Genomic DNA, 144179 nt, shown 5'->3' on the forward strand with positions numbered 1-144179 from the left:
ATATCAAATGCATTCAAATTATTGATAAAACACAAACTATTCATATTCACTAAGTACTTTGATGAGTCTTTACCAACACATTGCTTACAAATTTGAATAGATCAATTGCGGTAATTAAGCAAAACCTAGTCCATTGTTTTGTTCAATCATACTACTTTTCCATTCGAGAGGCAAGGTGTGTTTTTTTTTTTTTGAAGAAAGGCTTGAAATTTGAAAGATGCCTTGAATGTGTACCTAAGGTTTGAACATTGAACTTGCGCACCCATGTACACACCCACACACTCAAAACTACTTGAGCTGCAACCCCCTTGGCAGCAAGGTGGATCTTACTACTATGGATAATACTGTCGATAATCCAAGATCGGATGTTGGGTGACAGTACTAGCCAAGGGGCAAGGATCCACTCTGGATCATTGCGGCCTGCATATCCCCATCACTGTTCACAAATGTTTTAACTAATTAACGATAACTGATCCATCCTGGTACTGACTTTCTGAAGGTCATAATGGCAAATCCCAAAAGAAGAAATCCTGTCTAAGCTGTTTAAATGCATTCTTCATTACCCAAATCTTAGCTTTTTGCCTGCTGTTCAAGATTCTTGTGCTTAGTGCTTCTTAGAATCAAGGCTAAAGAATTTCAGAATTACAGCAATACAGCCCAAATTAGAAGAATGTTCTCAACTCACACAAAAACAGTTTACTTTAAAGCAAATTAATTGAATTAAGAACAGCTATCAAGAAGGTAGCATGGAAACAGACAAGACAACCCATTGACATGTCCCCATAGTGAAAATTTATTGCATCATTATTTAGAGATCGCCAAAATCCAAAAGAAGCTTCAATGCAGGCAAAGGCACCTTACAGACTGCATCTAGCCTCCACAATTTTCACAAATGTACAAAGCAGTCGTTGCCTCTGTTAAAATTTTGCATTCCTGACCACATGTGCATCCCAAGCTTCCTTCAGATTGAACAAGATGAAGGACTCACAATCTTGCGGGAAAGAATAATAAGTAAGCACACTCTTGTATCCACTCTCCAACATCAAGAAAAACTTGTATTCCATTCTCCAACAATAAAGTACTGAAAACTACCATCCTGGAGAACAAAATACTCGGTAAGCACACTCTCGTAGTCCGTTCTCTGTTTGTTCTTTACAGTCCCCCAATGCTTGCAAAGTGCTTCTTCATTGCACGATCTTTCCTATGATGATTGTCATGGTCCTTCCTAGGAAACCCTCTTCCCTGACTCTGAGAACTGCCACGTCCAGCAAATTCATTTTGTACAGCCCTTGAGCTTCTTCCAAATTCTGACCCAGGCATGTTTCTACCACCTGAAATTTGCTGCACAGAGCTGGGGACATTGCCTCCTCTTCCCAGCCCATTGATAGTCTCCTCTTCAACTTTTTTCAATGCCTCAGCTTCCTCTACAGAGGAGACTCTGACAGAACCAGCAACTTTGTAGCTATAGTTTTTTCCATCCTTCACAAAATACTGGCCTCTGTTTTCATCACGCCTACCTCTACCCCTGCCTCTATTTGTTTGAGATGAAGCTGTGCTGTTCGCGTCTGAAAACCTGTTTCCATTCCCTTTTCCAAAGAATGCCTTTTGATTGTTCGAGCTTTGCATTTCAGCCTTGGAGATACTAGCATCTACTCTAACTCTTGTAACCTTGGGCAGGATATCAGGTCTGGGCCTTCTCAGAATCTTACTGCTTTGAGGTACATTGGCAGAACCACCTGTGGAAGACTTTGATCTAATTAGATCAGCAAGGCTCTCCGTTTCTTCAACTGCATCTGCAAAATGAGTGCCAAGCTCATCAAAGGAGTCGTCATACTCATCATCATACTGGGCAGCATAGGCTGCAATCCGAGAAGCATCCTCCGCATCCCGCTCATCAAGAAACTTGGTGGCATTTCCATCCCCTTTCTCTTTCCGAACAAACCGACCTTTCATGTCTTCTGTAGAAGCAGAGGGAACTCCAGAACTTGAACTAGCCAAAACTGATGATGAGAGCCTCTGATCTAATCCATCTGACTTGAAATCTTCCATGGCTAAACTTGATGAAGGCCTGTTTCTTATTGAATCCCTTGATGTGTTATTTAAGCTTTTACTGTTTTGTGATTCTGAAGATGGTGCCTCTATAGCCTTTCCCTTGCCTTTATCTTTCTTGCTTATGGAGCTGACCACACTATCAGGTTTCAACTGGAGAGTTGTATCCAGGGATTGGAGACTTGGATGAAGAGAATTCTCTAAGATTCTCTGGATAACTTCCTCAGGATTATTGTCATATGCTTCAAGACAGGCTGCAATAAACCCATCCCCATAGTCAGGGAGAATGTCCTTGATATGGGTTATCTTTGACTCATACATAATATCAGATTCTTGCATTTGTATGCTTGTTTGCTCTCCAACGGAAATTCTTGAGATATCTGGTGTTTGAGATGCAGAGGGACCAGTGTATCTTATGAGAGTAACAATGTAATCATACTGAGCGCTGTCCAGCGATATTAAGCCTGTGCTAAACAAGAGTTAGACGTGTCAGCTTGCACACATGCACACACTAGCATACGGAATGTAAAAGGGAACCAAAAGACTGCACCTACATACTTCTAAAGACACATCGCATGACAAGTTTGTGAACCTTGAGGCTTGAATTCATGAAGCTGATGTGTTCACACCAGAAATCAATATGGCAAGTCCAACAATTAAGATTTGCGTTTTGGTTAATGTGCTGCTAAAAGCTAAAGGTTCTCCTTTCACATAAGTATCACTCTTCTATATTGAGTTATGTTCAATTGAAAACACAAATAACATGGAGAGAGCCTGGTCATATTTTGCCAGAAAAACAGTCAGAGCATTCAGATAAGAAATGTTTAATTTTTGGCAAGGACGTGCTTACCTGTCGAACAGAGTTGATCCACTCTATCCAAAATTTTATGCTTCCTCTCAACATTTCGGAGCAAAGCTCCAGTACTGATCAGCCCTTCTGTTAGATCCCCAGAAGAACCTTCGAAAGGGCCTGCAACCATATTGGATACCATTTGTACAAATCCTTCTCCTCTTGCACTAGGGTCGCAGAAAATTGCCTTTTGCAAATGGTTTACGGTAGCATTTGTAGAGTCTGCTGCATTGCTTTCACTGAGATATGAGAGGACCAGAAGTCTCCAAACAAGTTCTAGCAATCCCAACCTAATTCTTTTGAAACATGGCTCAACAGGGACTCCTGTGCTTTTTGAATTAGCTACTCCAAGACATGAGAGACTTCTTTGTATGATTGGTAGCAAAGAATCATGAATAACTGCTAAAATAGGGAGAAGCTGTTCCTTGCTATTACTGGTAAACATGCATTGTATCAAAGTTAGTTATTGATCCTTCAAAAAACAAAGAACAAATACAAATATGCACGAGCATGTGCATGCACACGCGCATGAGCACCTCTGGCCAGTAGACAACAATATCAGTACTCCGCTTGGATATGCCTCGATGAAAGATTGAAGAGAAAATATGATGTCGTTCAAATATTGCAGAACCTGCAAGAAGCTATAGTGATTGTAGATGATGGTTCTCCTGATAAGTTCTTGTATTTATAGTAGCAGAGACCGTACAAAAAAGATCGAGAGCATGAATTAAAATCTGCACCTCCAAAAGCTCTTGTTGAAGTTTGACACTCACAGGAGTTTCCATGTTTAAAGTTGCCAATAACATCTACAAATGCAAGCATACATACAGCTTGTTAGTTTGCTTGTTTCTCAAGCAAAGCAGACCCAACATGAAGAGCAGCAGAAAGCTGTAGAAATTTAGAGCCTTGTAATACCAACAATATTCCAGAAATTTCAGAAAAAACATAGACACCGAGTAACCCATTTTGCTGGATTCGGCCAAGTCAAATGTCATATTTGGCTGGCATGATAACTTCTCAGATAGGTCCTCTCATGTTCACGAGAGCTAAACCTTGCTTCCAATACCATGTGCAGTATAATTTGAGGGAAGAGAAGAAAATTTTGATAAAAAGGAACTCGCATCTGCTGAGTCCCTACTCTGCAAGTTTTTTCAAAGAGGGTTTTCTATATGGGGGTCTGTTTTCCTTTTCACTATTTTTTTGCAGGAACAAGACTAGTGTGACCCAATAATTTCAAAAGTTTTGGAGTTGGTGACATGAAGAACAAGGTAAAGCAAGTGAACAAGCAGTATCTTAAGCTCTCATCCAAAGTTTTGCCCTTTGTCAATCGACCGTAAGAACAGAGTATCTTGTAACTTTGGATGGGACATAATAGGAAGACTGCCTCAAAAGGACACATGTACTGTTGGAATCAGAATTATCATAGTTGTTATGATACTGGCCACCTTCTGACCAGCTAATAGAGCACCCTGCACTCGTATGTAGTACAGACAGACCTGTCCTGTATGGTACCGTACATATCTGTATGGATTCATATAAAAAAACTGCCCCTTTTTTCTGGCCTGCTGGCACACCCAGTGATTGTAACTGTGTGTTGCAGTGACCGTTTTCTGCCAGCTGAACTCTTTATCAATAGCTCCAAGCCTCAAGCCTCAAGCCTCACTCACCAAGCAGCAAGCTCTCACTCTCCCTCTTCTAAGCATCAAGGCTTCAAGCTTTCACACACATTCTCTCTTTTTTTCTGGTAGGGTTGCTGAAATTAAAGAATAATCAGATATATGAGTAGCCATGAAAACTTGTTGAAACCCTTGAACAATAACAATATCCTGCACCATCATGTACGAGTAGTGATCGAAATTGTGCAAATAATCTGTAACGATGGAGCAGCCACATTGCAAATGACAAACCTTGCCATTATCATAGAAACAACTTGCCACAACAATAAGCCTCTAATGTGACCAATATGACCACAAATGCCAAAGGTAGAGTTGAAGGTAAAAGCATATCTAGTACGCCAGATGTGCCAAAGTCCAATCCAACACGAGAAATGAAATAAATGAGAATGTTGCAACCACAATGTGCCATTTTGGGGTAACCTTCCTAAGACCCAGGCACAATTAGTAACTCATTGGGGTGTCATTGAAGTCCAAACCCTCAAAATAAAATCCCAAATCTGTCTAGGAACCAGGCAGAAAACAAAAAGACGAGATATAGTTTTCACACATGCAGTGCAAAATACACAATGGCCACTAGTAATCTTATGTCACCACACCATATCGCCAATAGTGAGGCCTCCAATAAGAACTCTCCAAATAAAAACCTTGCCCTGATATGGGACCTTTGTCTTCCATAATTGTAGCAATCTATTGTGTGATTTTGTGCACCTATCTCTAAATGACCATACCCTATTGACCTTTTTAGTAACCCATCTTTTATCCTCCATCATTTTATGGTTCATTTGTGAAGATATGCTAGGCTTTGCATCAAGAAAAGACGACATGTGCGAACATGACCAAAACACACTAGCTCAAACGAAAATGCAAAATGCAAAACAAAGAAGAAAGATAACTTTGAAGTAATGAATGAACGATGCAAATGAATAAAAGAGTGTACAATATGCAAAGGCAAAGCTGTCCAACAGCCAATGACCCTCATGGGAGCCGGCTGAGGGAGTAGTCGGAGAATAACATCCACCAGGGACGGATCCCAAGGGCTGTGGTCACCAGTCGGAGCTGACATGACAATGAAAATGGAAGGCTAGCAGGCTAGAAACCAAAACACAGCAGTTTGGAAGACTGGGACTAGTAAATGCAGCAATGTACCACCTAAAAGAGCATGCGGCCGGTCCCACACAGCAGTATGCAGCTAGCAACAGCTGGGGGAGACAAATCTGATGCAAGGAGGCCTGCTCCAACAGCAAACACAAGCTGTAAAACAGGTCCTGGAAGATCTGGGCAGCAGGGCGGATCACTGCAGCTGTAAACACAGCAGTATAGCGGGTGCCAAATGGCTGGGCGGCAGTAGATCAGGTCACCAGCAGCTGCAAAAGACATTGCAGCAGCACAGATGGATGAGTGAACCTGCAAAAACATATAAATAGAGTGGTTGAGCAACATCCTATTTATAGATGTGGATCCTCCCAAATTTAGGGTTTTGGTTTATGGGACACACTTTCCTAATCAGTGTGTTTTGGGGCTGCTTTAAAGAGCTATTAAAGATCTCTCTTTTCAAGAAAAGAAATTTCCATTAATAACACCTCGATGAAAAACCTAAGGTAAAATACAAAGTACAAGGCTCTTTATGAAGAGTAACTAAGTACAACACAACTTGGAATTTGTTTGGGGATGTTTTGCACAATGAGATGCATAGATGAATGCTACATGATGAGAACATGCCTACAACAAGGTGCCACTTGGACAACATCCCTCATGGGAAAAACTTTCACTTTCCCAACCACCCTTTTTACAAAGATAATGATGATCATACAATGCAAACATCAAAGACAAATGCCAAAGCTTTAGGTACCAATGGTAGGAACCCACTCTCAACTATGGATGTCGATGCAAAGGAGCAAGAGTAGCCTAATGTCGATATTCATGTGGTGCCGAGAACCATGAAGAAGGATGAAAATGAAGCACCCTAGCTAGAGAAGCAAAGGTATGAGGTCACAAGTTCTACCTTGAGAGGGGAAGCCTCCATGCTAATAGAAGAGCAAGTCTCCAAGAAAGATGAAACCACAAAGAAATGGTGAGCTTCCTAAATCTCTAGCTCAAAAAGGACCAATGCAAACCTTCATGTTAGTCCTAGACTAAATACAAAAGTCTACAAAGAGATTACACTCTGCATCCTATAGTTTCATAGTGAGATGCTTTGATACAAAACAAAACAGAAGTAAAACCTAAATGAACAAGTAACAAAGTAAAAAAGGATGTGAATGCAACAAAAGACAAACAAAGGAGAATCCTAAAGCTAAAGTAGCATAAGAACAGATTAACCTATACACCTAAGCATCAGCACAGTGCAGATCATGGAGGCGGTTCTAATGGGCCAAGGGATCTTCATGGTTTAGCTAAGCTCGGCAGACGCAGCTCATGAGCTACTTGCCAGCTCACCCTATGCGTCCACGAAGGGGGTCATATACATGGTTCCTTGGTACAGTGGCTTCACTGTGGAGGTATTTGCCCTCCACAACAGGTTTCTTCGGCACCCGGTCACCCTTCTCTTTCTCGGCTTGGCAATAGAGTATCGCCAATTTGTGGAAGACTTTGGACGGCTCTTCGGCACGGTCCTTCCCACGTCCTTCGCGGTCACAATGACTGCCGCAGGAGTCCCCAAGGTACGGGTGGCAGTGAAAGAGGTTAAGAACATCCCACAGTTCCTAAAGATTGAGACAAGCGGACACTCCTTTAGGCAACAAGTCATTGTGACTGGGCAGCCATGGCAGTGCGTCCGCTGCCATGACTTCGGGCACCAGGCAACAAAGTGTACGCGTTTCGATGCTAGGGTTGTTCTGCGGACAGGCCCACAGGTGGATGCGGACGGTTTCACACGAGTACAGAGACGACAGAGAGGGAGACGGCAAGGGGGAGCGACGCAGGGAGCAGGTGGGCAAGCGACCCCCCCTAGACAGAGCACTCCACAGCCCCCCCTGCCCGTCCCACCCGGCAGGACTGCAGCCACACACATCCACCACCCGCACCACAGACTGCCTCACCTGAGTTTCCACAGGCCCCGCACCCACCCACCTCTACATCTCATGCCTCCCCCCCCCCCCATTGACCTTGGCCCACAACCCCCCCTTTCCAGGGCCACCAATCCCCCCATACACCCGCCATGCATCCCTGTCCATCCCACCATCCCTCGATCCTCTTCCCCCCCACCACTTTCCATACCCAGCACCCCCCCTAATCCACACCCGGTTCAAGTGGTCCCCCCCAGTCCCACCCCCCACCCTCCCACAGGACGTGATGAGTCACACACACCTACTTCATCCTCGCACCAACAATCCTCCCCCTCCCATACAGTCATCAGCTCATCCACCCCTGCCGCCCGTCACACCTTCCCAAGACAGGCACAACTGTTGCCACAGGAGTTCTTCCGCAATGGCCCATGGTCCTACCTAAGAGTTGCGAAGCGCGGAGAGTTCCCACTACCTCTAGAGGTGGGGATCTTCGTGGTTCGTAAGTCAAGGAGGGGCAAGGTCCATCTATTAGCACCACTGGATGGACCAAACTACGCCTTTTTTCTTTAGTCCTCTCACTCACGGGAGTGGACAACCACACAGATAGAGGAGGAGTTGAAGATTCAGGTGGCGGATCACATCTCCCAGTGGATGGGAGATGAAGGATTAGCATTGTTTGCACAGCAGTGACCCGGGTGCATGATGGACATTAACTGGTGGGTTAGTGCTGAGGTCCCACACTTAAGCATTATCTTTCGAGCCCCTCCACAGTGGAGAGCTCCAAGGGACGTGATTGAGTGGCCCCTGGCACAAGCGGCCCGGTTCTACCAATGTACCGAGTCACGACTCTCAACATGGCTGATAGATTCATTGATAGTACCACCTGGAGCATCTATCACCCCTATGGTCCAGCCAAGGGCCTCCATGGGGGACTCGAGTACGTTGTCCAGACCGGCGGCAAAGCGTACTTGCACACCTCACAGTTTCTCCTCCTCATCAGCAGCTTCCACACCGAACAGATGCCTGTTAGATGCCTATTCAATCAGTCACAGGTTTCCCCATGAGTTTACACCTAGCATCCTGGAATGTGAATAGCCTACACTACAGTGGGGCACACGGGTCCAAGAAGTTGATTGTTTGACAGGAGCTGCAGTCTGCCCTGGCCGGACGGATCGACATCTTGCTTCTATAGGAGCACAAGCTCACCCCCACCCAGGCCCAGCGGGTAGGGAAGGTGCTGCTAGGCAGCTCCCACACTTACTGGGAGTACGCCATAGGTGCCCATGGCAGGAGTGGAGGCGTATGCACCTCTATTGGCCCAAGTCTCACCGCTTGTGTACGAGACCACGGGACGATAGTGGCAGGGAGGGTTCTATGGGTCAGATTGGATATTGGGACTCGTGCCTTGGAGTCCTCAATGTCTATGCCCCTACGGAGGTTAGGGCACGCAGCAAGTTCTGGGTGGAGATTGCGGATGGACTTCCAAAGGTAGATTCCTGGATCGTTGGAGGAGACTTCAACAATCTGGAGGCTCTGGAGGACCAGCAGAGCAGAGGCAGTAACTACCACGGCATGGCTAGGGAGGAGCAGGAGGCATGGGAGGTCTTTTTGCTAGCAGTCGGAGCACGCGATGCCTAGAGAGACCCTGCCTTCCACAAGAGGGAGAGGTCATTGGACTTCTCTTGGGGATACAAGCGGCTAGGTGGAGTTCTACTGGAGCGGTTGAACAAGTTTTATGTGGGAGAGTGGGGAGGCTCTCGTGGAGGCCAGATTGAGCAATTGGCAGGCACCACTTTGTCCGATCACTGTCCGGTTCTCCTGACACTTGACCCCCCAACATCCGCCCTAGACACATGATCTTGTCGGATCACTGACTCGATCTATAGGAGGGAGGAGGTGACGAGACAGATAGAGCAAATTTAGACCAAAGAGTGGGGCAGAAGGGACCAGATAGCAGAGGAGGTTATAGAGGTCCTAGCATAGTCGAGCAAAATCTGCCAAGAGGCAACCATACAGGCCAGGCAGCAGAGCTAGGAGGAGGAGAGAACACTCCGGCGGGACCTTGCAACCGCGCAGAGATTATTGCAGGAGGCACCAGGGGACCCTACCCTGCACGCACAGGAGGTGCGCGCGCGAGCAGCCATTGCTGGCCTAGAGGACACGCGCTCGGAGTTCTCTTTTCGAACTTCAGCAGCCTTTTGGGAGCGGAAGGGGGACACAATGTGCAGAGAGTTCTTCCAGGTGCACTAGCCTCGCACCGTAGGAGAGCAGATACGCAACCTCCGGAATCAGTATGGGAGGACCCGTTCTAGCCCAGACGAGGTGATGAAGATTGCCACCGACTATTACATGAGCCCTTTCTAGCAAGAGACAGCTTCAGCTAGAGAACAAAGATGTAGATAACAGGTATGGGATCACATCCCGCCCCTCGTCACAGAGATGGGACGCTCCCTCCTAGCCCCCTTCACACAGAAGGAACTAGAGGAGGCTTTCCATACACAGAATGGGCAGAAATGCCCGGGGGAGGAGGGCCTCTCTAAGGCCTTCTTCACTACCTACTCGGAAGTGGTGAAGGACCCCCTACTGATGGCCTTCCAAGAGATTTTCACCCCAAGACAGATGCCAGGGAGTCTCTCGGCAAGTCTTATCAGTCTTCTCCCCAAAGGGGGAGACCGAATGGAGCTTTCCCAATGGAGACCGATCACCTTATTGTCAGCGGTCTATAAGGCACTAGCAAAGATGATTGGTAGGCGACTACGCCTCGTGCTTCCAAATATCATCCATGACACTCAGACAAGCTTTGTCCAAGATAGGAGCATCCTAGACAATGTATTTACCTTCATTGAGGCAACAGAGTGGGCCCAGCACAGTGGGCAGAGACTGGCCATACTACTCTTGGATTTCGAGAAAGCTTATGATAGGGTGGACTGGGATTTCCTAGAGGGCACCATGGCGAGGTTGGGTTTCCCCCAGGCTTGGATTAGTGGAGTCTCCTCCCTGTACAGATCAGCCACCAGCAGGGTTCTCATAGGCAGAATGTGGGGAGAGGAGTTTCGGCTGGAGAGATCGGTTTGACAAGGTTGACCCCCTGGCCCTATACCTGTTTCTACTCTTCAGAGAGGCGATGTCTCACTTCCTCAGGTCACGTGTGAGCGGATTACGCGGCCTCCAACTTCCAGTAAGAGAGGAGACTGAGTTGTTAGACTCAGAGTACGCAGATGATACAGCCCTCTACATAGAGGACAATGAGTTGATGCTGGAGAAAGTGAGGCTAGCCCTTGACGTATTCTGCTTCACAGCAGGAGCAAAGATCAACTGGCAAAAGTCGGTTGGTTTCCTCACAGACCCGGACTCTAGCACGGAGTGGCGCGTCCACCTGGGTTTTAGATGGGTGAACAGAGGGCAGACTGTCTGGTATCTAGGGTTCCAAGTGGGACTCGACATCACCCCTACCCACCAATTTCTTCCTGTCCTTGATTCTATTAGGAGGAAACTGACCTACTGGAGCACGGTCCGCCTCTCACTAGCCGGACGAGCCCTAGTGGTTAACCAGGTCCTCCTAGCAACGGCCTGGTACATCGCCTCATGTTGGTGCTTCTCCTCATCGTGCGTAGTGCAGCTTCGCCGCCTAGTGCGGAATTTCCTTTGGTCGGGGTCTGATGGTTCCAGGGAATCCAAGGCCAAGGTGGCATGGGCGACCATTATACGACATAGGTCAGAGGGAGGGCTTGGGATTATAGACCCAAAGTATCAGAGTATGGCCCTCTTGGGCAAGCTAGTTGTCCGCAATCTCACACCAGGCGGGCAAACCTGGAAGATCTTATTGCAAGACTTATTGCAAGAGGGCCTCCAGGACTGTAGACCGAGGCTTGGCAGTGAGTGGAGGCTGTCCCTGAGATGGATCTTCACGTCAGCCCAGATCACCCCCCCCCCCCAAAATCACCTTTCCTTCACAGCTTACTCCACGTGTGCCAAGGCCTCCGTAAGGCCCTAATCCAGAGTCCTCCAGGCCGCCAGGAGGAGATAGACTGTCAGCCAATAATCTGGAACTCCCACGTCAAAGATCGGGAAGGGACACAGATAGATGAGCGCCTCCAAATCCAGTGGGCTGGGTGGGAGGCCTGCCCGGCTTGTACAATCAGGACATGGCGGGAGGTGTACATGTTGGCAGACGAGGAGGTGTTGCAGCAAGTACCAGGCTGCCAAAGAGGAGTGGAGTTGAGGAGAAGGGAGATAGACGCAGCAATACCTCCGGAGTGGCTTGCTCCCCCGGTACGAGAGCTGATAGAGCCCGAGGAGGTATGGGGAGCTAGGTTTTCACCAGCATGCATCCCCATTCAGGTGACAGGTAGAGTGGGTGGTGCCCCGCAGAGGACTTTTTTTTCCATTCCCGAGGGGGGACGTCTGGTCCTTGACAGAGGACAGCAGGATGAGGGGATTGTCGCCCTTTCGTGGAGGAGGATTCAAGTGGTGGGCCTTCAGGGGAAGATATGGAGACTAGACCCCTTTTTTTTTGGAAGGAGCTCATGGAATAGCGCCTGTGGATCTGGGAGGGCAAACCACTTGATGAGCTCGAGTGGGATCCAGAAGAGTAGCTATGGCTGGCCTCGACGGTCGCCAAGAAGCCACCCAGGTTCCTAGAGTACACTGCCAAGATTGGTAGGCATATACTGATGTAGGAGGATATGGACTGGGCGCCGTTTTCTGACGGACATTCTGGCGCCGCCTATGAGATAGCTGGAGACCGAGGAGGATGTCGTATTTCTTATGGCTGGTGGCACATGGAGGCTTGGCGGTGGGAAGTTGGCTTGCCTACATGCAGAAGGAGGGAGATTGTAAACGCTACACACAACAGCCTCTAGAAACCCCAAAGCACTGCCTTTGGTAAAATGACCTATGAGACCATGCATTACAATCATATGTATGATGATACAACTATCTAATAATAGTAAATGAAAATGTAATAAACCGTACAGAAAAACTCAAGGCTATAAGTAAGTTGAACTCTAGCTAACAAAGAGAATAGCCCTAGCTAATACAAGCTCATGGGGATGTAGAGGACTTGGCTCTAGCTCGTGAAATAAACTTCTATATCTGCCTATGGAAGTGTCATCAATGCTTGTGTCGAGGTCTGGGACATCTAGATAGGCCAAGCTAGACAGCTTGATCAATCAATATCCCCTGTGTATGTATAGATGATTGAGATTGTGGCTCTGTTGAAACCTCGAGGGTGTCTCTCACGAAGAAATCTGTAGGCAGCCTCTAGATGGGGCCTTGATGTCCTGGAGATGCTATACTCCTAAGAAGTGAGTCCCGAAGTTGTCGTTCTCCAAGAGGGAGAGACCAAGGCACCATTGGTCAATGATACATGAAGATCAACCAATACACAACGAAACCAAACACAATCGACTATTGTTATGAAAGTTAGCTTGTACTCAGCTTCATAAGATGAGGTAGCCATAATAGGTTCCTTCTTGCTTAGCCAAGAAATGCATGATTGGCCTAGAAAGGAACAATATCCACTAGTAGACTACCTTGTATCATGATCACTAGCTCAATCTGAATTACTATAAGCATGCATTTGCAAGTCTCCCCCCTTGGAAAATAGCAGACCATATGATTGTGTTCCTTGCAAATAGTAAAGATGTACTTAACTTGCCAATGTAGTGTCCTTGGACTGTGTATGTATCTACTCACCTACGATATTGCTTACTATATTTCAAGACGAGTGTTGATTAAATAAATGAGACAACCAACAGCCTAGTTGTAAATAGCAACACCTAATACATCACTGCGATCATGCATTGAAAGCTTCAGTCTTGTTTCCATAGGTGTGCTCATAGGTTTACAATCTTGCATGTTAAACCTTACTAGCAACTTCTGAACATATTGAGACTAAGATATAACACTATCATATTGATTTTGGATGAATTGAATCCCCAAAAAATGGTGAAGCAACCCAATATCTAATATATCAAAAGTAGATTGCAATTTAGCCTTGAAATCTGTAATTTTTCTCTCATTTAGTTTAGTGAGCAACATATCAGCTACGCAAAGAATGATTATGATCAAATCCCCCCCTTCCTTCTTGACGTAGAGGGTGGGTTTAGTTGGCCTGTTTTGGAACCCTTGTGTGGTCAAAATGCATCTATCTTGGAGTACCAAGCACATGGAGCCTCTTTCAAGCCATACAAGGCTTTATTTCACTTGCAAACCTTGTGCTATTGGCCTTGCACAACAAAGCTTGGAGGTTGTGCAACATATACATTCTCTTTCAAATCTCTATTCAAAAATGTTATCTTTATATCCAATTGATGTACATCCCAACTTTTTTCTGAGCATATCCCTTCATAACCAACGTTGCCTTGTATCTGTCAGAACCATCAAATTTTCTTCTCATCTTGTAAATCCAACATGTGTTGATGGCCTTTTTACCAAAAGAAAGTCAACAAGAAAGTGTTATTCTACTCAATATAGCGCATCTCATCACTCATGGCTTGCACTCATTGCGCATCTTGTTGTGCATCCTCAAAATATGTAAGCTTATCCTCATCTAAAAAAGTTTTAGCAAAAGCATATACCACTATCAAAATACCAAGTATGCTAAGTTTCTCTTACATTAAAGGCTATAAGTTTCTCTTACATTAAAGGCTAACCCATCCATCGAAGAATCGTAAATGCATGCAAGGAAAATTTCCTCCACAAGATTAGCTAAAACATCACCATCAATCGTGCAAGTGATTGATGTTTCCTGGGTAGCCATATCAGAGTCCTATTTTTTTCTTTTTTGCAAGCCTTTTTCTATCTTCTTCAATATAATAACTTGGCTTTTTGCAATAGTGGCGTTTTCCCTGTTTCCTAGACTTATCTGTATCATTTTCCCTGTTTTCTAGACTTATATGTATCATTGTTGCCCTTATTTGAAGGCTTCCCAATATCAGCCTTAGGCTGATGTGCATTTTGCTTCCCTTTCCCTTTGTGTTTGTACCTCGAACACATGGCTGAACCACTTGAATGTAGGGCCATATTCTACTAAGTTTTGCTCCTCTTGAAGCAAGAGGCCAATCAACTACACGAATGCAAGGGGCTCAGTTGCCCCCCTCAATGACAAATTCAATGAAGGGTGAAAACCAAGATACGACTCTGGAAGAGAGTTCAAAGTGATGTTCACCATTTGGCCATCTTCAATCACCTCATCAATGTTGAGCACCTGCTCATGCAAATCCTAAATGTATATGATGTGATCTATCATAGAATCCTCTCATTCATGTGAGCATTGGTTAACTCTCTACGCAAGAAAGAGATGCAAGCCTCATTCTTGGCTATGTTAGGTTAAGGCTCAACAGCACGCACGCATGCACGCACACACACTCATGATGTACAAGTGAATAGCAAGAGAGGAGAGTGCTAGAAGGTCACATCCACTATGTGAGAATGGAATGAAAGTACAACCCCTAAGGTACTGAGTACCACACCCAATGACAGGTGTTCAAATTCGATAAAAACCCTTCGATAAAAACCCTTCTCCAGCTAGAAGGTAAAAAGTGCTCATGGAATAAGGAAGCGTTTACACGACAACGTACGAGGAACACAATAAGTGTAACAAACTCCCCTTGAGTGAATGATGTGAAAGTATACAGAGAATAGGTAGATTAATCCCCAAATGATATCAAGCCTAGAGCCTTGCGAAAGGCTTCAAACTTCTCTAGAGCTTTCATAAACACATCTGCCTAGTTGTCCTGTCTAGGAATACAAACCAAGTCAATCTCCCTTGCATGGAGCCTTTCTTTGACATAATCATAATGCACCTCAATGTGCTTAGTGCGAGCATGAAAAACTAGATTCCTCGCAACTTTCATTGTACTCTGACTGTCAGTATAGGTAGGAGTGGGTGACTACTGTCCCACAATAAGATCAACCAAAAGGCGTCTAAGACATACATTCCAATGTAGTTGTAAATACTGCTCTATATTTAGCTTCACACCTAGATATGGCCACTATAGACTATTTCTTGCTCAGCTAAGAAATGCATGAATCACCAAGCATGAAACAATTGCTACTAGTGGATACCCTCGTATCAAAACAACCAGCCCAATCACGATCTATAAATGTATGCAAGCAAAGAGTAGTGCCTTTAGGATAAAAAAGACCCAATGTTTGAATGCTTGTAAGATAACAAAAGACACGTTTCACTACTTGTCAATGTGTAGTACTAGGACCATGCATAAAGTGTGCCAACTGAGAGACCCCAAATTGAATATCTCGTCATGTGTTACACAAGTACAATAAACATCTTGCATCTTCAAGTGTAAACCTATGGCATGTCTCAACGGAAGTAGAGATAGGCTTACAATCTTGCATCTGAAAATGCTCAAAAAGCTGCCCAATATACTTAGACTGCTACAAAATAATACCCCTCTCAACTGTAGTAAAATGTATGCCAAGATAGTAGTGCAAGTGGCCAAGATGTGTCACTTCAAAAGCATACTGCAATTCAGCTTTTAAGGCTGAAATATGTATCTCATGAGGTCTAGTTAACAGCATGTCATCCACATAAAGAATGAGAATCAAGAGGCTATCCTAATCTTTCAGACATAAAGTGTGCTTTCAATGTGTGAATTACTGAAGCCAAGAGCAATCAAATACGCATGTATCTTTTGATACCATCCCTTGGGTGCCTACTTTAAACCATAGAGGGCCTTATGCAAACAGCACACTTTACTTTCTGATCCTTTCTGAACAAAGCCAAGAGGTTGAGTGACATAAACCTCCTCATGAAGATCACCATTCAAAAAAGCAATTTCCACCAACAAAGGCATAAAACCAATCTTGCCATATGTGTGGTTGCATCCTTCACATTTATTGAATTTTCAGCAAAATTCATGTCCAATTATCTCTTCTTTTCACTTGCTATCCTTTTTCTGAATCCTTCAATAATATGCCCCTTCTTCCTATAATAATTGCACCTCTTTTTGCTAGCACCATCATCCTTGGTGCTTGAGGAGTCCATAGAAGAAGTTGCTTTGCCTTTTTCCTTTGAGTTTGACAACTGCCATGACTTCCCTTTGTTTCAATGGTGGTTGACTGCAAATGCTTGATTATCCATACTTATACTAAAGCGATTCGACCTTAATTGCTCTTCTTGCAACATTAGTAATACCAACACATCAAATGTGCATCCATTGACATCTTCTTTTGAAAGTAAATGAAGTGTAGCGACAAAGCTCTGATAAGTATCAGGTAGACCAACCAAGACCATAGATACAAGAGATGCATACGTAATGATTTCATCAATATTAGCAAGCTGCTCCGAAATGTTCTTGACTTGTGTAACGTATGCATCCACAGAATCACCTTCTATCATGTGCTCCATCTCAAGTTGCTTACGCAAATAGGCTACATGGGCCTCGTTGCACACATGATACAACAAAGCAAGCTTATCCCAAGCATCCTTGGCCGTTGTGCACAATCCAATATGCAAGATAACCTCTCTCTTGCACAAAAGTCCAATCAAAGCATGAGCTTGGACATCACACCCATCCCATTTTAACTGATTTGCTGTGGAAGGTGCAGAAAGAGCTAAAGCAGAAGATCCACTGGTGATAGTGGATGAGCTAGAAAAACCTATGACATTCTGTGTAGCCAAGCTTGCAAGCCCAACTTTAGAACCACATGCATAACCCTAAAGCTGCTTGGCAACAAGTATATGCTTTATCATGTATGTCCACATGGGATAGCCATCCAATTTGTCTAAGTCCCCAAATATGTTGAGTAAATCATTTTGCTCTACCATTGCTTGCTGAAATTTCTGAGGGTTTTTTTTTTTGGAACCAACTATTGTCCAAAGTACAAATGCACTTACAACACAAAAATAAAGCAAAGAAAATACCAAAAAGCTCACAATTTTTCAAAAAATTGATAGTATCAATGAAGAATTTGTGGTTGAAAGGGCTCCATTGTGTGCGAATGTCAGTGTAGAAGGTGTAATTGGCCTCATTGTCAATGAATTTGAAAAATTTTTGCAAAATCCCCAAATTTTTGCTCGAATGTGAAAAGCCCCAAATTTTGGCACAAGACCTTTAGAGCACAGAATCCGTGCTTGTTGTAAAATCCCCAAAGTTTGTGCTTAACAAGAGCAATGCGCACAAACAAGGGCAAATGTAAGTGGGCTAATTCTAATGAAAATAATGTTGGATATTATGCACAAATCTATCGAGACATTAAATGTTTGTGTAGCCGAACGATTGTTTTCAATGCCACGACTTCCATACCCAAACCGATTAAAACAGCAATTTAATATTGTATCACCCCCTGTAGTATGCCTTTAAAGGCACAAGAGCAAAAAACCCCAAATTATCTGCATAAATTTTGAGGCATTGCAGAAATTCAGAATTACTTACACCCAATGACCAATGTCAGCGATGAATCCCAAGATTTCACCGCAAATGGGAGTTGATTTCAGCAAAAGCCCCAATTTGTTTACTGAAAATTTCAAGAAATTTCAGAAATTGAGCAAATCGGCCAAAAACCCCCAAATTTTCTTGGCACCAGGTGTGAGGAATTGAAACTTTTTTTGAAATTTGGGATAAGACAGGCAAGATGGATGAGAAACTACATAGATCTTCAAAAAAGCCCAAATTCTTAAATTAGGATTTTTACACTTTTCGGGTAGTAGAGTATTTATGTACATCTAAAAATGGTAGAGATGGGCAAGATGAACCAAAAATCACGTATTTTTGAAACCTCACTTAACATGTGGATTAATTTTTAATCACAAGATTAAGCAAATGTTGCACATGTGAGGTGTAATTGGAATTAGAGTAAATTTACGAGCCCAAGACCTGAGGAAATCATGGGATGTCAAAGGCAAAAGTTGCTATAAGTTATGTGCACAAGTACTTGGTGGTATCTAGTGCCAGTTGTTGGTCTAGGTCATTCATTTGGTCATAATTTCAGTTGTTGGTGACACTAGAGAAGTGGCGTTTAATGGTACCTGACGCCAATCTCATGGTCAAAGATGGTGCAAAGACACTTAGGAATGGAAGTTGCCTAGCCAATTTAATTATTGGCCAGTCAAATTATTTTTCTCAACACCGAAGTAATTATTAGATTAATTTTTAGTGTTTAAAGACTGAAAATTAATATTTAATTATGGATAATACTAGAAAAACCATTTAGGAAGGCTGTCACTTTTGTCAAAATTGCCCATGCAAGACTAAAAAGCATCTTTAGAGACTGGAGAGAAACATTTTAGTGTATTCCAATCATTGTGAGAGAGAAGGAGGCTATTAGAGAGCAAGGAGATGTTGCTGATGTGATCAACAACCACCAAATATCAATCCTACAGCATGTGATAGTAGTTTAGAGCCCTCCAAGAGCAAGTGACAGCAGCCCAAGGTCCTTCTAGTGCACATAATAGCATATAGGATGGAGCAGCAATCTGTCTGGGGGTCCTAAGCTGTAGGTGACAGCTTCCATGGCTGTTTGTCAAGGCAGCAACAATAAATGACTGATTTTCTTAAGTTTTTCACGAAGAAAGTCTGAATTTTCTCTCTCCTCAACATTCTCTCTCATCTCCTAGCCTTTCTACAGTCTTGCTCCAAAGATTACAGCATTGACATCACCAAAGGCTGAGAAAATTCAGATTTCTTTGCTACGAATCCTAATCTACAATAGCAAAAATTAAGGTTTAGCAACAACCTCAGGAAGCATGCCAGAAATTGGAAGCTCCAAGACTTGGATTCAACAGGACTCAAGCTGTTTTCAATCAAATTCAAGTGGAGGAACCAGTAAATCAATGAATTTGGGGCATTTTCCATCTCCATCAAAGTGGGTGATGTTGGGTGTAAAGTCCCTTCGGATCTAAAGTCCCATTAATCTCCGTGTATAAACTTACGGGTGTGAACACACTTTTATTTGTACCCTAACATATAAATACATTTTATTCTTTGTGTACTGTAACACTAACTCGTACACTCATCTTGGGATTCTCACACTCACTCTCAGCTCAACTCTTGCTTCATTCCTATCTTGCACTCTCACAACAAAGTGGTATCAAAGCTACGACAACAATATGCGCACTTCCCAAGAGTGCAAGTCAACTCTGCACACAAGAAGAAGCCGTTCATCTTTTCTCTCAGTCACTGAGAGCAAAGCAGCTTTCGTTTTGGTTAAATTGATCAAGCACAGGTCATCGGTTAGTTGGTTGTCACGATTCCAGCAAGTATGACCAACATGACAGCAGTTGTGACCATTGTTTGGACCTGACGGTCAACGTGGACCAGGCGAAGGCAAACGGTAGCACGCAATGGGGCAATCCAAGTGTGAGGCAACATCGCCCTCGCACAGCGTGGGGCAAAGGTAGTCAACAGCATCGCGAGACCAGGCGACAAGCCTGGCGAACACCACACACCAGCAAGCGTGGGCAGACGGGGGACCAATCAATAGCATGTGAGTTTTTTTTGTGACATGGCACATATCCTTAAGCCCTAGTTCGCGCATGCAAGCACGGTCCTCAAATTAGTGCTTTTTTATGCCCGAAAATTTGGGGGTTTTCCCAAATCTGATACTGGTCATACATAACGGCGACAGTGGATCTGAAAATTACAGAAATAATGCACACTGGCCTTGAAAACTTTGGGGCTTTTCATATATCGGTGAAATTTTGCTCAGCTGAGCCGAATTTACTGAGATTGGTGCACTTTTGAACACAAGAAATTTGGGGTTTTTGCAAAGTTCTGCAAAATTTTGCTATATTTGCATGTTTTATGCTCTTGAGAACACATATTAATGCAATTGGGGCAGATTGATCAATAAATTTTTGGGGCTTTTGCTAATTTTTGAGAATTTTGGCAAAATTGATGCCTGAAATGTACACAGGGAACATTGTTGAAGCAATCTTGGTGTTGTACATAGTGAAATTCAAGCTTATTATCTCTCACTTGTGAGATTTTGAAGAAATTGCAGAGAATTCTGATGTTTTTTGTGTATTAGATGTGCTTTTGGACACATATGTATGCAGTACGCATGTTTGGCAGCTCCTATTGAGTTGATATATTGTTGAATATTCATGGTGCAGCAGTCTTAGTGATCACTTGCAAATCTATTGAGTACAAAACGAATGGAAGTCTTACCTCACAAAGAAAGTGCCTAAATGCATATACAAAAGTAAAGCAACATCTTTAGGGGATTGTTGCAAATGTATTTTTGGTGATATTGCTGAAGTGGGAGTCACATTGCAGTAGTGTATGCTTGAATTATATGCTGAAATCTCAATTATATTGTTGAAAGTCATTCCTTCTATTGTTGTACATGAACTTGGATCAAATCCTGCTCTTATCTCCTAAAAGTTTGGACTGAAATTAGCTGAAAATTCAATCTAATATTTATTGTCATAAAATACAGCATTGGTACTTGACACTTCGCTGAATAATGGCCACTAATGCTTCTAGCAGCAGTGACACTAAATCCCTTCTTGAAATCAAGAGGTTTGATGGCACTGGCTTTGACTTGTGGAAGGACAAGATGCAAGGCATTTTATTTCTCAAGGACTGTGATGATGCTCTCTTGGAAATCAAGCCTGCAGCTATGATAGATGAGGATTGGGCTAGACTCAACAAGAAGGCCATGGCATACATTAAAATGGTTGTATCTGATGATGTACTGATTAGAAGAAAGTCTAGTGGAGAAAGCACTAGTTCAACCTATCATCTTACAAGCAATTCAGAAAAGAGGAGTAATGCAAAAAATAAAGATAAAAGCAGGAGTAAAAGCAAGGGCAAACAGTAGGATGTTACTTGTTATCAATGTGGACATAAAGGGCATAAAAAGCCCGATTATCGGCACTACAAGAAAAAGCAAGAACGAAAGAAACAATAAGGAAAGTAAAAGAAGGATAACAAGAAAGATGATGACAGCTCTCCCTCAAAAGAAGTTGCAAAGGCAAATGTTGCATCTAATATGGTCATTGAAGAGCTCTCTAGAGAGATACTTGTTGCAGCCTCATGTAATGATGTAGATGTTATGGCAGTAGCAAGTGATATGCACATCACTAAAAAGGAGGTAATCGATGCCTTACTTTCAGCTCATGATCGGCTATCCCAATCATGGATAGTAGACAACAGTGCCTCTTTTCATGTTACTCCCTCTTTGTTGTCATTTTCTGAATGCACTGCAGGTTGTCTAGGCAAAGTTTACTTGGGCAACAATTATGCATGTGAAATAGAGGGTGTAGGTACCTTTCACTTGGCCCTTGAAAATGGCCAAGAGCTGATTTTGCAAGATATCAGATATGTACCTGGCATAAAGAAAAGTTTATTGTCAGTCGGACAGCTTGATGCAAGAGGATATTTTACTACCTTTGGTGGTGGATCTTGGAAAGTCTACAAGGGCTCCATGCTGATTATTAAAGGCAGCAAAAAGGGGACTTTGTATTATTTGCATTGTAAAGCATTACCTAGCAATTTTTTTGCTATAGCTAAAGTTCATTCACAAATGAAACTTTGGCACAAAAGACTTTCCCATATGAGCCAGAAAGGCCTTCAGATTCACTCCTCTTTAGGGAGATTTGATGTAAAAGACTCTAGTCTCGACTTTTGTAATGATTGCATATATGTTAAGAAGTCCAATGCTCTTGACTTCGTACACTTCGATGTGTGCACTATGCCTGTTAATTCACATGGGGCTGCATAGTACTTTGTCACTTTTATTGATGATTTCAATAAAGTAAGTCATGGGCGTGTGTGTTAAAGAGCAAAAAGTGTTGGATTGCCCGAATGAAACAAGTAAAGGCCAATTGATTGCCCGAATAAAGGGGAAAATCATATTCAAGACTTGCTGGCCATTTCGGACAGCAAGGAGAGTTGGAATACCAAAAGGGATTGGGAAAAACCCATTGTACATCAACTTCTTCTTCAATTAAGTTAAAGAAATACCGAAAGGGGCACCAATTTTGGGGCCAACAGGGTGTCCATTGTCCAAGATTGTGAATTAATTTGCATTTCTTCGTTTTATAACAAATGTTGCTGCTATAACTAAATTGTAGTAAGGGAACTACTGTTGAGAAACCCTTCACTCGCAGTTTGAGTTTTGCATTTAGGGTTTGCGTTTAGGGTTTGCAGCCCCAAAAAGGGGCGCCATCCTAGACTGACTATGCCTATTTATAGGCCACTCTCTCATTCATTCCTCACAGCTGATTCATTCAGTCCATCACCTCTTCTCTCCAACCTCTCCACTACCCTCACACCCCTTCAAGAGGGCATTGCAGTTCGTGGTTCGTGGTTGTCTTCATCATCTTCCTTGTGCTACAACACCCTTGGTCTCTTGTATCACATTCACTCAATGATTCAGAACTTCATCATTCCATTCATCAGAGTTTCTTCTCTCTTCTCTTCTCTTCTTCATGTTTGCCAAGTCCACTTCGTGTTCCTCCCCGCAAACCCTACTGTCTCGCTGGTACATCATCTTTTGACATGGTATCAGAGCTGGATCTGCTCACCTAGCAGCGAAGATCCTCCACTCCAGTGAAAGCAAAGACCGGTGGCGGGTTCAACATCCACTTCTCTTCTTCTTCTGCTGCATCAACATCTCGTTTTTGCAGGTTTTAGGTGTTTTCAGCTTGTTGCCCACACCCCATTCGCAAGGACATCTCAGCTGCAGCTGTCCATTGCTATCTCCATCAGTTGGTGCCAGCCTTCCACCCGCAGTTTGCAGCTGTTTACAGCAGAATGACTATTGCTGATTACTCTCTATTCAGAAAACAATCTCGTTTTTGCAGATTTCAGGTATTTCAGCTTGCTGCCCACACCCCAAACACGGAGGACATCGTGGTCCAAGCTGGCCATTGCTGTCTACAACAGTCTGGCACCTGTTTTCAACCTACCACACACTGTTCGGAGCTGATTTCAGCATATTGACTGCTGCTGCTGTTTTTTCCTGCGTTTTTAGTATTTCTCTCACCTGTTGCCTACGTTTTTAGTCTTTCTCTCTCCTGCAGGCTGTCCTGCCTGCGTTTTTAGACTTTCTCTCTCTTGTTGTCTGCGTTTTTAGTCTCTCTCTCTCCTATAGGCTGTCCTGCCTGCGTTTTTAGTCTTTCTCTCACCTGCTGCCTGCGTTTTTAGTATTTCTCTCTCCTCACCTGCATTTTTCTACTGGTTGCAATCTCTTACTGCTGGTCACATCCTCCTCCCCCTGGCAACTCACTTCTAGCCCTTTCACTATCCTTCCATCCCTTGAGGCGTACATTGCAGTTCGTGCTTCACACTGCCCTCACACCCCTTGAGGTGGACATTGCTGGTTCGTGGTTCATGGTGGCTGACCTCTTCCTTCTTCAACAAGGCACACTAGTATCCATGGCTTCTTTACCAACAGATAACCAAACTACTGGGTGCTCCTACTGTGGCATCACCAAACACACCACCGATGCTTGCTGACTTCGACCTTTGCTCCCCACCCCCCCGGAGTATATACGTCTTCCACTAGGCACTCCTTGTGCCACCTCTCCTTTCTAGGCTTCAGAGATCATTTTACATCGGCTATCAGCGTACTATGCTCAAGGCAATAAGACGCATCCGATACGCACTAAGTCCTTTCGAGCACATGGAGAATCGATTGGCGCTACGACCTCCTGGAGATCGTCGCAATGCCGGCGACAGTCTTCTTCTACCTATTTTCAGGTACAGTGGCTTCCAAGACCTACGGCTCTGCAGTCCGCTCCACGAGAGACAGTGATTGTTTGATAGCATCTCCTCGTCAGTCTGCTCCTTCGAGAGACGGTGGCTGCTCGACTCCTTCCTCTTCTTCGGCTACCTAGTCTACTCCACTGAGAGACAACGACTGTTGCCCACCTCTTGCTCATTCTGAGCCCCACCCTTGACTACTCAGATTCGAGAGGCTATCTCTGGGAGCTCTTCGACACCCCAGATACCTTATTCGGCACGACCGGCGGCACTTCCTTCATCATCAGACATTTCGGAGTCCGTGATCCATGAGTTTTTGGATTCCATATCTACTTCAGAGGCAAATTCTGAGGGGGATGTTATTTCTTTGCCCTCAGAGGGGGCATCTACGACTTCAGTGGAGGCCCCTTCACCTCCCATCTCAGAGGGGGAACCTACTCCACATGAAGTTCTTCACCCATTCTCTACTTTCTTGGGGTGGCTTTCTTCGACCAATCATCTCTTCTACTACTACCCACGATCTTCAGGTACCACCTAGATCGGGACCTCGGAGGTTCAGCCGCGACTTGGTGACGAGGCCTTCGTATTCCTTCTAGCATGGATGCACGAAGCTAGTGGCTTCTCTCTCGAGGTTGAGTTTCGGGTTCTCCAGTTCACTCTGTCTACTGTTCTTTACTACAGGTTCCCTTTCTAGTGGAAAACTTGGATCTTCGGAATTCTCTACATCTTCTTCCTCCTCTTCTTCTTACCTTCGTCCCTTGGTCAGCATGGAGCCACCTCTTGAGATCGAGTACGGGCATATCCTTATGGTTATCGGCACCACATAAAGTCTGACATTCCTCCTATGCATTGCATGTTTTCATCATCTTTGTACTAGGACGCTTGGGCAAGTGAACAATTTCCCCACGAGGGACACTGTCCAAGTGGCACCTACTGCATAAGCATTGCATCTCCACCTCACTCTTCTCTTGTTCCCCTTTTTGGGCCCGAAAGGGGGTGTTGAGAAACCCTTCACCCACAGTTTGCGTTTTTTGAGTTTCTACGTTTTGCGTTTAGGGTTTGCAGCCCCAAAAAGGGGCGCCATCCTAGATTGACTATGCCTATTTATAGGCCACTCTCTCATTCATTCCTCACAGCTGATTCATTCAGTCCGTCACCTCTTCTCTCCAGCCTCTCCACTACCCTCACACCCCTTCAAGAGGACATTGCGGTTCGTGGTTCGTGGCTGTCTTCATCATCTTCCTTGTGCTACGACACCCTTGGTCTCTTGTATCACATTCACTCCATGATTCAGAACTTCATCATTCCATTCATCAGAGTTTCTTCTCTCTTCTCTTCTCTTCTTCATGTTTGCCGAGTTCACTTCGCATACTCCCCGCAAACCCTACTGTCTCGCTGGTACGTCATCTTTTGACAACTAACACCCATCCACAGAAGAAAGGCTGATTTGAGTGTGTGTGAGTGAACACAAGACAATGAGCAAGAGTGGACAGCAGTCCCACACTCAAAAGATGCAAGTACTAGAATGATAGAATGAAAGTACAACAGGTCTTAAGTAACTTAGACCTATCTCTAACTCAACAAGAGTCAAACTAACTCTAGAAGTAGTGACACAACTTATTAACTTAGTTGTGTCCACACCACACACTAAGACATTTGGCATTGCCCATAATCAACCAATTCTAACACACTCGTCCCCACCTCTCGCTCATTGTACACTGGTGCTAATTGTCAAAAGCAAACATTTGCAGCCATACCCTATAGCCATTAATCTTTCCTCGATCAGCAAGCCATCAGTCAAATGGCTGCCTCTTTCAATTTTACTCATGAAACACCGAATTTGCAAATAAAAAATGTTGAATTGCATTTTATAAAATGCTTTATTTTTTCTCATGAAACACTGAATTTGCAAATAAAAAACATTGAATTGCATTTTATAAAATGCTTCATCAATACAACTCAACATTTGAAGTCTTCCCAAAATTGAAAGTCGTTACATGGCAAAATATTGTGTACAATTCTAATGCCGAGTAATGTAGCAATAACTGATAAGGTAACTTGAAAGCTTAACTTCCTAGGTCATCATCCTTCATGAAGGGGGATAAGAGGGCGCTATTCCTCACATTGAAGTTATGAACATCGTTTTTCAGCTTAAGCTTTGGAACATTTTCAAAAGTCTCTAACAATCAAGGGTGATGAGCATTGAGCTTAATTAAACTAATGGATATGAGGTTACTCGCTTTTCTGTAAGAACTAGAAATGATGACCTTAAAGTTCCAAGAGCTTTGTCTTTGGGTTCTCCAATAGGAACTTGCTTCAGGGAAGAAATCTTCACTCTAGAAATGCTCGTAGGCTATTGGGATTAACAATGGCAAACCTTTTCCATCCAAGGGAAATAGAGGAGGAGGAGCCAATCTAAGTGGAGAAAAGAGTACCAATTGTTCTTCCAAGGATGACTTCTGCCAATAAAGAGGCACTTTAAGAAAGCATTACCGCTATGTTTACACGTTAGAAAAGTAGATGGTCGATAGGGGGATGCTTCTTATATGTGCAACAAGCTTTCATTGTTGAAGGAGCTTTCAATGAAGGGAAAAGTATGTCCTCAATGTATGTAAGTTATGCAAGAGTCTCTTAACTTGTGAATTAGGGTTTGCCTTTGTCCCACTTATGTGAAAGGATAAGCGAACCAAGTGAGGCTCTACCTCTAGATATTGAGGGATCCAAGCTCAAGCTCCATTTTCAGAAGTCATCCATTATATTTGAATTCCTAACGTTTTTGGTTTCTCCCACTGCACTGGTGGAAACAACAGTGCAGCATGTAAAGTGCTATCAAAGATTATAAGCAACATCTCAATACTGCTATTTAGATTAAAGAAAAAACTGTGCAACAGCCACAGGTTCAGGCACTTACCACATACACTGCCTGGTACATAAAATATTGGAAAACATGGTACATGAGGCAAAAGGGTCAAAAACCCCCCAAGCAGCATAAAGTAACGATATAAAAATCAATGTGACTGGATTCTCAGATATCAGCAAAAGAGCCCCCATTTTGAATAATAACTTGGCACGGGAACTTCGGAGGTACTTCAACAAAGTCTGTGACATAGATATTTCTGGGAACAAATCAAATATCAAAGTATAGATCTTGAATAATGGAGTAGTACTTATTCTTCAAAGATGTTGAGCAACCTTGAGCGAGGTGATTTTGTAAGCAGATCCTGAAAGAGAATCTTCTCTTGGACCCAGGGATCTTGAAGAACTGGATATCAATTAGACAGATGGCAAAACAAAGATGGCACAACCATATTTACATATTTTGCTCTTAATGATTCAAACTTTGAAAGTCCATGGCCAGTTCCTGGTTTAGAATGATCAGGTGAGGTGCATCTTCATTTCTTTTACAAGTACAGGGTCATGCAAATCTAAAGGACACAGGTTAGTTATTGACAAAATTGGATACTAGGCTTAGCAGCGGCGATATACTAAAATTTTAACAATTGTGCTGCAGCAATCTAGAAGAAAATGTGGTCCAAATGTTGAAATTAAAATACCCTTGTCCGATCACCCCATCACTAAAAGCCAATGCCCAAACCACTGCCCAAATAGCATCTCTCTAGCTCAGACAGATGGTCTTGGATTAAGTACATATGCAGTGCACACTATACAGAGGTGTTGCTCGCACCTAGGCATTCAATAAATTTGGAGTCATTTAATGGGGAGTGCAACAGTTATATTTGGTACATTAAGAAGCACAAACAGAAAAAATGTTCACTAGTAACATACTGAGAGTTTCAAACAAAACAAAAAATGCTTACAGATAGTGTAGAGAAGCATCTTTGATGCACAGTATCCACTGTATTTGACAGGATTGGAACAACATCTGCCAGATCTGCATTCAATCTTTGATGCGCAAAAAAGATATTGCTCACCTGCACAAAATCAGCAACTCTCAACCTCCAAACATATGTAACAATCATTGTACAGTAGGAGCAATTTCATCATCTAAGAGCTAAGAACCTTGCTAATGCATCAATGTTGTTCAATCAACTTAATAAAGACTTTGAATCTACTAACACATACCTAAATTTGGCATTCGGCAAAGTACAAAGTTATTAAACCAATAAATAATGCATAATTCCAGAGACTTCCAACTTGACCCAGTGAAGAACCATACGCTTTGCAAAAAGTATGGAGAGTTGAGTTTGAATACTGAAGGAGGTCAAAACATTAGCTTTCCAGAGAAGTCTTAATTAACTCTTGTTTTTAGTAAACTATATTATTATTCTAATCCACCTATACATGAAAGTGCACGCAAGTGGATCTGAAAAAGTGATTTTGCTGGGTTTTTACTCTGAAACCCTCTTTGGCTCGTGATCTCTTCTGCCCCAATTGATATGTTTTCCCAAGTTTTTCAAGGTGATAACCAACAGCTAACTAGTGATCATGTGAACCTGCAACCTTTTTCCAGTTTTTAACCACTAGATTGTAAAGCAACTTTCCAATCACATCTGAAAACCAGGTCAAAATGCACCAATAGATCCATCAATAGACTTCAGCAATGTCTCAGTCAAACTAACCAGGCGACGTGTGAGATCTGGATTGTCATGGCCATAAATGGCACAAATATCTAGCAGCTTAGGAATATCAAAAAGCTGTTTCTTCTGGATGATATCTGCTTGTAAGTGGAAACAGAAAACCCCATTGATTAAGTAAAAAGTAAATCTGGCACTTCCACACTACAAGATCCTTGAAGTTTAGGCAATATCAAACTCAAATACTAATATAAATACCTGCATGATCTTCGCTGGATAAGCAATCAGTTTTAGAAAATCCAGGCTCGACATTTGATGACCTGTAAGCTCATGGTGGATTCAAAAAACTGAAGGCTGGGTCATAATCAAGCAGCAACAATTAGTGAATGAAGAAAGTAGATAGACCAAAGATCGAGCTTTACATGCGAAAAAGCACCATGAAAACATGGCGGTTCATTTCTTGATCTCCAACAACCAACCCAAATGCATTCCCATGTCTATCCAAATAAAAGTCATACCACCTTCTCCTGAACTGTAAATAGCTTCCAAGTGAGACATGAATAGTAGTGTCCATGGTAACTGCGTTAAAAAGCATGTATTAGCCAATGACCATAAAGGACAGTCCTGCAAAACAGTAGCCAAGCAGAACACAATAAAATTCCAGCTTCAGCCATCTGAAAGCAAGCAAAAAAACCACACTAAAAACATGGATTCTTGTGGAGGTGGATGACTCGGAAAGCATGAACAATTAATGTAACTTGTTAAAACTACTACCGAATTGCTTGAATCATGCACCCTAAGGCTCGCTTCATTGCATGTACTACTGTTTTCACAGTTCATTGCATATACTATAGTTGAAAACATATCTCAATTTTGAAACTTGCCCAAATATGTTAAGTACGTACTTAAAAGTCAACCCTTGCATAGCAAGACAAACACAATTTGTTTGATTATATGGCTGTGAGGACAAGTTTATTAGCATTAATTGTAAGGGGATGACAAGCTTGTCATCAATTACATAGATTCCCATGGCACCTCAACTTAGGTGGTCTGAGCCCACCACAATTTGTGGGAAAGCAAAGTACATACTGCCTCACTTCACATTTGGGTCCTCATACAGCAGGCGTAAGTTAGCAGCCCATGCACAATATGGACACCCGATTGTGAGTGCACATGCGAAAGCGGCAACTCAACAGACACACAGAGAGAGAGAGAGAGAGAGAGAGAGAGAGAGTAAACACGACCAAATGGATGTATCTCAATCGGTTAAGTTGAATGCATGATGATCACATGGTCTTGAGTTCAATTCCTACATCCATGCGGTCATTTTGTATATAGGAATATAAAAGGGGAGATTTGAACCAGGGTCAGTAGGCTAATAAAACAAGTGGTACATAGAGAATGAGAGAACAATGCTGGAAAAAAACCAAAATACGAGACTGATGTGCCAATCAAAGGCTCCTAAAGTTAAGGGATCTCCTAAAATTTAGGGACCCCAATATCAATATCATGTGAAAGCTCTTTCCAAGTACAAAAATAGTGTTGGGATTCATATGAGCATTATATGCAAAGATATGTGCATTTTAATCTTTCAGCCTACATATGCACATTATAGACATTTCATAATCATACCATCTTGCTCATTGTAACAGTCTATTCTAGCAAATTTGTTGGAAAATGGCAGCCAGCTATGGAGAGAGAGAGGAGAGACAATGACAGCAAGAGAGTGAGCTGAAGCAAAAAGAGTAGAGTGTACTTGCAAGAATGAAAGATAAGAGTGAAAGTACAACTTATGTTTAGGTCAAGGATTGACCTAACCAGCCTTCCACCAACTCACTAGAGTTAGGTTTATTTTACTCTAGAGCCTAGTGCCACTACTTTAAGTTTCTAAAACACTAGGTGTACACACCTTACATTGACACTTTAATAAGTGTCCACACCACACAAATTACATTGGGCGCTACCCATAGAGGAAATTCTAACACCCCCCCGCCCCGCAGTGCCAATGTGATGAAGTACAAGGATGATCAATCACCAAAGGGTAACAAGTTTAAGGACTTTCGAAAAACCTCAAACTTCTCGCATGGTAGTGCCTTGGTGAAAATGTATGCAACATTTTTCTGTGTGGGTACATACGTCAAGCTGATCTCTCATACATAGCATCTCTCTCTCACATAATGGTAATGCACCTCTATGTGTTTTGTGCAAACACGAAACATAGGATTTCGTACTACTGCAATAGCACTCTGACTATCAGAAAGAATGGATGTAGGACCCTCCAATGGTAAATGTAGATCAGCCAACAATCTGCGCAACCATACACATTCCACTCTTGCCATGAAGGTTGCCTTATACTCAGCCTCACAAGACGAGGTAGCCACTGTAGGTTGTTTCTTGCTTACCTATGAAATGCATGCAACTCACTAGAGTTAGGTTTATTTTACTCTAGAGCCTAGTGCCACTACTTTAAGTTTCTAAAACACTAGGTGCACACACCTTACATTGACACTTTAATAAATGTCCACACCACACAAATTACATTGGGTGCTACCCATAGAGAAAATTCTAACACCACACCCCCCCCCCGCGCAGTGCCAATGTGATGAAGTACAAGGATGATCAATCACCAAAGGGTAACAAGTTTAAGGACTTTCGAAAAACCTCAAACTTCTCGCATGGTAGTGCCTTGGTGAAAATGTATGCAACATTTTTCTGGGTGGGTACATACATCAAGCTGATCTCTCCTACATAGCATCTCTCTCTCACATAATGGTAATGCATCTCTATGTGTTTTGTGCAAACACGAAACACAGGATTTCGTACTACTGCAATAGCATCCTGACTATCAGAAAGAATGGGTGTAGGACCCTCCAATGGTAAATGTAGATCAACCAACAATCTGCGCAACCATACACATTCCACTCTTGCCATGAAGGTTGCCTTATACTCGGCCTCACAAGACGAGGTAGCCACTGTAGGTTATTTCTTGCTTAGCTATGAAATGCATGAACGGCCTAGAAAGAAACAGTGTCCACTAGTAGACTGCCTAGTGTCTGCATCACCAGCCCAACCTGAATCACTATAAGCCTATAAGTGCAAGTCTCCCCCCCCTAGGAAATAATAATGCATGTGACTGAGTACCTTGCAAATATCTAAAGATCCGCTTAACAGCTTGCCAATGTATGGTCCGTGGGCTATGCATATACCTACTCACCTAAGATACTACATACTGAATGTCAAGGCGTGTGTTGCAAAGATAAATAAGACAACCAACAGCCTGTTGGCTGTAAATTGCAACATCAGACATCTCTTCACCATCATGCATAGACAGCTTTAAGCCTACCTCCATAGGAGTGCACATAGGTTTGCAATCTTGCATCCTAAACCTATGTAATAGCTTATCCACATATTGTGATGACATGATAATACCATGTTGATTTTGGATGAATTGAATCCCCAAATAATAGTGTAGAAAACCCATATCTAACATAGGAAATGCATGTTTTAATTCAGCCTTAAAATCTGCAATTTTTTCTTCTGTAGGTCCAGTGAGCAGCATGTCATCTACATAAAGAATGATAATCAACAAGTCCCCCCCCCCTCATTCTTAATGTGTAGAGTGGGAGCAGTTCGACTATTTTTGAACCCTTTGCTAGCCAAATAAGCATCAATTTCGGAGTACCATGCACGAGAAGCCTGTTTGAGACCATAAAGACTTTATGCAGTTTGCATACCATGTGCTCTTTCCCTTTAACCACAAACCCTGGAGGTTGTGACACATAAACATCCTCATGCAAATCCCCATTCAAGAATGTTGTCTTAATGTCCAATTGATGTACTTTCTAGCCATAATTTGCAGCCATAGCAATCACACATTTCACCATACTCATACGGGATGTAGGAGCAAAAGTTTCTTCATAATCTATGCCCTTCTTCTGTGCATAGCCCTTTTCATCCAAGGAAGTAGGCTCATCATCATCCAATAGTGAGCTCATAAACACATGCTCATCACAATCATCTACTTTCGTAAAATCAATCAAATTTGCCCCCCCTGCATTTCTAGCAACCCTTCTAGTGCATTGAGGTATAGGAGCATCCATTTTACTCTCCTGGAGAGTCTGTAACAGTCATCTTGGGACTGTTTTGGCTGCATTTACAGCAGCCTTTTCATGCTGTACTCCTTCTTCCACTACATGTGGCAAACCATCATCGATACCCTGCTATTCGGGAGTATATGGTGCAGCAACAGCTTGCTATATTAAGTCTGTCCTGCCATTTACAGCAGGCACAAACTCCAAAGTAAGTGGCAAAAGACCCTCAAAGACATCACCAATGTCATGGTGGCTGGCATTTGAAACTGATCATGTGAAAATGCAACATTTTCAACAAATAGGACATCCCTGCTGACAAAGACTTTCTTCATGCGTGGGTTATACAAGCGATAGCCCTTGCTCTCCAAACTATAGCCAATAAATATGCATTTTACAGCCTTGTCATCAAGCTTTCCACGAAGCTCTTTCAGAACATGTGCATAGGCTATGCAACCAAACACCCGAAAATAGTCTACTTTGGGATTCTTGGCATGCCAAGCTTCGAACGGTGTGATCGTCTTCAGTGTCTTAGTGGGTGCACGATTCAACAAATGATTTACACACTGAAGGCCTTCTAGCCAAAATTTATGAGGTAGCCCCTTGCTTTTTAGCATACAACGAGTCATCTCCATAAGAGTCCGATTCTTCCTTTCAGCAACACCATTTTGCTAAGGAGTCATTCTAACAGTGGCTTGATGCGTAATGCCATGATCAAGCAAATATGTCTCAAAAGCACGAGACATGTACTCCCTCCCTCTATCTATGCGAAGTGTCTACACTTTTAAGTCAGTTTCAGCTTCAAGCTTTGCAACAAGATGTTTGAAATGCATGAGCACATCGGATTTTGCCTTCAGCCCATACACCCATGTATACTGAGAGTAGTCATCAATAAATGTAACAAAGTACTGATGATCTCCAAGTGCTTGTGTCCTCATGGGACCACAAACATCAGAGTGAATAAGCTGCAGTTTTCGGACAGCACGTACTGCACCATCCTTTTTGAAGGCAAACCCTATGCATCTTGCCCAAAATACATCCCTCACATGCATGAGAAGGTGGAATCCCCACTGGAGGCAATGCATCTACCATATGACACCTCTGAAGGGTCATCAAACTCCCAAAGCTCATGTATCCATAGCAAGTATGCCATAGCTCCACATTTTGCAGAGCGGGCGAAAGAGTAGTGACTGCTAAAGCATCATGAGATTGTCTGTCATATGTATCCAACAAAAATAGATCCTTATGCACGGTGCCGGACAGCCTAAGTACATAATCCATCTCTCTATCTCTAACAATGCATTTGTCATCCTCAAGGATGACATGAAAGCCATGCTTATTAAAAGCAGAGATAGACAACAAGTTCTTTGTAATGCCAAGTACAAATAAGACATCTAGAAGCATGAAATCACAACCATCTGCAGCAGTAATAGTGACTGTCCCAATGCCACGTACATCATAGTTACTGCTGTTCGCACAAGTAACATCCCTGCTGAATGCAAAAAGGTAAACAAACACTTCCTCGAAGTAATGTGCTTTGATGCCCCACTGTCAAAATACCATGTTTGCTGCATTTCAACAGCATTAAATGCTGAATTAGCCATTGATGAATCATAACTACATGTGAGAAACGCATAGTCCTCTACAAAGTTGCCTGAAGTATCATCATCAATAGATTTGCTAGCTGATGTTTCTTGGACAGCCAAACTGGAGTTATTTTTATTGTCTTTGGCCAATCTATTTCTGCATTCATCGATATAGTGACCGGACTTCTTGCAATAATGGCATTTCTCCTTCTTTTTAGTCTTTTCTGTGTCTTGGACAACCTTATTTGATGGCTGTCCAACATCACCCTTTTGCTGATTTTTTACATTTTGCTTGACTTTTTCTTTGCTTGCATAGCCACATCACCTGAAGGCAATGCCACATTCTTCCGAGTCTGTTTCTCTTGCAGCAAAAGGCCTTCCAACTCCACAAATGTAAGGGGTTGCTGCCCCCCCCCCCCCCCCCAAAGACAATATCAAAGAGGTGTGGAAACCAAGATATAACTTTGGAAGAGAGTTCAGTGTGATGTTTACCAATTCAGCATCCTGAATGACCTCATCAACATTGAGTAGCTACTCACGCAAATCCTGTATATGAGTAAGGTGCTCTGTCATGCTATCACCTGCATCCATGGTCACATTGGTCAACTCTCTATGGAGATAGCATATCCTAGCCTCATCGCGTGCTGCAAGCATACACTCAAGTACATCCCATGCTGATTTTGAGGTCTTACAAGACCGAATGTGCGGAATAATTGCCCTTTTCACTAACAAGGCAATCAAAGAAAGTGCGTGTGCATCTTTTGAGTCCCATTTCCTCTAATCCTCGATAGGAGGGAGAGAGGAGCAACAGCAATAGCAGCACCAATACCACCATCAGCAGCACTAGCAACCTGCCCTCGAGCATTACGCTGAGGTGTCTGAGGAGCAAGACCTCCTGGTCGCTGCAAATCACCTGTAATATAGTCCCACAAGTCTTTTGCCACAAGAAGGTTATGGGCCATAAAACTCCACCGTGGATAGTTTGAGCCATCGAGTTTGTCCTCTTGAGTGAGGACACCAAGGAGGTTGCTCTCATCATTAATCCCCTGGCGGGCCATGTTGTCAATGATAGACAAATCTACAACCAAATACTTCAATGCTGAAGTATAGAGTATACTCCTCAGAGTACCAAAATCCCCCATGGGATTAAGAAACAAGTACCAAACTGTCACTCAAATGCCAAAGTGTGCACAATGCCACCCAAATCAGCACTCAGCCAATAAATTACAACACTATACTGTTGTACCACACCCACCTCAAAATGTGTGCCCACAAGAGTACAAAATACAACAACTTGACGCTGATTCTTACCAAAATTTACTGAATTTTTTCAAAATTATCTGCCCAATCTGACCGTAACAGCAATTAAATGCTGTTGTATTGCTTGTTGCTTGCCTTGGAGTGCGTGTTGGGCAAAAGCCCCAAATCTCTTTATAAAATTTCAAAGAAATTGAAGAAATTTGTACCTTACAGCTGGAATTTCTACAGAAATGTCACCTCAGGAGATGTGTCAGCAATGGACAGCAACTGAAATCTGCCTCGTGATGTGTGTCAGATCCAAAAAACTAAAAAGCCCCAAATTTTCTTAAGCCAATGTGGAAGACATTGCCCAATGTCTATGAGTTTGGTACCAATTTGCGCAAAGGGCCTCCAATCGAGCAAAAGCCCCGAATTTTTGGTGGGAATGTCCAAGAAATTGAGAAATTTCTTCGAATTGGTTGTCAATTCGAACTCTGGGAGCAAAAATTAGCAAAAGCCCCAAATTTTTGGACAGCACGAGCTGAGATTCGAGAAGAGATTGCTGAAATAGACTCGAAATTCCAGAAATTTCGAGAAAACCCCAAATCTAAAAATTAGGGTTTCTGCACTTTTTAAGGTTTGCAAAAATTGGTAGGCAGAGCTGAAAACAGCAGCAGCTCTTCCAAAACAGCAGCTCCTTGGGCTGTGTGTGGGATTGCACATTGGACTACATGCAGGACTGTGCGCAGGCTGAAAACAATAGATCTGGAGCAGATGACTGAGCTAGACAAATCTGGAGCTGATGGCTGAACTGGACAGATCTGGAGCTGATGGACAGATCTGGAGTAGACAAGAGATGGCTCAGCTACAGCTCCTCCTCAACTTCAGCAGCACCTCACAGCAACTGAAAACTTTTCCTCGAGCTAAGAACCAAGCTAACAGCAGTAGGACCTTGGGCGGGATGGCACCGACTGACAGTGGCTGAACAGAATCCGCGCATACGAGCTGCTCTAATACCAAATGTTGGAAAATGGAAGCCAACTATGGAGAGAGAGAAGAGAGACAATGACAGCAAGAGAGTGAGCTGAAGCAAAAAGAGTAGAGTATAGTTGCAAGAATGAAAGATAGAGTGAAAGTACAACTTATGTTTAGGTCAAGGGTTGACCTAACCAGCCTTCCACCAACTAACTAGAGTTAGGTTTATTTTACTCTAGAGTCTAGTGTCACTACTTTAAGTTTCTAAGACACTAGATGTACACACCTTACATTGACACTTTAATAAGTATCCACACCACACAAATTACATTGGGCGTTGCCATAGAATCGACAAATTCTAACAAAATTTAGCCCTGTCACAAAGACGTGAAATTTTGAGATACTTTAATCTTTCTAATAACATTTGATTAAACTATTAATAAAATGTGCAAGGTTGTTTAGCACATGTGATGCACATGGCAATTATTTCATGGTAACAAGCCAAGGACCTCGAGGATGCAACGGTGTCAAAGGCAAAAGTTATAATAAGTTATGCCTCACAGGTACTAGGTGGTACCCGGTATTAGATTTGAGCCTAGACCAATTTATTGCCCACAAATATCAATGGTGAGATTAAAGACTCGGCATTAATTAATTAATTAATACCCATCTAAGGGTCAATAACTACTCAAGGATACTTGGAAGATAAATTGGCCTAGCCAATTTAATTATTGGCTATTGAAATTTTTTTAAGCACTAAAATAATTATTAAATTAATTTTTAAAATAATAAGCTAAATAACGCTAGAAAATGGAATTAGAAGACTGCCACTTGGCAAAACTTGTCCATGCAAGTGAAAAAAAACGTTTTTAGGGGCTATTGGAAGTCTATCCAACCATCGTGAGAGAGAAGGATGTTCTTAGAGAGTAAGGAGAGACTGTTGACATGATTTGCAGTCACCAAGGATTAGTCCTACAGCATATAACAACAGTTTGGAGCCCTCTAGGAGCAGGTGATAGCAACCAAAGGTCCTTCTAATGCAAATGACAGCATACATGAGGGGGCAGAAAATATGTAAGGGCTCCCGCATTGTTGCAAAGGGGTCCAAAAGTGATACTCTATATCCTTTGCATGTCGCCATAACGGAGCAGCCAAGTGTTTCTTTGTGGCATAGCCGGTTGGGACACATTAGTCAATCTGGAATGAAAGTGCTCTCTTGTTTGGGTTATTTACCGTCTTTGAGATATGCGGATCTTGAACAATGTGATCATTGCATTTATGGTAAACATGCTCAAACGTCACACAAAAAATCTCTCTCTAAAGTCTTCACCCTTAGAGTTAGTACATTCAAATGTATGTGAAAGGCCAAGATTATCTCTAGGGGGAAAGAAGTATTTTATTACCTTTATTGATTATGCCACACACAAGTTTGGGTTTATCCAATCCATCGCAAAGACGAGGCCTTGGATAAATTTAAAAAATTCTTGGCCCTTGCTGAAAATTAGACTAGCAAGACATTAAAATCCCTTCACTCTGACAATGGTGGGAAATATGCGTCCAAAGCCTTTCAAGACTTTTGTGACAACAAAGGGATTAAAAGGAAATATTGACCAATGGCTCCGTAGGTCGACCAGTGTGCAAAAACAGCCAAATAGATTTGTTCCTGGAATTAAAGGATAAGGTCCATACGATGCTGTCTCATGCTACATTACCCCAAGGTTTTTGGGTAGAGGCTATTATGGCAGCAGTACACTTGATTAATCGATCACCAAACAGGTATTTTGGGAGGGGAGAGTTCCCCAAGAAGCATGGTCGGACAAGCCACCTTCATATGCTCACCTAAAAGTATTTGGTTGCGAGGCTTTCGTGCACATTCATAAAGAAAAACGCAGCAACCTTGAGCCAAAGTCCTATAAATGCATTTTCCTAGGATATGGTGACGAGGAATGGGGTATAGACTGTGGGATCCCGAGAAAAGGAAAGTAGTATGCAGCAATGATGTTATCTTCTGGGAAGATCGCATGCATAAACAGCCTGAAAAGACTGAGGAGGTCCGTAGGGTTGTATTCCGGGAAGAAATAGCTTTTGGACAGCAAAATGTGCCCGCTGTACAGCAACAAATACCTATTGTAAATGAATCTGTAAATGCAAAAAATAATGCTAGAAATGATTAGCCAGCTATTGCCCATGATAATGAGCCACTACATGTGCAGGAACAGCCAGGACAGCAAGCTGTTAATGTTGATTTGCAAGCTGAAAATGCTCAATAGCCAGCAAACAATGATCATTGGGTTAGGAGATCGTCTAAGGCTACTAGACAACCTGATAGATTCATCCCTGGTGTAAATAACGTGGCTGATTATGTCATGTTGATAGACTGTGGTGAACCGTCTTGCTTCAAGGGAAAAATGGCACTTGGGACTTGGTGCAGTTTCCTAAAGGGCAGAAAACACTTCCATGCAAATGGGTTTACAAGATGAAGGTCACTTCTGGTTCCTCACCAAGTACAAAGCAAGATTGGTTGCAAAGGGGTACAAACAAGAACATGGAATTGACTTTGATGAGATCTTCTCTCCTGTAGTCAAGATGACTACCTCAAGAACCATTTTAGGCTTGGTTGCAGCTGAAGATATGCAGCTCATACAGATGGATGTAAAGACTGCATTCTTACATGGTGATCTACATGAAGACATATATATGCAGCAGCCCGAAGGGTTTGTGGAAAAAGGGAAAGAGAAGATATGTAAACTCAAAAGGAGTTTGTATGGGCTGAAACAAGCACCAAGAGAATGGTATCATAAGTTTGATACATTCATGCAGTCTCAAGGTTTCCATAGAAGTCAAGTGGATCACTGCTTGTACACTAAGAAGGCAGCAAATGGTAGCCTGATTATCTTGGTTTTGTATGTTGATGACATGTTGATTGCTGGCAGGGATACTCATACCTTGGACTCACTGAAGCAAAGTCTTCATGGCAGCTTTGACATGAAGGATCTTGGTGATGCAAATCACATTCTTGGCATGCGAATACTCAGAGATAGGTCAAAAGGATTGCTCTATCTATCTCAGCAGGAGTATATCCCCAAAGCTTTGCAACGTTTCAATATGGAGGGGGGGGGGAACAATTGGGATTCCATTGCCTCCATATGTGAAAATCAGTGCAGAAGACAGCCCTACATCTGATGATGAGAAGGTTGAAATGGCCAAGATACCATATGCTTCAACTGTTGGCAATTTGATGTATGCCATGGTTGCTACATGTCCTGACATTGCCTTTGCAGTGGGAGAGGTTAGCAGATACATGGCAAACCCTGGCAAAAAGCATTGGGAAGCAGTGAAAGGTATTATGAGATACCTCAAAGGCACAAAGGAGTTGTGCATCTGCTTTGGAAAGCAGAAGGCATCTATTGTTGGCTTTATGGATGCAGACTATGCTGGTCATGCGAATTGCAGAAAGTCCACTTCTGGGTATGTGTTTACTTTCACAAGAGGAGCAGTCTCTTGGATCTCCAAGCTACAAAAATGTGTCGCATTGTGTACTACAGAGGCAGAGTATGTGGCTGCCACTAAGACATGCAAGGAGGCTTTATGGCTTTCACATCTGGTGGGAGAGCTTGGCATCACAAAGTTACCTGTTCTCCATTGTGATAGTCAGAGTGCTATCATGCTAGCACGGAATCCTGTCTTTCATGCAAAGACGAAGCACGTACAGATGAAGTACCACTTCATTAGAGATGTACTTGACAGCAAGAGCATTGAGCTTGTCTGCAACCAGTCTATGACTCACATAAAGCAGTAATTCCTTCAATTAACACCCGGTCTTTCCACACACACATATAAGCAGAGACCTCACTCCCTCGCTCAACATCACATTGGCCCCGAAGACCGTTGCCCCTCTTGGTATTTCTTTATCAATTAAAAGATGGAAGATTACAAAAATGATAATGTTCCAAAATACATAACCTGTGAACACTTGGTTTTCATCTCTTCTGAGTAAATCCCAGCTGTATAAGAACAGTACAGCATGTCCAGATCAACATCTCTTTTAGGAAAGCATTTTATGTGACCAAAACTCAATGATTCCTGTGCAGAATTGCAGTCTGTAGATCTCTCAATTCACTGTTCTTACTGTCCAACATGTCCAGAGTTCACTGTTCTTACTGTCCAACATGTGCAGAATTCACTATTCTTACTTTCCAGCACACTGTTCTTACTATCCAACATGTGCAGAATCCACTGTTCTTACTGTCCTGCATTTTCTGTGACCAATACTCAATGATTCAAGTGCAGAATTTCAGAGAAAACACAGAATTGTACCTTCAATGGAATTAACCCATCATGTGAAGCATTTCCTTTGAGAATAGAGAGAGAAAGTTGATCAAAGGGAGCAAGCTCTACCTCCGTACTTAAGTTAGAGACGTAGAAGTACTCTCCATGGCTAATTTTCTTACAGCAATCTGCCCTCAGCTCCTCAAAACTTCATTCTCCCATCTGCCCCTTATGCCTATTACGTTTTTTTTCAATGCTCTCTCTCTCTCTTTTGGGAATTTGTGCCACATGGCATACATGTAACAATTTTCCCATTTAAACCTTCTGGTCTAAAATTCTCCATGATCGGAGCAAAATTTAACCTCGGCACAGACCAGAGAATTAATCCTCGTGCAAAAACGAAGATAATGACGTAAACAGATTTTGGGGTCCAAAAATAGTAACTCCCTAAATTTTAGGGATGGTGACCCCTGCATTCCTCAAGTTGTTCTGAGCAACTTTTATCATTGTGACCACATCAAAAAGTGTAATGTGGCTCAGTTACAATGACTTTTATTCCGTGAGCAATCTCACATGTGCATCTTCTGTCTTGGCTAAGCTCATTGTCCCGCACCATCTCCAGTGGCTAAGCACACAGTCCCAAACCACTGGCATTCTATTCTTCAGTGTCCATTCAATATGGAACCGGTCCTAAGGCTCAAACAAACCATTAGTCCAATTTGTCCCAATGGCTGCTTCTTCTGGCCATGCAAAGATCCCGGCTTATTCCAAGAGAACTCTGGGGGTAAGAAGCAATAGCAACAAAAAAAAGAAAAATAATATATATATATATAAGTAAATAAGAAAAGCAACTGTAAAAAGTATTACCACCTGGTGACATTGTCAAAGTGTATACAGATAATAATCCTACAGACCTTCTCACGAAGAGTCTTCCAGCAGAGCAGTTTGCTCATTGCCAACATATGATGAGAGTTGGATAGATATATGTATTTCAGCTTTGTACATACCTAGACTTAGCTAATTCTTTTCTCCTCTTAAGGCACATTGCCTTTAGGTGGGAGGTTGTTGGGAATAAAGACCCTTGTGCCTTTTAAATGTGCTCGGGTGTGAACACACCCTTAGCACTTGTACTTACACATATATATCTATCTAAAAACCTAAAGAGGTACACTCGTCATTGTACCCAACAAACGTACACACTCTCCACTCTTCTCTCTCTCTCTCTCTCTCTCTCTCTCTCTCTCTCTCTCTCTCTCTCTCTCTCTCTCCACGCGTAACTAACACCGACTGTCTCGATCTTCGTGCCTCCCGGCCGGTCACTACATCTGGCAAGGCTACCCAAGCTACAAAAATACCAAAGAAGAAAGGAAATGTGAAAAATGCACTAGTAAAGAGAAGAGAGAAACGAGAGTGTGGCAGTGAGTGAGTTGAAGCAAGAGAGTAGAGCGTACTTATTGAACTGAAAGATAGAGTGAAAGTACAACACTAGTTTAGATTATAGATTGACCTAACCAACCTTCCACCAACTAATAAGAGTTAGGCTAACTTACTCTAGTCCCTAGTATCACTACTTTAATATCTAAAGACATTAGGTACACACACTACATTAGCACTTAAATAAGTGTCCACACCACCTAAATTACATGGACACTGTCCAAAAAATGGCAAATTCTAACACCCCCTGCAATGCCAATGTGATGAAGTACAAGGATGATCGTGTCAAAATCTGCTCTAGTACCAATACTTCATCAAGCTCTTCAACCTCAAGCTGAATTTCAGCAAATACATCCTCTGGCACATCACCATGAAAAGGCCTAAGCAAGCTCATATAAAAAGCATTGTGTATCTGCTAGTGTAGATGCAATTTCAGCCTATAGCATGCATCAGTGATCCTCTCCAACACTTGAAATGGTCCATAGTATCTCATAGACAGCTTTGGATACAATAGCTCTTTGTCCTTCATCTTTTTCAGCCGTGCCTTTTCAAAACGCACCAATGTGTCGGCTGTAGTAGCAGTTTCTATAAACTAAGGCATGTTGGAAACAATGGACTTAATGCAAAAATCCTGAATACCCTTTGGCAAACCACAAATATACTTCTCCATCTGCTCATGGAGGGGTACAGTGCAATAAGAAGTAACTGGCAGAAATGCATCCCAAAAATGTGGATTTTGAGGAGAAGCAAACGATGCTAGTGGATCAACGGATGCATATACATGGCCAACTTAAAAGTGCCAATCAAATGCTTTTTGGACAACAAGGCATGCATGCAATTATGGGGCAAACAAGTACTTTGGCGGTGGCACTAGTTTCCATGCTATGGTGGGTCAAGGACCACATACAAGAATGTATGGCACAACTCCTTATAATATGCAATAATTAATGCATGGTATGCAAGGCCCAATGTATTGGAGTATGGCTAGCAATATGCATCAACCCATGTATAGCAATGTTGGCATGACGCTGGGGCACAAAGTAGCAAGTTTGGCAATGCATGTATCAAGCCCCCTATGTTTGGGACTCATGGTATTAATGCTGGTCATGCAAATGCTTTGTATAGTACTGGTCACGAGAAAAAATGCAACTAGTAATGCTTACATGAGGGAAATGCAACTATTAATGCATGCAATGTATCGGAAAATGTATCTTGGTATGGTCGGTAGTATATAAGTTCCCATGCACATGCACATTGCAATGGTCCAAAGTATACAAACAAGAATGTTGCCTAATGCATCTGGTGCTCCTAGCACGTCACATACACACGAGGGGCTAGTCAATTGGATGCAATATTGTATATAAGTTAAGTTGGAATTGCAGCAATGTGAAAGTACAAAACATCGCAATGCTTAAGAGGGAAAAAGGCCTAGAACTTAGTAGAGATTTCCAAGCAAGTAAAGTTAGAGATAAAGTTTCCATGTGCTTCTGAAGTTTCAACATTGTTTCAAGGGCGACCTAGCAGATTATCCTCAGTGATGCACTTTACCTTAATGTGTTTCAGTTAGAGCTGATTTTGGATCAGACTCTTCTAGGTTTAGCAAAGCATAGAAGATCTAGAGTATTGTTGCATGATGCTCAATGGGGAGATTGCATCTCCACTCCCCTAGTGATGGATAACTCAATTATGTAGTGGATCTCGGATCTTCGTTGCATCTAGTGTACTATATGCTAACACTATTTCTGCCATTGGTATCACTATTCAATGTACCAATCACTGTGAGTTTGTATGTAAATGTGTATGGTTTGCACCTACGCTCCGAAACTATACATTTGCAAGGTTGTTGACATGTATGAAATACATGGAATGTACATTTTGATATGATGTACATTTGCAAGACATGTATAGGATACATGGATGGTATCCAATATACACTTGCAGGTGATGCAAAAAATGTACAATTGTATAAGTTACATATGGTTTGTTGTTGATGTATACTTTATGAAACAAGCCTTCCTTCTCGGATAGGGTGGTTTAACATGATTAAGCACTTAATTACAGCAATTAGCAAATGAACATAAACTGAAATGCTCACTTTACCTTCATAAACTTGGACAGTGGACACCCTGTTGGCCCCAAAACTAGCGCCCCTTTCGGTATTTCTTTAATTTCAATTGCTGATGGATAAATTACAAGCCGAGATTTCACGATCTCCTTGGCTAATTCAAAAGTCCCTTGCTGTTCCAATAATCAGCAAAGCATTCGGGCAAATTGCCCCTTGATTTTCACCCAGGACTTGCTCTAATGGAACCCCAACTGGTCAAATGCTGCCGCAAATTCACAATAGATGGGCTGGCATCTGAAATCCTCACAATTCCACGAATTTCCGGTGTTGATTTCAATGTACAATGCTTTTCACTTATGGCACGGGTCCCAAGGTGACTACTAAACCCTAATTATTGCTATAATTTAGGGTTTACAATAGTAAACTCTCTGCTGTCCAACAAATTTGGTTGTACTCTGCTACCAATGGCTGAGAATTACTGAGAATTACTGAGAATGCTTGAGCATAGATTGGAGGAGATGAGAGAATGTTGTACACAAAGAGAAAATCAGCTGAAATGTATCTTTTGATTCGTAGCTCTGATGACAAATCTGATGGCACCAACAGCTTCAAAAGGAGGGTAAAACAATAGCTCAGCTGCCGAGCCCTCCTCTTCTACCGCCGCCTCTCTTGAGGCGAAAGAGAAAACCTACTGCCCCCTGTCCTATCGCGGTGCGCGACCAGTCGTCGTCGCCTCTCAAAGCCAAATCTAATCACCTCCTCTCTCTCCACCAAGCTCCGAATGCCTACCATTCAGCTTCCACCACCCTCCAATAGCCTTCTCCCTAGTTGCATGGAAAAGTTTTGCCAAGTGGTAGCCTTTCTAATGCATTTTCAGCCATTACATTAATTTTTCAGAATTAATTATTTCTGAAAATTAATTTCAGTCCTTTTGACCTTGCCCAAAATTAAACATGCCCATCTATAATGAAATTGGCTAGGCCATTTGCAACTTGGAGTGGCTCCCAACCTCTGTTAATTAGACTAGCATTAATTAATTAATTAATGCTAGTCCCTAGTGTCACCACTGACACTTAATGGCCAAACAATTGTCCTAGGGTCCAACCTAGCACCAACTAACCACCAAAACCTAGTTGGCATAACTTAACACAACTTTTGCCTTTAACACCCACTGCATCCTCGGGGTCCTTGGCCTGTTCCCATGAAATAACTGCCATATGCATCACATGTGCTAAACAACCTTGCACATTTGATTAGTAACTTAATCAAATGTTACTAGCAAGATTAAAGCATCTCAAAATTTTACGTCCCCGTGACACTTTACATGACTATCATGTCATACATCATTGCTATGAGATGTTGCTTATGCTCTATTCATGCATTAAAATGCCTTAGTGGTCAACATAGTGTTGGATTTTGGCATGTGGATGCATTTTTTATGGTTCTGACAATGGTTATGATTCATGTGTATGGATTATAACTGTTTTAAGTGATTGGAACTTCACATGCAGATGGAATGAGCATGGTTAAGCAATAGATGCACATCTTGTTTAACTACGACGCTAGCATGTACTTCCAAGAGTGGCAAAGGATGCTTTGGTACTTTGCAGTACAATAGAGGACGATAGCAAGGATTTCAAGGGGGTGGTTTGTCACGAGGACGTGAAATTTTATTGCCTTGTTTAGCATTTGATCAAAAGTTAAATCAAATGCGCTAATGTGACTTGCACATGTGAGACACAAGGCAGAGGCTACTTGGGAGTCAGTACATTCATTGGAGAGAGGTTTTTCTCACTTTGTCCCAAAGGATATTACTAAGGACAGCAATCGTTTATAGGGGAAAAGTGTTCCATCCCTAGACATCCAGATGGGCACTAGTGGCATTGGTCACACTGGTCATGAAGTGACTTAGTGCAAATGCACTAAGGACACTTCGCGTTAGGAGTGCACATTCATTGTGTGATCACCACTCTTGGACTCATGGCATGTTGGCCGACACATCCGTATCTCGAAATGTTGTGCACTCGTGGTATGTGACATCAACCCTTGGGATATGTTCGTGACATGGAGTGTTACTAGCTCCGAGTGTCACGGGGACATGAAATTTTCAGGTGATTTAATCTTGCCAATAACATTTGATTAAGTTACTGATCAAATGCACAAGGTTGTCTAGCACATGTAATGCACATGGCAATTATTTTATGGTGGCACGCTAAGGACCCCGAGGATGCAGTAGGTATCAAAGGCAAAAGTTGTGATAAGTTATGACAACTAGGTTTTGGTGGTCTGCTGGTATCAATTTTGACCCTAACCAATAAGTGTCAATGGTGACACTAGAAAGTAGCATTAATTAATTAATTAATGTCAGTTTAAGGGTCACAGAGATCGAGGACCACTCTAGGCTGCAAATGGCCTAGCTAATTTAATTACGAATGGGCACATTTAACTTTGGGCAGGGCCAGAAGTTCTAAAATTAAGTTCAAGGATTATTTAATTCTAAAATTTAATTAAATGGTTAGATAATGCTAAAAAATGGGTTTAGAAGTCTGCCACTTGGTAGAGATACCCGTGCAAACTGAGATAACATTTTTGGGGGCTAGGTCTCAACCATAGTTGTCAGGTACGAAAAGTACGGTATGATAAAATACGGTACTAAATGGTACCTTAAGATTTTATAAGATACTGTACGATATTAGTACGAATAAAAATTTAACTTTATTATTTTAAACTATAGATGATAGAACAGATGTTTAAAGTCTAAATAGCAATGCTATTGGAGTATATAAGATGAATACTTGAGAGTAACACGCCAAAACCTCTATGGCATATGCCGCATACGCAACATGCGCTATAACTTACAAGTACATACATAGAAGTGGATACATCATACATGAATGATCATACAAATAAGAGGCATGTGCTTGAGAGAGAGAAGGTTGAGAGAGAGAGAGAGAGAGAGATGAAATGACATGAGATGCTTTATTAATGTCTACAAGAGGCCAAAATGACCTGTGAGACCAACAGTTACCAAACAAACCACCAAAGGTTTTGGTAAAAGATTTATGAATTTTGTTATGGTTTTGTTTGGCATTGCTAAGGCTAAAGTAGCTACCTATGGTACATTCACTAATTCGTGTACTCTCAGAAGGTACATTAGGCCAAGCTATCCTCTGGCCTAGTTTTATTACCAATGTGTACTAATGCTTTGGGTTGGGTGGTGCAAAATGAGCTGTGAACAAAGGTAAAATCAATAGGATTAAGCTACTTGATGATTCTCAAATGGTGCTGCATTTATTTATTGATGACACTAACATATTATGAAAAATGATGGGACATCAATTAGAAACGTTTGGAACTGCTTGAATACCTTATGTATGGCCTTTGGCTCTAGGATAAATCATAACAAAACATGTATGAGGAGTCTAATCAAGCTTCCATCCCCTTTCTTGGTTGATCGATCAAGGCTACAAAATCACCACCACCACCATAACAACAACAGTCAACAACCCAAACCACCACCAACAACAACAACCATACGCACCACACAAAAAAAAGCTTGTTTTTTTGTATGAATTCGTACGGTACGGTACAATACAAACCATATAGTACGAACCAGTTCGTACTATGTACAAGTGCAACTATGCTCTCAACCATTCTGTTAGTTTACAACTTGGGAGAGAGAGAGAGAGAGAGAGAGAGAGAGAGAGAGAGAGGGAGCTGCTAGTCCATTTTAAACAACAATTTGCTGCAGAAGACAGCCATCCCAGAGCCTCAACAGACAGGGGACATCAAGGAGACACCTTCCAAGGGCTGGCAATGTTGAGCTAAAAATGCATTAGTTTCACTTAAACAGCCCCAAAACATGCTTAATTAATGAAGTAACCTTGTTTATTTAAAAGAAATGCGTTCCTAGAGAGTGTATGTGTCCCATAAGCACAAACCCACTTTGGAGGGCCCAAACTTTCTATAAATAAGTATGCTGCCCTCCATTCAGTGAAAAATCTCGTTTTTGCAGGGTTTCAGGTGTTTTCAGCTTGCTGCCCACACCCCTCTCGCGGAGGACATCACAATCTCAGTTGTCCCTCGCTATCATCTACACTCCGGCGCCTGTTGCCAGACCTCCACCTCCCATTTGCTGCTGTTTCCAACCAGGCGACTGCTGCTGACCACGTGCACAGCTGTCATATAGCCTCCCACATCAGCATACTGCTGCATTTGCAAGCCCCATCTGCCGCCAGCACAGTTTTCTCTCTCCTGACTGCTGTCGCTGCAATTTTCTCACTCCTGTCTGCTGTCACCAGCATTTTCTCTCTCCTCACAGCTGTGTGCTTTATCGTACGATTGTTATTTGTGTTTCTATGCAAGGGTATTTCTTTACATGGTATTAGAGCCTGGTACTCTCTGAGAAACCTCGGCCTTTGATCTGAAAGCTCTTTGCAGAAGCAAGAAGAACACTAAGTTCAAATGACTTCAAACATAACAACACCAATTCAATCTCCAAAACCAACTATACCGACAACCGAGTGAGAGTGGGCAAATCAACTTGCTCCACAAAGTTCCAACATGATGAAAGACACTTCTGACCACACAGAAGAAAAGCTATACAAGCTATCCACTGAAGAATATCATGTGATCATGGCTTTTAGACGAAAGAAGATTGAGAAGCTCAATCAAAGGATTGCCCTTCAAGAGAAGCTACTCAATGAAGGTATGCATGAATTTCTCTCTTCACATGTTGCACATAAATCTGATGATATTGCAAGGTCATCGAGACCTCCATCAGGGATAGGCCCCCCTATTGGAGAAAGAGATCCGAAGTATGTTCCATTCTTTCATCCTCTTCCGTCCACTCCGGTACAAGGTACTTTAGATTCGTATTTTGTTCCTTCTTCTTTTACTTCTTCTACTTTGCAATGTATTGGTAGAAGTCATGAGGAAGAAAGAGTGCAGTCTGTTGACTACGGAAAAGGTTCTCTTGAGGACCAATTCTTATATGTTAAAAGACGTCGTGGGGAGTATAAGAAAAATCCATGTACTTCTTCTACCCTTCTTTCTTTTCAGTTTACTTCTCAAAATCAAAATGAATTTGGTGTTCCTATTCCTTCATTACATGGTGCATCTTCATCATCATCTTTTCAATTTCAATCATTGAATGGAAAAAATGAACAAAATGCATCTTCACCTTTCACTCCACAAATTCAAAACCCACTCATCCCACCATCTTCTTTGGCTCCTTCACCATCTTATTCCACCAATCCATCTTCCCCACTTTTCTAACACCTCATACCTTATCTTCAGCCAAGCATGCAGTCAATGACAAGACTCATTTCGACGGGTCAAACTTTACCACTTGGTCGAACTTGATGAGACATGTCCTTGACTCACAGAACCTATGGGATCTTGTGCAAGGGTTGGAACCCCAACCCGATCCCGCACTTGTTCCATACGAGGTCGTCTGCTCATGGAAGGCTAGGAATGCCTCCGCTGTTGTCGAGCTGATGCAGGGCTTATTGCCTGAGTTTCATTCTCAGGTTCATCATTTTGACCTAGCATCACAGTGATAGACACACTTGACTAATCGCTATGCGGCTCAGGATAGGACTCAAAATCTCTGACCGGGATGACTTGAAAGTCAAGTTGGCTGAGTATTGGTGTCTTCTTGCCGAATTCTCCACTATGGGGACTCCCAAGTCCTCTGACGATCAGGTTACACTGTTTCTAAACAAACTCCCCAGAAAATTCTTCAATTTTGTGGAAAGTATAGTTTCCGAGCCCACCATGCCTACTTTCTATGAATTTGAATGTCAGTTGTTGCGTAATGCACAGTTGTTCGATCAATTTCATATGAATACTACCTCAGAGGAGGCTCTTATTGCTCATTCTCAGAAGGGGCAACAAGGGAAGGGTAAACAAAATCACACTTCCACTCAGAAACAAAATCAATTCGGGGATTCATAAGGAAACTCCCAGTCACAACTCAAACCCAGGTGGCAAAATGTACCTAAAAAGAATAGGTATTGTCAACATTGTCAAAAGGCTGGCCATTTTGACAACGAGCATCGATCAAAGGCAAGAGGCACAACACCGAAACCTAAGTCTCAGACCCCCACCCCTCAATCCAAGCAACTCCCAGCAAGGGAGACAGGGTGATGGCAAGGGGCAGTTTAAAGGTCAAACTCATACTGCCACCGCTCAGCCATCTCAATCAACAACATTCTCAACTCCAGAGGGGTTGTTTGACTGGTCTGCAGAGGACCACATCGTCTCCGTAGAGACATCAGATGCAAGTCTCGTTCATATCTGTGAATTGCCTCACGACAAGGCTACCGCAAAGGCCCATTCATCACAGCCCAACACTCCAGCTCCTGTTTGGATTGTGGACAGTGGAGCTACCCATCACATGACTCCTACAGAGGACATCTTCCGCACCCGAGCCCCTGCAACCGGGGGGGTCCACGTAGAGGAGGCAACCCCTCAGCTAAATGCCACAGCTACATTGCAACTCTCCTAAACCTTGGGGATTGGCCCCGAAACAACTCGTTCAAGATTCACGCTCAAGGTTGTGTCAGTTTTGCCACTGGCAAGGGTCCGGATCTGACTTCGTTGGGCAATGTATACCATGTCCCTCAGCTTGGGGTGAACTTGTTATGTGCTCAGCAGCTTTGCCGGTTGGGGCGAGTAGTTTTCTTTACAGCGACCACAGTCGAGGTCCTTGACTCTCAGACTGGTTTAGTGATTGCTCGCGTTGAGGCATAGCCTAATGGCGTATACCACATGACACTTTCTGATCGAGCCGATAACCGAGGGCTTCATGTTCCATAGCTTCATCTCGGGAGCCTACGAACAATGAGCGTCTTTGGCATTTTCGCTTAGGGCATCTTGGTTATGACTCTCTTTATGAGTTGTCTCGTCGTGAGCTAGTTAAGGGCCTTCCCCGCCTGAAGCTAGCTTGCGATGTCTATAAAGCCTATCAGCTCAAGAAGTAGCACCGTACCCCTTTCCCTCAACAGTCCACACATCGTGCTGAGGCGCCTCTTAGATTGATTCATGTTGATCTTTGTGGGCCGACATCCACTGCCACCTTGAACGGCGCATTGTACTTCTTTTTGATAGTGAATGATAAGATACATGTGGGTGTACTTCCTCAAGCATAAGTCAAATGCTTTCACATATTTTTCTGCTTGGGTGCTGCTGGTTCATAACCAGATTGGACATTGTGTTGGTTGCATGAGGAGTGATAGCGGTGGTGAGTTTATCTCCCACGAGTTTTTCAAGTTTCTACAACAGCATGGCATCTCTCGCCAGCTCACCTCTACCAACTTCCCCTCTCAAAATGGAGTTGTAGAGCATAGGAACCGAACAATCATGGAAATGGCACACTCTATGTTGTTCGCAACAAAGCTCCCTAAGCGCCTTTGGATCGAGGCTGTTAGCACTTCAGGATACATCCTCAACCAGTGCCCGATTGCGGCTCTTCCTCAGAAGACCCCATATGAGGCATTCTTTGGCTCTCGGCCTATCATTTTCCACTTCTGAGTCTTTGGGTGTCGTGCCTACACACACATACACACCTGATGATAAGATAGGAAAGCTCACTCCCCAAGCTGATCTCCTTATCTTTGTTAGATATTCCTCTGAAGCAAAAGCCTTCGATCCTTGAACAAATAAGGTGATCGTTCAAAGGGACGTCATTTTTTAAGAGAGGGATATAGGACAGTCCTTTGTACCGGATTCTAATCAGATTCCTCCTTTCACATCATCGGAGATCGTGCCTACTGAGCCTGGTCTACTTCCCGCTCCTGATATTCTTGCAGATTCTTCAGCTCCTAGGCCCCCTTTGCGAGACCTGTTACCTCACTGATACCAACAGACCATGCGGGATTCGGGGATCTTACCATCAGATTCCACTCCGAAGGGACCTAGAAGATCTACCCGGCTTGCTCCTTAGGCATCATTTGCGTCACTTTTTACAGCTGATTACATAGCGCATTCTGACCTGGATACATGGCAGGAGGCTCTTCAACACCCTCAATGGCGAGAGGCTATGGAAAATGAGCTTGAGAGTATTGACTGAAATGAGACTTGAACATTGGTGGATCGTCCAAGCCACAAGAAAGTCATCGAGACAAAGTGGATTTTTAGGACCAAGCTAAAAGCTTATGGAACTTTAGACAAGTACAAGGCTCGCCTTATAGTGCAAGGGTTTCGACAAAAGCATGGCATTGATTGTGAGGAAACTTTTACCCCTATTGCATGGTTGACATCTTTTCGGTTACTTCTCGCACTAGCCGCTCACCGCAGTTGGCCAACATATCAACTGGATATCAAGAGTACCTTTCTCAAAGGTTTTTTGAAGAAGGAAGTCTATGTGGAGCAACCACTAGGTTTTCCTAAGGGAACCCGAGGAATAAGGTATTCTACTTGCAAAAAGCTCTTTATGGGTTGAAGCAAGCACCACGGTCTTGGTTCCATAGGATGGACGAGTTCTTACAGACTCGCGGATACCATTCTACCCCTGATGGCCCAACTTATATGTTCGATCTACTACAGAGGGGGTCAGCTATATCCTACTGTACGTTGATAGCCTACTTATCACAGGCTTAGATTCTACTGCCATAGCAGAAATTAAGGCCAAGCTTACTACTACCTTCGAGATGACAAACCTTGGTTTGTTATCTTATTTCTTGGGAATGGAGGTAGTTCAATCTAGGGGCTATATTTTTGTGTAACAGTAGAAGTACGTACTTCAGCTTGTGGAACAATACACTACGAATCAGACACCGCCAATGGCCACGCCTCTCGATCCTACTGTCCACTTGTCGAAGGATACCCTAGGTCAGCCCTTTGATGCATATACCTATTGGTCTGTTGTAGGGAAACTTCTTTGGTTGATTCATACTAGGCCAGATTTAGCTTACTCAGTTAGCATACTCAGTCAGTATTTCACAGCACCTAGGATATCAAATTGGATTGCATGTCTTTATGTGTTGCGTTATTTACGGTGTACTTATTATTATGGCCTGACATATGGCTCTAGTTTATGTGTGCAAGGGTACACTGATTCTGATTAGGCAGGAGATCCTAACACCCGGCGTTCCCATGGCGGCTATCTCTTTATCTTGGGCACGGCTCCCATTTTGTGGTCCAGCCGTAAGCAGGAGACGGTGGCGGCTTCCACGGCCGAGGCTGAGTATCGGGTTCTCTTCAATGGCACCACTAAGGCCACCTACTTGAGGAGCTTACTAGCGGCACTTCATTTTTCTTGTGACTCTCCCACCGTTGTCTACTGCAACATCCAGAGTGCTTTTGCCCTTACGGGCAATCCGATCATCACCCCACGAACACGGCATGTGGGAGTCCACTTTAACTTTTCCAGAGAAGGTGATTGGCGTCAAATGGGTCTTCAAGACCAAGTACCTTAGCGACAGTTCTTTGGACAAGCACAAGGCTCGCCTTACTGCTAAAGGTTTTGCACAGCGCCCAGGGATTAATTGTCATGACACTTTTGCCCCCACTGCTCGTATGGCGACTATTCGAGCTGTTCTTGCCTTGGCTGGCCATAGGAGATGGCCTGTCTACCAGTTGGATGTAAAGCCAGCCTTCCTCAATGGTGATTTGAAGGAGGAGATCTATGTCGAGCAGCCTCCTGGCTTTGGATCTTCAGATGGGCAAGACTACAGGTTAAAGAAGGCCTTGTATGGCCTCAAGCAGGCTCCGCATGCATGGAACGAGAAGATTGACTCGTTCCTTTAGTCACAGTTGGGATATCAGCGTTCCAAGGCCGATCCGCAGCTTTATGTACACACTTCCGAGGCCGGTTGTGTGCTTTCTATATTGTATGTTGATAATTTGATTGTCACAGGTGATCATGCACAGAAGGACAAAGAGACGAAGGCAGCTTTACATCAGGCGTTCGAGATGACGGATTTGGGTCTCCTCCACTTCTTCTTGGGCCATGAGATTTATCAGTCTCAGAGGGGGATTTTCATCTCTCAGCAGAGATATGTACAGGAGCTCTTGGTTTCTTTTGCGATGGAGGATTGTCGGACCATTTCTACTCCTATTAGGGATTCATTATCCAGCAGGCACAGGGGGTTCAGATCTTGTACTTGCAGGTTGGAGCGACTCAGATTGGGCTGGTGATGTGGACCACGGGCGGTCTACTACAGGCTACTGTTTTACCTTGGGTGCAGGTGTTATCTCATGGAGTAGCAAGAAGCAGCACACGGTAGCCCTTTCGTCTACTGAGGCGGAGTATCGGGCCGCGTCTTCCACCACATGTGAGGCTGTGTGGCTTCGGAGATTGTTGGAGGAGCTTAGCTGCCCCCAGACTCGTCCTACTTTGCTGCAATGCGACAATGAGAGTTGCATTGCCTTGGCACGAAATCCTATTTTCCATGCCTGGACGAAGCACATAGAGATCCAGTACCACTTCATCAGAGAGAAGCTTCTGGATGATACCATCGCTGTGGAGTACTGCAAGACGGAGAACAATCTTGCAGATTTGTTTACGAAAGCGCTTCCCCAGGCTCTACTTCGGAGACATGCCAGATCCCTCAGGCTTCTGCCCCGTCCAGGCTCTAAGAGGGGGTGTTAGCGATCAAGTCCTGGCCGGCCGTACAGGCGCCACATGGCAGCCTGGTCGGACTGACCAGTCGGACAGCCACGTGGCAGTCTGACCTGTACTGATCAGTCGGCTGCATTTAATGCAGCCGACCTGCCATTTCTGGGCGTATTTTTGCTGGCTATTTATAGCCGATGTTCTGCACAGTCTTCCATACTTCTGCTTGCAGATTTCAGGCTGGAGATTCGTGCAGACTGCAGCGTACTTCGAGGTGGACAGCAGCTTGCATCGTCGAGGTGGAGACACGCAGTCCCACGCACTGCGCCCGTGTACATATCTGCATATCTTTGTATACAGCACACTTTATACAGCTGATCTTCATCTTCCACTGTCTCTCTCTCTCTCTCTCTCTCTCTCTCTCTCTCTCTCTCTCTCTCTCTCTCTCTCTCTCTCTCTCTCTCTCTCTCTCTCTCTCCTCTCTGCGTTCACTCTCTCTCTCAGTCTTGGTCCCATGCTTCCGCATCGCTGCACTCTAACAAAACTGCCCGGAATAATATCAATATGATGGTCTTCTGGCCTTTTTAGGGGAAGCTGATAAGGAAGATCTTCCGAAAAACAATCTTTATACTTTTCCAAGAGCTGAAGTCGCTCTTGGTTTTCAGCATTCATATTATCTTTTACATCAGTGACATAAAGCAAACAACATTGAACACAATCCTTAATTGCTCTAGAGACTTGCATATGGCTTACCATAGGTATGGTGTCTCCAGAAACTCCAGCTTGGATCTCGTACTTCTTGCCTTTGTTAGTGAGTTCTACCTTCTTTTTCTAAGAGAAGATGGTTGAATCTACTCTATAATTCTAGGGCATGCCAAGAATCACATCGCAGCCATCAAGGTCTCCGATACAGAAGGTATCTTTGTCACTGTAGCCTTGAATTTGAAACTTGAGCTTGCCAATGTAGGGTGTCACAGTCTTCACTGTGTCATCTTCATCGGCATTTAAAGCTTGGCGAACTTCTGTCGGAGTGTCCATCTCTTCATTCTTTAATCCAAGCTCTTTAGCTAATTGCAAGGAAATGACATTTTCATTCGCCCCAAGATCTATCAAGAATAGTGCTTGCTTACCTTGCAACTGTCCCCAAGCTTTTAATAATTTGCGTATCTCTAGAGTGTGAGTTGTGTTTGCACCTACATCACTGATAGCATTGATTTTCACTGGCGACTTAGGCTTGTTGTTAGAAACCTTGCTTTGTCCCTTGTTTGGACATTGCTTCGCTATGTGGCCTATTTGTCCACATTTAAAGCACTTCCCTTCTTTCATGAAGCGCTGCTTTTCTTCTTCGGAAAGTTGCTTTGCTTGTGGGTATAGATTGGAGCGAAATTGAGGAGCATTAGGAGGTGCATAGAGCTTCATCTTCTTTTGATTTGATGGCTGCTTGTGCCGCTGTTTGTGTCCTTCATTTGGGGCTGAATACTCCTCATCATCAGTTACTCTCTTCTTATCATTCTTTTGAAATGATTTGTTGCCATTATGCTCCATTTCCCATGTCTTAGCATGGTCAATGAGTTCCCTGAGACTAGAACAATGATAATGATTAAGAGCAGTACGAAGTTTAAAATGCAAACATCCTTGAAACTTCCTAAGCTTTTCCGAACTGCTGATCTTCTTGAAATGTTGGACCTTCAAAAGTAGCTCCCAAAATCTCTTGGTATAGTCACCAAGTAACTCATTTTTCCTTTGCCAAAACCGATCCCATTCCATTTTTACATCTCTTTTGAAATGAACAGAAAGAAATTGGCTTTGTATCATGCGAACAAAGGACCGCCATGATTTTGGGGCAACATGATCATATTCCAACCCCGTCCACCAAGTATGGGCTAAGTCAGTCAAATGTAAAGCTGCAAACTTAATCTTTTCTTTTTCTTTATACTTGTCACGACCATACAAAATTTGAAATTGACGAATAAACTTCAGAAGAAGATCAGGATTTCGAGAATCATCATACATACTGAACTTGATCTTCTTTTCAAGTTGAGATAGTGACTTAGTCTTCTTATTCTTCTTATGCCTTCGTCCATGCCCGGATCTTGAGGTTGAAGATGATGAAGTGCTTGATGGAGATGAAGATGGAGACCAGAAAGAAGAATGTCGACGACTTTGACGATGATGAGGTCTTCCACGAGAAGGGTGTGACTCTTCGTCACTAGAAGAGGGTCCATCAGAGTAGGCGCCAGATGACTTTGAAGAAGAGGATGAGCTTCGACGCAATCTCTTTCTTTGTCTTGAAGTAGAATGGGACTGCCTCTTAGAAGTAGTTGGACTTCTTGATCAGCTCCTTTCATTGGTATGGCTTTGTCTCCTTGAAGCAGATAGGCTTCTTTCCTTGAATTCTTTGGGATTCTCAACTTTTTCTAGTTTGAGAAGTTGCTCACGAATTTGCTGATTCTCCTCTCTAAGACTTTGAATGGCTTGAAGGATAGCACTCGACTGATCCATTGAGACTCTAAAAATATGCTCAAGCACTCAATGCAAGGGCTGAAAACAAACAAACTTATAATTGTAAGCACTACCAATGTTGGGGTGAGGACCGAGCCAAAGCTCTGATACCACTATAAACGCCCCGAACAACGTAATATACTTAACAATTATGATATTCGCATGTTTTCGAGATTTAATATAAAAGAGAATGAACACTTAAAGCTGAAAATGAAAATTACTCACAAAATTACAGCCATGAAAATGTAAAAGTAATGGAGACAAGATTTGAGGGTTGAAGATGGGCAAACCCCCCCCCCCCCTCGCCCCGAAGGAAATGTATTTCTGCTCAACCCAAGTCCCTTAGGGAAGAGCTCAGTTACAATCAACCTGAGAGTGAAGAGAAGTAATTCTCACTCTCACAAGATCATGCAAAGATGTACAAACACACATGCATTATCTATTATGCAATGATAAGAACTGATTTCTTTACAATATGAGAGAAGAAAGAGGGGAAATCAGCCTTTCTCCATCGTTGATCAGCAGTACATGGATAGGGCTTGCTTCTTGTTGCTAAAATGGAAGAAAGAGCTCGAGAAGGAGGTGCTGTAATGAATTTACAGGCTTCTTATCCTGTAAAACAACAGTGATAGAAGAGGGAATATGGAGGAATTTGATAATGGAGAAGTGGGGGATGATGATGGGGATGGATGGGGCCAGTTTATGGCTATCTGTGGGCGTTGTACATGAGTTTACAGCAATGAAAAATGATGCTGAATGAAGAAAAACGAGCTCTTATTTATAGGAGAGGGAAGAGCTAGTTCAAAAGAGGAAAGTGGAGTAGCACAAGACAAGTGTCCACAGCCACATGTCATGAGATGTGACAAGTGGTGGGACACTTGGAAACTTGTGTGACAAGTGTCTTGACACTTGTCTCTTCTCTATGGTCTTCCTTTTTGGGCTGAATACTGTCAAGAATAGAAACAACCAAATTTAGTAAGCACAGTCAGAGTACAGAATTTACTATTTTTAGAATGACATCCCTATTTTTTAGGACTAGCATTTTTAGGCTAATTCGAGGCTCCTAAAATTTAGGGACCTCCTAAAATTTAGGGACCCCCCAATATGGGTGTCATATGAAAGCTTTTTCCGTGTACGTCGCAAAAACGGTATCAGAATCTTCATGTGACTTTCCTATGCAAAGAAATATGCATTTCAAGCTTTCAGCCCACACATGCACATTGTACAAGCATTTCATGATCATGCCATCTTGTTGATTGTAAGTGTCTGTTCTGGCGGATCTAGCCCACACTTCAAGGCATCAATCCTTTCTGTGTGCGAGTCTAACCCTGATATGCGTGAGTTCTGGTCACAGGCGCCCAATCGGGCCATATAGGTGAAAGTGTGAACTATCTTTTCTCTAACCCACCGCATGGGTCCACCATAACCTGTGACCACTCATCAGTGGCCAGCTCCAATACACTTTTCTTTATATCTAATTAGTGCAAAGGAAACAAATTTAAGAAATCATTATATAGACAAATTAATGAAAAATGATACAAATTCTGTTTCTACAGAGTTGTGACACCAAAAAATCATAATGCCCATATCTAGTACGAAATGTTGTCTTAGGAACGTCCTGTGCCTTAATTCTTACCTGATGATAACCTGATCTTAAGTCTATCTTTGTGAAGAATTTTGCCCCTTGTAATTGATCAAAAAGATCTTCCATTCTGGGCATAGGAAATTTATTCTTCACCGTTATCTTATTAAGTGCTCTATAATCAACACAAAGTCGCATAGAACCATCTTTTTTCTTTACCAATAAAATTGGCAAAGCCCAAGGTGAATTGCTGGGTTGTATAAACCCTTTATCAAGGTAATCCTTAATTTGTCTTTCAACTTCTTGGTGCTGTGTTTCACTTAACTTATAAGGTGGTTTAGAAATAGGGTGTGTATCCCTATCTGTGTCAATTGGATGATTTACATCACCCCTATCTGGTGAAAGGCCACTTGGTAAATCAGAAGGAAACACATCATTAAATTCATCTAACAAACCACTTAATTCATTACTTACATTCAACTCACAAACATAAGAAAATTGTTGCTTTATATTACAGAAAGTAAAAGTCTTTTGTATAGGAAGGGACCATAACATATATACCTCACAAGCTTCCTTCTTTATTAGCTTCTGGACTTCAGTGAAACACAACAAAGGGTTATCAAATACTTCATGTTCACCTTGAATCACAAAAGACTTACCATCCCTTTCAAATTCCAGTGTATTATGATGATAACTACGTTTTAAGGATCGTTCCAATTCCCATAGCCACTCCCTCCCTAAAGCAATATCGGCTCTTTCCATATTCATAATTTGGAAATCAAGTTTATCTTTATATCCTTGGATCTCGATTTCCAAATTGGATACCATTGTATCCCATATTTTATTATCCTGACCTTGCATCATACGAACAACATATTGATACCCACTCTTTTGTTGGGGAAGTTTCAATTTTTTTACAAGTGCATAATTTATGAAATTGTGGGTAGCAGAGTCATCAATCATGACTCTAACCCTCTTTCCAGCTATCAATCCATACACTCTAACTAAATCATGTGGCCCAAAAGTAGGCTGCCACATAGAAGTTGACATACAATACCTGTGTTCTACATCCTTGTGCAAGACCTCTAAAAATTTATACTTTCCATGCCCCTTTAATTCCAGGGTCTGCACTACATGGATTTGTTTTTCTTTTCCCTTGCCCTTGTCCTTATCCTTTCCTTTATCTTCCCCCTTTTTCCTTTGAGGGCAATTCCAGGCAGCATGGTTAGGGGATAGGCAATTGAAACACAGCCTTTCTTTTTTGGCCTTATCAAAGTCATCTTGACTTAACTTTGGCCTTACATATTGTTTCTTTTCAAAGGGTTGTTTCTTGCCCTTAAGAAATTGCATTTTCCTTTTAAATTTGCCTACAAATTTTGAGGTTTCAAATTCCTTAGTCTTGGGCTCCGTATCAGTGAGATTAGTGAGTGTACCTGGACGCGTACTATCTTCATTGATTAATGCAAATTTAATTGCCTCTTCAAGCGTCTTAGGTGAACTCCTTTTCACTTCCTTTTTACAGGTCTTTTGAAATTCATCTATTCCTTTCAATTTGAGGATTATCTCACGATACTCCTCCAGACATGTCAACAGGGGTCTTCCCTTTTGTCTGACATAATCCCAATCTTCCAAATTTCTTTCCATTTTATTTTCAGGAAGGAATTCTTTCAAAAAGACCAATTCAAATTGAGCCCAAGTTTCAGGTATTTTATTTGCCGCCTTTAAAGTTCGCCACCATTTATATGCCTTTGGCCCCAAAGTTAAACTGGCCTCCAGCGATTGGAGATGTGGTGGAGTATTTTTAAGTTTGTGCAAATTCTCCCATTTTTGAAGAAAATTAAAGATAGTGTCTTTATTTCTGTCTTTTTCCTCCCCGAGAAACTGAGGGGGTTTCATATCTTTTAACACTGGGTTATCCCTTAACTTTTGGTGGGGTTCTCTAGGATCTCGCATAGTCACATCTAAATCTTTCGATGAAGATGGAATATCCGAGGTTTCTACCTTATTTTTATCCCTTTCTAGTAATAAGGCTAATTGAGATTTTATTTCTGAGTGTTTGAGTTAAAAACTCCATTTAAACCCCCTATGCTTGCACACGAACAGCTAGATCATCAAATTGTTCTCGTGTGCCAAAAAATTCTTCCCATTGTTCTTCTTGTATTTCTGTTTCATGGGGATCTACCATAGGGTGGTCCCCGGAACTAGAGCCTTCGATTAACCCCTCCTTCTCTTTGCCCTCCATTAATACACTGGAATTAGAAAGTAAATATAAGAAATTTGTGTACAAAATGAGGTACTTCCCTAATTACAGTGATAGGGCAGATGTCGATGGCCTTTACAGTTTAGTGATAGCAAAAGACGTGAGGAACAGTTCGACTTCCCTCCAAACTGTGCCGATCGCGTGGGAATAAGGCTTGTCGAGCAGAGACGTAGGATGAGGATGGGATTAAACACCCCCCCCCCACCCACCAGGTCACATATGAACTAACTATGACCACTCTTGTCACTTAAAGGCGGGATTTCGCCCAACACGTCTTGCATCGTCCCACCGTCCTTGCTGGCGACGCCTGCGCGGGTTCGAATCCTGCAGTCCACGCCAATCTACAACTGTCGCTTCGCCAATCTGCATCTATCGCGTCGCCAATCTGCAACTGTGTAACTATCGTATCGCCAGTCTGCAGCTGTCCACATCAATACGGAAGCATCAAATGGGACTCGTTCACGCTTCATCAATCTGCATGCGCGCCAATCTGCAGCTATCGCTTCCTCGCCTTTAGCTGAAGCGTAAACGAAAACCCCTTCAACAGAACATAGCCCGACGGCTCTTTCCGAGAAGACGACGACTAACGTGACCCGCTCTGATACTAGTATTACAAGTTTCATGTCAGAGATTTCTACTAAGTGTCTTCCTTCTGTCCTCAATCCAAATAGCACGAGAGATCCCGTTCGTTCTCACCACCCAGCCTCGCCTAGAAGGTTATTGACTCCCTGATCGTGATCCGACTGCCAGCCGTCAACTTCAGATGAGTCATACTATCTTTAAACTCACTTACTTTCTAGGCTCCCCTTGACCCCGTTCGGGTGCCCAAGGCCCCCGAACGGTCATCCCTCGAGCCTGTCTCCCATAAGTTACATTTATTAATGTAACACCAACCCACAGCTAGGCTTCGAGAGACACAACTTCAGCTTGTCTCTTGGTGGGAGAAATACGGCAATTGTGCTCCTACTTTGGTATGTGACTAGTGACTTTTATATTTTTAATCTTGATTATCCAATGCATTATGCAACCTAGGTAACAAGTTTTATAATCTATTGCCCACTCAAATGTGCCCACTCAAATGTTGATTTTACGGCTTGCATATTAGCAATTGTCAATTACTTAACCTCAATCTCTTAAATTTGAATAGAAACGCATTGCCATTCGGGTCCTCTCGCAAAATTGTAGTTCAAGGCCTGCTAAGAGAAACTAGAGCACATGGGCCCTCTTCCACACCAAAAAGAGAAACATGCTCACAACTGCCCACCTGGAGCGTTTAGTGTTTTGCCATTGCAATCTCCAACTTCTTGAAAGGACCACTCTGTCCCCTGAGCCTTCACATGTAAATTGGTAATGATTAGTATTATGTATAATTAACTTTTTAACCTTGAGTCCTTGACACTTGACGTTGCTAATTTGCTTGGAAGTTGGATTGTAAATTGTGCTATGTATGAACATTGAACATATTGAATCTCCTCTCATATGATATATCTTTGTCTCATTCACCTTTACAGGTAAATGTTGACAAGATTGATATAGAGAATATGCGTAGCATTCCATAGATACCACAAGAGGAACAGGATATCTACTCCATGCTCTATGAGGAGCTATCGATACCAGTGCATAAGACTCATGCACAAAGGAGGGTTAGAGTAAGGGCCATATGTGGTCATGTATCACAGACAGAGTCAGAGTCAAAGTCTGAGGATGAGACTGACGCTGCTTCATCTTCTCGATCTCAGGGTCCTCGGAGTTAGACAAGGAGATGGTGCATTAATCCTCAGAGTCCGGATAAATCATGAGTCATGACTCGTGATATACATGAGTCAATTTAGCAGTGTAGAGTCCAGACTAGAGTTGCCAGTTGTTCATTGATGTTGATACTTATAGCCTCACTAGACTTTGGAGTTTTGACAGATTATTCACATGACATAGTTACATGTATCATTGTATCTTGATCCCGCTTATTATGCATCTTGATTCTTGTTCCATTGTTCTTGATGTCAATCTTCACTGCTCTTTAGATCATATATTATTCATGAGTCATAACTTCTAGTTCATTTTGTTGCCTTAAGTCTTGAAATTTGAGTCTTAATCGTGTTAGACTGCCTTAAGTTTCAATCATGGAGTCCTCAATCTTGACTCCTCAATCTTCACTCATGAGTCGTGACTCGTGACTCTGAAATGTGTAATGAATCATGATTCAATCATATGACATAAAGACTCAAAGTTTTGTATGAAATTTGGATACTTATTGTTGTAGGCATTGATATATTTATATACCCACATAATACTGTATTTTTTTTAGTGTACAATCCGAAACGTAGTTTTCCCGTTTCCAGATTTGGCCGAAACTCCAATTTTTTCCGTTTCCGAAACTCCGCCGTTTCCGAAACTCCCCTATACTAAAATCCTCACCTAACTCTAACTAAGACCCACAGGCAAGACATGACAATCCAAGACACACGTATTTGCTAACAAAAACATCCTAAAGATTAGGATGGTCTTGCAATGTGAACATGCTCACGACATTTTAGGATTACCTAAAGGGTTCTATAGTGTGAATGCATTTAGAACACTTTAGGTTTGGGTGGCTAGGTTCTATAAAAGAAACCCATCACCCATTGTGCACAATAGCATGCGATGCACTCTTAGATTTAAGTCCCTCAATGGCTCTACTCGCATACCCATATAGATGTAAGCTAGTAGTATGGATGTCAAATCTTGTGGTAGAGACTTGGCCTCTTTGTGCTACATGGTGCACAAACTAGGGATTGAGTCCATATTGGCTCTATGGCTGAAAAGTGAGCATAATGTCTATTTCCTTACACTTCTTTATGTGCTTGTATGGCTTGGGTCGTGTCATTCATATGCACTTAATATGGTTATTGGATGGCACTCCAATCAATTTTTGGGTGGCTGATGTGTATAGTGTGATGTTCTTTGTCTAGAGACTATCATAATGAACCTATAACATGACAACATTTCCTTGGAAAGCTGGCATTTTTTTGCCATAGATGGTTGTCAGGGGTTTAATCATTTGGCCGATTTTATAGTTATATCATAAGTTTGGGCTACTTTATAATTTATCTCAAGGGTTTCGACCTATTTAGAGGAACTCTTGGTCCTCATTTTTGAGGAGGCAAGCATCAACAAAGCACATGGATTGAGGCATGGAAGCAAGAGACTTCATGGCTAATCAAGGCTAGTCATGGCTCCTCGAGGTTGATCATGACTGATCCTCCACAATTATTGGCAAGAAGCACCACATGTACTTCTCAATTGGAGGTTAACTCCATTCGCAAGCACAAATTCCACCAAGCACTCCTTCAATGAAGCCAAAGTTTGGTGGAAAACCTCCCAAACCACTTCAATAGGCTTTTGTATCTTGAGATAGCACCATTGATCCTTATGTCAAGCAAATTCAGATTGATACCAATCAGCCTCCTCCTTTTGTTGCCGTTGTGCTGTCTGGATAGTCTATTGGTCCCGTTTCAACAGCTGATTCATGTGTGCGATCAACTGATCCACCGCATAGTTCCTTGTAGAAGGCTCCAAAGCTGTTGGTTTAAGGTATTGTTTATTGGGCTATATCTATGAAAAATGCAACTACGGTGAAAAGAAACACACGTACACAGGAAAACATGGAGAGAGAAGAATGCACGCTTCTAATGATCGCGATCAGTGCGAAACAAATAGAGGAACGCAATAAGGGAAAGAACAAATAGCCAAACATAGAAAGAGAGAGAGGGATGCACCGCGTTGCCAGAACTCGCGCGGGGTCAGCCTCAGCAATGCGCTGAGTTCTGCATTGAAAATGTCAGCGACTTGCTGAGTCTGAACTGGATCGACAGCACCTTGCTCGACACTCAACCCTGCAGCGGCCGCATCGTCGTGAGGCAAGTAAGGGACCAGCGAATGCATGGACTGTGCTTGGGATTGGGAAGCTTCTTCCCTGCTGCTGCTGCCATTCCTGAGCGCCTTCGCAAATATCGCATCGCCTGGCCGCGGAGGAGCTTGCTTCTGCTGGCTCTGCCACTGTCCCTTGCCTGAGTTTTGATCTGACGAAGCTACGCGCGAGGGTCTCCATTGTCGGGATGCCATTGTTCGACCTTTCAAGCTGTTCGTCGAGCTTCTTTCGTTATTGAAAATGGCTCGCTTTTATAGCTTCTCTAAATGTACCTTGGTCAAAGAACGGTGTTGTATTAATGCCAAAGTAATAGATATTAGCGTTCCTTGCGCACGAAGGCACTAGGGAACGGGGGGCCTCAGCACACTGTGTCACGGGGTTGGGGGAGTTGGGACGACGTTTGAAGGGGGCTGTGGACCACGAGGAGGATCTCCACCAGTGCTTTTTGGCCCAAAGTAAACCCAGCCACAAAAGTAAATCCAATTCGACATGTTAATCCAACCCGTCGAAAAGGTGGCAGGTCACGCAGCACATGAATGGGACCCGCGATTTCACCAAGGTACGTTGCATCGTTGTGCTAACCCTTAAATCAGAGCCATCATTGCACATCGCATGTATAGAGGACTGGGAGAGTATTTTCCTTGCAAATCACATAGATAGGGTTATAGGTGCTCACATAGACATTAATGTCACAATTGACTCCATCAAATCCAATTGGTGTACGAATATAAGAAAGCATGGCATCCCTCTCACTTATGTGAAAGAGCTCATCGGTGCTTGTACTTGCAAGGCATCCACAAAGCCCCATGGGTTTGACGGAAAAGTACCTATCTTGGAGCTTACCTCAGACATATCTCTTGTGGAGTGCCAACTTCAAGAGATCATGATTCAACACAAAGCCAGGCTAGTCAAGGTTCACTCAACCAAAACGCATGGTTTAGGAAAGACAATAGTGGAATATGCATATCATTGTGGTGGTAGCGCAACTTGCAAAGGCTCCCAAATTCGCAGATTGAGAACCTCGAAGAAATGTGGTTGCCCATTCAAGGTGCAAATCGAGTATAAAGATAGTCTCCACAAGGTTACTCTACAGGTACATGCTCTACATGAGGGCCATACACCTGGTTCTCGCAGTGATTTGTATCACTTGCCAGTGCATCCATGTGTGGTTAATTTCTACAAGGACAATCGTGGGGACATGCTGCCACGTCGCCAAGATTAGCTTGATGAAAGAGCAATTTCATTTCAAAAATGCCTCTCCATTAGATCGTGTAATGTACAGGTTCTTCATGATTCCAAGAGAGGTGCAAATTCTATCTTACCAAATGCAAAATGAAGGTATGTTCTCATCTTTTAAGCTATTGTTTCGATGGTCTTGGGCTGCCTTGAGCATCAACGCTATTGGTATCTTGCAGGCAAACTTTCTAAGGATGATTGTACTGCAATGTACTTGGAGGCGATTTGTCTACGACACCAAACAAGGTACTTGTCATATTTCTCTCGATGTTTATATGTTATAGTGATTAGTACATCTATTTGATAAAGCAATCTTGGGTCCTTTAGGTGCTATATTGCCAACCATATAATCCACATGCGAAAGAGGACAAGGATAGACCATTCATATTGGTTGTCCAAGATGAATGGATGCTAGAAATGAGCAAGAGGTTCTCAAAGAACAGTGCCTGGGCGATTGATAGCACGTTTAAGACCAATGTGTTTGGCATTTCCTCTCTATGCGGCGGTTCTACCAAACCAACATGGAATGGGCATTCCTATTTGGTTTATGTTGTGCACATATGACAATGGGTCGAACCAAGAGGTCGTCGCTTTGCAAATCACAATGAAAATAGTTCTCTCTAGAATGGGTGACATTCGCCCTTCTGCACTTGTTATTAATAAGTCTCAACAAGAGTTGGAGGTGCTCTCAAAGGTTGTCTTCGATGATCCTCATTGCTAGACCGCCAACTATCTCAATGGCACTAGACACCAAGTTGCATGCCATATTATTCTTTGTTGGTTCTATACAAAGAAGGCTTGGGTTGAGAATCTTCTCCCACAGGTACACATTGCTATGATTGTTTGGTTTTAAGAACTACTTTTCGTGTGTTTCAATGAGCTTGGTAGTGATTAATGTCCCATGTGCTCGTGGATCAAGATTCCATCGGATGAGCGTGATCATGTATACGCATCCTTATCCAATCTCATGCAATGTCCAACAGAATTGCAATTTGATACGTTGTTTCAGAAGCTATTGCACTGCTACTCCTCTCATCCAAACGTGGTACAATATATTACCAATGGATGGTGTGGAAAAGATTGTATCTGGCGTACAAGATGGCCCAAGTTTGGTCGCATGTTTTCGCATGGTAATGTTGACACCACCAATCTAATTGAGAGACTATGGCAGTACATCAAGTACACTCTACTTGGTACCAAGATCAATAGGTCTATATTGGATCTACTGCGTGCCCTTGTTGGCAACTTGTCATCAGGATCGAGAATGGGTGGAATTGCACTTGAGTTCTTCAAACAGAAGCAGGAGATAGGTAATGTGCTTGATTTTGAGTTGGAATGTTATTTATTGTTTTGTTGTGATACATTATGTTATTAAAAGCGACTATTTTTTGGCACAACTGACTCTAAGCACTTCAAAGTCTATGGGTCGAGCAAGAGCCACACAGCTAGATTGGCGGCAGGGGAGAGGATACTCCAACGGTACGAGGTCGATCCCTTGTCTCTTCAAGTCATTCGTGAGGGAACCATGCTCTTCAAAATGGCAAGTGCAACACAACAAGACAAATGGTATAATGTAAGTGTGCAAGCAAACTATTGTGATTGCGCTAATTGGATTGCAGATTATAAACATCTCTATGGCTTGCGGCTCATCTTGAGGAGCTATTTTCCTCACCTTCATGAGGTTTTGCCCATCATCGATAGTGCACGGGTCTTTGATGACACACCACGTAGTCCTTGTGGTGATGAAAATCGAGTCTTAGGTGTGTAGAAAGAGGATCTTGTGTCCTCTATTGAGGACTTTAGAGGGCTCCTCAAATGCATTGAGGTTGAGGTTCTATCCTACACCTCAACATAGAGGGAAGTTTGTATGCACCAATTGCAAAGTGCGAGGGAGTCTCTTGTTTGCATGTTTGCCCCATATGAGATTGATATGCCTACGAAGGGTGGGATCTATCAACTCCAGGAAAATGTTACACAGACACGCTTAGGACATGGCCAGAGTGACCATCCTTGTCCAAACGAGGAATGTGGATCCTCCTCACAACCCAAGCGTCCCCACACTACAGGTGTATTGAGACACAAGCATCAGCAAGGAAGGGGCCACATGAGGTTCAATGCAAAACCACACATATACTGTCCTCACTGTTGCACCAAAACATTCTTAGTGAACCCTTTGGTTGTTTTTTCATGTCACACTTGCCATGCATTGCTTCCCCTTACCTTATGGTATGTACCACATACAACGACATCTATCCTGATTGGCAGGATGTTGCAACTCTATGACGAGAATTATAGGGGCATCTACACTATTTTTGATTGTGCATACAGCAGTGAGAATGAGGAGCGCTAGTTCACTCTCTCATTTCCCAACAGGTCAGTGGTAACATATGTGTTGCCTTCTAGACTCAGGATGTTAGTATTGTACTCATGAGCAGCACACCCTTGAGCATGATGTAGTGCGAGACTCTCTTTGGAATTTGGATAGTCCTCGATACACATGTCGTTTGGTGTTTGAGTAAACCTTGCTATGTGAATCATTCTCTTACATTGCAAATTCATCTCATATTTTGTTTTTATGACTCGTGTATAATGAATAGGACAACACATAATTTTTGGCATGACATGTGTGTTTCATCTAGGGTGGGTGAGGCACTCTAGTCAACATGCATGCTAATCTTGTTGCCTACTTGTAGTTACCAAGCATGCAAACGACAAGTAAGAGTAAATACGATGTGATGGGTGTTGAATGTTTACAAGCTTGAAAGTGCTTCAAAGCAAGGGGGTGGCCAAGTTTAGGATGCATAATTAACCCTTGTGTAAGGATTTCAGGTGGGTCCTTAGTTCTTGATTGGTACCCCTTACTGGGCCTCAAAAGGAAGGCCTACAACTTCATCCTAGATTAGGTTTTCAATTTTCTAAATTTTTTAATAGTGTCGTGCACCTAAGAACAAACATCAACACCTAAGATTTAGAAGCATTCCTCAATGGAAGTTAAGTTTGGTGGACAATTCTCTCAACTATTGTATGAACCCTTGTATTTGGGCTACATAACCTTATTTGTAGTGTAAATATTTGAGTTGAAAAGAGAAAATGCTAGCTACTATTAGACATCCTCTTTAGTTAGCAAATTGAGATTTGAGTTGTTTGTATGTGTACATAGTAGTTACCTAGTTGAATCACCCCAAAAATTGAGGTGCAATAATAGTTTTTATTAGCATTGTTTACATACATATATAGGAATGTTAGAGTAGTTCCAAATGAGGGCGCAAACTCTATCATCCCCATTAGTAGAAATAATTAAGGAATCTAAATTGGTTATTTCATGTTAGCTTCACATATTGCCATGGAAGGTGCAAAAGTAGTGGATAAGGAAGTCATGTAGGAGTTTTATCCTTTAACTATGAAGGAAATAACCCATTTGTAGCATACATAATATAAAATACAATACCTACTATAGATTGTGGTAAAGTTTCAACAACTAAGGAGCCAGTTGATACATCTGAAAATGGAACCTAGAGTGAAACTATTCTTAGCAATAGTGAGAAGTGTCACATTAATCCAATCCTCAATTTTGAAGGTTGCAACATCCTTAAAGGGGTCTTTAGACATCCCAACAAGAGAAAACAAATAATTACTTTCAAAGAGAAAACCCATTTGCAATTTGTTAAATTTGGACAGAGAAATTATGTGAAAACAATCAAGAATGTGTGCAATATTAAAAAAAGGATAAAGCTTTTACTAGAATTCTTTCATAGAACCCCTCTAAAAAGTATAGTTTATAGTTGAAAATGTTGCACATTGTACCCTTCAAAATGAAGTTGTAAGCTACCTTCACATGTGTAAGCTAGCCTAAGTAAGTTTTAGGAAAATACATGTTTGCTCCATCCAAAGTTGGCTCAAAATCTTGTTAAAGCAATAGAGGAGGGAAATTATTCTCTTATGAGAATATGTGCATTTGGCAAAATTTTATAGGAGCAACAATATAACCAATTAACATTTTCGAGTTCCTCCTTGATAGGAACATGAATATTACATGTATAGTTCAAAAAAAAATCTAGGGGAGTGGCACAACAAAAAAAGCTAAGGTTTAGCATCAAGTGAATTGTTAAATTCAAAAATAAAACCTTGACTTTTTTCAAGAACGTTTTCAAGTATAAATTCTGGTGTGATTTATTTGTAATATGATAAAATTAATGGCTACAAAACTAGGAAAAAGGCCTGCAAATCATCCAAGTTGAAGTTCTTATATAAGCTTCTAGAGATGTTTTTGGAAAATACATGATTGAAGGGAGGAATAATCCATTAAAAGAGAGAGGTTTTACATGTTGTAAGGAGAGGATCTCTTTATTGTTTTTATGCACAATTATTTACTAATATTTTTAAGCACCTTCTACTACATATATAAGTGGTGTTTCCACTTCGAAAATAAAGAAAAAAAGTTTATGTACAGTAATATTCTAATAGGCAGCTATTAGTGCTCTTCAAATTGCATTAAAATGTTGGTAAATGCCCCTTTCTTACTACCCGTAAGAATTTTATTTTTTTTCATGTCCTCTTGAATCAACATGACTTCCCTTTTTTCTTTCACATGTGTGAGCACTAAGAATTGAGAGAAGATCTACAATACACCTTTCAATCTAGAGAGCTCCTCAACTTTCTTACTATCAAAAACCAAATAATTCATTTTTATCTAGATGTTCCACAAATACACATTTCTACTACAAGTCCAGGCCACAAGGGGGAGGCAATTGTATTCTCCTAAAAGAACATATTTCCAACTCAAAGAAGACTCGGAGCAAAGGGTTGAAGAGCGAAGATCATACCTTGAAGGAAGCTCAGGACCTTGTTTATTGAGAAATGAGTAGGTGGATGATAGTTTTCTTGCATCTAGGGTAGAGGAGCCAATGGTCTATCTACTTGATGTGCATCAATCTACTCACTCAAAGTAAATTCCATCAATCTCACTAGGTTGATTTTGTGTGCTCCAAGTCAATGGGGAATGGCAAAACAATTTTCTTGCTATGTGATGGACAGTCATGTTATGTGGATTATGAGTTTCAATATCACATGCAAAATATCTATTACTACACGTCTACAAAAACATGGGTCTATATTAATAAAGGTACGTAGGAGCAATGCAACAATGCTTGAACTTCTGCCTCTTCTCGAAGAGACTAGCCATATTCATTTCTAATTAACCACTCCACCCTTCTACTTGTATACATAAAGATGCAAAGTGTTACATAATAGGGCCCCATTATGAGTTGCATAGTATTGGCCCCTATTACCTGACCAGGCCCTTTACCTAGCAATTTAGTTGCACAAATGAGTGTGGACCCAACAAAGAGGAGGTAAGATTGGAGTTCACAAAGGCTAGTGAAGGCAGTTTTGCATATCAATGCATTTAAAAACCATATGCATGTCAAATGACATATTTAGTTAATTTATACACTTGTTATTGAAATATAAATATGTAGAAATATTAATCTATAAAAACAGTTAAGGTTATAGGAGTACGAAAAGTTTACAAAATGCCCATCTAGTTGGTGGAAATTCCCAAATACCCCTCAACTTTCATAAATGATTAAAATACACTTGTATTTGCATTTTTCCAAGTACTTCCTCACTTTACTAGCATGTCAAGAGACCACTTGTGAAGGTCCTCTCTGATCTTGGCCACATACATACTATTGAACCATGTCCTCCTTAGCTGCAATGAGCAAAGGCTAATGCAACTAAGCAAGGCAAGCTACAAATCCAAACAAAGACATCTACTAAAAAACAAGTTATGCATACCTAGTTCCTCGTTGGCTTCCCCACCACACCACCGTCAATAAAGGCCTTCATGTATGCCATCGTGTAAAACCCACAATCAATCGCATTTGTTTGCTGGGGGGCTGCAAATAAAACCATAAGATGATGGGTTAGTGAAAAGTAAAGCAACAGACAATGTTGGTGAGCTTTATGCCATGCTCTAGTTGCAAGACCTTTATATGGATCAGCAATGCGCAAATAATGTCTTGAAACACTCTGGGTCTAGACAGAGCTTTGACAAGGCGGTGATGGCCCTGGCACACAGAAATATTAGAGAAAATATTCATCCATGACAATAACACATGCTATGTGGATATGTATAGTGTTGAAGGTACCTCTTCATGGTTCGCAGACACTCCATGGCATCCCTACATCCCAACGAGTCAAGGTACATGATCACACCTCGATCCCTGGGTAGTCGGTCCACTCTTTTGACGTGTGGATTATGAACCACGTATTGGTTCCAATGCCCTCTGCAATTGAGACATATATTAATATTGCAAACCCTAAATACTTATGAAACCAACCGAGCCATGCGCAAGTAAGCGCAAGATGCAAGCCCTAAGCTCATATGTAGCCAATTGAGTCATGTGAACGTAAAAGCACATTGCAACCCTTAAGAAACATGAAAGTATTTCAATCACATGAGCCACGGGTGCAATTAGAAAGTAGAATGCAATTGAGCCATGCGTACCTCAAGACCACTCGCAGGAAGATAAATATTGCTCGCGTAGGGTTAGTGCCATCGAAGTAGTTATGTAATGCCACATCCTCGTCCTTTTCCTCGATCATGTTCAGATATTGATACCAAAGAGAATCAACAAAGCAAACATTGAAAACGTGCTCTCTTGGAAGCACGTACTCCATCCAACTATGAAAGGAAACATCATTTAGTAACAAAAACTTTTGAAGCCTAAAGCCAAAAACATTGCACTATGCCTAAACCCTTACTTACATGGCAAATAAATTCATGGTCCTGGTACTCGCCTCTTGTGCACTCACCAATGCAGCTATCAAGCGACTGTCAATGTCCATGCGAAGCTTCGACACACAAGCTACGAACTCAATGCGCACACCATGATCCAACTTGAAATGCAAAAAAACCAAAACTAATTACAAAATGGAACTTATGCCATCGTAAGCAACACACCTACTAGGTACACACCTTGAAGTGGCTCTCTTTTGCCCCCTTGTCTTTGTGGGGGATCCATCCTTGATCACGTCAATGGTGCTATCCCTGATCGTGAACACATAATGGGATGGGGCCCTCGCTGGCTCGAGAGGGGAAGAGGCAGTGATAGGGGAGGGTCGCGGTGACAAGAGGCATGATGTGTATTGCTTCTTCTCACCATGCAATGCCATGCATTATGTTTTCATAACACAATGCAACCAATAAAAATGCAACATGATGCCAAAAAGCATTAGACCATTTCGAAAGAATAAGCAATACATTTCACCACTAACTTGTGATCCAATATCCTCAATAGCGCAGGGGAACCCATCCTCGTGTAAGCCATCCAAATCCGTCTCAGGGAGATGTTCCACCGTTTGCAACTCACTACGAGGGTTGATGGCATGACCCTCACCATGAGCCGCCTCCTCAGTCTCAACTTGTGCCCTCCCCTGTGTGCGAGGCCATCTTTGAGGCACGAAAATTATTCACAAATGCATATACGTGAGAAGAAGTTATGTCCAGGGTTTCAACAAAACATTACACTATTCATGCAAGAAAAAAGAGATTAGGCACTATTCATGCGAGAAAAAAGAGACAATCCATATGACACAATCCATGTGAGACAATCTATATAATATTTTTAAAAAAACTCACAATAATCATGTGAGATAAAGAGATTAGATACTTACATGCGCTCCATACCCCTCGGTAATACACCTTTTCATGCGCTAGATGCAATGCTCTCTCTTTGAATCATATTTGATCAACACTTTTCTCACAAGTGCCTAGACATACTCCTCATGCATCATGGTGCACTCTATCTCCTCCAATAGGTCCCACAACTGCTGGGCTCAGGAATATTGGACTCTCATACTTTCTCTTGGCCAGCTCTAGCTTCCTCTCTAGATTGCCAAATTGTGCCTCTGTCTTTCATTGCCATGCACCAACAATGGTATGGACATGCGGTGTATCAATCGGGTGACTTGTCTTCCTATGGGGAATGTTGCACTCTATGCCATGCTCAACTCTCAGATGCTCAACCATCCATGCTCTCCTTTCAATGTTGGCGTGCTACTTTGGGTACAAGATGTATGTGCAGCACTGGCAGGCTATAGTGCCGTCGGGTAGAGTAATGTCTACATAGGGTGCATGACCCTACGTAATCACACATGTGCAGCAAGTGCCACTGCTATCTTACACCATGAAAATTCAATGAAAAAAGAGAATCACACTTTCACAGCATTTGCTCAATAAGCATGTTTTTACCGAGGGGCTAGAGAGGTCAACATCGTCATGTGTCTAGGATACAATGTCCCCGTGAGAACCTCTACGCCCCCAACAGGAAGATGATGAAACATGAAAAGAACACAAATTTAAATGCTTGTCATGGAAACAATCCAGAGAAACTGCTGCATGCGATCCATATTCCAAAAGAAATAAGGGAACTTACTCTCTTCTTCTCACGCACAGTCGAAGCACCCACCGAGGACTACACACACGACGAGGTCTGACTCCTCATGCACGGAGCCATACAAACAACCTACCAAGCAATCAATGCACATTTGAAAAACCATGTTGTGAATGGGGGTTGGGTGGCATGTTAGGTTGCTCAAACTACCATTTATACTAGAGACTAATAACATATTGAATGTAAAGCAATGAAAAGAAGCAGATCATACTCAATTTTCAAACAATAAACAATGTGTACGAAGGTATCAAATTCACTTTCCACTACATGTGCGGCTCACATTATTAAACAATGAATAAAACCTCAATAAAATTCTGCATTTAGTACGCACACCAACCCAATTTCAAACATTATATAGGTGAGTTATGTCATTGACCAATTCAAGATGTATGGAATTCCTTCCTGCCTTCTCTATGAAAAGGAGTTACAAACAAACTTTTTGCAAAGCGTAACATAAGCAAAGCAATTAGATACATGCGTCTACTTCATTGGGTGCACCATCAAAGCGTGCATGTACAACATCATTGTTAGATATCATTAAAGCATGGCGTCGCCATTTATTAAATGTTGGAATGATATTTTTCCCACAAGACACAACTAGTATGGATCAAAATGGGGATTGCCATTATGTATCCACATGAGATGCAAACTTCCAAAAGACAAGATATTGAAGCAAAGATTAAGTGAGTGACTACTACTTGAGTAACAATATGAAACTCATGCAAGAATCAAGACATTGCTAGCGTATGAGAAAGCCCAAGTGAGAAACACTTGTTCCATGGAGCCTGATGGTTTATGACTTCTCAACAAAGACATGTTTGAAGATAAAGGTGCTCAATATCCTATGCATATCTCTATACAACCTAGAAAAGGAATTTATTTGCTAAATTCGAATCTTGTTCACGTGTGCTCTCTTCAAACTTTTAAATAGACCCCTGTTTCCAAGTGAGATGCATGAAGGTGTAGTTGATCATATTACACATAATTGTTGTCCTAACTAAGAATGCACAATATCATTTACAAAATGTCAAGCCAATCCAAAGTTTTGTAAGATGTTGTCAAGATGCTTTGATGGTTTTAGTGATATATTTTCCATTTTGTGCGTCACAAATCACCAAATAAAGATACAAAAAGATCTTAGCTTTATTGTTGCTTGTCAAGATCCCTAATTCTATGAGATATTCCATGCCTTGAAAACAATTGAAAGTATCCATTTTGATTTGTCTAAATAGGATGACCACCTAAGTCCACATGGTTTTCTTATGATTGCCAATGCATTGTCATGATACATATGCATCTAAAATTACACATGTATAACGTGATGCCTTATGCGTGATGAAATTGGTATGCATTCCATGCCTTGAAAACAATTGAAAGTATCCATTTTGATTGGTCTATATAAGATGACCACCTAAGTCCACATGGTTTTCTTATGATTGCCAATGCATTGCCATGATACATATGCATCTGAAATTACACATGCATAGCATGATGCCTTATGCATAATGAAAATGGTATGTATATATGAAGTTTAACATTCTTGCATATCATGTGTATGACTTTCATCATACTGATGCTCTTATGCATATTATGCCTTTCATCGTATGGATACTCATACCAATTACATATCAGGTAATTTCTACAACATATCGAATAATTACATATCAAATAATTTTGCAATATATGTTACCAATTATATATCGAATAATTTAACCCTAAACCAATTACATATCAGATAATTTCATCGTACGGATGCTCGTACCAATTACACATCAAATATTATGCCTTTCATCATACCAATTACATATTAGATAATTTATGCAACAATATTGGGGGGGGGGGGGGGGCAAACTATGAACAATCACAATCATCGAGACATTGACGGGCCTCAACACTAACATTCACAAGTTACGAATAGATTGTGTCATTACATGCATGGGCCACAGAAAAAAATATGGGCTGGATCATTACATCCATGGGCTTCTCTTAACAATGCTGATTAATACATGCATTGCAATTACGACATGCATGGGCATCGATGCAATTGACACCTTCAAAGCGATCATCAAGAAACAATCATCTCAACAATTTATGCATGGTTCTGAGATACCTTCGATGTGCTCAGGGATGGCCTTTGAGGGATTTCCTTCCACGTTGCACCTCTTCTCTCTCCATTGTTGAGGCTATCTTGTTGAGGCTACATGATCACCTGTCAATGCTCGACGATTCCCTCTATCTCCCCATTCTCTCTCTCCTCTTTTGTTTTCTTTCTCCATGCTGGCCCCATCTTTTTACATGTGGCGATGGCGATGGCGATTTTTCTTCTCCTTCTTCTTTAGATAGAAGGAAAGAATTAGATGGCTAGAGGTTGTGGCGATGCTGATGGCGATGGCACACGCAACAAAAAAAAAGACACAGCAAATGGCCTCATGGCGAGGGGGTGACACGAATATTTGCCTGCATAGTGTCGGGGCCCACCCAGCGAAAGGGCGATGATTGCCTGTCAAAGCCTAAGCTCAGTAAAGCCCCGCATCGAGACACCCCACTTCGTACCCCTCACAAACACCCATTTTCCAACGGGGTCGACAGCCAATTTTGGTGAGGGTTCCAAATTTGTAGCGGGTTTCCCTTTTGTGCCAAAAGCATCGGCCCAGATCCTCCCCGCGGTCCATGACCCCCATCAACCGCCATTGATCCCAACTCCTCCCACCCCGTGGCACATAGTGCTGAGGAACGGGGGGTGCAATTGTTGTACTATCGGTGTATAATGCAAAAGTAATAGATATTGATGTTTCTTGTGCATGAAGGCATGTGGAGAATGTTATCTTGCTTCAGACGTTATGATGGCACGACAACTTCGCTTCTCTATTGCACATCATTGTCTTCCCTCACTTATTCTACCATACATTGTATTTCACTCTCCTCGACTTGAGACGATAACTCCTCTCTCTCTCTCCCTCTCTCTGTATACCAATACCACTTGCCAAAAGAGAGTGTGTGTATGTGTGTGTGAGAGAGAGAGGGAGAGATTGAAAAGGAGAGTGTGGTAATGTATTAACAAAGAGATACAGACTCATGAAGCTATATTTCTTTTAGTTGCACTTTTCTCTTGCTCTCAATCGTATTCATGTCTCCCTCTCTCTCTCAATTTACATCCTTCAATATAAGAAATCATACGCTTGCTAATCCTTGAGTATTATAATTAGAAACAACATTGCTATGATGAAATGGACCATAAACAAAAGAGACTATTGTAAAAGTATACACATAATACCAAGAAAGTACTCTTTAAAAAAGGAGGAACGTATATCTCTATGACATGCTAAAATCATAATGTATCCTACTATTAGCCCCCCCTGTGTGTGTGTGTGTGTGTTCTTTCTTCACCTCCCCCCTCTCTCTCTAAAAATTTTGAATTCTTTCTCTCTTCAAATGTTTTTAATTCTTTAAACTCTCTCTAAAATTTTAACTTCTTAAAATCTCATCCTTACACACACACACACACACACACACACACACACACACACACACACACACACACACACACACACACACACACACACACACACACACACACACACACACACACACACACACACACACACACACACACACACACACACACACACACACACACACACACATGCACGCACACACACACATCCTCAAATTTCTTCTCTCCCTCTAGATCCTCTTTCTCTGTACTCTTTCTCTCTCCTCTTTATGTCCTCTCTTCAAAATCTCTCTCTCTCTCTCTCTCTCTCTCTCATATGCATGTATAAAAGGCATGCCACACATTTGCATTTATGTGTATAGAGACTCATATATGTATGTAATACCTTTTATGCACTAGACCTGTAAACTTGTATCCATACTTGCTCTATATGGCATCTAGAAGTAACTTTATATGATCCTTGGACCATAAACAAAAGATATACGAAATGCACCACAAAGTCTTAGTGTATCTAAACCTTACAAAGAGACTCACAGTGTTTTTTAAAAATTGGGCTTTCTCCAATTGAACTACCAAAATGAAGCATTCTTCCTTTTTTAAGATTGATTATTATATTCAAGGATAACATACACAAGTGAAGTAGAACCCAAAACCATAGTTTGTTTTGGATATTGCAGTAAGAACTTCGCACCATAAAGTTAAGTATACAACATTCTAATATCAATTATAAACCTCATATGTATCAACAAACCATGAAGCGTTACCTTTGTTTGTGCCTATGTAATTGTATTCAAGTGTTAACAAAAGGGGCCAAACATGAACAAAAAAATCATAAGTTCTCCGTGAGGGCTACCCAAAAGAGAGCTTTTTTTTCTTCAAGGAATCATTGGGAAATTTTTCATTCTCCAACACAACATGAATAGGTGAAGTAGGTTCTGTCTCACTACTCTTTGTCCTAGCTATGGCATGAGAGACATGATAGTCTTTTTTCTTTTTCTTACACCTAAAATTGTAAGAAACCACAATATAAATTTAGGTACATCTAACAATTGGCAAATATCATTTCATTCAAAAATAACAATACCTAGCCTAATATATGTAAACCACTTAGTAGGCATTATCTAAGCTTGATCTAGTGTCAAAAAGCACTTGAGGTCTGGCCTCTCGACTATAAGTAGCAACACAATGTCCATCTCGACTATAAACATGTATATCTCGATGATCAAGAGTATTCTTATCACCTTGTCTCGGTATGATAGCTGCAATCTCAGTTGTCCATAGGAGTTGAGTATTATCTATTAGTTTATTGAACTGTCTACCTGGGACTGTCCCTTGATCCATATCTGACACAAGGTTAGAATTCTAGCTCTTCTAGAGTGGTATCTCACTAACGGCTCGGCCCCCCCCAAGAAAGGAGCCAAAAATAGTCATTCTTAAATCATGCAAGGGATTGTTCTGCAATTGCATACCCATGGATCTAAAAGCTTGTGCATACACATTGTGTCAATACATCATAGATTGAAGCTCCCCAAGTAAATTTGGTAATAAATTAGGCATAACCCCCAATTGGTTAGATATCTCATGCTTAGTATCATAAATATAAAGTTGCACAAATCTTGGCCTTTCTTGTCATTGCATATTAGGACATAGAGAGCCTATACAATGATAAATAGAGCCATGCACTATTAAGGTATAAGCATTCCTCGCAATAGATAAAAACTCATCAACATTAGTACCAAGTGATACAAATGTAAGAGCACTATTATATTTCTATATGTTACTTTTACATACTCTACTATTAGGATGCATACCATGCAACAATTTATGTAATGGTTGTGGTGGATGCTGCAATAGTGGCAACATTTTCCATCTCGACAACAATGCCTACCAAATAAAACTGATCCTTGCACCTGAGTTTCACATCTCTATAATTTAGCTAAACATCACTCACATATCTTAGAAAGACTTCCCATGGAATGCACAATCAGATCTTGAAATAGTAATATTGCAGTTGCAAGATGAACGTCCATTGCAAGTAAAACATGCACGGTATAGTGTTCCTGAGTGCAAAGAAGGCTAATAGTCAAAATAAAAATAAAGAGAAACCCAAATCAAACACTTCCAAAACAATTAATCATCATACAAAATCCATAAAAAATCAACCATTCAATCCTCAAAAACAACAAAAATCAGCCAAAAAATCAATTCATTTCAACCCTCAACATATCCTCACACCTAATCAGGGAGCATCCTTTCGACCTAGGAAAAAGAGAATAGAAGTTCAAAATATAGCTCATCTTGATCTTCCTCTCAACATCTTCAGGAAACACTATCCAAACATGACCCCAAACCTGTATCTAATAAAAACTACAACGAAAGGAAAACACCTTTATCCATTATCATAGCTTTAAAACATAAAAGTATGACAAAATTTTAAAGGATATAAGATGTTCTGCATCTTTTGCTTCGAGAGCTATCCAATCATCACCACCACCACCACGAAGCTTTGAAAATATAACTTCTTGAACAATGTTGAGTCTCCAACCATCATGACCCCATCATATAACAAAATAACCATCACACACACAAAACAAAATAACCATTTGAATGGCACCTTGAAAAGAGAGATATCATTATGAATCATCAAATATTACATTCATGGGTATCAATGAAGATAATCTCTCTTAAAGGCTTGGTGATTACGGAAGCGATCCATAGATAAAGATTCATCTACAAAAGTCTTGGGAGGATTTTGGAAAAATTACAAGCAACACATCCTCTCTACCAATACAAGATATTTGCTAGGCAAACAAAGGGCATGAAAGTACAAAATATCTAGTTGTTGAGGATCAATAGACACATTCACATTCATACACAACTTTGGGATTTGATCATTATGTGAATGCCGGTGTATATACGTTGGATACCAAGCAAGTGAGCAGTCACACTGAAGGATTTGAAGATTGTGAATGCTACTGACCAAAATACACATAGTTCTGAAAAGCTTGGCTAGCAGTCATCCATTCTCCTAGAATCAGCGGCCAATTAATTTGAGGTCTTATAAGTGAATGTGTGCTGAACTCCATCCCTGTTGTCTAGGAATCTTCTGATCAAAGCATGTATAGCTACTAACCAATTGAGGGGGATGAGGGATAGAAGTGGTAGGAGAGGGAAGAGGAACAAGTGAAAGAGAATGAAGGGATGGGTAAGAAAAATCATAACAGGAAGAATGACCTAAAGAGAGATTAGCAGAGAATTTAGGGGAATTTGTTAAAAAGGGTATTAATAAATACACTAGAAAAGTGGGGAATAGTTATGGATGGGGAAGGACAAGAAGGAGGAGGAAAAAATACATGATCCTCAATAAAAGAACATTGAGTGAAAATAGGGATTTGAGAAGCACCTTGGGATTGAAATAAAAGAGGTAAATAACTTGTGAATTAGAGGTAAATAAAAGAGGTAAATAACTTGTGAATTAGATTTATAGAGGGAAATATAAGATTCATATCTATGGGCCATCTGTGTTGATAATAAGATAAACAAGGTACTGATGGACCTAAGATAGATCTATGATTATAGGCATCAAAGAAAGATGAATCAAAAGGGGGTTGTTTTGAAAGGTGGGCTAAGAGGTCCCCACCCTCAGTTGGTTAGTATTTTACACATGAATAGAAGCTTTATTTTGGCGCTAGTTTAGGATCATAGAATCAATCATGGTATGCCAAGAAGTCTCATGACAATCATCTACTTTGGAGGAATATGGCTAGAATATCTGATCTATCTGCAACTCCAAATGTTTAATATACAAAACAACTTGTAACACCACATCCCCCACATATCAAGCCAAGTCTTCATCATCTGGGATCAACAAATCACCTCGCAAGTACATATAAGAGATCATCATGGTGTCGGTAGTCGTATAATCTTCAAAAACCATTCTAGCTACTTCAATCAACAAATCAGAGGACCAAGCTTCACTCCAACCATCCTCTGGAAGAGGCAAAACCATAATTGAAAGCTTGATATAGAAGGCTAGCTTGTGTTGCTAATTGTTTTGGCCTCTCAAGACCACAATAGAAACACATGACACACTGCCTGCTGAAATAACCCTAATACTGCATGAAACTTCTTGAACGAATTTACAACCATTATACACAGATAATATTCAGGAAAGATACTCAAACATGAAACACATATCATATTCATGAATGCAAAATTGCTCTCTAGAAAGATATCACACAGTTTACTGTCATCACGACCATTCCTGATGAAATAACTTGAAGTAGATAGCATTAATATTCAAGCTACAGACATAGATAGATAGAATCAGCAATCATCTATCGGACTCTGCCTAAAGAATCTCTCATTCTTGATATATAGGATCTCAATGAATATAACTTCCTCACATTTTTGACCTGCACCTACCTTTTAGGTGAAACATCATATGAAAGCTAAAGTTACATTACACATGCTAGTCCCATAAACCTAAATGCATACAAGTACTAAGGTATGAAATAGTACTAAATAGATATCCAAGCCCCAACACCTGGCACAGCCTGGGATAGTCATGACTTGAACCCACAAGCATGGAACTAAATGATATGTAAACTAACCCAAAGAACATAGTTATACCTTGCTAGAGGCCTTGTACCCCCTTGACAAGCCACACTGAGCAATAGTGAGTAGAGCCACTCTATACTCAAAGCTTTTTGGTGTAGTTGCATAACCAACCCTAAGTGTTAGTAAAGTGAAAATAGTAACTAATCCCTTAGTGCAAAATGAAATATGCTGCAACCATTTCAAGGCAACACGCCAGTACTGGAAACCAATCAAGTACAATGACATCCATACTATATCATAGAGAACAAAGATATAGAACCATGATAGAATCAATAAATCACTAGTCAATGACGCTCCAGCATTTGCATCATAAGAAATATATGGAAATATACCATACCACTTAAATCTCAAACATGAAATTGCATCTCCAAAGAAACATACAAGATAATCCAAGAAAATCTATAAAAGAAAACAATAAAAAACTGCATCTGCATTTGCATCATACTCATCCTCATAGCTTCAATCTGCACTATATCACCTGAAAAATATTACTTTACGTCAATCCAAATCGATAAAACATGTATGTGCTGACTTTCTAGTCTATTTTCAAGTTTCAGAAACTCCTGATCTTCACGTCGCTACTATATTTTCTATTTTTCAGCTTGCTACAGTATTTCTTGCTGCATTTCCTACTTTTTAGGCTACTGCCATACCATTTCTTGCTGTAGAAAATTAGGTTGTTGTTGTAAGAATTCAAGGTGCAATAATTCGGATTGCAGGGATTCAAGTTGCTGCTGAAATGCTGAAATTTGCTGAAAACTTGAAAATTCCAGCAAACCTGAAAAATCATCTTGTGCAGGTAAAGAACTTGAACACTTCCTGATAGAGAAAAATGCAATATACTTCTGGAAATGTCATCCAAATCATTAAGAATCATCACTGCTATACTCAAAAACTGCTTATCTTGAACAATATCAACCAATCCTGCCAAAACATCAACTGCATATATATCCACTATTGCATGTACTTGCATAATTCTATTGGCTTCAACTTCATTTCTAAATTGATTAGAATACTTAAAAACTTCAAAAATATAAGGCTGAACTAAAACATTAACATCTTGATCATCCATATCTTCATTGTCCACTACACGCTCAAATTCTTTAATATCCTAATTTCGGAAAATTTCCAATTGCTCAAGATTAGGATATATAGCTCTAGAATTCTGAAATAATTTACTCAATTTAGTCCTTGCACTTTCCTGAAGTTTAGATTACTTCTTCCTTGTGCCAAAAAGTCTTTAGGATGTTGTCTTGAATAGTCATAAATTGCAATATGACCAATTTGTTGATTTTCGAGTATCCCTTTGAGTTTATTTTCAGGATAACATGTTATTGAGTCCCGATTTAATTTATTCTTCTCATTCCTTAACCTCTCCTGAAATTCAGGCTGCTCCTGATCCTCAGGAAAATTGCATGAATGCTGGCTTGACAGATTTCGGCTTGTAGATTGAATAGTTTACTATTCCAAATCTGCATTTCTAGCAGCACTAACTGGCTGCTCATGATACCCTTGAATGATGCTCTCCACATCTATTTCAAACACGCGTATCATTGAAGCATTTTCTTGAAGAAATAATTCTTCCACATCATGGTCTTCTTCATCTACCATATCAATCGTTTGTGCATATAGATCCTCAAGAATAATATATTGATTTGGAATATCAGAACAAGCCAACTAAGTATGCAAATAAGAAATGACATTATCCATTTGAAAAATAACTTCCTCAAGAGTATTAATGACCTCAGAATAATAAGAAACTTTCAAATCCATTGCAGTATTGACATGAAAAAGCTCTTGTTGAAGCCATGCTTTCTCTTCTTGAAGCCGATTAATGATAGATAAAGCTTCAACTGCTACAATTTCAGATGCATTCCTCTCCTTTTCCAACTTAGAAGAAAGACATTGAATCATCTCAATTCAAGATTGAGTCATATGACATGACTCATGCCAAATCTCCATGAAAACCACACAAATGGATTGATTTCTGCAATTCTTGACTTTCAGCTTGCTGTTGTAAATTTGTACCTTGCTTAAAACTATTCATTTGCTATCCTAAAACTGGCTGAAAACTGATCTGCTACTGTCCTAAAGCTTGCTGTCCTGAAAACTGCTCATGCTATAGGCAATAAGCTTGAAAATTTATAGCAGTGAAAAATTGGTTGAATTTCTTCAGATTGAATAATGAAATGGCCTGGAATAGTATTCAGCATGCTAGAAATATAGGTATGCTAAAAAAAGACATTCGAAAACAATGGATTTTGCACTACATGTAGTGGCATTTCAAGTGCTTGTAAAGCCTCTTCAATGAAATCTGGCTCCCTTGCCGCATAATCTTCCTCAAAACCAGTAAGAGAACCAAGAAAATCATCCATAATAGCATCTTCGTTAAGAAAACCATAATCCTCATGCTTGTCATCCATGACAACATCATCTTCTTGAATATGCAACTAATCTTCTTGATCACTAGATTGATCACCAAAAGATCAACTTCCTTGATGATAACTTCATCACTTCTTTCTTCTTCAGTAAAACAGATTTGAGATTGATTATAACAGTTGGCAAGACTCCAAAGTATGGAAAATACCTTCAAATTGTCGATGTATTGGTAAACTCATGTGTTGGGTTTGGGGTACTCGAGGATTCTTGGCTGCTTTGGTTCTTGTCCTCTCCCACTCCTTAAGCCTCAATCTTTGGCAAAACCATAGGTAAAGGGTAGCAATCATCATCATCACTTGAACTTGAATCCTAATCCAAGTCCAAAACATCATAATACTTCTCCTTGAGATTCTCAAAACTGCTCTAAGTAATCTCTCAACCTGCTTCAAACTTGGGCAAGACTTGACCTTCCGGCCTTCCAGATCATAATGCCATTCATAAGCTGACAACACCTAGAAACAATGCCTAATATTGTGAAAAAAAAAAGTAAAATTGTACACAATTGGCGCATTGTTACCAACTTTTTACATTAATTTAATGCAGATGCGGTGTTCGTTGTTGCTGTTTTTGGAGGACGTGTCTTTGCAGTCTGTCAGGAGATGCCAATACAAGGAAGTTTTTGTATAAGAGAAAGGTGGTGCTATAGACAAAATCTAATAGATTTCCTTAGTGAATCCCAACCATGACTAATCTAAAATTTTCCCATAGGGATTTATTATAACCTAGAGAAGATAAGATATTGTCTTTTCTCCCATGACTCCCCTCTTTCCAACACCAAATTTGATTTTTCTTTTGTGAAAAGAGGCAAGTGTAGGAGCTTTGTGGTGGTTCGGCACATCACTTAGGTAACACATGTATGCCCCTCGTAACCCGCAATGCAAAGCACATTTCATTTGGGGGAAATTTCAATGTCAGTAGATTGGTTACGTGACATCGAGTTCTTTAGCGATGTGCTAGTAATCTAAAGAAGTATGGAGCCACTTGAAGATGTGATGTTACTTGCACTTGTTATGCTATTTCTCTATTCACTGATTGGACTTTAGTTCTTTGGGTCAGATCTTGCATATAGGTATATAAGGCAGATAGATGGGCAAATGTCCTACCCTATAATATACTGTTCACATTTCTTAGGTAGAGGACTTAAGTGCCCAAGCAATTTAATATGCAAGAAAATTGGTGGAAACCCCGGCTATGGATCTTAGCCTTTTGACATGTTTCCATCATCCATTCTAACACTCTTTTAGGTTGTGTCATTAGAAGGTTGGAGCTTTGTCATGTATGTTATCGGGACTGTTGAGTTCAAATACGCAATGGCTTATTTTATCACTCTTGTTGTGATTGTTGGATATTTCTTGGTAAATATTGTGGTTGCTGCAACTAGCGGAGTTTTTCTTCAAGTTCGTCATGAGCATCAGTCTCTTTTGAAGAAGAATAGAAACACTTAGTTTCTACAATACAACTATCCTAGCGAGCATTCTGAAAGATGTGGTAGTTGAGAACGACAAGAGATTGACATGGAGGGAAAGATTTAAAATCAAATCTGAACAAATGAGGACGAAAGTTACAAAAGCTATGTGCACGACTAGTTCAAAAAGGAGAAGGGGAGAAAGAGGCAGTTAGAAACATTTATGGAAGAGAAGAAAAAACCGTTACAAGTTGGGGACACCATGAATCTGCAACAAAGAGAGAGGAGGTGATTTGGAATTGTTCACAAATTGTAATGGGGGGCCTATGGATTGCCTTGTCAATCCGGGGGTTAATACTATGTTCTATGCAAAAAATGCATGTGGGCAATGCTGCATCAATCAACACAAGAACCATAATAATGGTTTTATTAAGGTTAAGAAAGGATGGGGGGAAGGAAATGAATTGAAGAAGAAAAAAAATGAAAATTAGAAAATAAAAAACCGTTGCAGGACGTCGTTGAAGAATGAGGGGTCGTGAGCAAGAGGAGGAGGCACCGGTTGATCGATAATATTGAGGAAGGCTATCAACACAAACGAGAGAGAGAGAGAGAGAGAGAGAGAGAGAGAGAGAGAGAGAGAGAGAGAGAGAGAGAGAGAGAGAGAGAGAGAGAGAGAACATGATGAAATGGCACCATCTTCCTGGGGGCATTGGAGAGAGGGAGAGATATGAGGCTTTTCGAGCCCAATCAAACTAAAGCTGCATCTATTGGAGGTTGCCATTATTTTGTCACTTTTATTGATGACTATAGCAGAAAAGTTTGGGTGTATTTTATGAAAAAGAAAAGTGAAGTGTTTGGGCATTTCAAAACTCTTAAAGCTATGGTTGAAAAAGAACCAGAAGATTGACAAAAAATGTAATTAGAGAAGAGCAAGAGGGAAGAATTGAAGCCAATACCTTGTGGGAGATCATCACCATGTCCTTCTCTTGATGACAAATTGGAGCTTGAATGTACCCACCTAAACTGAAGTGGCAGGTTGGTAGAATGATTTTTGGGCTTCCAATCGCCTAGCCTTGCGCATGATTTTGCAGACAGATTGAGAAGATAATCAATTAGTCTCCTTTCCTTCACAAGTCGTCATCCCCAACTCCATGGAATCTATAATCCAAGATTAGTCTCCTTTCCTTCACAAGTCGTCATCCCCAACTCCATGGAATCTATAGTTTTAAGCTTAAGATTAATCCAAGATTAATTAAAAAAAGTTATAAGGGGCCATTCTTAAGGCAACCATACAATTAGCAAATGAATCTCTTGGGAGACGAGAAATAATGAGCTTGCGGTGCACAATGATTGGGTAGATTCTTCTTGGCCGGACTGCAAAGGACACGGTTTCCAAAAGCATAATTGCGACTCTCGTACTTTACGTAAGTGCCTTACCTCGTTTAACAGAAATAAGTGATTCAACATAAAGATTTCTTTGGTTTATAGTTTTTATAAAATGTCTTTGATCCTCATTTTCAATTTTGAATGGTTGTTTATGTTCATGTATGTCCAATTTTATATTTTAAAAATAAAAAACAATTAAAAATACTTTAAAATGGCTTCAAAATTGCATAGATGAGTTTTTATAAAAATTTTGGTTGCAAATTTATGAGTTATAATATTTTTTCCATGAATTCTACAATGCTGATAGTTTACTGAATTCGGTGAATAATATTTGGAGATCATTTAGCATGTTGGAAAATTAGAAAATGGTTATTTTTTAGTAAAAAGTTTAGTTTTCATTTAAAAAAATTATGTTTTGCATCAATAAAAATTATGATCTTTCCATGGAAAAGCTAGAAGTCAAAATTTTTATGCTTTAGTAAAGTTCCTAGGAACTAATTAAAAAAACCAATTTAATGTTACTTTTGTTAAAGAAAATATCCATATAAGCATGGTGTTTTTGATTTGACATAATTAAGAGTATACGCGGTGTGTTAATTTACGACATGGGGAGAAAAAGAAAGAAATGATTAATATATAATAAAAGAAAATTATTATATGAAGGCAGAGAAGAGATAATTTAAAAGGAATTTAAATGGAGATGTGTAGATAGATCCATATCAATGCTGCCCTGAGACCAATTTCCCCAAGGGATAAACACCCTAGGCCTAGTATTCGAGTGTCTAGTATAGAGACATAGCCATGAAGGTTAAAAACAAAAGTGAAGTGTAAGATTAAGTAAGCTTACTGAGTTCTCGATATTAGATTTGTTGGACTACCATGAACGAGTGTCGTAACTATTAAGGAAGGCTAGAGTAAATCATAGGAATTAGTTACCAATATCACCTATTCAGTGCAAGAACTCGCAGGAGTTGGCTTGGCAACCTGGTTAAAAGTGGCTTGGGTCATTTTTTTGGTGCGTTTGCCAAGAGCCAAGTGCACTCAAACGGGTGATTGATCTCACTAGGATATTTAAATCCTAGGTCTTTATGAGTGAACGTGAGGTCTCTTTCCCAAGGGACTATTTTTTGAATTTGCCACAAGATTGCCAAAGGAGAATATTGGATTCGGCAACAGACACAGAATTAGTAGAGGAGGGCAAATTATATTTTGACCCGCAATTAAATGCAGATGTAGAACAATTATTTTATTGTAGTTGGAGCTATAACGATTGCACGCAAACCATAGTTTTATTAGCAACACATTTTGGACTAATAAATACAGTTGAAATAAATACAATTAGTGTACTGTACCACTTCGATTGGTATTATCATAACGCTTATTGAACTTTTAGAAGAGTGGTATGGGATGATGTGTTGCCTTAGATATGCGTATCCAGAGGTTTAAAAGTTACTTTCGACACAAAAGACGTTAGAGAGGTCGCTGAAATTTTAGGCCTAATCCCTGAGCAAGAAGAAAAGTTGTCTTATGGAGAAATAGACTGAGAGTTACCAACCATTGTAAACCTTTTAAGCACACATGCAAGTAAAAATTTAACTTTATAGCTTCAAACAAAACGTGCGAAATTTTTGAGTGTGATAGTAATAGCTATTTCATTAATAATGGATGAATTCAAAGGAGAGACGAAGATAGCAAAATGAAGCTCGAGATCAATGAGCTAGAGAATGCGCGGCGCAACAGGAGGCTCGGATATTAGAAAGGCTTGAGAGGGTGAATGCATGAATTTGGGGATAGATGCTATGTTTAACTCAAACGTAGAATCTTTTAGGCCTAGTATATCATTCGATAGAACAACGTCAAAGGGAAGTGAAGTAAACTCATATCAATGGGATCAAGTTGCCTCAAGCACTAGTAGTGCCATTGGGGAAAGGAGTAGACAATATAGTGGAAGTAGAGGGAGTGAAGCTAATGCTACATTAGGGAGTATTGAACTACCCTTTGATTGGGATTTAGAGGTGAATTTTGGATTGCACCCACTATTTAAGGAGCCTAAGAAACCTGCGTGGTTGGATATTATCCAAGATTTAGGGTTAGAGATATTATTTAGAGAAACAATGGCTCGTAACTCAGTCAGATTAGCTGACTTCATGCAATTTGGGGGACTATGGGATGAGGATCTCAATGCACATTTGCAAAGATTTGAGGTGAACTGTGTCACCAATGAGATAGTAGACAATGACCAAAAGCTTCATATCTTCCCTGCAACACTAAAAGATGAAGCAACGAGGTGGTACGAGAACCTAGATGCCCAACATAAAGGGACGTTTGATGCCTTATCAAGAGCATTTCTAGAAAAATTTCGACGGCAAGGTTTCCAAGATAGACTAGCCCTTCAATGGGATTATTTGTCCCAAGAACAACCAAAAGTGTTGAACATTACATTGAACATATGGAGACAATTATTCGAAAGATGAATCTAGCTCCTAATGAGCCCACGCAAAAGCGTAATTTTATTGATGGGCTTAATCCTGAAGTTCATCAACATGTTAGCCTACAATGGCCAGCTATGTTGGTAGATGCTAAAACACATGCTAGATGGTGGGAAGAAGTGCAATTTAGCCAACAACGACAAAGGGACTTATTTAAAGAACCTCGGATGGAATATCGAAGTACTTCAAGTGGGACATCTAAGAACGCGTCTTATGTGACCGTTTCCTTAAATCCATCAGTAACTGCAGGTCCAAATGTATCAAGTGTACCTTTAAATACGTACACTTCTATTCCAACCTATATGATGCAAACATGAACGCCTTCTATGCCGCAATCTCAATCCCCTCTTGATTAAGCAAAAGTAGCTGATATTATTGCAAAATCCCTAGGAAAGTTGAAGGAGGAAATCATGGGTGCAATGAAACCACCCTTGAAAGAAATTTATTCGATAACAACACAATCTTCTAGTGCACAACAATCCTTGAGCAGCTCAACTCCAAAGCCACCTAGATTCAATATTTGGTGTGGTAAATAACATGGGTATGGCCATGTGGCTACAAAGTGTCTAACTCCTTAAAGACTAATGCCTGACCATCCACGGTTCTGCACTTTTTGCCTTAAGATAGGGCATCTAGATACAAATTGTTGGTATATGATAGGTCAAGAGTAACAATAAGCTCGTTCAATGCAAAGGAATTACAATTACATGGATCGTAATAATAAGACTTATGCGATTGGACCACCTAATCAACGTTTTAGGCCAAGGGGATTGCCAACCCAAGGTAGATCCCCAATACCCCGAAATAATTACAATAGTGATGGAAATAGAGCAAGAAATTCTTATTTTAGGAGAAATAATTGTACTTTTCGTAATCCAATGGGAAAAATGGATAACAAAGGCCTAGGGGAATGGTAATTTGTTATCAATGCCAACAAGAAGTTCATATAGCTACATATTGTCCAAACGCACGTAAAAATCAGGACTTTACTCCTTTTTGTAGGTGTAGTGGCGAAGGGCATCACGAAGAGAATTCCCCTAAGTGAGAAGATAACAAAACTAATGATAGGGGTAAGCAAGTTTCTAATGAACCCTCAACCTCATCCACAAATTTAGTTGAAGTAGAGACAACAAGGTAAGTGAATGGACTTATGCCTAAATTCATACCTCGTAGGGTGACCTTTAAGGCTGATCCCATGATTGGTATGGTTACTAGAGCACAAAAGCGGCAATGAGAGGAGCAAGGTCTGGAGGAAGAAAGTCTACAATTAAAGGAAGCAGTGAAGGAGAAGTCTAAAGATATAGATCCTAACGTAGAGCTACCTGAGTCAGATTCTCCACAACATTCCTCTGACAATCCATGATTACCTGTGCCTTTAGCAAATCCTAAAATTCAAGTGGGAGTAGCTCCTTTTCCCGAAAGGCTGATGTGGGAGCTTTCACTCAACCGCCAAGACCCACGGACCGCTTATTGTTTCAAGCATTCCAAGCCGAGCACTAATGGCTACCTCTCACATAACCGACGCGCCATCCATATCTACGGGTATAGTGAGCTTACCTCCATGCCGTTCGAGTTACCTCCTCTCCCGCGCACTCCGGTAACTCCATGATCCAAGTGCAAGCTTCAAGCAAGCTCCATCCTCAAGCTCCATACTCCAAGCTCCATTGCCGCGAGCAAGACAAGAAAAGAGAAGAGAAGAGAAGAAGAGAGGAGAAGATGGAGAGCTTCTCCTCCTCGGTCCCTCACCCTCACACACTCGCTCCCTCACACTCTCACGCTCCCTCTCTCAAGCACAAGCTCAAGCAAGCAAGAAGAAGAAGAAGAAGAAGAAGAGGAGGAGGAGAGCTACTTTTTGCCACACACAAGAATGAGCTTCTCATTCACTTTTCACCTTTATATACAAAACCCTAAATCCCTTTTGGGCGGTCATCCCCTTTTCCCCTTTTTTACATGGCCGGCCGTAGCCTAGGCCCTTTTTCCCATTGTCCTTCTATCTTCCTAGCTTTCTTTCCACCGCCCGCCTACATTTACAAATTGCACGGGTTAGAGCCCGGCGCTCCTTGAATTAAACCGTGATGCGCTTGCGCTCTTTTACAAAAGTTTTGACTTGCGCTTTTCCTTGTGTGCCTTTTTCCCTTATTTAGGACTCTTCTCCTTGTGCATCTTTGTGTTCTGTTTCTCTTTGCCTTGGCCTTTGTCTTTGTCTTCTGCTTTAGCTTTTCCGGATTTTCCACCTTCGTTCGTTTGAGGGTTAACAGCTGATACCTCCTAAGGAAGGAAGTAAAGAGCAGGTGGAAGTAGTAAAAAAGAGCTATAATCTTTGGAGTGCATTCGAAGAAATATAATTGACCATTAACCTTCGATGAATATCTCCTACATGGCAAAAGCAACTTTATCATAAATTAGTTCAGCGTGGAAGGAAAAGGATTGAGACTAACACTTCTAAAGTAACTGTAAATTCCTCCAAAAATAAAACAATTAAGGACGTAAAAATAGTAGATTTGTTTGTGGATCTAGGAGCTCCAGCTATAGATACTACTATTAATGGCCACTTACTGAATGAAAAGCAGTTAGATGGTGGCTCAATAGTCAATTTGATGACATAACAAACAATGCAAGAATTAGGGTTGAAGAATCTACAACCTACCCATATAGTTTTACGTGTGGCTGATAAAAGGAAAGTGATTCCTTTGGGGTTACTTCGAAATGTGAAATCTGTAATTGTTGGCCTAGAATTTCATGTGAAATACTTAGTAGTTTGCTCATTGTCAAATACCTCTTCATATTCTGTGTTTCTTGGTCGACCTTGGCTATACCAAGCAAGATGCACTTAAGATTGGTACAAGGTTTCAATTGTGATTGGTCCTAGAAATGATAGGGTTAAAATACAAGTTATTTCAAAAGGATTTTTGAAAGAGTCAGAAGATGAGATGGTCAGTGAAATGGATGAGAAATCCAATAGTGAGTTTTATAATTCGAAAATGAAGAGGACCTCTGAAAGGCCTTATGCCTGGCTATTTAAAACAAAGCGCCGAGCAAGAGCAGAAAAAGTAGAGGTAAATACGGTACATCAGCCTCACAAGGTAAAACAGATGGGTATTAGTGAATATGCTGTAACATTTTCATCAGACAATGATTCGGATAGTGACATTACTCACTGGTTGTCTACGTATGAAGATACAACCCTAGACTGCTTAATGCTCTCCATAGGGGAAGTAGAATACTTTGATGATTCGCTTGAAACATATTGTCAATTATCCATGGATCAGGAAGAAAATAATCAAGAAGTTTTATTTTTTACGTATACTTGGCTGGGTAGAAGCGATTTCTATGGATGAATTAGAAGAGGACGAGATGCTTGAGTTAGTGACATTTAATGTAGATGACATATCAACAACCTGTTTAGAAAATATGGACGAATTTGACGTTATTGAGAATAATAATGGCCTACCTGAGAGTAGGGTCTTTGCTCCTTTCCCTCATGAGAAAAATGCTCTACCCTTTGGATTTGAACAATTGCCAGATATAGCTAAAAGAACTTATTGTCACCAGCTAGAAAGAAAGGAAAGAGAAAGGAGGAGTAGAAATAGATGCAAATCGTTACAAAGACCAATATTGCATGATGATGAGGATGACTCAGCTTTGGCCTTACATAGGTTTGCAAAAACATCTAATGAACATCATGGTAATTATGTTAGGATTGTTATATAATTAAACATGGCATTGGAAGTAGAACTTGAGGCAACAATGACTGCTGTAAATGAAGCAATGAAGAAAATTATCGAGTTATAAAAAGAAAAGGCAGAATTCCAATTTAGAGAAAGGCGATATCTAGATGAAATTTTACTTCTAGAGTTGTATTTAGAAGAACATAGGTCGAAATTTAGTAGTGGGGAGTTAGAGATGGAACAAGCCTTACCTATAGATAAGAACTATTGGGATGAATATGAAAAGACTAATAGATTTTGGGAAAAAGATAAGTCTAAGTGTGCTTTTGAACTAGAAACTCGAGTGAAACACCCTACTAGCGCTCCTTGGTTGTATCATCCCTTTAAACGCTTCAACGGAGTTATGTAGAAGGTGTATCATTATTCTAAGGGACCACTAGTTGGTTATCAATGAGTCCAATCTAAACCCACTAAGATCAATATGCAAAATAGGCCAGAGGTTGTATTACCTCATCCCAAAGAAAGGGTGACAGATTTTACTATCTATGGGAATGGAGTGGAACCATAACTTAGGTGGTTTGAACCTGCGTCACCTAGGGATTCTGTAGAACTTAAACAAGTCATACATTATCTAAGTTGTCAAATTCAAGGTGAGGAAAATGAGGATATGCATTCATTAACTCTTAAGCTTAAGGGTACCAATGGTCTTGGAGTTTAGATGACCAAGAATGTTTAGAAAACAACAATAAAATCTTACGTCAATATCGTCGTAAGTTACATGCTCAATATCCATGTGGTTCAGAGGAGATACCAAATGTAATTGATTCTATCAAATCCTCATTTATAATGAAGTCTAATACGGATTTAAATGCCACTAATGGCTGCTTGGATAAAAACTGGGAAAGATATATTGCAAAATTCTTTTTTGAGATAGAAAATGTCTATAGAATAGAGGTTGATGATGCTACTCAAGACAATCTTGCTATTCTTCCTTATAGGGCTTTACCCTTGGTACATTTTGTGAATGCGAGGGAAGAAGAACCAGAATCGAGTGCGAGGAATAGTTTGCTTGAAAATGTATCAATGGGGATATCTGAGGATGTACCTAGAATCAAGCCTCGAAAAATAGCCTCTTTGTTTGTTGAAGAGCCCAAAGTGGAAGTAGTTAAGATAAAAATGGCAGAAGGGAAATATTTGAATGTAGGAGCTCAATTGGAATCCTAAGATCAGGGAAGGTTAGAGGAAGTATTATGAGCACATGTTAGGGAATCTGCATGGTCTTATATTGACCTTAAAGGTATTAAAGCTAAACTTTGTCAGCATTATATTGATCTAGAACCAGGTACAAAACCCGTATGTCAATGCCAACGACGAACAAATCTTGTGGATGCAGGACTGGTCAAAACTGAGATTACCAAGCTTGTAGATGCAGGATTTATTTATCTTGTTGAATATAGTGAACGGGTCTCCCCTATTGTGGTAGTATCCAAGAAGAACAGTAAGAAGATTCGCATTTGTGTTGATTATAGAAAGCTGAATAGCAAAAGACGTAAATATTATTTTCCTTTGCCATCTACAAATTAGGTACTTGATAAAGTTGTAGGCCATGAGCTATATTCTTTCATGGATGGGTTTAGCTGCTCCAATCAAGTGTTAATTCATCCTGAAGATCAATTGAAAACTAGCTTTACTAATGAATGGGGTACATTCTCTTATAAACTAATGCCTTTTGGTTTATGTAGTGCACCCGTGATATTTCAAAGAATTATAATTGCCATTTATCAATATTTTCTTTGACAATGGATGGAAATTTTTTGAGATGATTTTTGTGTCTATGGGACGGCAAAAGAAATGTCTGATCTATTGGCGCAAGTGTTTGAACGTAATGACGAAGTAGGTATCTCCTTGAAGCCTGATAAATGTGTTTTTGCACTGCCAAAAGGAACGTTGTTGGGGCATATTGTTTCTAAAGAAGGTATTACTATTTTGAGATTTTTGCACTTCCACATCCAACAAACCTTAAGCAATTGCGTGGATTTTTGGGGCATCTAAATTACTATCGACGATTCATTTCCAATTTCACAAAAGTAGCCGTAGCTTTGACAAATTTGCTATGAAAGGATACTGCTTTTAATTAGGTTACCTGAGAGAGAGAGAGAGAGAGAGAGAGAGAGAGAGAGAGAGAGAGAGAGAGAGAGAGAGAGAGAGAGAGAGAGAGAGAGAGAGAGAGAACATGATGAAATGGCGCCATCTTCATGGGCGCATTGAAGAGAGGGAGAGATAGGAGGCTTTTCGAGCCCAATCAAAACTAGAAGATTGACAAAGAATGTAATTAGAGAAGAGCTAGAGGGGAGAATTGAAGCCAATGCCTTGTGGGAGATCATCGCCATGCCCTTCTCTTGATGCCAAACTGGAGCTTCAATGTACCCACCTAAACTGGAGTGGCAAGCCGGTAGAATGATTTTTGGGCTTCCAATCACCTAGCCTCACTCATGATTTCACAAAAAGATTGAGAAGATAATCAATTAGTCTCATTTCCTTCACAAGTCCTCATCCCCAACTCCATAGAAGCCATAATTTTAAGCTTAAGATTAATCCAAGCTTAATCTAAAAAAGTTCTAAGGGGCCATTCTTAAGGCAACTATACAACTAGCAAATGAATCTCTCGAGAGACTAGAAATGATGAGCTTACGGTGGAAAATGCCGGACTGCAAAGGACACGGTTTCCAAAAGCATAATTGCAACTCTCGTACTTTATGTAAGTGCCTTACCTCGTTTAACATAAATAAGTGATTTAACATAAATATTTATTTGGTTTATAATTTTTATAATATGTCTTTGACCCTCATTTTTAACTTTGAATGGTTGTTTGTGTTTATATATGTTTGATTTTATATTTTAAAAATAAAAAATAGTTAAAAATACTTTAAAATGGCTTCAAAATTGCATATATGTGTTTTTATAAAATTTTTGGTTGCAAATTTATGAGTTATAATATTTTTTCCATGAAGTCTACAATGATGAAAGTTTACCAAATTTGGTGAATAATATTTGGAGATCATTTAACATGTTGGAAAATTAGAGAAATGGTTATTTCTTAGTAAAAAGTTTAGTTTTCATTTAAAAAAATTATGTTTTGCATCAATAAAAATTATGATCTTTCCATGGAAAAGCTAGAAGTCAAATTTTTGATGCTTTAGAAAATTTCCCAGGAACTAATAAAAAAACCAATTTAATGTTATTTTTGTTAAAGAAAATATCAATATAAGCATGGTGTTTTTGATTTGACATAATTAAGAGTACACATAGTGTGTTAATTTATGACATGGGGAGAAAAAGAAAGAAATGATTAATAAATAATAATAGAAAATTATTATATGAAGGTAGAGAAGAGATAATTTAAAAGGAATTTAAATGGAGATGTGTAGATAGATCCATTGGATCAATGCTGCCCTGAGACCAATTTCCCCAAGGGATAAACACCCTAGGCCTAGTATCCGAGTGTCTAGTATACAGACATAGCCGTGAAGGTTAAAAACAAAAGCGAAGTGTAAGATTAAGTAAGCTTATTGAGTTCTCGATATTAGATTAGTTGGACTACTATGAACGAGTGTTGTAACTATTAAGGAAGGCTAGAGTAAATCATAGGAATTAGTTACCAATATCACCTATTTAGTGCAACAACTCGTAGGAGTTTGCTTGGCAACCCGATTAAAAGTGGCTCGAGTCTTTGGTTGGTCATAAGAATGATCAAGTAGAGTCTCAAAAGAAGTCAGCTTTTCCCATTCTCTATCTAGTCTTGAACCTGAACCTTTCTTTGTTTGCTGAAGAGAACTTCTTGCAGATACCATTAAACTGCTTACACAGATCAACCATGCAGAAATACTTACAGGACTTCCATCTTTCACATGACTTATGATTAGAGATGATTAGAGATCATGGACACACTAATGCATGAAAGTAGTGATAACCCTTTTAGGATCCAAGATATCATGGTTCTACTTTTGCAACAATTTCAGAATATCCTCATTAGAGAACAATTGTCGAGCAATAAGAAAATGTTCTCCGTGATATGGTAAGGATAGAGCTTTGCCCAGAATCTTAGGCATCATATCGATAACCGTTCCCTAACAGGACCAAGACCTCTTATTGTAAGAGGCTAAAAACTAGTCACATATATCAGAATCCTTTGGGATAAGTGGCAATGAAAGTGTCACAAATTTAGATAAACTGAGCTTACTAATAAGATCCAATCCAACAATAATGAGTAATCATGAGACACCAAGGGAACATACTCGATCGAGGGAGGAGTAAGAGGTTCCATTCAGATGGTTTACACACACCACACTCACACATAGACAATCACAAAGAATGCCTGCAAAACAACCAAAATAACAACATATAAGATATAAACCATAAACTCACACAAACTTGAAGATGCAACATATAAACAACCAAAATAACAACATATAAGATATAAACCATAAACTCACACAGACTTGAAGATGCAACAACAACCTCAAGAAAGGCAAAGGGGAAAGGCGCATTTTAAAATGCAAAAGGAGCCCCAAATTTTGTAAAAGAGCTTCGGGTTTCCTCTTGTGCAAATTGTAAAGAGTAGATGGGCATAGGTGAAGGGATAATGTAAATAGAAGGTAATAGGAAAAGAGGACCTTGGCAAGATGCCCGGTCATATAAAAAGGGGATGGGTGCCCAAAAGGATAAGGGCATGTATAAAAACCAAAAAGTGAATGGAAGATCTCATTCTTGATGTGTGGCTAAAGTGGCTCTTTTCTTCTCTTCTCCTTGCTTGTGCGTGGGCTTGTGTTTGAGAGAGGGAGTGTGAGAGTGTGAGGGAGTGAGTGCGTGAGGGTGAGGGGCCGTGGTGGAAAAGCTCCATCTTCTCCTCTCTTCTTCTCTTCTCTTCTCTTCTCTTCTGTTGTCTCACGCGTGCGGCTATGGAGGATGGAGCTTGAAGGCAGAGGATTAAGCTTGCTTGAGCTTGCATCTCAGATCATGGAGCTACATGAGTGCTTGAGGGAGGAGGCTACTCAATCAGGTATCAAGATAAGCTCACTACACATAGGATTGAGAGCATGTATGGCTAGGTGAGAAATAGTCATTAGTCGCTTGCTTGAAATGCTTGAAATAATAAGTGGTCTGTGGGTCTTAGCGGTCGAGCATGAGCTCCTACTTCATTTTGGGTCAATTGCCTGGGTCCGACGGATTCAAGCTTGAGCACTTATGCTCTTCAAATCAAGCGTCAAAGTAGGGTTTCATCCCCAAACTGGTGCTTGATGTAGGTAGGAGATTAGGGAGTTTAATCTTGGATGTAAGTAAGTATTTTAAGTATTTTGGATGCAAGTAAGTATTTTGGTTTACACATGTTCAATGCGTGCATTGCGGTAAAAACCACTTCCAGCAAAATGTCAGGACCCTCAGTGCTCCAATTGCGGTAGGTTTGGCCATGATGCTATGCATTGCAGACTACCAAGGAGACTTCCATTTACCTAGCCATACAATGAGCCATACTTAGGGAATATGCTACTAAACTTATTCAAAAGGGGAGCCTCGTTGGCTCTTACAGTGCCTAAGAATGCAAAACCAGCTATCCCTAGAATGGAGATTAATCCAACAGGCATACCTAGGCGACCTGGACCTTTTGTAACCCACCCACCAACAAGCAATGTTCAAGTCCACTACGTGGAGGAGCGGAATGATGAGGAAGTATACGTGAAGCCTTATGTTTTGTACGACGAAGAGGTCAGTCCTACTCTCATGGACTATTGACCAGTGCCATGATGGCGCTAGGCAAAGGCAGGGATAGAGGCCTAGGAGGGCAGACCCACGAGGCGTTGCATGTTGGACTTGTGGTCACTAGGGCATATTTCTTTGTGTTGCCCTGAGAGAGAGCAAGCCAATCAAGAGAAGGATGACCTTAGATGCCCAAAGTGTGAAATCACCCACCTATTTGCCGATCGCTCTAGACAGAAGTCACCCTCTAGTTTGGCAATTGTACCATCAATATCATTGGGATTATTCGAAGTTCAAACACTCGATGAAGAGGCTACACCTATCTTGTTGCATGTTATGACCCGAGCACATACAAAGCGAGCCGTCATATCATTGCTAGGGCCTAATAACCTAGATGCAGCCTCAATCAGAAAGAAAAAGGAGCCATAGATGAAGGAGAAAGAGAATCGAAGCAAAGGTCACACTTAAGAAGAAGAGTGCCACGATACTAACCACAGGGAGAAAAGTCATAGATGCAGAAGCAGAAACATCAGCTCTGAAGACTGTGGAAAAGGGGAGTGCCAAGGTCGAGGAGTACCCTTGTTGGGAATAAAGGCCTCATGCCTTTCAAATGTACTTGGGTGTGAACACACCCTTAGCACTTGTACTTACACATATATATCTATCTAAAAACCTAAAGGTACACACTCGTCATTGTACCTGAAAATGTGCTTCTCTACTCTGGGCTCTCGCACTCTCTCTTTCTCTCACTACGCATAATGACTATTTGCCTTGATATCTCTGCCTAATCGGTTCTACAAAAAATGGTATCAGAGCAGACAAGAGACAGCTCAGGTGTTGGAGGAGTCCCAGATGGACTCGACGAGTATCAGTAGGCAGTCAGGCGCGAGCAGGAGTCGTTGGCGGGCAACACTCAGTAGACTTAACAGGTTGCATACAAACACAGCCTGGCTGACGGGACCAGTCGACAAGAAGCTCGTTAGGCATTGTGGACAGCTCCAAGCATAGTCAATAGGCGACAGCTAGAGTCTAGGCGACAGCGGGAACAGCAGTCGTTTGGATCAGGTGTGGACCAAGCGTGCGACTAGGTGACGTGCAACGGACCAGATGTCTCCAGTTGGGCGGGACCAGCAGGCAGGCACTGACGAGTGCGACCAACGGGATGGCGTGGTTGGGTAGGTGACATGACGCTGATGTGGACGTGGGTCAATGGACCCCCGTCGCGTTTCTATTTTTTCTTTTTTTTCAAAGGAAAAATCAGATTCTATCCCTTTCTTGATGGGGTTTCGTGCATGCAAGCACAAAATCTCAGATTTTTGCAAAATTGGCCCATAAATTTGGGGCTTTTCTCGAATTTGGGAATCTCAACACAAAATTGGACAATCTGACTCAAAAATTGCAATGTCGGTGCACATTTGCCTAGGAATTTTGGGGCTTTTCACATTTTATTGAAATTCTTTCAATTTCATTGAAATTAGTGCATGCAGAACTTGGAAAATTTGGGGATTTGTCCAGATTTGGTGCGAGCAAGATGCAACAGTGATATCTGTCTCAGAAATTGCAAGAATTTGTGACGTTTTGTCCCCGACATTTGGGGCTTTTAACGTACATGCACAAATTGGGTTGAAATTAACCCGATTTCTTGACATTGAGACACATTGGACCCCGTGCAGTTTGGGTAAAATTTGTGTAGCATTTGGTCATTTTGTGTACATGCAAGTTGAATTCCGCGTAATTTGGACATCAACACTTGGTAAAATTTGGGGGTTTTACTGAAATTGCTATATTTTGCAAAAATTGGCATGTCCTATGCATGACAGAGGAAATGTAGATGTGTGTTTGATGCTTTGAGCACAAAATTTTGGGGCTTTTGACTGTTTGTGTCAAATTTTATGCCCATGGGTACATGTATAACAAAAATTGCAGCTGAAATTTTGGGATTCCTCATGTAATGTGATGCATATGCCCTTGGAACAACTGTAATCAATTGGATAATGATGTAACACATGGCTTGGTGCTTCTGAAAAGTTAATTACAGATTTGAAATTTGTGCTTCTGCATGGTCATTTATTGTTGATTGGTGCTTGTTTGTACCTTGGTCACTTGGGTGATAGTTTGGGCCTGCATTTGCTGGCTTTTTGGTCACATTTGGGCTAAAAATCATGGCTAGCAGCAATGACAGCAGTAACCTGATGCACATAAAGAAGCTTGAAGGCACACACAATTTTGCAGTTTGGCAAAAGCAGTGCTACAATATCCTGTTACAAAAGAAGCAGGCAAAGCCGATCAAAACCAAAGGGGCAAAGCCCGCGGACATGGATCAGGATGATTGGGATGAGTTAAATGATCTTGCATACTGAACCATAGAGCTATTGATTTTTGATGCCTTGATCTTCAACATTGAAGGTTTGGATTTTGCATATGCTATATGGACTAGACTCGAAGAACTGTATGCACAAAAGAGTGCTGCAAGCAAAGTGTATTGGCTGAAAAAGCTTATGGATTTGCGTAAGAAAGAGGGTACAACAATGTCTACTCACTTGAGTGAGTTTAACTCCATTTTCAGCTAGCTGGTTGCCTTGAAGTTCATGATTGATAAGGAATTTAAGGTTACTTTCTTGCTTTGCTCTCTACCAGAGAGTCGGGATACATTCAGGACTACTATGAGTAATTCTAATGTGATCCTTTTGTATGTTGATGTAGAGAGTGCTCTACATATGGAAGAGATGAATCGACAGAATAATGCATCCAATAAGTCTTCCAGTGCTTTGCATACTAGGGGCAGATCACAACAAAAGGGCAAATATGATGGCAAGGGACGCAGTAAATCACGTGGCAAAGATGTTGAATGCCATCATTATCGCAACAAGGGTCACTTTAAATGTGACTGCTAGAAATGGAAGAAAGAGAAAGAAAAAGGCAAGAAGATACATGATAGCAAGGAAGAGAAGAAGGATAGTCAGCCTAAGAAGAGCATGCAAAAATTGAAGAGATGAATGTAGTCACTCATGACATTGACAGTGTGAGTGACGTACTCTTTGTCTCTTCACACTTTGGTGCACATGCTTTACTTGCAGATACATATGATGACATGCATACCTGGATTCTTGATTCAGGTGCTTCCTTTCATGTCACCCCTCATCGTGAGTGGTTTTCCACCCATATAGGGAGTTGACACGGTGTTGTTCATCTTGGGGACAACTATGCATGTGAGATTGTAGGTATTGATAGTGTGTAGTTACAGTTTTAGTATGGCTCTGTCTTTACACTTCAGCATGTATGACATGTACCTTAGCTTAAGAAGAGCTTGATTAGCATAGGGCAGCTAGATGATGATGGATTTCATACCACCTTTGGTGATGGAAAATGGAAGATCTATAAGGGATCTAGGGTTATTGCCAGAGGTTGCAAGAGTGATACTTTGTATCCACTTCATGTATCTAGTGTGCGTGACCATATTGTTGCCGTGACCGAGCAGCCAAGTGTTTCTTTGTGGCATGGCTGGTTGGGACACATGAGTCAAACAGGAATGAAAGTGCTTTCTCGTTTGGGTATGGTGACAAGGGGGTATAGATTGTGGGATACTGAGAAGCAGAAAGTAGTACGCAGCAATGACATTATCTTCCGGGAAGATTGCATGCACGAACAGTTCGAAAAGACTGAGGAGGTCCATAGGGTTGTATTCTGGGAAGAAATGCCTTTTGGACAACAAAATGTGCCAGTTGTATAGCAGCAAGAGCCTGCTATAAGTGAACCTATAAATGCACGAAATGATGGTGGAAATGATCAACCAGCTATTGCCCATGAAAATGAGTCATTACATGTGCAGGAACAGCCAGGACAGTAAGCTGTTAATGCTAATTTTCAGGTTGAAATGCTAGGATAGCATACTGAAAATGGAAATTTGCAGGAACAACCAGGAAACAATGACCATTGGGTTAGGAGATCGTCTAGGGCTACTAGAGAACCTGATAGGTTTGTTCTTGGTGCAATTAATGTGGTTGATTATGTCATGTTGAGACAGACTATGGTGAACCGTCTTGCTTCAAGGAAGCAATGGATAGATAGGAGAGTAAGAAATGGTATAAAGCCATGTTGTCAGAGATGGAATCTCTTGAAAAAAATGGCACTTGGGAGTGGGTACAGTTGCCTAAAGGACAGAATACCCTTCCATGCAAATGGGTTTACAAGATGAAGGTCACTTCTGGTTCCTCACCAAAGTAGAAAGCAAGATTGGTTGCAAAGGGGTACAAGCAGGAGCATGGAATTGACTTTGATGAGATTTTCTCTCCTGTAGTCAAGATGACTACATTGAGAACCATTTTGGGCTTGGTTGCAGTTGAGGATATGGAGCTCATACAAATGGATGTAAAGATTGTGTTTTTACATGGTGATCTGCATGAAGACATATATATGCAGCAGCCTGAAGGGTTTGTTGAACAACGGAAAGAAAAAATGGTATGTAAACTCAAAAGGAGTTTGTATGGGCTGAAACAAGCACCAAGAGAATGGTATCATAAGTTTGATACATTCATGCAATCTCAAGGCTTTCATAGAAGTCAAGTGGATCACTGTTTGTACACCAAAAAGGTAGTAGATGGCAGCCTGATTATCTTGGTTTTGTATGTTGATGACATACTGATTGCTGGCAAGGATACTCATGCCTTGGATTTAGTGAAGCAAAGTCTTCATGGTAGCTTTGACATGAAGGATCTTGGTGATGCAAATCACATTCTTGGCATGTGAACACTCAGAGATAGATCGAAAGGCTTACTCTATCTATCTTAGTAGGAGTATATCTCCAAAGTTTTGCAGCGTTTCAATATGGAGGGGGGAAAAACAATCGGGGTTCCATTGCCTCCATATGTGAAACTTAGTGCAGAGGACAGCCCTACATCTGATGATGAGAAGGCTGAAATGGCCAAGATACCATATGCTTCAGCTGTTGGTTACTACACGTCCTAACATTGCCTTTGTAGTGGGAGTAGTTAGTAGATACATATGGCAACCCCTGGCAAGAAACATTGGGATGCAGTTAAAGGTATTATGAGATACCTCAAAGGCACAAAGGAGTTGTGCATCTACTTTGGAAAGTAGAAGGCAACTGTTGTTGGCTTTACGGATGCAGACTATGCTGGTCATGTGGACTACACGAAGTCCACTTCTGGGTATGTGTTTACTTTCCAGGAGGAGTTGTCTCTTGGATCTCTAGGCTAAAAAAGTGTGTTGCATTGTCTACTATAGGGGTAGTGTATGTGGCGGCCACTGAGGCATGCAAGGAGGCTTTATGGCTTTCAGGCCTGGTGGGAGAGCTTGGTATCACAGAGTTACATGTTCTCCATTGTGATAGTCAGAGTGCTATCATGCTAGCACGGAATCCAGTTTTTCATGCAAAGACAAAGCACATACAGGTGAAGTACCACTTCATTAGATATGTACTTGACAGCAAAAGCATTGAGCTTGTCAAAGTGCATACAGATGATAACCTTGCAGACCTTCTCACAAAGAGTCTTCCAGCAGAACGGTTTGCTCATTTGCCGATAGATGATGGGAGTTGGTTAGATATATGTATTTTAGCTTTGTACATACCTAGACTTAGCTGATTCTTTTCTCCCCTTAAGGTAGATCGCCTTTAGGTGGGAGGTTGTTGGGAATAAAGGCCTCGTGCCTTTTAAATGTGCTCGGCTGTGAACACACCCTTAGCACTTGTACTTTCACATATATATCTATCTAAAAACCTAAAGGTAGACACTCGTCATTGTACTTGAAAACATGCCCACTCTCTACTTTGCTCTCTCGCACTCTCTCTATCTCTCAATGTGCATAACTATGGTCTGCTTCGATCTTCGTGCCTAATCGGTCCCTACAACCCCAACCCGAAGTGCCCGCTTGAGGCCATAGAAGGTCAAGGAGTGGGTGAGAGAAGCCCAAGAGCACTTGAAGGATGCCGAGCCCATCCTAGAAAATGAAATCGATGAGCTCTCTAGTGTGAGCACACCTGTTTCACCTATGCAACTGAAGTTAAGAGACACATCTACAACTCGAGTAGTACCGCATAGACAAAGCTTAAGTGCGGGATGAAAGTTAGGACAATCAGAGTGTTGAAGAATTGGTCATTGAAGATTGCACGAGTCCGGTTTTCAGTGGACTTCATTGTCATGAAGGGAGTAGACTACTACATCTTGCTAGGCCGACCGATCCTAGATGCAGAATGCCCGAGTTATAGAAGATTGGGGCAACGGTTTGATGTTCTCTTAAAAACCAAATGAAAGGAGTGAGGGTATAGATGGACACCTAGAAGATAACGCCAGTCAACTTGAACACCATCTCCATTATGTTGAAGGGTGACGCTCAAGTTAGTAGATCTTATGGGCTGCTAATGAAATATATCCCTAGCCTTGAGGATGGGCGAGATTGGATGCACATGCTAGCCACCATCGACATGCCATTCTTAGATGAGGGGGAATATGAGCAAGCTATTAAGACAGCCACCAATGTAACGTGCCCGCCTATCGGCTGTCCGAGCACATTTTTAGCAGTTCATCGAGAAACAAATCTAAGCATTGCCACCCGGCACTCCCATGGAATATTCCGAGGTTTTTTGCCTAGGGTTTCCAGAGTCCACCTTGCAACGGAACGTTCGTGGCCAAACCCACTAGGATCGACATGAAATCTGGGCTCCTAGGGGTCAAGATGTCCTTACAACATTCTAGCGTCGGGTTTTGGACATCCTACTTTACGTAGACATGCCCAAGCTGAAGAAAATCCATGCCTCACTTGGTTCAAAGAGAATGGGAAACGAGAGGGATGCACTGCTTGACCTCTCTACCCGTAGGGTATAGTCCCATTCCGGTTCCCTAAAATGGCATGAATCACGGCTCTATCCTAACAATTTCTAAGGTCAAAGATGGTAAAACCTTGTGAGAAACCTCCCAGTTCTCTGGAACCATGCTACCATAGGACGGACCCGTCGGGAGTTTCGCCCACCCACTTCCCTCAATAACTTTAGTTTTCTAATTAGGTTCTACCACATTTATGTGTGACACTTAAAGTCAGCTTCATTAATTAAGCCTTTTAGGGAACATGGTTCATTCGCATAACTTACGACACAAACACGAAAACAGAGCAAGTAAAACAAGTTCAAACAAACTCCTTAACTTATCTTCATGTTAATCTTTGTCTCCGGCCCATACAGGAGAAATTATATATCCCTTCTGTCCAACAGAAGTAACTTGGCCCAAATCACATGGCACCACAAATTCCATAGATTTGCAACCTAGCGGAAGATACACAGAATTCCACGAGGGTATTCTGCCCACCAAGATTCCACCCTTGTAACTGGTATTTAGGGTTCCAAGATCCCATCCTGGGTCACGAAGGGGCTCGTCAGATTCTAGGATCAATGCAGGATTTACAGCCAGAGCCACCTCTAGCACCCACATTTCCTACTGCCCAAGACTATCCCTACTGAATGACAGACCATTCGCCTACGGAGCCGGTCCAAGACTCTCGTAGCGATAATCGTGACCCCCTTGGAGTAGGGTCTCTCCGCTAGCTTGGGGCTAGCCTAGCGCGATCCTTCCTTTTATTATGTTTGACAATAATTTCAATCAGAGATCTAGATTCTAGCAAACATAAACAATCCTTTCAAATGTATATCAAATGATGCAATGACAATCACACCACTATGCAATTCATAACTTCACATAGCCAAGGTAGACCTTATCTATCAAATTTACGACTCTCAAATTTTTAAATAAAATATTTTAATTAAATAAAAATTGTTAGTTAGTTTTTACCTTAGTTAGTAATCTTACTAACTTATTAGTTGACTAACTAACTTTCGAACTAACCAACTAACTTTTATTGCGTGGAAATATTACAACCAATGAGCCCATGAATAAGCCCTTAGTACCGTTATGCCATGATGGCCAGAAGCTCTCGTAGCCCACCCTTGTCACATTCCATGTCCCAAACAATAAGCTAGAGCTCCACGAGATCTTGGACTGCTTGATGGACAAGCTAGTTGGCAACCCCGACCGCTAATCTTAAATCATTTAAGGATATCATGGATGAACCTAAGTGGAAATGGACCAATGTACATGCTTTGAACCTGATGTACAATCAGGCCTTAGTCACGGATGAGAAAAAAGAGGAGCATAAAAACCTAGGAGATGATGAGTAGTCGGATGAGGACAATTCGGATGACAAGTGGTGCGAAGACTATTGTCCCCTCAATGAAGAGAAAGAAGAAGAGATTAACACCATAGAGTATGAGATTGATGGACACACAATTGAGTAAATACGAGTAGATCCCAAACTGCAAAAGGGAAATACCTTTAAAATTGAGTGAGAAATAATGTGAATGGATTGCGATCGCACGTGGTTGGAACACTTAGGGGCAATTGATAACAAACGAGTTGGGCTCACCCAACCAAGTGTCGCACCACTATTTAGAATGGGATCACCTTCAATGCTATGACCACTAGGAGAGACTACCTCTTCTAATAAAGATGGAGGGTTCAATTTTGAGTCAGAAGTAAGCTCAGATAGTGATCTTGAAATACCCCAACCACCTAAGGCCAAATGCACCAAGGGGGACCTACCAGTCCACCTAAGGCGCAAGCGGTTGAGGGAGGGGAGAAAGAGACAACCTAAGGAATCGAAAGTTGGGGAGCACAAAAACTGCTAAAACACAAACTAGATGGTGGGAAGAAGTGCAACTTAGCCAACAATGATGGAGGGACTTATTTAAAGAACCTTGGATGGAATATCCAAGCACTTCAAGCAGGACATCTAAGAATGTGTCTTATGTAACCGTTCCTTTAAATCCATTGGTAACTGCAAGTCCAAATGTATCAAGTGGAAATCCATACACTTCTATTCCAACCTATATGATGCAAACAGGAATGCCTTGTATGCCACAATATCAGTCCCCTCTTGATGAAGTGAAAGAAGCTGATATTATTGCAAAATCCCTAGGAAAGTTGAAGGAGGAAATAATGGGTGCAATGCAAGCACACTTGAAGGAAATTTATTCGATAACAACACAGTCTTCTAGTGAACAAAAATCCTCGAGCAGCTCAACTCCAAACCCACCTAGATACAATATTTGGTGTGGTAAGTGTCATGGGTATTGCTATGTGGCTACAAAGTGTTCAACGCCTTAAAGACTAATGCCTCACCGTCCTGCACTTTTTGCCTTAAGACATGGCATCTAGATACAAATTGTTGGTATAAGATAGGTCAAGAGCAGCAACAAGCTCGTTCAATGCAAAGGAATTACAATTATATGGATCGTAATGATAAGACTTATGCGATTGGACGACCTAATCAACCTTTTAGGATGAGGGGATTGCCAACCCAAGGTAGATCCCTAGTACCTCGAAATAATTACAATAGTGATGGAAATAGAGCAAGAAATTCTCATTTTAGGATAAATAATGGTACTTTTTGTAATCCAATGGGAAAAATGGACAACAAAGGCCTAGGGGACCGGTAATTTGTTATCAATGCCAACAGGAAGGTCATATAGCTACATATTGTCCAAACGCGCGTAAAAATCAGGACTTTACTCCTCTTTGTAGGAGGTGTAGTGACAAAGGGCATCATGAAGAGAATTTCCCTAAGCAAGAAGATAACAAAACTAATGACAGGGGTAAGCAAGTTTCTAATGAACCCTCAATCTCATCCGCAAATTTAGTTGAAGTAGAGACAACAAGGTAAGTGAATGGAGTTAGGTTTAAATTCATACCCCATAGGGTGACCTTTAAGGCTGACCCCATGGTTGGTATGGTTACTAGAGCACAAAAGTAGCAACGAGAGGAGCAAGGTCTGGAGGAAGAAAGTCTACAATTAAAGGAAGCAGTGAAGGAGAAGTCTAAAGATACAGATCCTAATGTAGAGCTATCTGAGTCAGATTCTCCACAACATTCCTCTGACAATCCATGATTACCTGTGCATTTAGCAAATCCTAAGATTCAAGTGGGAGTAGCTCCTTTTCTCGAAAGGCTGATACCTCCTAAGGAAGGAAGTAAAGAGTAGGTGGAAGTAGTAAAAAAGAGCTGTAATACTTCGAGTGTATTAGAATAAATATAATTGACCATTAACCTTCGACAATTGCTAGAAATATCACCTACATGGTGAAAGCAACTTTATCATAAATTAGTTCAGTGTCAAAGGAAAAGGATTGAGACTAACACTTCTAAAGTAACGACAAATTCTTCCAAATGAAAAACAACTAAGGACGTAAAAATAGTAGATTTGTTTGTGGATCCAGGAGCTCCAGTTATAGATACTACTATTAATGGTCACTTGTTGAATGAAGTGCAGTTAGATGGTGGCTTCGTAGTCAATTTGATGACATAAAAAACAATGCAAGAATTAGGGTTGAAGAATCTAGAACCTACCCATATAGTTTTATGTGTGGCTGATAAAAGGAAAGTGATTCCTTTGGGGTCACTTCGAAATGTGAAATCTGTAATTGCTGGCCTAGAATTTCATGTGAAATACTTAGTAGTTCTCTCATTGTCAAATATCTCTTCATATTCTGTGTTTCTGGGTCGACCTTGGGTGGCTATACCAAGCAAGATGCACTTAAGATTGGTACAAGGGTTCAATTGTTATTGGTCCTAGAAATGATAGGGTTAAAACACAAGTTATTTCAAAAGGATTTTTGAAAGAGTCAGGAGATGAGATGGTTAGTCAAATGGATGAGAAATCCAATAGTGAGTTTTATGATTCAGAAATGGAGAGGACCGATAATGAAAGGCCTTATGCCTGGTTATTTAAAACAGAGCGCCCAGTAAGAGCAAGAAAAGTAGAGGTAAATACGGTACATCAGCCTCACAAGGTAGAACAGATGGGTATTGGTGAATATGCTGTAACATTTTCATCAGAAAATGATTCGGATAGTGACATTACTCATTGGTTGTCTACGTATGAAGATACAACCCTAGACTGCTTAATGCTCTCCATAGGGGAAGTAGAATACTTTGATGATTCGCTTGAAACATATTGTCAATTATCCATGGATCAGGAAGAAAATAATCAATAGATACATTTTTTACGTATACTTGGCTGGGTAGAAGCGATTTCTATGGATGAATTAGAAGAGGAAGAGATGCTTGAGTTAGTGACATTTAATGTAGATGACATATCAATAACCTCTTTGGAAAATATGGACGAATTTGACGTTACTGAGAATAATAATGGCCTACCTGAGAGTAGGGTCTTTGCTCCTTTCCCTCATGAGAAAAATGCTCTACCCTTTGGATTTGAACAATTGCCAGATATAGCTAAAAGAAATTGTCACCAGCTAGAAAGAAAGGAAAGAGAAAGGAGGAGTAGAAATAGATGCAAATCGTTACAAAGACCAATATCGCATGATGATGAGGATGACTCAGCTTTGACCTTACATAGGTTTGCACAAACATCTAATGAACATCATGGTAATTATGTTAGGATTGTTATAGAATTAAACATGGCATTGGAAGTAGAACTTGAGGCAACAATGACTGCTGTAAATGAAGCAATGAAGAAAATTATCGAGTTATAAAAAGAAAAGGCAGAATTCCAATTTAGAGAAAGGCGATATCTAGATGAAATTTTACTTCTAGAGTTGTATTTAGAAGAACATAGGTCGAAATTTAGTAGTGGGGAGTTAGAGATGGAATAAGCCTTACCTATAGATAAGAACTATTGGGATGAATATGAAAAGACTAATAGATTTTGGGAAAAAGATAAGTCTAAGTGTGCTTTTGAACTAGAAATTCGAGTGAAAAACCCTACTAGCGCTCCTTGGTTGTATCATCCCTTTAAGCGCTTCAACGGAGTTATGTAGAAGGTGTATCATTATTCTAAGGGACCACTAGTTGGTTATCAATGAGTCCAATCTAAACCCACTAAGATCAATATGCAAAATAGGCCAGAGGTTGTATTACCTCATCCCAAAGAAAGGGTGACAGATTTTACTATCTATGGGAATGGAGTGGAACCATAACTTAGGTGGTTTGAAGCTGCGACACCTAGGGATTTTGTAGAACTTAAACAAGTCATACATTATCTAAGTTGTTGAATTCAAGGTGAGGAAAATGAGGATATGCATTCATTAACTCTTAAGCTTAAGGGTACCAATGGTCTTGGAGTTTAGATGATCAAGAATGTTTAGAAAACAACAATAAAATCTTACGTCAATATCGTCGTAAGTTACATGCTCAATATCTATGTGATTGAGAGGAGATACCAAATGTAATTGATTCTATCAAATCCTCATTTATAATGAAGTCTAATACAGATTTAAATACCACTAATGGCTGCTTGGATAAAAACTGGGAAAGATATATTGCAAAATTCTTTTTTGAGATAGAAAATGTCTATAGAATAGAGGTTGATGGTGCTACTCAAGATAATCTTGTTATTATTCCTTATAGGGCTTTACCCTTGGTACATTCTATGAATGCGAGAGAAGAAGAACCAGAATCAAGTGCAATGAATAGTTTTCTTGGAAATGTATCAATGGGGATATCTGAGGATGTACCTACAATCAAGCCTCGGAAAATAGCCTCTTTGTTTGTTGAAGAGCCCAAAGTGGAAGTAGTTAAGATAAAAATGGCAGAAGTGAAATATTTGAATCTAGGAGCTCAATTGGAATCCCAAGATTAGGGAAGGTTTGAGGAAGCATTATGAGCACATGTTAGGGAATCTGCTTGGTCTTATATTGACCTTAAAGGTATTAAAGCTAAACTTTGTCAGCATTATATTGATCTAAAACCAGGTACAAAACCCGTATGTCAACGCCAACGACGAACAAATCTTGTGTATGCAGAACTGGTCAAAGCTGAGATTACTAAGCTTCTGGATATGGGATTTATTTATTCTATTGCATATAGTGAATGGGTCTCCCCTATTTTGGTAGTACCCAAGAAGAACAGTAAGAAGATTCGCATTTGTATTGATTATAGAAAGCTGAACAGAGAAACATGTAAATATCATTTTCCTTCACCATTTACAGATCAGATACTTGATAAAGTTGTCGACCATGAGCTATATTCTTTCATGGATGGGTTTACCGGCTACAATCAAGTGTTAATTCATCCTAAAGATTATTTGAAAACTACCTTTACTACTGAATGGGGTACATTTGCTTGTAAAGTAATGCCTTTTGGCTTATGTAATGCACCCGTGACATTTCAAAGAGTTATGATTGTTGCTTATCAAGATTTTCTTCGACAATGGATTGAAGTTTTTCAAGATGATTTTTGTGTCTATATGGGATGGCAAAAGAAATGCCTGATCAATTAGCGCAAGTGTTTTAACGTAATGACAAAGTAGGTATCTCCTTGAATCCTGATAAATGTGTTTTTGGAGTGCCAAAAGGAATGTTGTTGGGGCATATCATTTCTAAAGAATCTATTACTATTGAGCCACCTAAATTTTTTAAGATTTCTGCACTTCCACCTCCAACAAACCTTAAGTAAGGGATTTTTGGGGCATCTAAATTATTATTGATGAGTCATTTCCAATTTCGCAAAAGTGGCCTCACCTTTAATAAATTTGCTAGGAAAGGATACTCCTTTTAATTGGGTTGTTGCTTGTCAAGAAGCATTTGAATTTATTAAGCAAAAGTTAATTGAGGGGCCTATATTGGCACCCCTGGATTGGACGAAGGAATTCCATATTCATGCAAATGCATCTATGTATGCTGCAGGGGCAGTTTTATGCCAAGTGGATGATAATAAAGTGGATCATCCAATTTATTATGCAAGCTGTAATTTAAATGATGCAGAAAGGAACTATACCACCATTGAGAAAGAATGCTTATCAATGGTATTTGTGGTGGAAAAATTTCATAATTAATTATTAGGGAACAAATTTACCATTTATGTGGATCATGAGGCATTAAAGTATTTGCTTAATAAAGTAGAACTTTCGAGACGTGTGATTTGTTGGATGTTGTTACTTCAAGAATTTGATTTTCAAATAGTTACTCGTTCTAGTAGAGCTCATGTTGTAGTAGATCATCTTTCACGATTATTAACATCTAATAAGGAAGAAGGTGTGGAGGATGATTTACCATATGCATCACTTTTTACTATGGAGATGCGAGTTCCATGGTATGATGATATTGCAAATTTTATTAGCACAGTTTGATATCTATCTAGTATTGAAAAATGACAAAAGCGATAAATTTTAATGCAAGCATGCTCCTATGGATTATTAGGGGGTTACCTTTATAAATTCTTTTCACGCGAGGGTATCTATTGATGATGTGTAAGGGAAGAGGAAGTTCCAGTGGTTCTTAAGGCATTGCATGATGAGTTGTGTGGTGCCCATTTTGCCGGTGAATTAATCGCACGAAAAGTTCTATTAGTTGGTTATTGGTGGCCTACCCTATTTAGAGATGCTTATTATTATTGCCAAAAATGTGATGTCTTTCAAAGGACTGGTCGTCCTTCTAAGAGTTTTGCTACACCGTTGACATCTATATTGGCATTAGTGCCTTTTGAGAAGTGGGAAATTGATTTTGTGGGTCCAATTGATCCGCCTACTAGCATCTAATCGTTATATTCTAGTCTATACTGACTATATTACCAAGTGGATAGAAGTGAAAGCACTTAAGATAGATAAATCCATTAATGTGGCTAAGTTTATGTATGAGAATATCATTACATGTTTTGGTTGCCCACTGGAATTAGTAAGTGAAAGAGGTTCCCATTTCTTGAATGGTCTTATTAGCGAGCTAATGGAAATATATCAAATTAAGAATTGTACATCAACGCCTTATTATCCTTGAGCTAACGGGAAGGTTGAAGTAACCAATCATATTATTTGCGAGATTTTAACTAAAAGGTTTGCTTCTCATCGGAGAGATTGGGATGAATGTTTGTATGAGGCATTATGGCCCTATAGAACCACTTATAAGGTGACAGTGCAAAATACATCCTTCAATTTAGTTTATGGAACTAATGCTATTTTTCCAATTGAGCAAGAGTTGCCTACTCTATGAATCACCCTCTCGTTATGATTAGATGAGGCTGAATCATTGAAGCAAAGGATTTTACAATTGGCGAGGTTAGATGAGGAAAGACTATTAGCTTTACATAGCTTAAAAGCAATGCAGAAACGTCATAAGGCGTGGCATGATCATAACATTAAAATACGAGAGTTTAAAGAAGACGATTTAGTTTTATTATATGATAGTCGCTATTACAAATTTCCTAGGAAGCTCAAAATTCCTTGGTTAGGACCTTTTAAGGTTGCTAAAGTTTAGGATAATGGTTCTCTTGATGTACAAGATATTGTTAACCCCAACACGAAGAAAGCAAAAAGAAGTGGAAAAGACGCAGGGCAAAGGCGGAAAAAAGGTAGCCCGACTAAAGAAAGAAAAGGAGAAAAGGCCAAAAGCGCAAGGGCAACCTTAAAAGTCCAAGGCAAAGGCAAAAGGGGAAAGGCGCATTTTAAAATAAAAAGGCGCACCCTGAAATCTTGTAAAAGAGCGCCGGGCTCTCACCCGTGCAATTTGTAAAGGTAGACGGGCGGTGGAAAGGAAGCTAGGAAGATAGAAGGACAATGGGAAAAAGGGCCTAGGCTATGGCCGGCCATGTAAAAAGGGGAAAAGGGGATGACCGCCCAAAAGGGATTTAGGGTTTTGTATATAAAGTTGAAAAGTGAATGAGAAGCTCATTCTTGTGTGTGGCCAAAAGTAGCTCTCCTCTTCTTCTTCTTCTTCTTGTTCTTGCTTGCTTGAGCTTGTGCTTGAGAGAGGGAGTGTGAGAGTGTGAGGGAGTGAGTGTGTGAGGGTGAGGGACCGAGGAGGAGAAGCTCTCCATCTTCTCCTCTCTTCTTCTCTTCTCTTCCCTTCTCTTGTCTTGCTCGCGGCAATGGAGCTTGGAGCGTGGAGCTTGAGGCTGGAGCTTGCTTGAAGCTTGCACTTGGATCGTGGAGCTACCGGAGTGTGCGGGAGAGGAGGTAACTAGAACGGCACGGAGGTAAGCTCACTACACCCGTAGATATGGATGGCGCGTCGGCTATGTGAGAGGTAGCCATTAGTGCTCGGCTTGGAACGCTTGAATCAATAAGCGGTCCGTGGGTCTTGGCGGTTGAGCGAAAGCTCCCAGATTTTGGTTCCGTTGTCGGGACCACGGATTCAAGCCTTGAGCGCTTACGCGCTTCGAATCGAGCATCAAAGTATGGGGTTTCCCCCCGAACCGGTGCTTGAGGTAGATAGGTAGGAAGCGAGGGGGTTGAAGAGGGTATTCGATCTCCTTGGCAAGTAGGTTTTTTGCTTTCTGTGATTTATGTTGTGGAATGGAGTAGTATAGGTATTTATTTTGTGATTTGGATGCATATAGGGTAGGAAAAAACAAAGAAAAAGAAGAAAAAAACAAGCAAACAGTAGGGTTCTCTGTTGCTGTATAACAGACTAAAACAGGGAAATAGGGGCACAGATCCTTGGAGTGCCGTTTGATTCGAGCACCACAGTGGTTCTAGGCATGTCTGGCATTCCCTTGTAGTGTCTTGCACGTATCTCGAAGGCGGTGGACGATTCGGTGTAGTAGACGTCAATCTAGAGGCATCGCGTGCAACTCGCGGGCCGTCGGCCGCGTAGTCGGACCAGGCCGTCCGAGTCTCAGAATCGAACTAGTCCAGAATCGGACTACCCATAATTGGACCACCCAGAAGGTCGGACCACTCGGACCAACCCGTCCGATTTTGGAAATCGGACCACTCGGACGCTCGGACTCGGACACTCGGACTGTCGTCTGATCGGACCAACCCCGTCCGATCAGACCAACCCCTCCGACTCGGACACTCGAACACTCGGACCAATCCAAAATCGGACCAGCTAGAATCGGACCACCTTGTCCGATCCGATTCCCAGAATCGGACCACTTTGAAAATCGGACCACTTTTCAATCCGATTCCCAGAATCGGACGTGAGCAAGATCGGACCACTGGGCCGATCGGACCAACCCAAAATTGGACGTCCGATTCTGATAATCAGACTCCTGAAAATCGGACATCTTAGAATCGGACCAAAAACTGTCAAAATCGGACAGGTATCCAGAACACAAATTCTGACGCATCTAAACCCCGAAATTGACCCCAAAGGCTACGTACAGCTAAAGGCACATCACAGATCCATCACTGGGCTAAAATTTAGAGCACGTAGTTCAAAATTTGGCTATAAACGGTCCTCCAAATTGTGCATGGCTTTTACCGTAACGGCCCTGTGGGCCGGGGGGGACTGCCCCCCCAGACCCCTGCAGAGGGGGCTCTGCCCCCTCCGCACCTCCCCCGAGTAGGTTGGAGAGAAAACGCACGCCATGATAGGTCTTCCAAATTGGACCCTAGTGAAGTAATGGCTCTACACGAGCATGGATTCTCACTTGCAAAAGAGCAACCAAAAGCCCGTGCCCGAATAGAGACAAACAAAGACCCTAGAACCTCAATGGGCCAATCTAGCCATCAAGGGCAAAAAGGCCACACCACGAGAACACAAAGACATTGTGTTCATACCATGTCTAGTCAGAGCAAAATGCAACATCAGCAAGCTACAAATGCCAAGATGACTGGACATGACACTCTTGACGAGAGATGTACCTTGAATAGCACTGCACTGACAACCCAAGACAGCAGTGGAGAATCCACATCTAGTCGTGCAGTCGAGAACTCAAGGGCATCTGTCCGAAGGCTTAAATTTACAAGCCAGGACTCGGAAGATGAAGACATAGTACCACCTACTTATCTTAGGGTCAAACTCACCGCAGAAAGAGAGCATAGTGTTGATGCTCTCATTGATGAAGGAGCAGATTTCAATATCTTGACTTACAAAGCATGGACTCTACTAGGTCAACCAGAGCTCAAACCGACTGATGCAACTCTTCACCCTTACGGGGAACACCCACAAGCACTTCTAGGGAAGTGCAGAATCCTTGTAACTATTGAAACAGAAAGCTTGCCAGTCCTGTTCTATGTTCCTCCAAATAGCAAGAATTGTGGAAAGGAAATCCTCCTAGGAAGGCCCTTCAAAAAGGCAACGAAGTGTGAAGCCGACTATATAGCACAGAGGATACACCTAACACTACCAGGTGTGAGGATAATCACAACGTTTAGCAAGGGTGACCTCACCAAACCTCGAAGGAAGGGAAAGGAGCATTCTGACATACCAAGCAAGCCTAGTAATGAGAGCAAAGAGTTGTTGAAAGAGTTGATACAAGCGCAAGTTGAACGGAGAGAACCAGTGAGTGAGGCCATACTTGAGACAAAAAGGTTAGAAGACAAGGCCAAGGATGGGGTTTGGACTCAAAAATATCGTAGAAGACCACGAAAGAAGCCCAAGCCTTATAGACGGAGGCGTCGATGGAGAGCCAGCACAACGCCACGATGGATATCCAAGGTGTTGCTTCGGGCTCAAGGGTATTATGCAGGCAACCGATGGATTTGGGTGCCAAAACCCCTTGCTAAACCTCCCTAGTCGACTGAAGGCCAGAGTGCATCAAAAGCAACGAAGCACAGGAGGAAATCTAAGAGAAACTCTAGGTCTCGAGGCAAGAAACCAGACATGAGTGTTCGAAAGAAAGAGCCTCAACCTAGCATGCTTACCAAGCAGATATCAGAGGTGACTGTCAAGCGTGCACAAGGCCCACCAGTGCCCAAGGAGCCTTTGACTTCCGAAGAGGATAATGGGCACCACTGGCACAACATTGCTCATGATAAGGTTGATCACTCAACAAAGCTAATGACAGAATCGTCTAACAATCACGAGCAAATTCTCGAGTCAGTGCCAAGCCCACGTAGGAGTCCCAGATCTCCTACATCCTCTTCACCTAAATTGACACGTGAAGCACGGCAACATCAGCCTCGTGCCGCTGCTCAACCTACACAAGTGAAGGTGCAAAGGGCAACAAAGGGCACGACCACTTCTGATCTGCCTAGGGACTTGACACCGCAGTCTACCAATGGTAGCCAATCCATTGAACTAGCCACCACTACTTCCAATCAGGGATCATAGCAGTCACAGCCCTTGGCCGTGACAATGCCCCTTGCAGAACGTGTCCTTAGTGGTTTACCTGTGAAGGAGGTGTCGCAACCAACTTCATTAACAACTCCAGCACTTCCAAAGTGCCTAAAGCCTAGGCTGGAGGAGTTACACGCAAGGGAGTTGGTTGAAGAGCTAGACTCCCTGAAAAGGGAGGCAGTTGTGCCCTCACAGCTTGGTAAAGCAATTCAGCAGGCCACGACTGTGTCCCATGAGGACACACTAGAGAAGGGAAATGCTGAGGCCCAATGAAGCACATAAGCGGCGGCGGTCGACCTAGCCCAAGGTCTTGAGCCATTAGATGCACCTGCGCTGACCAAGAAAAAGAGGAGAAAGCAACGAAGACAACAACAATCACAGGTGGTGGACCCCAAGAACAATGAGATGAAGAGTGCCAGAGAGCCGATGAATAACGCATTGAGTCCATCCACCAATGAACCCATTAATGCCTCTCCTAATAGCGGTGAATCCTCAGACACATCCATGTGCTCTGAAAAACCCGAGCTACAGTTGCCATCAATGGTTGCTTGCAACACTCTATCCACTGATAATAAAACTCACGTTGATCAATCAAGAGTGGATACAATGCTGTCACAACAGGGTGACAAATCTATACCAGTCACATCCGAGAAGAACCATGATGAAATAACAACAAAACCTCAGGAGAAACGTGAGAACCCCAAGAGCATAAGAAAACCTAGCGTGGACCAATCTTGCTCATCTAGGCCTGAGCCCCCAGCCATGATGAAGCCTAAGGAAACTCTTAGAACTTTGCATGAGATAGCAACCGAGCAAGCCCTCGTTGAACATAGAAGTGTCGCAGAATGCTTAACTGAGTTGGAGGCTAAGCTCAAAGTGGTCGCGTGTGTCTACGTCCTTGCGGACATGGGCACGATCCTCAAAGAGCAGCTTGGAGATTACTTGACCTTTCCTCTATCATGGGAAGAACAAGAACATCTTAACGGGCACTACGACAGGCTCCTGCATGAACACATGTGACTCATCCCTGACGAGGAGGCTAACGAACTGCGCTTAACTGTCACGTTCAATGAAGTGCTCTGCCGACCGAATCTCGTAGACATAGAGCTACTAAAGCGACTGTCAGCAGGCCAGAGTCAATTTGAGCAGCGTTGGTGCGAAAGCCGTGTTGTAATGGCCGAACTAGGGGCTCAGATTATGACAGCGTCTCTGAGGAGCGATTGGCCAAATGGCGATCCCAAAGGGACCCAACCTATGTGGCACCAACGTCCCTTCGAGTACTCACTAACATTCGGGGTACGGACTTAGCTGGGACTAGGCTTCAGGGCCCTTTGATTGATAAGGTTCTCACTGAGGAGGAGTTACATATTGACAGTAGACTCGGTCAAGGTTCCATGCTACTCGATGTGGCAAAATATCTATCAGTATTAAGTCAGCTGCCACGAATACTAGATGCGTGTGCCACGCTCCGGTACAACCCCAAGTTCTACACTTGGTTCTTATCCTCGTGATGTGACATGGATTCATAGATATGTATATAAATAAACACTGATTTTTGTGTCACCTTGTATAAACAATATCAACACACACAAGTAATGATAGTCAAGCGCAGGGAGAAGAGTTGGTTCTAACAGGCTAACCTCCTCAAGTCCTCTTCTAATCACACATTTAAAAGCCGTGTGACCATTTCCACCCCAAGTGAAAGGCATGCAACCCACATTACCGCCATAGGAGGCCTTGACCAACAACACTGATGTTGTAGACAGGGTGTAGTCCCTTTCTATACACCTTCTTCCCGTTTTGGTCTATCCTTCCGAGGATGTGCCCTATCCCACTCCATGACAACCAGCCCACACAACTTAGCATAAGCCAATATTGGCTAATGGTGGGAGGCAAAACGAACATCATCATGGGGGCCATCCCGTTACGACAAAACACTGCATGCCTCACCCCTCCCCTTCTTATCACATGCGCTTGATAAACCATGCTAAAATCCCTTCCATGCAAACAATTGTATTCTATATCCAGGTCTGACCCTTGGATTGCATCTTGCAGGCTTCCCTTTGTGGCGGAACGCATGGAGAATCATGGAGAGCTAGCATGCAAAGATGCTCTTCGCAAAAGATGGGAGCATGTGGCATGCGCCCCTCCACCGGAGCGCTATGTGCCCACCATCAAGAGGTATGGCAAGAAGCGAGGCCCTAAGCGACACTGTCGAGGGCGAAGGCCGAAGAATCCTCGAGTCAAGAAAGTCGAGACTCAAACCGCGCAACAGGTGGCAGCACTAGTGGCACGCAGTCCCAGCTCCCGCTCGGGCCCCAGATGCTCAAAGGCAGAAAGGGCAGCTCGGGAAAGAGAAGAATTTAATGAGTTATTTAAAGATATTCTGGAGACGGTAGCGGGCCGGGATTACACCATTCATGTCCCGGCCGACATGTTTCCTGCTCACCCCCACGGGAGCCCTACATCAGCAGCAGCAGAGCCCCAATCACCCGGCCACCCAGACTCGCCCCGCCTCGTACAAATAGAGTAGCCCCATGTTGTATAAAGGGCTTATCAAATGCTACCGAACCATGACTTTTTGTCTTTAAATGGTTAAGTGTTGACATGATCCCGAAGTGTATGAACTTTTCAAATCTACGTTTAATATATTTCACGTCTTTAGCAAAAGAAAAAGCTAATCAAGCGCAGGGGATAAATATCTAAGTCAACACCATAAAATTCAGATAAGTGATGTCTCCTTGCATTGCACTGGTTTATTATAGTTGCGGCGTATACCATGCATGTACTCTCATGAAGCGGCAAGTTGATGCAGAATGACACAGGTCAATGTCTAGAAGCATTTCACATCCAAGTCACCACAAGACCACCAACCCCACAAAGAACCATTATGGAGGAAGTGACAGGAATACCAAGAAACAAAAGCCATGACAGAAACGCCACTAGATGAGAACCCAAGGACACCTCTGCAAAAGCACATATTGCGACTGAGCATGGCCAAAGCATAATCATCGATTACCTCCTCCTTCTTGGCCAAACTCTATGTTCGGGCAGGAGCCACACTCTCAACAAGGGCGAGCGTCTCTTCATCATCCAAGATTCAACTTGCAAGATGCTCTGCCCTTGTCCATGCACAGCTCACTCCAAGTGCTACCTCAATTGTTCGATGTCTCACATGTTACAAAGAGGTTTGCAAAATCTCAAGTGTATCTCTTCATCTCAACAACAGTTCCTCTAGCATCAAGGCTGGTGATACAATCCTCTTTGTAATATCCATCCTTCATAGCCTTTGGATCCCAACATTTCTCAATCCAAATGAAAGGCTAACAGCCTCAATGTATGGCATTGATTGTATTCATTTTTCCCACCAAAAAAAAAGAAGAGGGAAAAAAGAAAAAAAAAGAGAGAGAAAGAAGAAGAAAGAAAGAAAGAAAGAAAGAAAAAGAAAAAAGAAAAAGAAAAAGAAAAAGAAAAAGAAAAAGAAAAAGAAAAAGAAAAAAGCACACACAATCACAGCACCGCACCTAGGGGTCCTCAAATTAGGTACGTCTAGTGACCTTGGTCGGCTGGCTCCGTCCCTAATCCCCTAGCCCTTTGTACATCCCCCACAATTGTTCAGGGCACATCAAGGGCAGGACATACGTCGGAGCTCGCCTCGCCTATGGTTAGACTTGTCACCCTGAACCACTTGCACAATTCTCTCGCACTCATCTCAATGCCATTACAATCAATAGTGGTAAGCAAGGCATGAAAGACACTGGACAAGTACAACATACTTTTCTACGAGTAGCCACTAGCTACCAAAAGCTAAGACATCAAGGAGCTCAATTATGCTACATGGCCTTAGACATAATGATGTCTCAAGCAATATTCAAGTGTACTTTTCCCATCTTCATCGACAAATTTTTCCATCAACTTAGCCCCTTGCTACACTAACCCATTGCTATACAAGGAACCGGGTCGACAGTCTTCTAACTAAGTATAACCTAAATACTCACGAGCACTCACATACTATTTGCACCAAAGCATATACACGGTTTGGGTCCTCAAGTGCAGGACAATACTCCAAGATTACTTAGAGTTCGACCTATCTCCCAAACTAATCAAAATATGTCTTGTGCACGATAAGAAGACTAGCACTACCCCCTAGGAAGAGACCACAGGAGAGGTTTTCAATTGCAGGTGTTGAAGACTCCAACGCAAGTGTCGTTCGCTCTTCATCAACACCCAACTCTGAATGCTTATCCCTTACCATCCGACAAGCCAGCAAAGAATCGTCATGTGCAGACTCCCCAACAAGCCAACACTTGTGCTGGCCATCAATGCAATCCCCAACACAGCATAGCCCTACCACCAACTCCAACAACCTTCCACCAGCCACCTTGGCCACCAACAGGCCCCCAGGACCTCCTGCCACACCACCACCAACACTCCTCCATGGAAACCACAGGCGTCCTTGTCACCCACGTCTTCGTTGCATGCTACAGCCTGCTACCTATGACGGTGAGTGCCATGGGACTGGCACTCGTCTAGGAGGGGGTAATGTTAACCCCAACACAAAGAAAGAAAAAAGAAGTGGAAAAGACGCAGGGCAAAGGCAGAAAAAAGGTAGCCCGACTAAAGAAAGAAAAGGAGAAAAGGCCAAAAGCGCAAGGGCAACCTTAAAAGTCCAAGGCAAAGGCAAAAGGGGAAAGGCGCATTTTAAAATAAAAAGGCGCACCCTGAAATCTTGTAAAAGAGCGCCAGGCTCTCACCCGTGCAATTTGTAAAGGTAGACGGGCGGTGGAAAGGAAGCTAGGAAGATAGAAGGACAATGGGAAAAAGGGCCTAGGCTATGGCCGGCCATGTAAAAAGGGGAAAAGGGGATGACCGCCCAAAAGGGATTTAGGGTTTTGTATATAAAGTTGAAAAGTGAATGAGAAGCTCATTCTTGTGTGTGGCCAAAAGTAGCTCTCCTCTTCTTCTTCTTCTTCTTGTTCTTGCTTGCTTGAGCTTGTGCTTGAGAGAGGGAGTGTGAGAGTGTGAGGGAGTGAGTGTGTGAGGGTGAGGGACCGAGGAGGAGAAGCTCTCCATCTTCTCCTCTCTTCTTCTCTTCTCTTCCCTTCTCTTGTCTTGCTCGCGGCAATGGAGCTTGGAGCGTGGAGCTTGAGGCTGGAGCTTGCTTGAAGCTTGCACTTGGATCGTGGAGCTACCGGAGTGTGCGGGAGAGGAGGTAACTAGAACGGCACGGAGGTAAGCTCACTACACCCGTAGATATGGATGGCGCGTCGGCTATGTGAGAGGTAGCCATTAGTGCTCGGCTTGGAACGCTTGAATCAATAAGCGGTCCGTGGGTCTTGGCGGCTGAGCGAAAGTTCCCACAGATATTAATGTTGGAAATGAGATATTTAGAGTTAATGGTGTCCATATTAAACATTTTGTGACTTAGTTTAGTTAGGTATAGCTAGATTACTGGTTAGAATAATCCTTAAATTACCCTCATCTTGATGCTGATAGTTTTGATCCAATTTATGTCAGGCCTTATAGTATTCCTCATTTTCAGATGCATGATAGGTTCTTATATGCACCAAGAGGAGAGGCATGTTGCTGTTCTTCTTTTGTGATCATTTTTTGTTTGCAATACCATCCACCCTTTGGTCTTAGGCAATGTCAACGGCTTCTTTATGTGCAAGCGCAGCTCTTGTGTTGGCAATGTCGTACATACTTTTGACATTATGGAACCACTATCATGCAGGATGCTATAGGTTACACTTATCAGCGCCATGATTATGATAGTGTATTCTCACCTGAGAGTGGTGTTGCTCAGTCTAGGGTGGATAGAGAGCAATATGAATTTTCCCGATATCAAGCTGCTATTTAATGTTTTACTCCATCATATCCGGATGACCAAGTAACTGTCAGTTGTCCTTGTTGGGATTATATTTGTTGGTATATGGATGCGACCGAGGCCTACTCTTTAGGATGTTTGCCAGTGGCACCTATGCAGTGGCTTATTTTATCACTCTTGTTGTGATTGTTGGATATTTCTTGGTAAATATTGTGGTTTTTGCAATTAGCAAAGTTTTCCTTCGAGTTTGTCATGAGCATGAGTCTCTTTTGAAGAAGAATAGAAACACAAAGAAGTTTAGTTTTAGTTTGTATAATACAACTATCCTAGCAAGCATTCTGAAAGATGTGGTACTTGAGAAGGACAAGAAATTGACATGGAGGGAAAGATTTAAAATCAAATCTGAACAAATGAGGACAAAAGTTACAAAAGCCATGTGCACAACCAGTTCAAAAAGGAGAAGGGGGAGAAAGAGGCAGTTAAAAACATTTGTGGAAGAGAAGAAAAACCCATTGGAAGTTGGGAGCACCATGAATCTGCAAGAAAGAGAGGAGGTGATTTGGAATTGTTGACAAATGGTAATGGGGGGGGTGTGGATTGCCTTGTCAATCCAGGGGTTAATACTATGTTCTATGATGAAAATGCCTATGGTCAATGCTGCATCAATTGACACAAGAACCATAATAATGGTTTTATTAAGGTATAGAAAGGAGGGGGAAGGAAATGAACTGAAGAAGAAGAAAAAAGAAAATGCAGGACGTCGTTGAAGAAGGAGGGGTCGTGAGCAAGAGGAGGAGGTGCTGATTGATTGATAATATTGAGGAAGGCTATCAACGCAGACGAGAGAGAGAGAGAGAGAGAGAGAGAGAGAGAGAGAGAGAGAGAGAGAGAGAGAGAGAGAGAGAGAGAGAGAGAGAGAGAGAGAGAGAGAGAGAGAGAGAGAGAGAGAGAGAGAGAGAGAGAGAGAGAGAGAGAGAGAGAGAGAGAGAGAGAGAGAGAGAGAGAGAGAGAGCATGATGAAATGGCGCCATCTTCTTGGGGGCATTGGAGAGAGGGAGATAGGAGGCTTTTTGAGCCCAATCAAAACGAAAAGATTGACAAAAGAATGTAATTAGAGAAGAGCAAGAGGGGAGAATTGAAGCCAATGCCTTGTGGGAGATCATCACCATGTCCTTCTCTTTGTTTACCGTAGCACAGAGGAGCGGGAAAATGGAGCAGAGGAGCGGAAAAATGGAAAAAGAAGATAACCGAAAGGGCACAGGACAAAGGAAGGAAAAGGCGCCCCGGATGGAAGTCAGACCATGAAAAATTTGAATGACGACCTCTCCAGAAGGCCTCAATGTCGCCTTGAGAAAAGAAAAGAGTAAAAGCACACCATTAATTGTGAAAGCACTTCTCGAATCCTTGTAAAAGAGTGCCAGGCTCACTCCTGTGCAAATTGTATGCACTAGTTGGGGATGGGATAAGTTAGAACGGTGGAAAATAGGAAAAGGGGACCTAGGCTAATGGCCGGCCATGTCAAAAGTGGGGATGACTGCCCAAAAAGTAGGACATGTATATAAAGTTCAAAAGTGAATGAGAAGATCATTCTTGTATGTATGTGGCCAAAGCTTCTTCTTCTTCTTCTTCTCTTGTTTCTTGCCTTCTTGCTTGTGCTTGAGTGAGGGATTGAGGGAGTGTGAGGGAGTGAGTGTGTGAGAGTGAGGGATCATGGAGAAGAAGCTCCCCATCTTCTCTCTTCATATTATTTTCTTCTCTTCTCCTCTCTTTTCTCGCGTGGCTATGGAGGATGGAGCTTGACGGAGAGGGCTTGAGGTTGCTTGAGCTTGCCGCAAGGACCATGGAGCTATTGGAGTGGAAGAGAGAGGAGGGAACTCGATCGAACATCAAGGTAAGCTCACTACACTCGTAAGGTAGGCATTGCGCATCGGCTATGTGAGAGGTAGCCATGGCTGCTCGGCTTGAAACACTTGATCAATAAGCAGTCCGTAGGTCTCGGGGTAGAGCTCTGTAGCTTCCCTTCATTTTGGTTCTGTTGCCGGGACCAATGGAATCGAGCCTCGAGCGCTGCACACATCGAATAGAGCATAGAAGTAGGGTTTGCAGCCCGAACCGGTGCTCGAGATAGTTAGGAGATTTAGGAGGTTTTAATCCTTGGAGCAAGTAAGTATTTTGATTTGTTGTTGAATATTAGAGTAGGACCATCCATCTCCATCTCTGTTTTTGATTTTTGTTGCATTAGGTTAAGATTAGGGCTGTTCAATTTGAGCACCACAGTGATTCCAGGTATGTCTAGCATTTACTTGTAGTATTTTGCACCTATCTGGAAGGCACTGGATGATTCCATGGAGTAGGCACTGAGCTTGAGTCATCACGCGCAACCCGCGGGCTGTCGTCTGTGCAGTCGGACCAAGTTGTTTGGGTCCGATTCCCAGAATCAGACCACCTGATTTTTGGAGTCGGACCGTTCGACTGCGAGAATCGGATCGTCTGACTGCAAGAATCGGACCACCCCATCTGATCCGATTCCAGCACAGTCGGACCTAGTGCCAAAATCGGACCACATGTCCTAGTCTCAAAATCGGACCAACTACAAGGATCGGACCAGTTTTCCTAGTGTGAGAATCGTACCATTGGTCCTAGCGCCAGAATCGGACCACTCATCCTATTGTAGGAGTTGGACCCCCCTGTCCGACTAGGGAAATCGGACCAAAGTAGAAATCGGACTGTCCGATTTTCATAGTCGGACCACCCTGTCCAAGTCTCAAAATCAGACCAGCCTGTTCGATTTTGAGAATCGGACCACTTCACCAGAACTTAAAATAGAGGGTTTTTAAACTTGCCTGACAGTCCTAGCCACCCTGTTCACATCTCTGACCCCCCTGGTAACCCAATTTAGCTCTTAGAAGCCAGAGACCATACAGGATAACCGAGGATTCACCCCAAATAGCTAGACACTGAGCGGACTGAATTTAGAACTTGACTTGACTTTCGGTAACCAACCAACCAACCCTAAAGCAGAATAGAGAACATAGCATGGACTTTCAGTAAGACCTTAGATCAGCCAGAACCTGCGCTTAGAGCCATATCAGGCTATGAACGTGAGGGGAAAAGTGGAGTTTTCATTGAGCATTTCTTGCATCCGCACCTCACTTTTGATTTTATCACCAAAGCTGCACTACAAGAAAATAAAAAGCCTGTTTTCACACTGAGCACTAGAAAGCACGAAGCACAACTTGTGAATAAGATTGACAACTGCTTTCAATAACAAGGAACTCATCAGGAGACATAATAACATCAAGGAACCCACTATTAGGAGAAGATTCCAAAACATAGTTGGCTACCGGGGAGAGCCCCATCAGTAGGACCCTAAGAGGACACGAAGATCTAGAAGGCGACAACATAGAGGATCGGACGTTGCTAGAGCTACTCAAATTGATCGACGACCTTGTGGAGCTGGAAGTGGGAGCAATGTCAGGATCACGAGGCGGACAAGGAGAGTACCGACTGGACTTGGGAGAATTCCCAGTCTTAGTGCAGGAGTTAGTCAATGAGTACGACTTGTTGAATAAGACGGTAGTTTAGGGCAGACCAGTAGAGGAAGTGGTGGCAAGCCTAGAAGAGGAAAGAAAGGCGATTAGAAAGGTGCTAGAGAGCATAATTGCCTATAAACATGAGCAGAAGGCTAGGAAACTCCAACAAGATGTAGACATGTACGAGGCCTGGCGTGTGCTAGCCTTGGCTGGTGTAGCCAAAGTAGGGCCAAATGTAGAGAGAGAACGAGCAGCAGAGGATGACTTATCATTGAGTGAGCTCGTAGCCAAGCGGCTCATGGACAATACGTTCACTAAGCAGAGCGCAACAGCCTTAGCCACCGCATTACTCTCGGGATTAGGGGTCACGCAAGGGGCAAAGGGGCAATCTAGAATCCCTATTGTAGTAAAGCAGCTAGACAAGTATGAACCTAGCAATGACCCATATAGCTTTGTGGAGCAATTTGAAAAATTTTGTGAAGCAAAGGGTCTCACGGACCTTGCACAATGCTCTCAAGCTTTCGGTCTGTGCTTAGGTGTTAAGGGGAGAATTTGGTACACTAGTCTAGATGCAGTTGAGCGCACGAACTTTGCCCGTCTTAAGGATCTCTTTATCAAGAGATTCTCTGAGGCAGGGTACTTTGATAATCTCATCGTCCGATTGATGAATATCAATCAGAGGGAAAAGCAAGAAGTAAGGGACTATGTCACTCATGTGCGTAGCCTCTTCAAGAGGATCCCTGCAAATGAGCGACCTAACGAGAAGGCTGTGTCTACCGTATTTATAAATGGAATTTGAAGTGAGGAGCTCTACAAGGCTTTGGCTAGTAACTCCACTCTACATCGAGACGTGTTAGCTAGAGTATTTGAAGAGGCAATAAGGGTGGACGATCAGCTTAGGGAGCAAAGCATGAGGAACACTAGTTGGGACAGTACAAGTCAGAGAGCTCTAGAGCGGTCAACAGTTTCAGGAGAGAGAGAGAACTCTAGCATATAGGATAAGGGAAAGAGTGTTGACCAAGGCCAGGAGCTGGCTGAGGTGAGAATGGAGCTTGCACGATTGCAAGACCAAATGAGGAAACCTATGCGGCCGCATGTGCAGTGTATACACTGTGGCAGTAACCACCTCCTAGCCAAGTTCCAAGATCCTAGATCTAGGCCGTGCTCAAACTGCGGTAGATTCGGTCATGACGCATTACATTGCAGACTGCCAAGGAGATTCCCATATGCGTAGCAATACAACCCTCCATACTTAGGCAACAGGCCACCTAACCTCTTTGGGAGGGGAGCCCAGTTGGCATTTCCAACACCAAATGATGCAAGACCGGCCATTCTTAGGCTAGAGATGAACCCAACAGGCATACCTAGACCACCAGGGCCCTATGTAACCCATCCACCGAGTGATACTCCTGTTCACTATGTGGAAGAACCTAGTGAAGAGGAGACCTACGTGAACCCATACATATCGTATGATGAAGAAGGCAATCCAGTCCTGATGGACTACTGACTAGTACCAGTGATGGCACTAGGTAGAGGAAGAGGCAGAGGATTTGGGGGACCAAGCCAAGATCCAATCTCATGCTGGACTTGCGGTCACTCAGGCCATATTTCATCATGCTACCAGGAAAGGGAACATGCAAACAAGGACAAAGCTGACCTTCGATGCACCAAGTGTGGAATCACACATCTATTTCCTGACTGTCCTAGATGGAAGCCATCAACTAGTTCTACCAATCTGCCCTTAGTACCTTTGGGGCTATTCGGTGTGGAGTCCTTTGATAGTGAGGGTACGCCCATCCCACTACATGTCATGATGCGAGCATAGACAAAACAGGCAGGCATCTCATTGCCTGGGCCAAGTAACCTGGATGTAGCCTCATTGGGAAAGAAAAATCAGAGGAGAAGGAGAAAGAGAACATACGCAAAGATGATCATTAAGACTGAGGAAGCTACAACGCTAGTGATAGGAAAGAGGGTCACTGATGCAGAGGCAGAGACCTCAGCTCCTAAGACAACATCACTAGGGAGTGCCAAGGTAGGGGAATACCCCCACCCCAAATGGCAACTCGAGGCTATAGCTAAAGTCAAGGAGTGGGTCAAGGACGTCTAGGAACACCTTAAGGATGTAGAGCCCATAGTGGAAGACCAAATTGAAGACCTCTCTAGTGTGAGTACACCCGTTTCATTGTCGTAACTTGAATCGGGGAACGCACCCACACCACATGAGATGCCACTGAGGCAAGACCATGAAGAAGCATGTCAGCAAGCTAACTAAGACATATGGCTAAAGAGTGCTGACCAAGGAGGAAGGCAACCACCCAGCAACCTCCTCACCACTTTAGTAACCATGCCAGTAACCTTGAGCCTAGGAGATCTGCTTTGGTAGCACCCTTCCTTATGGTAAGAATTAAAGCACTAGGTGGAGGGAAAAGAGGAGCACATTCCCACTGACTTGCAAGAGCAGGACACAGTCACGCAGATTCCAAGCCTAACTCTACACTCAGTTCCAAGGTCACTGCACGTCAATGCTTTCTGGGAAGGCACTGAGATGCATGCACTCTTACCTATCTTAGCTTGGGGGATGTAACACAAAAAGGAATCGTAGACACAGGCGCCGGTGTCAGTGTCTTGATCCACGCAGTTCTACAGGCCTGGGGAAACCCACCCGTGGAAACGGCTAGGTTCAATGTCACATTGGCCAACGGAATGAAGGTCAGACCATTCGCGGTCCTAAAGAGCTGGCCAGTGAAGGTCGCAGGGGTGCAGTTTTCTATGAACTTCATTATCATGAAGGGAGTGGACTACGACATACTGCTATGCCGAACCTGGATGAGGAACGCTCGAGTTATTGAAGATTGGGGTAACAATCTCATCTTCTTGGGGAATAGAACAGAAGTGGTAAGGGTTGAGATGGATACCTGGAAGACTACCCCAGCCGACCTTGATGCTATCTCAACCATGCTAAAAGGTGATGCACAGGCAAGAAAACCCTATGGGTCATTGACCAAGTACATCCCTTGCCTTGAGGATGAGCGGGATTGGATGCATGTCTTGGCAACCATTGACCTCCCGTTCTCAGATGAGGAAGAGCTATATAGGTAAGCTGCTAAATCCCCAGGCATGCCAGCAAGGGAGCCCATCGTGCCACTCTGCATGATGGCAGGAAGCTCATGTAACCCAAGGAAACCGGTCTCTTTCCATATCCCTACCAACAAGATCGAGCTTTAGGAAATCATAGAGTACCTGATCGATAAATTGAAGGGCAACATGCCTGCCAATCTAAAACCCCTAAGTGATCTTTTGGCTAAGCTTGAGTGGAAATGGACCAAAATTCACGATCTGAACCTATTATACAATTGGGCTTTAGTCACTGAAGAAAAGGAGATTGGAGAGGAAAGCATGGGGGATGATGAGCAGTCAGGAGGGGCAAGACTCTGATGATGAGGAGTATGAGGACTGCCGCTCTATTAGAGACGAGAGTGAAGAAGAGTTAGACACGATATAATATCACACTAAAGGGAGAACGATCAAACATATCAAGGCAGACTCTAGGCCTAGAAGGGAAAGGGCAGGCTGGAATGAAAGAGGAGTCATGCAGATGGAGTGCGATAGATCGTGGTTGGAGCACATAGGAGCCATGGATTATGAGCATGCAGGAGTGGCACAACCATTGGTAGTTCCAATGCTTAAGATGGATACACCTACTAAATTACAACCCCCTGATGAAACTCCTTCCTCAAGGAGGGATGTGAGATTAACTCGGAGTCAGAAACTTGCTAGTCCACCTAAGGCGCAGATGACTAAAGGAGGAGGCCAGGAAGCGAACTAAGGACTCAGAAGTAGAGAGGCAAAAGAAGCCGTAGGATCTTCCCAAACACTTCACAAAGTTTAAGAAAGGTGATAGAGTGGTGATTTTGCTAGGAGCAAAGAGACAAGGGCAAACCAGTGAGCCAATTGAGGGACCCGCCAAGGTCAAGGAAGTCAACTTGGCAGGGGAAGGTGAGAAGCCTCGACCTGTGTTCATTGTTGACGACTCCACCAAGGATAAGGAGGCTAAACTTGTTGCTCTCCTACGAGAGTATGTCGACATGTTTTCCTTGTCCTTGGAGGAACTTAAAGGAGTCAATCCTAGGGTTGTAACCCATAATATCCCAATGGTTCTAGATGCAGTGCCAACAAAGCAACGACCTTACCCTATGAATCCCAAACACGCCTATGCAGTGAAGGAGGAAATCGATAAGCTCCTGAAGGCGGGATTTATATATGAGATTGAGCACATGGATTGGGTATCACCTATAATGATCGTTATGAAAAAGAATGGTAAAATTCGAGTGTGCGTGAATTACAAGAAAGTTAATGCCGCTACAAAGAAGGATAACTACCCCTTACCATATAACGAGCACATGCTGGAGAGGGTAGTAGGCAAAGAAGCCTTCCACTTCTTGGATGGCTACTCTGGCTATAATCAAGTGCAAGTGCACCCTGACGACAGGCACAAGACTACCTTCACCACGGAGTGCGGTGTATTCGCCTACATCGTTATGCCCTTTGGGCTAATGAATGCTCCTGTGACCTTTCAACGATTAATGTGAACCATCTTCAAGGATATGATTAGACGCGAGCTAGAGGTGTTCGTAGAGGACTTATGCGTACACTCTAGTTGGGCCGAACACTTAGAAAAGTTGAGAGCTGTCTTTGAACGGTGTCGGTTATACAACCTCTCGTTGAACCCCTTGAAGTGCCAGTTCTGGGTGAAGCACGGATGTATCCTAGGGCACGTAGTGTCAAGGAACGGCATTGCCATTGACTTCTCAAAAGTCAGGGTCATTATCGACCTACCACCACCCATTAACTACAAGGGCATTCAATGTTTCTTAGGCCATACGGGATACTATCGACGCTTTGTACCGAATTACGCATTGATGCTAGACCATTGTACAAGCTGCTAATCATATTCAGTGGACTGAGGAATGCCAGTGTGCATATGAAGAATTGAAGAAGGCTCTCACCACTGCACCAATCTTACGAGCCCCAGACTGGAGCATAATGTTTCATGTACACATAGATGCCTCTAAGTTTGCTATTGGAGCTGTTCTATGCTAGCCTGGTGAGCATAACCTAGATTACCCCGTGAGTTTTGCCAGCAGGTAGCTCACTAAAACGGAGATGAACTATTCCACTACAAAAAGGGAAGGGTTAGCCATGGTGTTTACTGTAAAGAAATTTAGGCATTATCTGTTGGCCATCCCCTTCGTCTTTTTTGTTGACCATCAAGCCTTGCTTTATCTCGGTGAACAAGCCATGTGCTACAGGTCGTATAGCTAGATGGTTACTTCTCTTGTTGGGATTCGATTTCTCTGTGGTTGTACGTAAGGGAAAGCAGCACTACATGGCTGATCACATGTCTCGCATACCCACAAGAGAAGCTGTTGGACAAGGCATACCTAATGACCTACCAGACACTCATCTCTTTGGCCTGTCTAGCGAAAGAGACTTGTTTAGAGCCGATCTGACGCCATATTGGGCCGATGATGTAGTTCAAGTGCTAGAGAACGGTCTACCTAAGAGACCTATTGAGAAAGCCAGGGTAAGGAGACTTATCTTAAAGATCCAGCCATACCAACTGATCACCGGCCAACTCTATAGGCTAGGACAAAGTTTGTTGCGTAGATGTGTGTGTGATCACGAGATGCATGATGTATTGAGAGAAGTGCATGGTGGAATAGCTGGAGGACACTTTAGTGGGGATACAACAGCCCGTAAGGTGCTACAATCCCAACTATGGTGGCCCACCCTATTCCTGATGCTGCTAAATTTGTAAAACATTGCGATGAGTGCCAGAGGACTAAGGTGCCTGTGCACAAGCATAAGATGGAGTTGACTCCCGTAATAGCATGATAGCCCTTCGAAAAATGGGGCATTGACTTCATTGGACCTATCAGTCCTGCGGCACAGTACTCCTAGGATTGCTACATCATTGTGGCAACTGATTACCTGACGAAATGGGCAAAGGCAAGAGCCACTAGGAAGAACGACGCTAGAACCACTACCAAGTTCTTGTGGGAGCAGGTCCTTTCACGTTTTGGTTGTCCAATTGAACTAGTAAGTGATCAGGGTATGCACTTCATTAATGAAGTGATATCCCACCTGCTCTCAACCTTCCTAATCATTCATAGAAGGTCCTCGCCCTACTACCCTCAAGCAAATGGCCAACCAGAGTCCACGAATAAAATCCTAGTCAACGTGCTTACGAATGTGGTATCCACATCATGAAGTGACTGGGATAACAAATTAATGGCGGCCTTGTGGGCCTATCGTACATCTTATAAGATGGCTGTAGGACAGACGCCCTTTAGGCTGACTTATGGAACGGAGGCCATTCTACCCTTAGAGTTCTTTGTCCCTAGCTTAAGGATAGCAGCCCAGGAGCATTGGGAGGGAAGAGAGGCTTGGACCAACCGCTTAGTGGAGTTAGAGCGTCTCACGGAGACTCGACTCTTAGCCACCCACGCTCTGATTTGTGAGAAGGCACAAAGAAAGATGTGGTTTGACAATCATGTCAAACATCGCAAATTTGATTAGGGGGATCTCGTTCTACTATACTCTGTGAAGGGTCACAAATAGAAAATGAAATTTTGAGGACTAGGACCTTTCCAAGTACGTACAATTAGTAAAACAGGCAATGTTGAATTGGAGATGCTCGAAGGTGAAGGAATAGGCTTTTTCAATGGCAGTCGCATGAAAAAGTACTATCCTCCTTCCCATCCATTGCACGAGCCACCTATGCTTGAAGCCCTTGTCAACGTCTGCATGGCCACTATTACCAAACTGACAGATCAAGATGAAGAAGCAGTGGCACCCGCCTACCTACGAATCACGGTCATTGCAGAACGAACGTATTCTTTTGATGCCTTGATCGACGAAGGTGCCAACTATAATATCTTGACGCATGATCATTGGACATGCATTGGTCAACCTAAATTATAGCCCACAAACGCTAAAATCGGCCCATTTGGGGGCAACACTTACTCACTCTTAGGAAAATGCAAAGTGGCTATCTCTATCGAGTCTGAAAGTATACTAGTCTTCTTTTATGTGTTGCCAAACACTAAAGGGGCCAGTAATAAGTCACTACTAGGTCGCACTTTTAAAAAGCAGACGAACTGCAATGTGGACTATAACCTAGATCGCATCCATCTTGCTATAGGCAATGTGCGCATAGTGACTACTTTCAGCAAGGGTTATCTTGATCCTTCTACAATTGCAAAGCCACTGATAGAGACCCCTACGACCATGCCTATGACCAAGCCTAGGAGAAAGGCTGTGATATCTCACCTCATGCTCAAACTGCTAGAACCAAGCCCACCAAGGCCGTTCACAAGGCCAAGGAGTCCACGCTTATATGGGTGCCAAAACGACAAGGGCCACCTCCTTGTAAACTGCAGAAACGTGCTTCTAAATGCAAAAACTATCAGTCACAGTCTAAGAGGCAGCTCAGATGCTATCAATGTAGGTGCATGACCATGCTGCGATGGATCCCCAAAGATCTCTTGCGAGCACAAGGATACTATGAGGGAAACCCTTGGATATGGGTGCTTAAGAGTGGACATTTAAGAGGCTCAACTCTAAGCAACCTCACTCTAGCTAGAAGGGCTTGCACATACGGAGCCCAGGCTGCAAAGGAAGCTGGACCAACACCGGTTGTGATTAATGAATCCCAACTCATTTATTGTCCAAAGCTAGATGCCCCAGAATTATCCAAGTTAAAGGAGTTGAGCACCCCCATGCCGGCTCAGATAGAATGTAGGACACCTCCTATGCCACTGGAGTCCCCTGCAGCATCTAAAAGTGCTTCTGAGTGCAAAATCCCATCTGTGATGCCATCAATGGAGTCACCGCTGTCCAGCCGAATTGCACCATCACCACTAGCAGGTCTTAGGCCTTCGTATGAAAGACAATCTTTCCTTTCAGTGGCCAAGGATCTTGTTGAGACCTTAGGAGATGACGTAGTGACATGCATCAAGGTCTTAGATAACACCTTCACCACATTCGCTAGGAGCTATAAGAGGCTTGACCTAGGACTTCTCAATGAACCCCTTGCTTCTGATATTCATGCGTTGCCATGCACTTGGGAAGACTACGAATTTATGACCATCAAATTCCCCAAAATTGTCGCTGAATTAATCACTAATGGAGAAATCTCAAAGGGGCAAGCCATTCTCAGAAGACTAATTACCTCCTACTGCAAGCCTGCTCGCTCTGCACCTGAACAAGAACTGGAGGAGCTCACATAGCTTGCTAGCTCTAATTCTTCATTTTTACAACTATGGTATACCTTGCGACTCCAATGGGAGAAAAAAGGCTGTCGCATCATGACCAATGCCGAGCAAAGAAGGGCAATCAAAACAATTGAACACGACCCTACTTATATGGCACCTCTTTCGTTTCGAGTTTTGGCCATTACACGCAACATACACTTAGATGACCATGTGTTAGCCCACCATTGACCAATTCCTTACAGAAGAGGAACTGCACGTTGCTAGCCGCCTCAACTTCGGGGACATCTTTCATGATATCTTGACCTATATCACCCAAGCTTCCATACGACCATGTGAACTTGATCGTCATGCCCAGCTTGAATATAACCCTAACCTCTATACTTGGCTGTTGGCCAAGTAACTCGCCCCACAAAGTCCATGTGAGTCCTCCTTCTTCCCTTGCTAATCCTTGGAAGGATTCCTTTAAAACTTAAGGAAGGGGGGGGGAGCAAAGTGAGAGCCAAGTGATGTAGCAAGGTGTAGTGATGGATGAAAATGATCAATTGAATTTAAATAGGAAAGAATGCAAGGATGAAATAGATGTTGCTTTTGAATTATTTCCAAGTTTCATACCTTTGAAGCAGCATTGAAAATTGTCATACGCATTCTTTCTTGTGTTTTTGTTAGTGATGAGTCAATTCATAATGCTAATATTGGCATGGTGTAATGACAGGTACCCACCATGGCAGGACAAGAAAAGGGGGGTAAACTTCCATTCACTAAAGAGGAGCTGACAAAGTACGGGATCGGTGTTGAGACACGTGGATTTAGCCAGTTCACATTCAAACATACCCTGAATTTAGACAATGCCATCCTGGAAGAGCCGGCAGTGAAGGAGTTGGTGGATAAATGCAGCCTTCGAAAGTATGTGAAAAAGGTCGGACAGGCTGTAGATTACAGCATATGCGCTGACTTTTTAAGGAGCTTTGATGAAGGTAGGAGCTGTGGCACGGTCACAGTAAGGACTGGTGACCAGGAAAGAAGGGTGCAAGTGCCCCTTAATGCAACTATCGTCAAGAAAGCCCTGGGGCGTATATACCATGATGGGAGTCAAAAAAGATGACGTGCATACAGTGGATGGAATCAGTTTGCCTGATATTCCAGACCTCACAAAAAAGATGCAAGCTAAAATGGTCCATGCCCTTTTCTTAGGATTTCCAGAGGAGGTGGATTGAAATGGTTTCGTGCAGAAAACTATCAATAGTTCAGCCGCGCTCCTGGCTCCAGCCGCAGCACCAGCTGGTGGGGAGTCTCCTGCTTCTACTGCATGATCCGTAAGGAAAAATCCTGCCTCGAAAGCCTCCACAATCTGATATGGCAGTGTCCTGATGGGAATCATCCATGAGGCTATTAAGGATGCTGGTGCAGATGAAGAGCAAGCTGTGCATCAAAGCTCACCTCACCGCGAGGAAGAAGGCTCGAGTGAAAGGACAATAAGCAACAAAGGAGAGCCAGAGGTACCACCTACTCAAGCGGCTAAACCACGGGAGTAAAAGAAGAGTGACAAGAACCAGAAGGAGAAGAAAGAAAGACTGAGAAAAGAAGAGCGAGCCGAGATGAAGAGGGCTCAAAGAGAGTCAAGAAGGGTGGAGGAGGAACGAAGGAAAAAAGAAGAGGAAGAACTCAAAAAAATTAGAGAAGAATCAAAGAGGGCAGAAGAAGAGAGGCAAAGAAGGGCAGAGGAGGAAGTCGAAGAACTAAGAATGAAAGAACTTGCTGAGTTGGCAGAGGCCACTCATAGATCTATCAAAGAAACCCATGGGTGAGGAGAGATCGATCCTTTGAGTCCCCGCCATGAAGCTGAAGCAAGTGGCAGTGTGGAATCGGCCCTAGTAGTTGTAGGCAAGGGCAAGTCCCTGATGCACCCCCTGCCTTCCTCCTTTGTGCCAGTAACAATCGACATCACAACCACAACCACCTTGCAACCCACGCCCTCTCTAGACACGGCCCAATTGATGAACATGATGCATCTACTTGTCAGTAAAGTGGCTGAAATTGTACCAGAAGCCGGAGCAAAAAGGCTCGCTGCCCCGTAGATGCTGAGTCTAGGCAAGATCCAAAATGACAAAAGCTAGAGGCATCAACCACTACAGCCCCTAGTCCCATGCCATCTGGTGCCGACTATGACGCTTATGTGGCTGAGCTTCTAGCACAATCAGACAAGGCAAAAGAAGAAAAGAAGATAGCCTTGGTGGAGTTAGAGAAATAAAAGGAAACTTTGGCAGCCTTAAGGCCGAAAGTTTCAAAGCAAGGAGTCGATCGAAGAAGGGAAGTGAAAACTCTCAAGATCAGCTGGAAGCAAAGACCACGCAAGCCCAAGACAATGAGAGCCACCTAAGACAAAGGCTGGAAGATGAAGAGCAAAACTTGGTGGCAGAACAGCAAAGCTTGAAGTTACTAGTGTAGTAGTATGCTGACTTGCAACACGAACTGGAAAGGTACAGACAGATAGAAGCTCAGGAGGGCGAGCCAAGTGAGAAACAAGAAGATGCCATAGCTTTCCGGCTATGGTATGAACTTGAAGAACAAGACAGATTGGAGAGGGAAATAGAGTTTCTAGAATAGGAAAGGCCGGGAGTTCCCACAGCAGAAGCACAAAGGCTGCAAAATGAGGCACAATGATTGCAAGATGCATTGGAGATTACCAAGGGAGACATAGAGGCCCTCAAGGCCATGGCCTTCACCCAAAGAAGATTGCACTTCGCAGAGATCCAAAGTCACGAGCATCTTGTGCAAGAAAAGTGAGAGCTATTTGCTGAGGTAGAAAAAAGATTCAGCATTGCAAATTAGGCAAAAGAAATTGCTGAAGAACGGCTGGCTCAAAAGTCTAGGGAAAGGAACCAACTCTGGTTCTTAACGAATAAGCAACAGTAGGTTGTGACAACCTTGGCAAGTGAGCTGGAGGAGGGAAGAAAGAAGATGGACAAGAGAGCCAGTGAGTGGGAGAGAAACAATTTTGAAAGAGTTAGGGATTTAACAGAACGCTTGGCAGTGGGGCTGAGTGCGAGAGAGTGCTTGCGGAGTCCAAGGCAGAAGCTGCTGATGTATGTGCCAACACACAAAGGCAAGCCTTCCTCAGTACAATACTACATGTCACCCAGGCGGAGGGCAATGATTCAGTGGAGAAGGTAAGAAGCTGACCACCCGAGCACTAAACTATGGCTTTCAAGAACAGGAGCTTTCAACAGGCACATGAATCACAAAAGAGCAGCAATTTCACTATCTACGCTGTGTCGGCCTCTCCACTGTTGAGCTTAAGGAACTTGGGTTTGAAGAGCATGAGCAGCCACCACCACCACCACAAGCGGTTCCATCAGTTGTCGAGTAGAATGTCGAAGAGGGTTCAGACTTTAAGCACGATGCTGAAGAAGAGTAACAAAGAATGCCCAATCCGCCTCTACCAAACCTCTTGCTGCTTGAAGAGCCCAAACATGCCCATATGCTCGAGCAAATTGTGGCAGCCAAAAGAAGAAGACAAGAATTAGCAGAGGAAGCCCAACGCAAAGCACGATCACTTCCAAGACAATTCCTTGAAGAGCCTGTGCCGCTATGGGGGGGTCCCCATCCTATCGATTGGCCTCAGGAATTGGTCATATGGCATCAGCAGGAGTTCTAGACGAGGCCGTTTGAACTTTCATTTGCTTATCCACACTCTCTGGACCATGCTTTGCCTCTAGGTATTCTAGCCAAGATCAAGGATCTGGCTAATGATCTTGCAAACAGGTGGATAGAGAAAAGAAGCCTCATAATAATCAGATGGAGGAAAGAGCCTGAAGACTACTGGCAAGACAAGGTAATCAGGGTTCCCAAAACCATCCAAGGCTACGAGGCACATCCGAAGTGGCGGAGGAGGATTTGGGATACCAATTTTCACACCTGGACCACCTTCTGTAGCTCGCTCCCTAAAGAACGCAACGACCCCATCTACATGGACTACCCTCCTAGGCATGGAGTTGACTATGATCGAAATATTCATGGGGATTTTGACTTTCCTAAGATATATAATGTTAATGCCCAGGGAGCCCTGAGGAATTCCTAGTCTTTAGGTTAGAGGATCTCCTCCCATCTATCAACCGCTTCCTCGCAGATTTTTCTTCTTGCCCAGATCTAGCCTTCTTAACTACCTGTAATTATCTTAGGCTTATCAAGTTCCTACTAATGCAGAGACCTACAGCCGAAGAAGCCCAGCTCCCTCCAGTATTTTTTGACATCAACCTAGGGATAGATAGTAGAGCCATGACTAGACTAATGATGAGGGCAACCCTACTTCCCTCTTTTTGCCTAGAAATCTTAGAGGATATGAGTAATACCCGCTTCATGAGGTGCAATCATCCTTTCTTGTCATCCACATCTCTGAAGGCTTGGGCTGGTATTAAAGAATATCTACAAAGTCGTGCATTCCTATCCCAATGCTTGTAACCACCTCGTAATCCAGCTGAAGGTGATAGGCATTAGCAAGGATATCTTCCTTGTATGCAAATTTTCAAAAAAAAAAGAAGAAAAAGAAAAAGAGAAAAGAAAAAAGCACGAGGGCTCACTTCACTCACTACACCTAGGATTTACACCTAGCCCCTCCCTCACTTCACGCTTAGGGCACATCAAGGGTAGGACTTCCAGACTTGTCACCCTAAGTTTTGCACTACACCTCCAACAATACACGAACTGGGTCCTCAAGTGTGGGACATTACCGAGGGCTTATCCAAGGTTAGACCCATCTCCCAGTTCCACTACACATGCACTTACACCACACCGTGAGACAGACACACCCCTTAGGGAGTGCACAACTTTCTCTTGCAGGCTATGATCGTGACAGTGAATGGCTACGCAGCTAAAGAAGATCATCCAGGACATCCACTAATGACCAGGAATTTTTCCCTGAGTCGGACAGGACACTGCTACAGCAACTTTAGGAGCTTTTGCATACTCCGATGGTTGGATGGACCAACATGCTTGATGTAGCCGACCATCTGCCTGTTGATGGCTACCATGACTGAACCAAATCAAGCAAAAGAAAAACTCAGTGATGGACCCACCATTGGCATAGATTTTGGAACCTCATATTCTCCAAATGTATGTTCAAACCCCTAGACATGCAAATTGCTTATTGATTAAGTTATTTCAGATTAGCACGGGATGCACGGCTACATGGTTCTCAAGAGCCGGCTGGCAATGAATAGGATTAGATATGCCCATGCAAAACCTTTATCAGCCGTCGCAGAATGGGAGCTATAATTGTGTGAGAAATGTCGAGCATCTTCATGAAGTCTAAAGCATGCCGGAATCTCTCCCGGTCATTGTTAATCAAACTCCATCACCTCTCATTCACAACAGCACCTTTTGATTGTGGTCATCTACCCACCAGTTCCACTTAGCAACAACCCCAACTACCCCACTACTCCCCACCACAGCGCCATGGGATTGGCACTCAGCTAGGAGGGGGGTAATGTTTACCGCAGCACAGAGGAGCGGGAAAATGGAGAAAGGAGATAATCGAAAGGGCACAGGACAAAGGAAGGAAAAAGCACCTTGGATGGAAGTCAGACCCTGAAAAATTTGAATGACAACCTCTCCAGAAGGCCTCAATGTCACCTCGAGAAAAGAAAAGAGTAAAAGCACACCATTAATTGTGAAAGCACTCCCGAATCCTTGTAAAAGAGTGCGAAGCTCACTCCTGTGCAAATTGTATGCACTAGTTGGGAATGGGATAAGTTAGAACAGTGGGAAATAGGAAAAGAGGGCCTAGGATAATGGCCGACCATGTAAAAAGTGGGGATGACCGCCCAAAAAGTAGGACATGTATATAAAGTTCAAAAGTGAATGAGAAGATAATTCTTGTGTGTGGCCAAAGCTTCTTCTTCTTCTTCTCTTGTTTCTTTCCTTCTTGCTTATGCTTGAGTGAGGGATTAAGGGAGCGTGAGGGAGTGAGTGTGTGAGAGTGAGGGATCGTGGAGAAGAAGCTCCCCATCTTCTCTCTTCATCTTCTTCTTCTCTTCCCTTCTTTTTTCTCGCGCGGCTATGGAGGATGGAGCTTGACAGAGAGGGCTTGAGGTTGCTTGAGCTTGCCACAAGGATCGTGGAGCTACCGGAGTGCAAGAGAGAGGAGGGAACTCAATCGAGCATCAAGGTAAGCTCACTACACCCGTAAGGTAGGCATTGCGTGTCAGCTATGTGAGAGGTAATCATGGCTGCTCGGCTTGAAACGCTTGATCAATAAGCAGCCAATAGGTCTTGGGGTAGAGCTCCGTAGCTCCCCTTCACTCTTGATGCCAAATTGGAGCTTGAATGTACCCACCTAAACTGAAGTGGCAGGTTGGTGAAATGATTTTTGGGCTTTCAATCACATGGCCTTGTGCATGATTTCGCAGATAGATTGAGAAGATAATCAATTAGTCTCCTTTCCTTCACAAGTTGTCATCCCCAACTCCATGGAAGCCATAGTTTTAAGCTTAAGATTAATCCAAGATTAATTTAAAAAAGTTTTAAGGGGCCATTCCTAAGGCAACCATACAATTGGCAAATGGATCTCTCAAGAGACAAGAAACGATGAACTTGGGGTGTAGAATGATTGGGTAGACTTCTTCTTGGCTGGACTGCAAAGGACACAGTTTCCAAAAGCGTAATTGCAACTCTCGTACTTTACGTAAGTGCCTTACCTCGTTTAACAGAAATAAGTGATTCAACATAAACATTTCTTTGGTTTATAATTTTTATAAAATATCTTTGAACCTCATTTTCAACTTTGAGTGGTCTTTTAATTTATTTATGTCTAATTTTAATTTTTAAAAATCAAAAATAGTAAAATACTTTGGAATGGCTTCAAAATAGAATAGATGATTTTTTAAAATTTTTTTGGTTGCATATTTATGAGCTAATATATTATTCCCATAAATTATACAATGTTGAAAGCTTATTGAAATTTTTGGAGATAATTTAACATGCTGGAAAATTAAAAAATGGTTATTTTTGAGTAAAACTTTCAATTTTTATTTAATTAAATTATGTTTTGCATCATAAAAAATTATGATCTTTCCATGGAAAAGCTAGAAGTCAATTTCTAATGCTTTAGTAAAATTTTAGGAATTAATTAAAAAAAGCAATTTAATGTTGTTTTTGTTAAAGAAAATATCCATATAAGCATGGTGTTTTTGATTTGATATAATTAAGAGTATATGTGGTGTGTTAATTTACGACATGGGGAGAACAAATAATAAAAGAAAATTATTATATAAAGGTAGAGAAGAGATAATTTAAAAGGAATTTAAATGGAGATGTGTAGATAGATGCATTGGATCTATGTTGCCATGAGACCAATTT

At 42.1% G+C, this 144179-nt stretch overlaps 1 protein-coding gene and 1 pseudogene across 2 annotated transcripts; one reads left to right on the forward strand and one right to left on the reverse strand.

Annotated features, from left to right (window-relative positions):
• Positions 1-783: 783 nt before the first annotated feature.
• LOC148014576 (Ubiquitin system component Cue protein) lies at positions 784-65511 on the reverse strand. 2 transcript variants are annotated; one of them, XM_087667073.1, is made up of 9 exons: positions 65108-65511; positions 29214-29370; positions 29050-29111; positions 28837-28931; positions 28075-28188; positions 3640-3705; positions 3436-3530; positions 2900-3333; positions 784-2513 (listed from the first exon to the last, which is right to left on the reverse strand). In XM_087667073.1, the coding sequence occupies exons 1-9, from the start codon at positions 65451-65453 to the stop codon at positions 1153-1155; spliced, it is 2730 nt and encodes a 909-aa protein (XP_087523199.1). In that variant the 5' UTR covers positions 65454-65511; the 3' UTR covers positions 784-1152. The 2 variants fall into 2 exon arrangements, with proteins under 2 accessions (XP_087523199.1, XP_087523200.1); XM_087667074.1 differs by having other exon boundaries at positions 29214-29415; positions 65108-65244.
• A 1192-nt stretch (positions 65512-66703) lies between these two features.
• LOC148014577 (uncharacterized) lies at positions 66704-67870 on the forward strand (annotated as a pseudogene).
• Positions 67871-144179: the final 76309 nt, after the last annotated feature.

Source organism: Lygodium microphyllum, chromosome 25 (genome assembly GCF_053477565.2).
Source record: "Lygodium microphyllum isolate KBCC chromosome 25, Lygodium_microphyllum_v1.1.10, whole genome shotgun sequence".
Taxonomy (NCBI): Eukaryota; Viridiplantae; Streptophyta; class Polypodiopsida; order Schizaeales; family Lygodiaceae; genus Lygodium; species Lygodium microphyllum.

What these genes read in the sequence shown, in the direction of transcription:
- LOC148014576 (XM_087667073.1), bottom strand. Translation starts at nt 65,453, where the DNA reads ATGGCATCCCGACAATGGAGACCCTCGCGCGTAGCTTCGTCAGATCAA. An exon ending in TTCATGGTGCTTTTTCGCAT is followed by an intron (nt 29,112 to 29,213) that starts GTAAAGCTCGAT and finishes ATGAGCTTACAG; the next exon opens with GTCATCAAATGTCGAGCCTG. An exon ending in GATGCTTCTCTACACTATCT is followed by an intron (nt 3,706 to 28,074) that starts GTAAGCATTTTT and finishes TTGCATTTGTAG; the next exon opens with ATGTTATTGGCAACTTTAAA.